Source organism: Scardinius erythrophthalmus (assembly GCF_964197995.2).
Source record: "Scardinius erythrophthalmus genome assembly, chromosome: 13".
Classification (NCBI taxonomy): Eukaryota; Metazoa; Chordata; class Actinopteri; order Cypriniformes; family Leuciscidae; genus Scardinius; species Scardinius erythrophthalmus.
The window spans coordinates 6,316,390-6,441,935 of NC_138233.1; the positions used below are offsets into that span (position 1 = coordinate 6,316,390).

General features: G+C 38.8%; 1 protein-coding gene across 1 annotated transcript; it reads right to left on the minus strand.

Moving 5' to 3' along the window:
* Positions 1-13,635: 13,635 nt before the first annotated feature.
* On the minus strand, positions 13,636-98,872 carry gabra2b (gamma-aminobutyric acid type A receptor subunit alpha2b; the record flags this gene model as incomplete). The annotated part of the gene is made up of 9 exons (XM_081382708.1): positions 13,636-14,660; positions 24,871-25,073; positions 39,496-39,648; positions 56,782-56,925; positions 57,051-57,133; positions 59,860-60,080; positions 74,229-74,296; positions 93,993-94,108; positions 98,811-98,872. 9 exons carry the CDS (start codon positions 98,870-98,872, stop codon positions 14,355-14,357), a joined length of 1,356 nt encoding a protein of 451 aa, XP_081238834.1. The 3' UTR covers positions 13,636-14,354.
* Positions 98,873-125,546: the final 26,674 nt, after the last annotated feature.

Below are 125,546 nucleotides of genomic sequence, written 5' to 3' on the forward strand. Positions count from 1 at the left end.
AATATATCCAAAACACAACCTATTTTAAATTCTTGGTTACAAAGAGATTTATCAATCTTTGGCAGAATTTTAATTAGCAAAAGTGAAGCTTTATCAAGATTTATTTACCCTGCATTTTCCCTAGCTGTCCCTGATCATCTAATTAATAAAATAAACAAAAACATTTTTAATTTTACATGGAAAAATAAACATCACTATATTAGAAAAAACGATGCAGTTAAACCCATTGCTGAAGGTGGTCTAAACATAATTGATTTTGAAGCTATGAATGGAACGCTAAAATTAAAATGGTTGCAAAATTTTATAAACAATCCTAATAGTTTTTGGTTTCATATTCCATCCAAAATATTTTTAAAATGTGGCGGCATTGAATTCCTATTAGCCTGTGACTTTTCTCTTTCCAAATTACCCCTCAAATTATCTAAATTTCATCAACAGGTTCTCTTAAATTGGAAAATGTCTTACACTCATAATTTTTCTCCACACAACATGCCTATCTGGAACAATCGATGCATATTGTTCAAAAGAAAATCTATCTATTATGTTGACTGGGTGGAAAAAGGTATTTGGGCTATTTCACATCTTATGGATTCTGTTGGAAATGTCCTTAATTACTCTGTTCTCACAGAGAAATACAATCTTAAATGTAACAAAAAACAATATAATACTATAATTAAGGCTATTCCTTTAGAAATGTTACATTTGGTGAAAGGCTTATTAATGTATGATGTCGTAATACCTAGATTTCCTTTGCTTATAATAGATGACATAGAATTTAAAAACAGAAAATGCTCAAACAACATAATAAGAAGTGCAATAACAAATAAACTTCACCCACTTTTATTAAAAAGACTTTACACCCTCAGTGATTTTCCAAAAGATATGCAAATAAAAATCAGAACCAAATATCTCTCCCTCCCAATTTTCCCTAAAGCTAAAGAAACTCATTTCAAAATTTTAAACGATATTTATCCCAGTAATGAATTTCTGAGACAACGTTTCAATATTGATTTAAACTCTTGTTCATTTTGTGAATGTGATATTGAATCTGTGGTGCATATATTTTTTGATTGTCATTATACCAGAACTTTATGGAATTCTTTTCAACATTGGATATCAGAATATGTTAGTGATGCACCCAGTATACTGTACAAAGATGTCAAATTTGGAGTATTTTTGCAAGATAGCAAGGAAGAACTTTTTTACAATACTTGTATACTCTTAGTTAAACATTATATTCACAAATGTAAATTTTTGAAGGTCAAACCAATCTTCAAAATTTATTTAAATGAATTCTTGCAATTTAGGAAAGCCTTATGTCAGGTAAAAACTAAAACAGCTACTATTTTCATTAATTTCATACAATCTCAGGTATGACAACAGACCTCTTGTGAATGTTTTATTTATTTATTTATTTTTATTTTTATTTTTTTGGTTTGTTGGTTGTTCTCTCGTTGTACGACCATTGTACACTCTTGTATTTAATTTGTACACCTGCTCAGTCTTATACAAATTCGTAAAAGGTTGTAATACGATGTGTAATGCCATACTGTTTAATAAAAAAAAAAAAATAAATAAATAAAAATAAAAATTCATATTAAAGGTATCGACTCATTTTTTCATTTCATAACTCCTGACACAAATTAAGACATAACTGTCACTATGAGTTTCTCAGAATACAATAGTGGTCAAATACTGAAACTTGAGTCTTATATCTTTTTAATGATGTATAGTTTGTCAAGGTATAACATTAAATCTGATAGTAATTTTGAATTAAATAAATAAAAAACGCTTCAGTGCGCCGACGCACTGGTGAAGCTTAACAGGTTAATACATTAACTCATCTATGAAAAGGATTTTTTTTTTGCCCGAGTCCTGTCGGATTGCTTTCCATCGGCTCTGGAGGTGAAGACAACAACTCCTATAATTCCATGCTCATTCACAATGTCATCAAGCTTTGTTGTTGTTTTGGATAAGCGCCATCTAGCGGCGAAACTTACATACTGTGCCTTTAAATAAAAATTTCTTAGTGTGAAGAACATTTAAAAAAAAAATCTAAATATTCTTTGAAAATGTTACATGGATGTTAAAGCCATAAATGCCAATAAAGAACCATTATTTTTAAGAGTCTACCCTAAATGAAGTGCCATAATCCTTGGTATTGTTAGACAGGAGCCATCATTCACGGTCATCGGGCCCTTCCTCTGCTGACTGATGAAGGATAACGACCTCTTCCTCTTCACCCATTTTTAGAACTCCATTTAAGGGTTATTCTTTCATCAGTCAGAATGAACCGTCTGGTGCTGCGCGGGAAACCAGCAGCCCTGTCAGAAACGAGACCTCATCTGGATTCCTCTGCCCTCAATTTCATGTGTGACGCAAGGTCACGTATGAAAAAGCCAGGATGCCTTGTTCCACAATCTGGTTTGACAAACAATACAACAGGTTGGGCTTTAAAAATACTTGTTTTAAAATCCCATAAAAGGGATAAACAAAGGCAGAACAAAAGATGAATAAAATTTCACCCCAAAATCCAAAGGAAAAAATGAAATAAATGGTGCATAAAGAAAAATAAGCCTTTTCTTCATAATTAAGCATATTTCAGATACACAGTTGCATTATATTATAGTAAAAAGTACTTATTTAAGAAAAAATAACTAATACTAGGAAGTGGCAATCAAAGAATATTTAGGCTTAAATTTAAATGGTTATTTTATATTTTAAGATTTATCTATTGGAATTTCATATAACTTTTCAAACCATTTGCATTGCAGTTTTAACATAAACTAATTTAATGTAATGCATATTATTCCGCCATACATAATGTCAGCGGGGGTTGCAAGCATACAAAAATAAAGAACTGGCTCTAAACGCATACAGTGAAAGTTTAATGTTAACGAACTCAAAAATACACTTTTCAGGGTAACTGGTACAAAGGCACCGTGAACAGAACAACCAAACATCCATCGACGAGATCACACAAAGAACAGAAGAAACACAAGGCTGAAATAGACAGACAAACCAATCAATGAAAACAATCCACAGGTGAAACCGATAATTAAACATGTTACTAACTGAAAACACAGGAAACAGAATTAAACACCCACCTTAAACAGAAACAAACCAATACCAGTGGAAACAGATACGATTTTTGTAATAGTACTAATAAACTGTGTTAATAACAAGGTTTATATATTTATCACCAATAAATCCCATTTTTTTCAATCTTTTATTGCTTGTTCCACACTACTTGCAATGCCAAAAAAAGAAAAAAGATGCAATGTCCTAGGCTTTACTATGTTATAAAACAAAATATCATTTCTTAAATCTTTCTTTTAATATGACCCATGGAATGTTCTTGACAGGTTTGCTGTGCAGTTTGGACAGAGACTGTACACTTTATTAACTGAGGTCAAGGCAAAAGGATTAAATAAATAAATAAACTCAGACTCAAACCGTTCTTGACCTAATTGATGCACTGGCTTAGAAATCGTTGGTCAATAACTTCCTGCCCTCAGTGTCTTGCTAATGGAATTGTCTCATGGATCTGATGGTGTATCTCAGAGCTTTGGAGTGTATGAGAGTTAAGCTGTGGTATGGAGAGATGCCTCCTCTGCTAAAATCAGTCTGAATGTGGATTATCACATATCACACTCATAGTATTTAAGGGGATACTTCACCTCTGGAAAGATGTGTTTTTAAAATGGGTCATTTATGTAGTTGAAATGTGAAATTATTTTTGAATTTGGAGCCTTCTAGACTGAGAAAAGCCAGAAAATGTATTTTTGGCTCATGTGGATGAAAGACAACAACTCCCAGAATGCACTTGCTTCGCTGCCCTACGAGGCCACTCCCAAGCCACACCTACCAGTAAGAGAGCGCAGTAGGCTAGGCTACTAGTTGACTCGAAACTTAAAAGACGCCGTTTTATCGTGAGTCTCCGTGACGAGTCTGCCCGGGATTTCGAGATCGCCCAAAATGTCCGGGATTCGGCTTTTGTGTTCTACAGTCGCCATTCATTATGTTTACTGTGGCGAGCAGGACGAGGCTGAGGGGTGTGGGAGAATGGCGCGAGGCCGGTGGCGTGATTACTTATGAGCGACACCTGTGAGACGCAACGGTCTCGTAGGCTATCTCTCACGGAGGAGTGGGACATTTCTTAGCAATGCTAAAACGCACATCAACCGATCACTTGTTTAGCGTTCATGTAAACACTACATTCAGATTCACCAATCGGAATGAATTCAGTTAGATTGAAACAAAAAGTGTGTGCGTGTAAACAATGAATGGCGACTGTAGAAAGCAAAGGTCGAATCCCGGAAATTTTGGACGATCTCGACGGCCGGACATGTCCGGGAAAAAGAGGATGGTTACCCCTACTGCTCTGCTTTCTCCACAGAACAAGAGCCTGCTAGCTTAGCTTCCAAAGAAAGACGGCTGACACTATTTGTACATTCTGTGAGTGAGATCCCCCTATGGGCGGGTTGAAAATATACGGAACGAGCTCCTACTACTGGCTGTAGTCTCTAGCCTCTGGCCAAAAAATCCTCCGATGACGCAAAATGAAGATTTTTGCATCATCGGAGGATTTTTTCCAGACAAAAAATACATAAATCTCTCGTCTCAGGGGGACATGAGGGAGGGAAGTACGGTAATTTCGAAAATACTACAGGTTTTTGCTAAAATACAAAAAATACAAAGCTTAATGCTAAATGCTGAAGTATCCCTTTAATTCCTCTGACCCCACTGAAAAGTTTTGGAGGGGAATCCCTGTATCTGATGGTGTAATTCCATGAGCTTATTTCCTGAGGTGTATGCTCTTGTTTTACACCGTAATGCTGAAAGTATACTGTAAGATTTTTCCTAGAACTTTTTTAAATGCATTTTGAGACTGAAATTCACAGATCCATTTTCTTTTTCAAAAGGTGAAAAGCAATTCAATAAATAGAACTAACCATATAATAATGCATAGATAGGATAGCAAAATCTTATCGGGTTTTAAAGGGAAGGATAAAACAGTACTTACTGTACATCGTTTGTTATTGATGTGTCTAATCAAACTCTACAGTATTTTAAAAGATGTCACAGACTTTGACCAAGATATTATTGTGGTTATAATGCAACTTGGCATGAAATAATGGCAAATTACAGCAAAAGAAATATACAGCCACATGTGTTTAACAGTACTGAACAATGGAAAACAATATAACGCCCTAAAAATGTATGAATGAATCAGACTCAGAATGAATCATATATTTGTTCTTGTTGTTTATTTAGCAACAAGCTGTTGAAAGAGTAAGTAGAATGATGTTTGAAAGAGTGACCAATATTTTGAAAATGAGTCCCAGCTGTTGAAAGACTATAAGCGGTTCAGTTGTTCTGGTCATGTGATCAAATTCACATTTACATTATAGGAAACAACATACTCATTATATAGAAGGGAAACAGACATTAGTGAGAACTTAGCTGGTCTTGGTGATTAATTTGTAAAGATTTACAACTTGTTGATTCTTCTTCACATTCTCAATTAAAAGGAAAAGTTCATCCAAAATGAAAATACTGCTACTTAAGTTTAATTTACATGACAACGATTTACAAAAAATGGAAAGTTTTTCCTTTGCGGTTTTGAAAAATTTCACATACAGAAGACAATGTTGTCAAAACGGTCGCCATTCACACAGATCCACGAAAACGATTAAAAACACTGTATTATGCTGCCAGGCCAGTAGTTGGCGATGTCACTTTGTAAAGAAACACTACACACTAGCCCCATTGACTTCCTGTGCCAATGCATTGATGAAGTCAACAGTTGGATGTGCCAAAACTTTCTTCAGTTAAACAAAGAAACAAAAACTTAAGTCATTGCATTTGAAAACAAAGATGAAGTTCTCCAGGTGAATACATACTTTGACGCTAGGGGTCCAAAACAAAAAATTAAGTAAGGAATCTTGGTGTGATTTTAGGAGTCTGACCTTAGTTTTAGTAGTCATGTAGATCAAGTCAGTTAGAAATACCAAGGATTCATTTAAAGCAAGGAGAGTCTGCTTTTAGCTATTATGCGAGCCGCAGCTGGAACCAGCTTCCAGAAGAGATCAGATGTGCTCCAACAGTGGCCACATTCAAATCCAGACTCAAAACATCTGTTTAGCTGTGCATTTACTGAATGAGCACTGTGCCACTGTACGTCAGACTGACTGCACTTTATATCATCTATGCATCATCTTATTATTCTATTAATTCTTTTAGAACTGATTTGATTATCCTTGGATTTAATCTTAACTGTTTTAATGTCTGGCGGGAAAGTTTGAAAGGAATTGTGAAAGAGTGATCATTTTGGCCGTGCACTGAGACGTGAGTGAAGAGATAACAGGACTCTAACTCGTGGATGGTGTAAATACACACTTGTATAAAGCAGGTATATAAGTTTTCACACTCCATTAAGGGGTGAAGAGATGCTGGAACTGGCCATAGACAGACAGTGTAAAGTTTACACACTGCATTAGGGGTGAAGAGACGCTGGAACTGGTCAAAGACAGACAGTGTAAAGTTTACACACTGCATTAGGGGTGAAGAGACGCTGGAACAGGCCATAGACAGACAGTGTAAAGTTTACACACTGCATTAGGGGTGAAGAGATGCTGGAACTGGTCATAGACAGACAGTGTAAAGTTTACACACTGCATTAGGGGTGAAGAGACACTGGAGCCTGTCAAAGACAGACAGTGTAAAGTTTACACACTCCATTAGGGGTGAAGAGATGCTGGAACTGGTCATAGACAGACAGTGTAAAGTTTACACACTCCATTAGGGGTGAAGAGACGCTGGAACTGGCCATAGACAGACAGTGTAAAGTTTACACACTGCATTAGGGGTGAAGAGACGCTGGAACAGGCCATAGACAGACAGTGTAAAGTTTACACACTGCATTAGGGGTGAAGAGACACTGGGACCTGTCAAAGACAGACAGCGTAAAGTTTACACACTGCATTAGGGGTGAAGAGACACTGGGGCCTGTCAAAGACAGACAGTGTAAAGTTTACAAACTGCATTAGGGGTGAAGAGACACTGGAACTGGTCAAAGACAGACAGTGTAAAGTTTACACAATGCATTAGGAGTGAAGAGACACTGGAACTGGTCAAAGACAGACAGTGTAAAGTTTACACACTGCATTAGGGGTGAAGAGACACTGGAACTGGTCATAGACAGACAGTGTAAAGTTTACACACTGCATTAGGGGTGAAGAGACACTGAAACCGGTCATAGACAGACAGTGTAAAGTTTACACACTGCATTAGGGGTGAAGAGACACTGGAACTGGTCAAAGACAGACAGTGTAAAGTTTACACACTGCATTATTGGTGAACAGACGCTGGAACTGGTCAAAGACAGGCAGTGTAAAGTTTACACACTGCATTAGGGGTGAAGAGATGCTGGAACTGGTCAAAGACAGACAGTGTAAAGTTTACACACTGCATTAGGGGTGAAGAGACACTGGAACTGGCCATAGACAGAGAGTGTAAAGTTTACACACTGCATTAGGGGTGAAGAGACACTGGGACCTGTCAAAGACAGACAGTGTAAAGTTTACACACTGCATTAGGGGTGAAGAGACGCTGGAACAGGTCAAAGACAGACAGTGTAAAGTTTACACACTGCATTAGGGGTGAAGAGACGCTGGAACAGGTCAAAGACAGACAGTGTAAAGTTTACACACTGCATTAGGGGTGAAGAGACGCTGGAACTGGTCAAAGACAGACAGTGTAAAGTTTACACACTGCATTAGGGGTGAAGAGACACTGGAACAGGCCATAGACAGACAGTGTAAAGTTTACACACTGCATTAGGGGTGAAGAGATGCTGGAACTGGTCATAGACAGACAGTGTAAAGTTTACACACTGCATTAGGGGTGAAGAGACACTGGAGCCTGTCAAAGACAGACAGTGTAAAGTTTACACACTCCATTAGGGGTGAAGAGATGCTGGAACTGGTCATAGACAGACAGTGTAAAGTTTACACACTCCATTAGGGGTGAAGAGACGCTGGAACTGGCCATAGACAGACAGTGTAAAGTTTACACACTGCATTAGGGGTGAAGAGACGCTGGAACAGGCCATAGACAGACAGTGTAAAGTTTACACACTGCATTAGGGGTGAAGAGACACTGGGACCTGTCAAAGACAGACAGCGTAAAGTTTACACACTGCATTAGGGGTGAAGAGACACTGGGGCCTGTCAAAGACAGACAGTGTAAAGTTTACAAACTGCATTAGGGGTGAAGAGACACTGGAACTGGTCAAAGACAGACAGTGTAAAGTTTACACAATGCATTAGGAGTGAAGAGACACTGGAACTGGTCAAAGACAGACAGTGTAAAGTTTACACACTGCATTAGGGGTGAAGAGACACTGGAACTGGTCATAGACAGACAGTGTAAAGTTTACACACTGCATTAGGGGTGAAGAGACACTGAAACCGGTCATAGACAGACAGTGTAAAGTTTACACACTGCATTAGGGGTGAAGAGACACTGGAACTGGTCAAAGACAAACAGTGTAAAGTTTACACACTGCATTATTGGTGAACAGACGCTGGAACTGGTCAAAGACAGGCAGTGTAAAGTTTACACACTGCATTAGGGGTGAAGAGATGCTGGAACTGGTCAAAGACAGACAGTGTAAAGTTTACACACTGCATTAGGGGTGAAGAGACACTGGAACTGGCCATAGACAGAGAGTGTAAAGTTTACACACTGCATTAGGGGTGAAGAGACACTGGGACCTGTCAAAGACAGACAGTGTAAAGTTTACACACTGCATTAGGGGTGAAGAGACGCTGGAACTGGTCAAAGACAGACAGTGTAAAGTTTACACACTGCATTAGGGGTGAAGAGACGCTGGAACAGGCCATAGACAGACAGTGTAAAGTTTACACACTGCATTAGGGGTGAAGAGATGCTGGAACTGGTCATAGACAGACAGTGTAAAGTTTACACACTGCATTAGGGGTGAAGAGACACTGGAGCCTGTCAAAGACAGACAGTGTAAAGTTTACACACTGCATTAGGGGTGAAGAGACGCTGGAACTGGTCAAAGACAGACAGTGTAAAGTTTACACACTGCATTAGGGGTGAAGAGACGCTGGAACAGGCCATAGACAGACAGTGTAAAGTTTACACACTGCATTAGGGGTGAAGAGATGCTGGAACTGGTCATAGACAGACAGTGTAAAGTTTACACACTGCATTAGGGGTGAAGAGACACTGGAGCCTGTCAAAGACAGACAGTGTAAAGTTTACACACTCCATTAGGGGTGAAGAGATGCTGGAACTGGTCATAGACAGACAGTGTAAAGTTTACACACTCCATTAGGGGTGAAGAGACGCTGGAACTGGCCATAGACAGACAGTGTAAAGTTTACACACTGCATTAGGGGTGAAGAGACGCTGGAACAGGCCATAGACAGACAGTGTAAAGTTTACACACTGCATTAGGGGTGAAGAGATGCTGGAACTGGTCATAGACAGACAGTGTAAAGTTTACACACTGCATTAGGGGTGAAGTGACGCTGGAACTGGTCATAGACAGACAGTGTAAAGTTTACACACTCCATTAGGGGTGAAGAGATGCTGGAACTGGCCATAGACAGACAGTGTAAAGTTTACACACTGCATTAGGGGTGAAGAGACGCTGGAACAGGCCATAGACAGACAGTGTAAAGTTTACACACTGCATTAGGGGTGAAGAGATGCTGGAACTGGTCATAGACAGACAGTGTAAAGTTTACACACTGCATTAGGGGTGAAGTGACGCTGGAACTGGTCATAGACAGACAGTGTAAAGTTTACACACTCCATTAGGGGTGAAGAGACGCTGGAACAGGCCATAGACAGACAGTGTAAAGTTTACACACTGCATTAGGGGTGAAGAGATGCTGGAACTGGTCATAGACAGACAGTGTAAAGTTTACACACTGCATTAGGGGTAAGTGACGCTGGAACTGGTCATAGACAGACAGTGTAAAGTTTACACACTGCATTAGGGGTGAAGAGACGCTGGAACAGGCCATAGACAGACAGTGTAAAGTTTACACACTGCATTAGGGGTGAAGAGATGCTGGAACTGGTCAAAGACAGACAGTGTAAAGTTTACACACTGCATTAGGGGTGAAGTGACGCTGGAACTGGTCATAGACAGACAGTGTAAAGTTTACACACTCCATTAGGGGTGAAGAGACGCTGGAACTGGCCATAGACAGACAGTGTAAAGTTTACACACTCCATTAGGGGTGAAGAGACGATTTCCATTGTGTGAAGAGTGAATTTCCATTGTTTATAAAATGTTCTATTTAAATAAACTTGCCTTGCCACACCTATAGACTGAATATGACATGCACATGACATCACCAGTTTTACAAATTTATGTTTTTGAGCGTTGTTGTGTAAATGAATGGCCACAACGCATAAAAAGTTTTCTGTTTTAAGTTGAAAACAGTGTTGTGTAAACACCAGCTTATACTCACCCTCATATTGTTCTAAATGCGTATGCTGGTATTTTTCTGAGAATTTCTGAAAAATCTTCATGCAGCTTCATAATGACCATGTCTGTAAAGCTCCAAAAAAAATATAACATAAAAAAAAACAGTATGCGTTTAGAACATCATGTAAGTGGGTTCAATTAGACAGAATTTTCATTTTTGGATGTAACTTTCCTTTAAATAATAATAATATAATTAAAAGCTGGTTGACAGATCAGTTGTAACACCTAACAAGAAGAAAAAAAAAAAAACATTTATAATATTCAAACATTCTGTTCAGACCATCCCATCTGAGAACATGACCCACTGGGGCATGTTTCATATGGGATGTATGAGAGAGAGTGAGAGAGAATGAAAGAGAGCAAGAGCTATACATTCTGTGTGTGGAAAGCTCTTTTCCATGCCAGGAAGTTTACATTTCACCTCTTTTTTTATTGCTCAAACAGTTTATGCATAACGAAGATGCAACCATCATTCAATACAATCAAAGCAATGTGAAAATTAAAGCAGAGCTCCAAACGATATTATACCACACAGAAAATAGATTTAATATGACAGCATGTCAAATAATACTCAGAAATAAATTATGTATATATTTCAATAAATATATAGTTAAATAAATATTTAGAAACATATTGACACTTTGATATGAACTCTTAAACTTTAGAAAAGTATATATTTTTTATAATGAATAAATTAACAATAATAAATAGTGCTAAATAATCATAACAACAATGAATACCATTCCCGAACAATTGTATCATTTTCTATAGAGCCAATGAGGCTGCAGCATGCTTAAATGAACATCATCTTTCCCTTAGAAATAACTGAAAACTGACTGAAAAAAACAATCAAATAAGAAACTCTGCAATGCTTATTTTTTGTGTGTATAAAACTGTACAAACAGTCAACATAAAACATTACACACAAGTGTACAACAACACCAATATGAACAAATATTCCTTACATATATACAAAAAAAAAAATTGTTGTCAACTCTGTGACAGGCATTTTGGATTTGCAGAATTCAGTCTGTGACATTTCTATGGTTTTACTGCATCATATTTAGTACGCTAACTTTTAGGAATATTCAGCTTCATTTTGGAGGGTAAACAATTGTAGTAAACATGCAATAGTTGAAGCACTTCGGTCTTTTGGTCCAAAAAGAACTTTGTTTGTAAGAGTTCAATAAGAGGAATGCACAGTGGCAAAATGAGGAAATTACTGAACATGAAATCATCATGTTTATATATATATATATATATATATATATATATATATATATATATATATATATATATATATATATATATATATTTTTTTTTTTTTTTTATGCGTTCACTAATTTCCTTAGATCTAGCACGAAAGATGAAGTGTGCCATTTCTACATCAGTGTCACCAATCAGATTGTTTCCAAACACTCCCCCAGCCTGCCATTGGTTGAAATACAAATAGCCCCGCCCACGGCAGGCTACTTAAAGGGGTCATCGGATGCAAAATTCACTTCTACATGGTGTTTTTCACATAAATGTGTCTTTGCAGTATCTGGACACAACCACCATACAATGAAAAAAAAAATCCATTCACTTTTTTTTTAATCCTCAAAAAGCCTAAACACTCTCAATAATCAAGCCGTTTGGATTTTCTGAACAATATGATGCCATATTGCTCTTGCTCCACCCACGACCGCTGACAGACTGTCCTGTATTAGCATATTTCCGTCCTCAGCCATTTCTGCCAAGGCAGCACTTTACGTGTCTTGTGTCGACACGCCCCACGGAAGAGGGGTGGAGTGAGCAGTTGTTCATTATCTTTTAAAGAGACATGCACCGAAACGGGTCGCTGTGAACAGAGCCTGTTTTTGAGGAGGTAAAAAGGGTGTTGTTTTACACAACCATTGAGGAATTTTAACCAAAGTATGTTACAAACTTTACATGAAGACCCTAAAGAATCATACCAACTTGTGGAAAATGGGCATCCGATGACCCCTTTGAAGTTCTGAAAGTGTCACAAAGCCACAGTGTTCACACTCTTTAAGAAGGCAACCTATAATTATATAGGTTATAAACAAAGTTTTATAATTGTGTTTGCACATTAAACCTGGACAAGGAGAAAGTACTTAAACTTGAGTGAAAAATATGACACACTTCACCTTTGAAAAAAGAGTGTGAGGAAAGCTCAACCTGCTGTTATTTATTACCATAGACTGTAAAAAAAAGAAAAAAAAGATGGACGACTGGTCTCCAGTTCCTTCCATTGAAGAAAAATGAAGCCAAAATATCCCAGATAAGGTCATTGCCAATTATGTCATTCGAAGCCTGCGCAGTAGTGATCCTGAGGTGGAGCCGAGGCATCAAGGTCCCGCACACACTCCCGCTCCCAAAGACTCAATCACAAGCACAGCTGTCAATCATGACGTTACACCCCATTTGTAGCATCAAATAACTAAAACCAAACTATCTTAAAAAACGAATACTTGAACATACATCAGCATGATAAGAACTACCAAAAAATGACAGAAACCATCTTTGAAAAAAACTAAAATTTAAATGGAAGTGGATTTTTTAGTTTGGCTCGAGTCCCATTCGATAACATGAATAGGGACCTATACTGTAGTCAGCCACCAGGGGGCGATCGATTCACTTTTCAGAACGTGTGCAGAACACTTGTTATGCATTTCAAATAATAACTAACAAAACAAAAGTTAATTTTTTAACAATCATGAAGCACCAAATCTAGTAACATTAAAAGCCATTTGGACTGAAAATGGACCCCATTTACTTTCTTAAGACTTATTCCCAATCTTTCACTAAAATATAATGATTTGCTTGACTCTGAAACAAATCTCCTTGTTGGCTAAAACCTTGCTTTTAACAATGCAATAAATTCCTGATGGGTAAAATCAAATCCAAGCTTCCATTTTGTTGTTGTTGAGTAGTTTTACTCATAAATAGGGCATAATATGGGATGCAATTGCAGATTCTTGACTTCAAAGTTCAGGTTGCATGAGCTTCCCACACCACCCTGAATTATGCTGCTGCATTAGAGACCTTTATAAAGGGATACAGAATCAAAAAATGACAGTAAACGGATTGAAAACCATGTTGACATCATCCAAAATACTGTTAATAGAACATTCCTGGTTTAACAGAAGAAAATAAAATCACATACGGTAAAGATACAGCAATGTGTGTAAACGGGTTTTTTTTGTGTATGGGCCCAGCACAAAATATCAGACCATAAGCACTAACGTGCATGGTCTTATAGATAAAAAAGGCTAGTCAAAAACAAGCACCATCACGAAAAATCATAACATTTACACCAAATAAATAAATAAATAAATAAATAAATGGTAGCACTTTATTTTGATGGTTCCCTTAAGACATTGTTAACTACAAGTAATGTTGCACCTACATGTCAACTGACTTACAGTTAGTAGAATGTCAACAGTGGACTATCAAAATAAAGTGAAACCAAATAAATAAATAAATCACTGTAATTTGCTAATCTATATCACAGAGAGAGGTCCAAAGTCAGATTCTCACAGAGCAAAACACGTCAAACCAAACGTAACATCATTTTCACTACGTACATATGTACAAAGGCAAATGTCATTTCAAAAGCACTGCTGAAAAAGCTGTAGAAAAGAGCGGCGAGAGATAGAGAGAGATAGAAAGGCATCTTGCAACAATCCACGACACGTCTGTCTGGAGCAGATGGGAAAGAGCGTCGGAGCGTGATTATATTCAGAGTCCCTGGGTGGTATTGGCCTAGTCTTTGGTCCTGCTTAGTGGAACCGTTCGCAGCCCTGGACGCCGTCTAATAAGAGGGCACCATGTCTTTGATCACGGGTTCTCTGTTCAAATACGTCGCCCAGTAAACCAGGTTGAATGTCCCGAAGAGAACTGGAAACATGATACGGGATATGCGGTCGATTTTACTCACGCTGTTGAAGGTTTTCTTCGCCTCGGCTGGTTTTCCGTCGGCTTTGGTCTTTCCCGGTTCGCCTACGTTCCCCTTGGCGATGGTGGGGAGGACCGTGTCCTTGGTGATGTTGGGGGCGTAGTTCGCCACAGCGACGGCGTAGGCGTTGTTCTTCTTGATGACTGAAGCTTTCTCCTTTTTCTGTGGGAAATTGAGAGTTTTCCATTTTTAAGAAGTCATTACTTTGGAATATGCTTGTCAGTCCTGTTTGAGGAGCTAATTGTAATTCTGGTTGGATAGTTTGGTTATGAAAGCGAGTAAGAACAATATTTTATGACCGAAGCTAATGTATCTAAATAATTATAATTTTGTGTGCTAAAAAAATGACTAAAACTTATTCTAAAATTAAAATAAAAAATGTCTAGTTCAGTCATGAAACTCTAGAGGTTGCAGACTGATATGTCCTCTAAATGCAATCTGCAAACAATCACTTCATTACTGCACGGTAGAAGCTGATTGGCCTCTGCTGATCATGCAGCCAATGAGATTGCTTACTCAACGTTTAAATAGACTGGTTGATTGTTTGCTGTAAGCTAGTTCTGCAGAGCGCCATCAGAGTTCCTCTGAACCCCTCCACCTCCCCAGCTCCACCTGCCTAGATCTGCTACGGAATTTATACATTCATGAAGCAGCATATTCAATTACATGCTAAAACTATTCAAAGAGTTGTCATGATTGAACTGGAAAAATGAAATAAAGGCACAGCTGTGACTCAACTTCCAATGCCAAATCTATTTATACAATTTATACAGATAGTTAACATAAGATGATTGGCCAGTGTCCACGCTGACAGTATTCAATCTGCTCCAGTCTCCCGGACAATTTGAGCCTCAAATACGGATGTCAATCCCAAACATTGTGGGAATGCAGCCTTTGTGTGTTATACATCATCCACTTGCCGGATAAAACCGCACTAGTTGTAAAACATGAGTGGTATTATGATGAGGAGTTGATGGGACAGCTGGAGGTGTCAAGGATGAGCAGACTCATGATGAAGAACAGGGAGGAAGATTCATGATTCAATAAGTTCTTGTCATAACAGCAGTGGAAAAATTCCGCTGTGCCGGCACCGCTTGAACACAGAAAAATAACAAGATCCCACACATGACAAACACTCATTAATAACAACTTTCTCTCTCCGTTGGCATGCCCACACACACCAACATCAAGAGACACATGCAATTCACACATATGGACCTGGATAATATAGTTAAAAATGATATGTGTGTTTGTGTGTATGTACATATTGTCACTGTAAAATATCTCCATATTTCATTTAATTGTTGTTTGTAAATCATTACTATTGGTCACCCTTTACGTATGTCTGTGAGTTTTGCAAATATTTAACCAATGAAAAGTATTAAAAAGAGCTTGTGACTAAACCTCGTAACTCCACCCGACGGCGATGACATACACAATACACACACACACACACACACACACACACACACACACACACACACACACACACACACACACACACACACACACACACACACACACACACACACACACACACACACACATCTATATACAGTATGTGTGTGTGTGTGTGTGTGTGTATATATATATATATATATATATATATATATATATATATATATATATATATATATACTGTATATATGTACATGTGCGACACTGCGTGGTGATGATATACACAGTACACACACACACACACACACACACACACACACACACACACACACACATATATATATATATATATATATATATATATATAAATAATATACACACACACACACCACCTTATATACCACTTTTCACAATACAATCAATTTATTTTTCTCATGAAAGTAAAATGGGTTGTAAATGCCATTTAATGTTGACTTTAAAGGGAAAGTCCAGCTCTGAGTGATACAAGATGACTCAGCAGTGAAACAGGACTGACTCGCGCAGGTGTTTTGATGGTGAATGCGCCGAGCGTTCAGTCTGTTTCTCCAGCTGGGTTCTCGGCACATGCCCGCAGGCCCTGCTCTCATTCCGGGTGTTTCAAAAGGCCACAGACCTCCACCTCCCCCTCACCCCGAGAACTGATGAATGCGTCTCGGGAAGCAGCGCTGCGGTAATTAAAGAGAGTGACAGTAACTATAGTAATGCATCACTATAAACGCAGGATGGTTACTAAGAGAGGCCGTTTGCTACAGTGTCAGCTCAAACACCACTGAAATCCAGATGAAGATGAAGAGCAAACCAGGACCGAAACAATGTATGATCACTGGAAATTAGTTTAACTACTTGCTACTCCTTAGAAGTCACTTGGAAGTCTTGAATCAAATCAGTGAAGATCTCCTTTCTTGAATCAAATCAGTGAATCAAATCAAAGCAGGAAGTCTTGAATCAAATCAGTGAAGATCTCAGTGAAGGTTCTGAGCATCAGGTCAGAGTGTAATACAAGGTTTGATAGCATCTAAAATCAGCTTGAATACATGCCATGTTTAGGTGTGCATGTTAAAATGAACACTGACAACGTGAGCATATGCTGTCAAACAGCCCTCAGTGAAACAAATGAAATGACAATTTAAAATCCCACAGAGCCTATTTCATGCTTAAATAATTTATTTATATGTTTTTTTTTTTTTTTTTTTTTAATTTATGTGGCAGACTCTAAATAAACAAATGAGACACAATGCGCACAATGTGTTTTCTGTGCCACTAGGAAATGAATCTTACACAGTCTATGAAGAAAATACAGAAAATTACATTCAAAATTAAAGGTGCTGTATGTAACTTTTTTTATAAAATGAATCCTTTTTTTATTGCCCGTCTGTGAAGGGGTTGTAATCACACATTACATTGATCCACTTTTCGTGTTTTGCTATTACCTCTGAAGGCCAGTATTCCTATTTTTATGTGAAGTCTCCGGGTCGGATTTTCTGCGAAATCCACCGGATGTGACGTGCATGCGCGCTCCCGAGCCTACAGTCTATTGCAACTGCACTGCAGCTAACGACATGGAGTCTGATAACACCAAAAAACGACCTGCCTCCAGCACAACACAGACTCCAACACAAACTCCAAAAAAAAAAAATATATATATATATATATATATATATATCTGCTGAAGCTCGTCAGGCCAAACGTCAATCGGATCGACTCAGGACGAAAACACGGATCAACATCGGCAGAGCGTTTGAATTGTGGAGACCTCCGTTTTGAAATAGCAAGGTAAAATATAACATACATAAGACATGAAATGAATACAAAAGACTGTTCCATGATAACAAAAAGCAGGTGCTTTAGGATGTAACTTTTATTTTATGTTCTAGATCTACTGTCTAACGTCACTCATCCCACTACTATCATATTGTTTATAATACACATTTCCAGACATGTTCAGTACAGTAATATTACTTCCTACTGTCTTATTGTTACACTGAAATTGTCCAGTCTAGTTGACTAACCGTTTTCGTTTTCATTCATTGACCTTATATTGACATTGCTGATTGTGAAAGATACACAAATAGTTAGTAAAATAATGCTAGATAACACCACATGTCGGCAAAATACAGTCGATGTAACGTTATCATGGTACGAGCATGGAGCATTAGTTCTATGTCAAGCTGATAAAAGTAGCCTATTATGGTAATGTTGCAGTGGGAGTTTACATGAGTTTCCAGCATGTTGTGTGATGCTTTCTCCGTTGTGTTGAAAAGTGTGGCCGCCGGTAGTGAGTTCGCGATCTTGAGTTTGAGCACGCGCACGAGCACTGTTGTTGCAATCTGAAACATCACCGCTAGAGGCCGCTGGATCCTACATACAGCACCTTTAATTCATACAGAAAATTAAGCCTATTTTTTTTTTCATTAAAAATATTTTTGCATGGCAATATTTTATTCACAATTATGCCATGAAATATTAAAAACAAGTCTGTTGGCACTGCAGTAATGAGAGCGAGATTGATTTGCATTATGGCAATGTGAATAAGACTTCACCTTTTTTAATGAAACAAATTAGTTTTTCTTCCTTTTGCTTTTCGGAGTGAAAACAAGACTTGGACATTATCTTGACAGGTTATGTAAGATTCACTGTAGTTGCACCCTATCTATTAGATTGATTAGGTCTATTTCTGGTGCATCAGACTCCGGAAAACTTTAAACCAAGAAATGTAGGTCTACTTTCTGTGACTGTGACAGAGGAAGACAGTGCTAAAATCTGCATAAACATACCGATTCTACAGGCTGTCATTTCTGATTGGCTGACTGACCTTTAGTGGGAAGAATGTGATTTGTGGAGAAGATTCGAAGGCTCATGAATAAGCAATGATCTTGAGTCTGACTAGAGAAGGAAGAGACCCTTATGAAACTGATATTAATCAATCTCAGATAATGAGAATAAGACTCCAGAATTGATGGTGTGGATGTCTGTCAGAGAGACAGGGTGACGGTAAATTTCAGGGTTGACCTCACTGGATTACAATAATTCTTTGCAGAGTACTAAAATCTCAAAAGTCATTAAAATCATTTGACTGGAAAATAGCATATAATGCAGTTTTGCTTGGGCTTAATTTTAACTGTCTGTGCTGTCATAAGGCTTGTCTGCAAATAAATGTCTCTTGCTGTATATTCTGGTATATAAATCTTGGATTGTCTTTCCATCATTAATGGTTCATACTGTAAATGAGATTTAAAAAAAAAAATCTCTTAGCCCAAGTATTAAACTTTTGAAACCATATCTGCACCATGAATCATATCTAGACTTTCCTCTAAATCAGCCCATATTGTTTGTATGAATAATCTCTAACTGATTTTTTTTTTTAAATGCTATGCCAGCATATATGGCTGTTCATGGTGGAAGCCAGTTTAAGTTATTAAAAAAAAACTAAAGGTGTTTAAGATTCATTTTTTTCTAAAAACCTTAAGATTAAATTTGGATTTACTTGGTTAAAAAATATCAACAGAACAAAAGATGTTCAACAAATGGGTAGAAGTATTATAGTCCAGCAAAATATGTTTAATGGACAGTGGATTCTGACAAGATTAACACTTTGGTTCATTTTCTCTTGATAGTAAAAAAGTATGTGTGAGTCTTGAGTGTCCTACTCAGCACTGTGTGTAAATTACTGGATCCCAGCGATTATTACAAGGGAATATACGTTTTGTCCCATTATCAAGATTTATCTCAAGTAATTTGTTGTTTAAAGGGGAACTTGGCAACTCTAGCCATTTCTTCGTTGATTTTTACTTTTGTTGTTGCATGTTTTCTCAACGAGTCGCATGTTTTCTCTACAGCTGTGGGGCGTATATCAATCAATCAATCAATCAATCAATCAATCAATCAATCAATCAATCAATCAATCAATCAATCAATCAATCAATCAATCAATCAATCAATCAATCAATCAATCAATACCTTTATTCGTCCCCCAGTGGGGCAATTAGTTTCGCAGCATAGGAGTACACAAACTTACAAAAAAAAAAAAAAAAAAAAGTATATATTTCACAACACTGTCGTAAAAAAAAAAACTCACTTGTGGCACCCTCCTCCCCCTTTCTACCGCTGCTCATGTGCATTTGTTATTATCGGAGCCGACCAACTTTATCGTGTGGAGCTATGTCTACCGAGGCGGGTAATACATCATACACAGTATCATAGAACATTGACCTGTACATTTTGTATTATGTTATCAGCCATTAGCCGTAACGGGGTGGGCGGATGAAGCTAGTGTGGTGGGGTGAGTAAGTCCCCTCCCATGTATTTAGAGTGACAGCCAATCAACTCCCGATTCTTGTCTATTTAAAGATTGTGTTTATGCCACCTGGTCATGCGTCATTGTTAGCTCCGCCCCTTGGTGCGGGCGCGCAGCCATTCAATGCTGGACTAGTGTTTGGTTGGCAGCTCCGTGGTGGTGTGCAGGCTGTTATTTTCCCCCAGGTAGGTTATAGTTAAATATTTGTTGATGTGGACTTGTGCTGTTTGCGATAATAAACTGCGTGCTCTTTATTCCAGTTGGTTTGTTTCCATATGTTCCATTCATATGTCTAAGCTGCTGTGAGCCATCGTACGCCTATGCGGTTCCGTGATGATCACCTGGTACGTAAAGTTATTCTTTTAATAAAACATTTTACTCAATTGAGTTAACCAACTGATGTCTGATGTTTCTAGCAGGATATTTGATTCCTTTGAGGATGCTCTGTCTTAATGTGGGCGTTGGGCTGATCGTTTTCTGCATAAAGGCCATTTAGACGGCACTGCTGTTTTGCTGCTGTTTCCTTGTTTGTTTTGCTGTATGTTTTCCACGCTAAAACCTTTTGATCCGTTTTCTGCCGAGTTGTGAACGTGGGCTTGCTCTTCAGTCATATTAGTATCGGCTGCGTGTGTGCTAATTTATTTTTTATTTTTTACTTTGTCTTTTGTTTCAGTTTGATTTTGACTATTTTGCAATTTATTTAGTTGCAACCTTGTTGCTTTGTGATTTATTCTTTTGTCTATAAGTCAGTGCTCATTTGTAGCGAGGTTCGCGCGTGTGTGGTTTTTGGATAAGACACCTAGCTAGCCTACCCTGCTACGAGTAAGCTTCGGCCACCTTAGAAATTTAATTTTCTTTATTTTGTGTGTGTTGACGTACGGTGCTGTACTATTGAGTGACATTCTGCCTTGCTGTAACCTGAGAGTTTTATCTATTCATGTGAATTTAATAAACTCTTTTTTTTTTTTTTTTACTGATATCCACATCTCTTTGCCGTCCATGGTAACAAACCTGTGTGCCCTATTTCCATTGGGTAGTTATTTCCCCTTTCTCTGAAAAAAGGTTGAGTAGTCAGCTTGTCATATTAAATTACCACTGTAAGATTTGGTGTTTGTCAACTATTCAACCCCACCGCCACTCTACACTAGCAAACATTACCGCTTATTTTTATCTTATCTTCCTCACGTCCTCCACCGAGAACCGTCTCTTTGGTCTTTTCGCTGGAACATCTGAAGAATGATCCATCGTCGCTTGTTCTTATAGCTAGCCGGCATGGCTAATCGTATTGAGGGGGGCGTGTGTGTTTGTTGAATTGCCGTAAAGCAGTTTGTGTTTCTTGCTCATTCTCGCTTCTCACGAGACTTCCTATTTCCAACTTACCGGGATGTTAGTCCCCATGTTGCAAGGTTGGTTTTCCACCTGGGAACGCTGGGGGAAGCAGGGAATGTCACCATTCTCACCAGAAAAGGTTGTTTAACCATCAAAAAATATTTCTAAACGGTTTTATTAAGTTGAAATAGTTGCCAAGTTCCCCTTAAGCACTGATCTCATTCTGACTGCCAGTTATTTTTGGTGTATGCATTTAATGTTGGTCTCAGATCTGTGAAAGGTATTTTACTGGTTCTGTGGATAACGTCTGCTTGCTCATTACCAGAGACTTCTTTTGTGGCCAGCACAGCAGAAAATAATATTAAAATTCTTTGATTCAAGAGATGACAATTTGATTAAAATCTGCAATGTTTATTTGTGATCGGTTTTTATAGATTCCAATGCTTCAAGACATGATTTTGAACCAGTTATAAAAAAATCCTGTTGTGAAGATATCTCAATGAACTTCATTGCCAATAGCATTTGTCTCTGCAGTGAAAACTAAACCAGGGAATCCATCTGTGTATATTGGGGTATGTTGTGGGAACATTGCTCTCATGTCCAAAAATTGGAGATGATAATCATTCGGATGAGTTGTAGATTTTTGGTTTCTTGTTAAATCCAGGCTTTTTGAGATGGATGAATCCTGCAAAAATGTGTCTGTTTCAAAATGTTTAAATCCACTTTCTGTTCTCCAGATGGGTTTAAATGTGTGGACCAAATGGACGGATCTAACCGCTGAATAGGCTGGATTTTCATTATTTGTTTTAAGTTTGATTGCATATTTTAAATCCAACTTTATTCGTCTGATTTTCCAAGGACTGTTCACTGGCTTCCACTTATGGACTTTGGATTGATATTCTATAAGCTCCCAAAGCCAATCATATGCCTTGGTGGTGTAGAGTATCCAAAAGTCATATAAATGATTTCCTGGCTATAAATTATACTTTCAAAGGAAGCTTTGAGCAAATCAAAGTTCTATACAAATTCTTCTGAGTTTACAGTAACTGTCTGCTCACCACATGGTTTAGGATAAAACCTTTAAAACATTCATGGCTTTAAAACATTTATTTTTAAGTAATTTAATGTGAGGAATAAAAGACAGATTCCTGTCAAAGGTGATACCAAGAAACCTGGTCAACTTTAATGGTGACTCCATCCATAAACAACTCATTGTCACTGGTTCATTGTACAATGAATGAACAAAGCTGACAGAAATGCATGAAGACAGTTTTTGTTTGTGAGAACTTGAAACCATTCTGGGTTGACTAAGATTGTATTTTGTTAATCTTCTTTCCTTGTGTATTGCAATGATTACTGCCCCACATAAAGCTATGGCTATTAAAATCTCCCATTAGAATAAAGGGAGATGGGAGCTGAGCGACAAGGTTATCCAAGTCCATGTGTGTCAAATTTAAATCAGGAGGAATGTAAATAGAACAGACTATAATGGTTTTCTGCAGCATCAGTCACCTGTAGATTGCAGATAATATTTATATGACTATGAATCACCTCATTTCTTATTAAAATGGCTGTACCACCGGAAGCCCGCTTGTAATTAGGGCAGAATACTCACATTTTTAAAAGAGAAAGCCCAATCAAATGGTAATTGTATCTCCTGAAGACATACAAAAAGAGAATTAATAACTACAGTTAAACGCAGCAACTCCATACAATTACCCCTCACACCACGACAGTTTTCATTGGATGATAACATTATTAGGAAGAATAGGAACCATCCTAATTCTACCTTTAGGAGATGGGCTTCTACTATGGTGTTCACCCTCTTTCATTTCCACATCTTTAATTTGTCTCGTCTTTCAAGTTTCTTCTTTCTTTGATTCAGGATAACCGATCCTCTTTGAACATCTGAACTTCTGTTTTTCCTATTCTTTGATTACATAGAACACTGTTTTGTTGCAGCTTAATGATCACCTGTGCAATTACAAAAATTAGGTTTTTTTTTTTTTACAACTCTCCTTGTCATGGTCTTCCTCAACACAATTACAACATGTGTTTGTTGTTGCAGCCATTAGATATGCAGCCTGTGTTTGTACTTTTGACAACTGAAGTAATGGAAGCCAGAGCAAACCACATTTCTCAGAGACCAAGATCTCTTCCCCCGCAGACAAGGGTTGCAACTCACAGCAAACGAGTCGTCCCTTTTTTTGTTTCTTATAACAGTATTGGGATAACATGGATCTATGGCCATGTTTACACCTGGTATTAATATAAGTGGACGACACTAAATACAGGTGTAAACGTTAAACGTTTGAGCTTGTCCAGTTTCAACCACTTCCAGTGGTAGTTGAAAACACATTCGCCCAGATTGATTTCGTACTGTAGACTCTCATGTGGTCGAATGTGTTCAGAAAGCCACAAAAGACACCTACTCTCCGCCTACTGACTTAACGCGAGAACATTATGGGAAGAGCTCTAGCCAGACGGGATTTAAACTGTCGGCTGGAGACCCAAGTTTGGTTTAAAGTCGAAAAATTTACCAAGCACAATGTTCTCTCATCATTCCTGATTTCTAACACACACTCACAGTGTTCGGTTGGTCTTGTGGCTGTTAGCAGAAAAAAAAACTGCTGCTTTATGTGTGTTTTTCTGTCGTCTCCAGTCGCGTTCATATCTAAATTGCGTGAGCTTATTTTGTATATTAAATCGGAAAATCTGAACACATCAGTTCTTGTTCAGCATTTTAAATGAACGCCTATATATTTTACAGAGGTAAACCGTAATGAGACACATCACTTTTTCTAAGGTACACTAAACAGATGGAGAAACATTGGATGTATACAACAACAAAACATACAATGTTAAAATAAAATAATGGATGATTTTATATAATCATTTAAGATGGATTTAACAAGAAATTTTGAGTTCATAAGTTGAGCACATGTGAGATCATTATGGCCTGTTTCTGAGGAGAAACATCTGAGAAACAGGAAATTTCAGTAAAAGTCTCTGCTTAACCCTGTATGATATATGAAATAACTGTCAGCTTTTCCCCCCCGATTTTTTTACATGAAACATGGATGTGGCCATTTATATTCAAAATTATATACATAGACCAAAAACAAAGCAGGAATATGCAATTTTGTGCAGTTACTTCCAGGCTTGAATTTCCTGTCAGTCACTTAATTTGTCACCTGAGACGTCACATTACTCAAAAACTGAACGCACTGTCACCAAGTTAATCAATCCGATCCATACGCCGCCCCACCCGAACAACACAAAGCATGCTGGGAGATGATTAATGATCATTACCTTGTCATTGACCACACTCTTGCCATCCCAAGCCCAGCCGCGCTTGGTGAAGTAGTTGACGGTTGCAAACTCTATCAGGGCGGAGAAGACAAAGGCGTAACACACGGCGATGAACCAGTCCATGGCTGTGGCGTAGGCGACTTTTGGCAGGGAGTTACGAGCGCTGATACTCAAAGTGGTCATAGTCAGTACAGTGGTCACACCTGAGAAGAATATAAACAATAACAATGCAATGCAAATTACTATAATAAACCAATGCAGAGCTCAGTTCAAACTTAGAACTTCTTGAAGTTAGACTTAGACTTAAACACTTAAACTCATGCTGAAATACAACTCAAAAGTTTTCACCAAGATGCAGTTGTATGACATCTCACGAATGTGGCAGAAATCAATTCCAACTTTAAATGAAAAATAAAAACATTTTAGCAAATGTTTGCAGAGAATGCAAATGGTTTTGACAAACGTAGACACACACAAATTTGTTTTGTATTGCACAGCATTATTTATGGAATAAAACATAATTTAAAACACTTAACAACTGAAATAAAAATAAAAAGTTATAAATAAATATTTTTAAACAAACTGGTCAAAATTGTTCCCAAAAACACATCTTCCATTGGTTGGGCAATATAGATAAATAAATAAAACAATAACAATAAAACAATACAACAATAAATAAATAGATAAAACAAATTATCAAAACTGCTCCCAAAATATCTTCCATTGGTTGGACAATACTGGTAAATAAATAAATATGTAAATAAATATAAAACTATAAAGTCAAGTCAAGTCAAGTCAACTTTATTTATATAGCGCTTTTCACAATACAGATTGTATCAAAGCAGCTTCACAGTATTAAATAAAATAGTACATCAGTGTTTGTTTCTGGTGTAAAACATCCACGTTTGGTAATGCAGATCAATAGCACTGGTGAATCGATTAATCAATTTAAGTATCCCCAACTGAGCAAGCCAAAGGCAACAGTGGCAAGGAACCGAAAAACTCCATCAGGTGACCTAATGGAGAAAAAAAAAACCTTGGGAGAACCCAGGCTCAGTCGGGGGCCAGTTCTCCTCTGGCGTTTATGAAGTAGAGACCGGATTTAACTGTAAGATTAAAATATTATATGAATGCCTGGCTGAAGAGATGCGTCTTTAATCTAGTTTTAAACTGGGAGAGCGAATCTGAGCAACGAACAGTATCAGGAAGGCTATTCCAGAGTTTTGGTGCTAAATGTGAAAATGATCTCCCTCCTTTGGTGGATCTGGATATCCTAGGTATGACCAGAAGCCTCGAATTTAGTGATCTTAAAGAGCGCGATGGATTATAGGGCGATAGAAGATCCGTTAAATAAACTGGAGCTAAGCCGTTTAGGGCTTTATAAGTCAGTAGCAATACCTTGTAATTAATACGGAACTTTATAGGTAACCAATGTAGTGATGATAAAATTGGTGTTATATGGTCAAACTTTCTTGATCTAGTAAGAACTCTAGCGGCAGCATTTTGGACTAACTGTAGCTTGTTTATTGAGGATGCAGGACAACCAGCTAATAAAGCATTACAGTAATCTAGTCTCGAGGTCATGAATGCATGAACTAGCTTTTCTGCATCAGAAACAGATCGCATGTTACGTAATTTAGCAATATTTCTAAGGTGAAAAAAGGCTGTTTTTGTAACATATGAAATATGATTTTCAAAAGACAAGTTACAATCTAATATAACACCCAGGTCTTTTACTGTAGAGGATAAAGTAACAGGACACCCTACTATGTTAAAGTTGTATTGTAAGAGGTTTTGTGGGCGGTTTTTTGAACCGATAAGTATTACCTCTGTCTTATCTGGATTTAATAAAAGAAAATTGTGCGTCATCCAATCTTTTATATCTTTAACACACTCTGTCAATTTGGATAATTTAGCGTTTTCATCCGGCCGTGATGAAATATATAGTTGAGTGTCATCAGCATAACAATGGAAACTAATTCCATGTTTCCTTATAATATTTCCAAGTGGCAGCATATATATTGAGAATAATAGAGAATTTTATTGAGAATTTTATATAAATAAAAAATATAAAATATTATATATAAAAATATAAATAAATAAAACAATACAAGAATAAATCCATATATAAATATTGAATAAAAACTGGTCAGAATTGTTCCAAAAAAATTAAATATACATCTTCCATTTGTTGAACAATCCTGATAAAAAAATAAATACAATAATAAATAAATACATAAAATAATTAATAAAAACTGGTCAGAATTGTTCCAAAAAGCACTCTACATCTTTCATTGGTTAGACAATACAGAGGATGGATGGATGGATGGATGGATGGATGGATGGATGGATGGATGGATGGATGGATGCCATGGAACATAACCCAAGTTCGACCTGAAACAAGGTCTTCATGAGCGCAAGAGCTCTTTATACGTGTGGAGCAACACACCAACCTTTGTGTCACAGGAGAAAGTTTTTTAACATCACAAAAATGACATACTTCACCTCAATGACTAAACGTCTCTAAAGCTTGAGTCTGTAGGGATGTCCCTGCTGTTACATCTTTGGTATGCCACATTCTTTCCAGTCTTCGGGCTTGTAATCGACCAAAAACACGACAACACTTTCGCCTTTAAATGCCTGAATCGCTCTCATTCTTTCGCACTTCTGTCCCTTTCTTAGAACTCTGCTGTGTTTACTGCAAAATGAAAGTATTTTTAGAAAGCGACCTGTGAGAAGGGCTTGAATAATTCTGTTTTTGAGGGAATAATACAACAAGATGACAGCCTTCTTTGGTAGGGGACCGGAGAGACAATAACCTTAATGAGAATCCTCGGGCACTTTCACGACTTTTAGTGCTCGATGCTCTGAACGCTCCCAGCTGAGACTCAGTGACATCGTAAAGGGATTCTGGAGAAGAACCTGTTCCTGACTCCTGCTTGATCCGGGTCTGCAATGACAGATCCACCTGACAGACGGCAAGCTTGGGGACTCCGACTGCGACCATGCACGTAAACAAATGCCTCCAATTAATTTCCATCGCCGTCAAACTCTTCAGTATTCAATCCCGGGTGGGACGAGCATGACAGCAGCCAGTGGATGTTGGTTTGAAACGGTTTGACAACCAGAGAGCAGCAGATGAGGAGTTTTGGATGGATCACTTTACCTGACTAACAGAAATCTTCAGGCAAAATGCAGATATACATCCACTGATAAAGAAGTGACAACACATCAGTCATAAAAAAAGACACCACAGTGAAAGCGAAGAGCGAAAGAGGTCAGTAACCGCACACAAAGGATTCTTTTTTAAATGGCCATTTTAAATAATAATCCAAATCATAAGAAGTGTATTTGTTCAATAGGCAAACAGCATATAGAACAAGTTTACTCAGGAACTGGAGATATTAACCCATTAATCTCATTAGGCCTTCAACTCAAATGTATGGCTAAAATAAGTGGTTACTAGACAAGTGTACTAGTTTAAAGTGTCACAGATATATGAATATAATTGTAAAAAATGATAAAATAATATTTATATAATACAAATTGACAGTAAAAAACATACCATTTTTATATTAAACATCACAACAGTCATTAATTATTTAATTTAGGGTTTAAATAAATACAAGTTTAAAGTGTGCTAGTTATGTGATTATAATTGTAAAAAATTAAACTTTTTTGCCATTTGTTATATTAAGCATCACAACAGTCATTAACCATATAATTTAGGGTTTAAATAAATAAATAAATAAATAAAAGGTTTAAAGTGCAATACTTATGTGATTATAATTTTAATAAATAAAACAATGTTTATATAATAGCATTTTACATTTTTGTAATTTGTTTATTAAACATCACAACAGTCATTGATCACTTAATGTATGGTTTCAATAAATAAATACATGTTTACTAGACAAGTGTACTAGTTAAAAGTATCACAGTTATATGATTATAATTTTAATAAATAATATAATAATATTTATATAGTAAAAATGGCAGTAAAAAGACATAGCCTACCTTTTTATTTTAAACACCACAACAGTCAATAATCATTTAGTTTAGGGTTTAAATAAATAAATAAAAGTGTGCTAGTTATGTGATTTATGTAATTTTAATAAATTAAACACTATTTATAATTTGATATTTTTGTCATTAGTTTATATTAAACATCACAACAGTCATTGATCACTAAATGTAAGGTTTAAATGAATAAATAAATAAATGACTAAATGAATGTGCACTCATTTAAAGTAGAATATAAATGAAGACATGGTAGATTAAAATTGATTTAATATTGACTGTATTATACAGCTGTATAGGGAGCAGATAAGAAGCGTGGAGAGCCTTATCGCCTAGGTAGCAGGTGATTTGCTTTCTGAAGAGTTCAAATGTTTAATCATCTCATTCGTAGAGACGCTGTCAGACACTAGACTGCATGATGGAAAAGGATCAGTTATGGCATGGAGAGAAATGTAATCGAACACACTTGAACACTTCAGGCAGATGAAAGGAGCTCCATACTGCCTGTCTGCCTCCGACGACTTCAAATGCTTCTGTTGTCACTTTAAAAAAAGCAAAACACCATCTGAAAAACCATCATCCTAAATTTAGGTTATAAAATGTAATGGTGGCCACCAGAATTCTATGTAATTATTTTTCAGTTTCCATCAAGTATCATTATCGACTAAGCTGCAAACAAACCTATAGCTGACCATTCATCACACATGGCGAGACCAGTCCCTTTCTTCTCCGCTGTCAAGTTAAGATGCTTTCATTTTCTGACAAAAATGAACATTCTATTTGATTCACTTACACTCGCACTCAAAGCCGTAGTATTTTTTTTCTTTTGCGAAGCACAAAAGATGTTTTTTCCATTCAACAGAAGTAAATGTGTATGAACGTGCTGTCAATCTAAAAAATAAATAAGAACATACAATGTACCACTGAATTAATCCATATGACTCATGCACTATATTCCAAGTCCTCTGAAGTCACATGATAGCTTTGAGGGAGAAACAGACTAAAATTTAAGTAATTTATAAAAAAAAAAAAAAAAAAAAAAAAAAAAAAAATCATGGCGTTTTGACACCCATTTATTCAAAATTGCCAATCATTCACACCGTGTGAAAAACCAAGGGATTTGCCATCACTGTCATCAAACCTGGTGCAATGCGCTTTTAACACACCATATTTGAGCTGAAGATTTGAGAGTTGTCGCCGATGGCAAGATTTTCCACAAACTACGTAACTTTGCCGTGTTCCTCACACAAAGCTATTGCATCACATCAGAAGACTAGAGAATATAATGCATGAGTCATACCGACTGCTTTTATGGTGCTTTTTTTGTTATTTTTGGAGCTCAAAAGCCCCAGTCCCCATTTCGAAAAAGCACTCTGGGCGTTCGGCAGTGTAACTGCCTTTGTGTTTCACGGAAGAAAGAAACTCTTCTGGGTTTGCAACAAGACGAGGGTGAGCAAATCATAGCATTTTCATTTTTCGGTTGGACTAATCCTTTATTACTTTAGTAATGCAACACACTGAAAAACACAGTGTACAGCGTATACGTACAAGCGTCATAATAAAGTATACATTAGATAACACTCCGTAGCCATTTAGCCCAGAGCAAGTTTTCAATTATGCAGCTCTCGACCGCCGTCATGCACATCTGAGCTCCATTTTAATGCCATTCTCTCTATTTCAACTTTAATATCTTGACACATCATTTAACTCTAATAAGCTATACACAACATGCTAACGATTCATGTGATGCTCTACAATTAACGTGAGGCATTAATATACTGCCGTTTTAGCGTTATTGTTTGGCAGTACAATATCTCTTTTAGGAACGCTAGCTCTGAACATGTGCCTTATGGAAGGTTGTTTAAAAGGCTGTATAATAGACGGACAGAGCGAGGAAGATAAGAGACAGAAAGAGGCCGGGACAGCTGAAGAACTGCCAGAAAGACTCCAGGGACAGAGAGAGAAACCGACGGTAGAATAAAGACAAAGACAAAAAGAGAGACAGACGGAAGGGGCAGAAAGACATCTGAACCTATGCCAGGAGGGCTCATCTCCTCAACATTACCTGCTTAGCAACACAGAGCTCAGGGAATCTCCACAGTAACCAAATTATTCCATACCTGAGCTCCATAAATCCTCACAGAAATGCCCAGAAAGGACCGGCTTCCCCGTTAAAGTCTCTAATCTGGGGCAGAAGGCTCTGGAGCCAAAGGCTCCCAGGGCTCCTTGTGAATTTTATAGCTTGAAGGTCAATTCAGCTTCTTCAGCTACAGTAGTGTTTCTCACAGTCCTGATCCTGGAGTACACCGACAATGCACATTTTGGATGATTTCAATACTTAAAGTTAGAGTTAACCGGTTTTGCTGATTAATCTGCACAGATTACCGATTACTGGAACATTCGGTTATCGGTAAAAATCCACACCGACTGTTTTACAGGGGTTGCGGCTGAGAAAGGTCCACTGTCATTAAACAGTACAAGAGCGGCCTCTAGAGGTCAAATAAAACCATCACTGACGCCTCGTGGAGTTTGTTTTGACACAGAGCGGACACTTCAGATGCAGATTTAAAACAGACAATTAAAACGGTATGTATACAGTACACTACGGTACATGTTTTCAATTCATTTGTTGACTAGATGCTGTATTAGTGGAGAACAAGTGGAACAAGAACAAGTGGTTTGCCTGAGTAACCAGAGAGGACGCTAACTAATACCTCAAGCGGTGACAAAAACACACGCAAGCCCGACCCAAATGTTTATTGTCACGATTGTTACCATTTATTTGCATTAGTTTTGTCACATGCCTGTCCTGTCTTGTGCTGCACATGGGTGTTTTGTTATTTTGGGCCATGTGCTCGTGTCTATTGTCTAGCCCCTCCCATCTTGTTATCTAATTATTGATTATTTGTTCCACCTGTTCCCTCTTGATTTATTCCCTTTTTAAGTCCCCTCTTGTTTGCTGTCTGTGTTGGTTCGTTGTCAAATGTTTCTTGTTTCCCCGTGACCCTGCAGTTAGTTTCATGTTCTGGTTTTGTTTGGTATTGTGTTTACTAGTTATGTTTTTCCCCCTCGTGGGTTTTGTTTTGTGTTTGTTCTTTCTTTATTAATAAATAACCACTCTTCCGCACTTGAGTCCTCGCACCTTTTGTACTTCCCCAAGTCGTGACAGAACGAACCAACCCAAAGATGTGGATTCAGCGGAGTGAGTTTTTTTCTGGCGAGGATAAGGGGTCTCCAATCTCCTTGTTTGAGTATTTCGCCAGGTGTGCTCAGAGGACTATGGAGGAGGAGAGACTCATGGCAGATGGCGGTCAGCAGAAGGGCAAGCCTTCACCGCTGGTCCCGAGACGGAGGAGAGGAAGGAAGAACCCCTCCGTGACTGTTCCGGTGGTCCCGAGTCCGGTGGTCCCGAGTCCGGTGGTCCCGAGTCCGGTGGTCTCGAGTCCGGTGATCCCGAGTCCAGTGGTCCCGAAACGGAGGAGGAGAAGGAAGAATCCCTTCGCAACAGTGCCGGTGATTCCAGTTCCGGTGGTCCCAGTTCCGGTGGTCCCAGTTCCGGTGGTCCCGAATCCGGTGGATCATAACACGGAGACCATCCCGGAGGTGACTATCGTCCTTAATGAACCTCCCAGACGTCGTCCTCTGCCCAGGCGTCTTGCCCTGCCCGCGCCGCTCAGGCGTACTGTTCTGCCGGTCCCGCCCGAGCTGCTCGCCCTGCCGGCCCCGCACGAGCTGCTCGCCCTGCCGGCCCCGCCCGAGCTGCTCGCCCTGCCGGCCCCGCCCGAGCTGCTCGCCACGTCGGCCAATCCAGAGACTGTTCACGTCACGCCTGCCGAGTCTGTGTCTTCGGACAAGATGGCCGCCGAGCCTGTTCACGTCACGCCTGCCGAGCCTGTGTCTTCGGACAAGATGGCCGCCGCCGAGCCTGTTCACGTCACGCCTGCCGAGCCTGTGTCCCCTGACAAGATGGCCGCCGTCGAGCCTGTGTCTGAGCCGGTGGTGTCTGTTCCTGAGCCTGAGCCCTCAGTGACCGCGACACTGGCCATTATGGCCACAGCCATGTGGTGTGTGTGGGCTACGCACACACTTGAGCCGGTGGTGTCTGTTCCTGAGCCGGTGGTGTCTGTTCCTGAGCCGGTGGTGTCTGTTCCTGAGCCGGTGGTGTCTGTTCCTGAGCCGGTGGTGTCTGTTCCTGAGCCGGTGGTGTCTGTTCCTGAGCCGGTGGTGTCTGTTCCTGAGCCGGTGGTGTCTGTTCCTGAGCCGGTGGTGTCTGTTCCTGAGCCGGTGGTGTCTGTTCCTGAGCCGGTGGTGTCTGTTCCTGAGCCGGTGGTGTCTGTTCCTGAGCCGGTGGTGTCTGTTCCTGAGCCGGTGGTGTCTGTTCCTGAGCCAGAGCCAGTGTCTGTTCCTGAGCCGGGGCCAGTGTCTGTTCCTGAGCCGGGGCCAGTGTCTGTTCCTGAGCCGGAGCCAGAGCCAGCGTCTGTTCCTGAGCCGGAGCCAGAGCCAGCGTCTGTTCCTGAGCCGGAGCCAGCGTCTGTTCCTGAGCCGGAGCCGGAGCCAGCGTCTGTTCCTGAGCCGGAGCCGGAGCCAGCGTCTGTTCCTGAGCCGGAGCCGGAGCCAGCGTCTGTTCCTGAGCCGGAGCCAGCGTCTGTTCCTGAGCCGGAGCCAGCGTCTGTTCCTGAGCCGGAGCCAGCGTCTGTTCCTGAGCCGGAGCCAGCGTCTGTTCCTGAGCCGGAGCCAGCGTCTGTTCCTGAGCCGGAGCCAGCGTCTGTTCCTGAGCCGGAGCCAGCGTCTGTTCCTGAGCCGGAGCCAGCGTCTGTTCCTGAGCCGGAGCCAGCGTCTGCTCCTGAGCCGGAGCCAGCGTCTGCTCCTGAGCCGGAGCCAGCGTCTGCTCCTGAGCCGGAGCCAGCGTCTGCTCCTGAGCCGGAGCCAGCGTCTGCTCCTGAGCCGGAGCCAGCGTCTGCTCCTGAGCCGGAGCCAGCGTCTGCTCCTGAGCCGGAGCCAGCGTCTGCTCCTGAGCCGGAGCCAGCGTCTGCTCCTGAGCCGGAGCCAGCGTCTGTTCCTGAGCCGGAGCCAGCGTCTGTTCCTGAGCCGGAGCCAGCGTCTGTTCCTGAGCCGGAGCCAGCGTCTGTTCCTGAGCCGGAGCCAGCGTCTGTTCCTGAGCCGGAGCCAGCGTCTGTTCCTGAGCCGGAGCCAGCGTCTGTTCCTGAGCCGGAGCCAGCGTCTGTTCCTGAGCCGGAGCCAGCGTCTGTTCCTGAGCCGGAGCCAGCGTCTGTTCCTGAGCCGGAGCCAGCGTCTGTTCCTGAGCCGAGCCAGCGTCTGTTCCTGAGCCGGAGCCAGCGTCTGTTCCTGAGCCGGAGCCAGCGTCTGTCCCTGAGCCGGAGCCAGCGTCTGTCCCTGAGCCGGAGCCAGAGCCAGCGTCTGTCCCTGAGCCGGAGCCAGAGCCAGCGTCTGTCCCTGAGCCGGAGCCAGAGCCAGTGTATGTTCCTGAGCCGGAGCCAGAGCCAGTGTCTGTTCCTGAGCCGGAGCCGGTGTCTGTTCCAGTTTCTGAGCCGGAGCCAGTGTCTGTTCCAGTTTCTGAGCCGCTGGAGTCTGTTTCAGTTCCTGAACCGGTGACTGTTCCTTGGCCGCGCGAGGGGTCGTCTCCGCCGTGGCCGCCCGAGGGGTCTTCACCGCCCTGGCCGCCCGAGGGGTCTTCACCGCCCTGGCCGCCCGAGGGGTCTTCACCGCCCTGGCCGCCCGAGGGGTCTTCACCGCCCTGGCCGCCCGAGGGGTCTTCTCCGCCCTGGCCGCCCGAGGGGTCTTCTCCGCCCTGGCCGCCCGAGGGGTCTTCTCCGCCCTGGCCGCCCGAGGGGTCTTCTCCGCCCTGGCCGCCCGAGGGGTCTTCTCCGCCCTGGCCGCCCGAGGGGTCTTCTCCGCCCTGGCCGCCCGTTGGACTGTCGTCTCCGCCCTGGTCTGTCCCGCCCTGGTCTGTCCCTCCCGTCCCTCCCTGGTCTGTCCCTCCCGTCCCTCCCTGGTCTGTCCCTCCCGTCCCGCCCTGGCCTGGCCTGATGGAGCGTCTGGTAGCCGCTCCGTAGGGAGGGGGTAATGTCACATGCCTGTCCTGTCTTGTGCTGCACATGGGTGTTTTGTTATTTTGGGCCATGTGCTCGTGTCTATTGTCTAGCCCCTCCCATCTTGTTATCTAATTATTGATTATTTGTTCCACCTGTTCCCTCTTGATTTATTCCCTTTTTAAGTCCCCTCTTGTTTGCTGTCTGTGTTGGTTCGTTGTCAAATGTTTCTTGTTTCCCCGTGACCCTGCAGTTAGTTTCATGTTCTGGTTTTGTTTGGTATTGTGTTTACTAGTTATGTTTTTCCCCCTCGTGGGTTTTGTTTTGTGTTTGTTCTTTCTTTATTAATAAATAACCACTCTTCCGCACTTGAGTCCTCGCACCTTTTGTACTTCCCCAAGTCGTGACAAGTTTATATCCAGCTGGTCGCTTTTATGCATTCGTTAACCAGCGAAGTTGCATATTTAAAGCTAGTGACGTGAGAAAGCAAACTGTATCGTCATCCGATAGAAACGCATTCAATTTCAGTTCTTTTTTCATCGTCACAGTAATACATATTTTGTTATTTTTATTAGATAATCAACAAGAGTTTTAAAATAGAAACAAATAAAGTGTGAGAGCATACAAATGTGTGTCTAATTTCAATGCTATGGTGTTTGTGTAGATATTTCAAGATGGCCATCTGCAGCATGACTGTTTGGATTTGTATGAAATCATAACACTTTACAATAAAGCCAATTTGTAACATCAACTAGGTTAATAAAAGTATTGTTCATTGTTAATTTTGATATTTACTGTTACATTTTTAAAGTTGTGTTTCTTAACATTAGTAAATGCAATTTGAACTAAGACAAATTATCAAGATATAATTAATGTAATTATATTTTTTATATTTAAAAAGATTTCATGGTTCAGAACTGTTTTTTAATTTGTGTAATAATGTTCAGCAGTATTTTATGTGTTATGCTGGTTTCATTCAGTCTCCATTTTAAAAAACTATCGGTCGATTAATCGGTTATCGGCCAGCGTGGTCCAACCTAGTTATCGTTATCGGTAAACTCCACAATCGGTCGACCTCTACTTAAAATAACCAATTTAGGTCATAGAGGCTCAACTAATTAACTACAATCAGGTGTATTGGAATAACTATTAAATTTATTAACTATTAACTAATAAATATTGGAAAACATGCTCCAGTTTCTAGAATAAAAAAGTCATACTTTCGTATTTCATGGCCATAAAAAAAAAAAAAAAAAATGTTGACTTCACTGTTGACTTTCACTTCTTTCACTTCACTTTAATTTCCTCCTGAATGGGTAACTATGACAACACATACAGTACGTCTATCTATTGTTAGAATTGTAAATCCAGACTCAATCACAGCCATGTCAATTTTAATCTAAAATCAAACCTTCATTCAGCTCAGTGTGACCTTAGTCCTCCATTAATCTGTCACAGTAAATTAATTTATGCAGATTTTCTCCATCAGTTCGGCTGGAGGCCAACAGTGCGTCATAAACCCAGCAGTCAAGTCAGAATATCAGTTTGGCAACAGCGAATTTGTGGAAAGATTTTAAATGTAATCAACCATTTCATTGAAACCTCAACATATTACATGATAAAAACACATCACTGATCATTACGTTCCATTTATGATATTAACTCTTTCCCCTCTATTGACAAAAATTTCCGTCATTTATGAGACAATGCTTCCCCGCCATTGATGGAAATTCCCGAATTTCTATGTTTTCACTGTTATTCGGTAGGGGACGCTATGACACATCTCCAGATCAAAAGACACGTGAAGATGATGCAGAAACAAGCGATAGCGTATGTAAGCAGATGAATATGTAAAATAACGCGATCATCAACATTAAACAGCATGTAAATCAAAACTGCCTAATGTTGCTGAATGAAATGTCGACCCAGGACGAGCTACAGGACTGCGAAGCTTTAGGGGTTGTTGAAGGACTCGATCTACTCCATCTGTGTTTTGATCATCGCTCTGAATCCCATCCAGACGTAGTCTTTGACAAAAATGCAAATGTTGCTTTTTGTGAAACATATTCAAGTGTTGATTAAAAAAAGGAATGCATTAATCTAGAATAATAATAATTATTTATTTTTTAAAGCAGAGGGTCTGTTCAAACCTTCTTTTGATATATTGCATATTCAGATATTAATACAACAACATATTCTAGGGGGCCATGTAAGTTTTGTGAAAATGATCAAAAATGCTGGCAGTGGCTGAGAGAGTTAAAACACCTCACATTTGAATTGCAAGCAACAATACACCATAAGTATGCATCAAGGAACCAAAAAGAATGTGTTTGTATTTTCATCCAGATAAAATCAAAGAGGAACTTAGCCTGGGAAAACCCAGACAACTTCCGGCAAATTTAGATTTGCTCTGCAAGTAAGTCTGGCAAAGAGCCCATTCAAGTCCATTTCCCCATGCCGAGAAATCAAGGCACCAGTCAGAAACGTTGAGGCGGGCTTTACACATGACGATCGCTCTGATTGGTTTTAGGTCTAGCCTAGCCAGAGGCATTTGAGCGACGTCCGTTGGTGAAGCGCAGCAACTTTTAAATGCATTATTATATTCAAATTGCAAACACATGAGGACAGTCTCCATGAAAGACCCACTGGCAGATGAACGTGCTACTACATTTCTCTCCGAAACGGTAGGAAATTAAATTAGATTTAATAGAGGATTTTAAAGGGGTCATATAATGCCATTTTTGTACAAGCTAATATGATTCTTTAGGGTCTAAATTAAAAGTTTGTAATATATTTTAATTAAAAAATCTCATTAGTATTGTAAGAAAACACTAATTTTACCTGGTCAAAAACAGCTCTGTTTTCAGCACGCCGTTTCAGTGCGTCTTTAAATGATAATGAGCTTTGCTCACCCCGCCCCTCTGTTCTGTGGGTACACCGTATTAGACATTCTCTGACCGTATCTAACACAATAACCACGTGTTATTCGTTATAAACGTGGGATTATGAATTATATTGAGAACGTCGTACATAGAAAACATGCCGTAATGTACCCTGAGTGTAAACCTTAGACGCATTCATCGTGAAGCCTGCAGCAAGGTTTGCAAATTTCGCAAAGATTAATATAAATACTAATATAAAGGTTAATAAAACATTACACTCACATCTTCTGGAGGTTCAGCAGGAACACGTTGGTACCGATCCGTTTTTTCTCGTTTGTAAAGCTGTCTGGTGTGAAATGATTCGCGCAAACATGAAAGCACAGACGATCGTGGGGAATCCCCGTGAGGGAATCCCCGCGTCAATCCTTTGGGCATATCGCTTCAAAAACAAAACTCAGCCACTGCTTCTTCAACGGCTCGGATTTAGGAACATCCAAATGACTGCTGTGTTCCTTATTACATCTAAGAACAGAACACCACAATCGCTTAGACGCCATTCTACTCCAGCATATCAACAATGGCGGACTACTATGACGACAGCTGTCACAGCTCGCTCAGGGCGGGTCTTGTGTTGAAACACGGCTGTCAATCACAATAGCGGGAGGGGCGTACGATCTTATGACGTCACAATATCGAACGGCTTGATTTCAGAGATGGTCAAACATATAAGGAGATTAAAACACAACCACTGGATGGATTTTTATCATGATAGGATGGTTGTGTACAGGCACTGCCAACAGACATTTCAGTGCAATCAACTTGTAAAAGTGCATGTACCATTATATGACCCCTTTAACTGTGACAAGATGATTGACAGGGCAGTTTACATGACGGGATGCACGCGACAGATCCGTCTGATAAAGATGACAAAGTAGTATGTCCCAAAGCTTGCCTACTTTTTTGCTACACATTCAAAAGTAAATACATTTTCTTCACAAAAAGAGTACATATGGCGTAGTGTAACTTAGGCGAATTGGGACGCAGCATATGGCTTTACACATGACGATCTCTGATTGGTTTTAGGAGTTTTAGGTCTATCCAATTGTGCCCAGAGGCATTTGAGCGACGTCCGTTGGTGACGCCCCTTTGGAAATGAGTTATTAAAGGAGCTTTGACAGACCATATCTCAGTTACTACTGAGAATGGTCTGGTTTTAAGCAGGCTAAGAGAAACTGCATGCTCATTGAGTTCCCTTTCGAGAGCGGTAACTCTACATTGCATAGCTACGCTGTGGGAACTCCTCCCTTCTCCACTTTTGTTTAAATCTTATGGGCTAGCTTGGAACAGCTGGCCAATTGTCACAAAGTATGTAAATACTGACAGGCTCGCGGGCGGTATAAAATGCATGGGCGCGACAATTGCGTCAGAATCACGACTGAACGTTTGCACAGCTGATCAAACAGCGAACACGCCGGCTAACGCAATGTCTCGTTCCCGCCTCTCAGGGAACCGAAGTTACGATAGTAACCGGTGACGGTCTCTATGAGTTTTTTTATTATAGGGCCATATGTCACATCTCCGAAGTAGCATCCAAAGTTTGAAATATTCCCAAAAACCCAGAGCAATCTGAAGTTTGTGAGTAAATTGGAGATTCAATCAGAGATTAAACTCACCAAAAACAGTTCGGGCTGGAACAGACTCTCGGTTTAGCCAGAAGGACACCTGGGATAGGATGACGGTCATGATGCACGGCAGGTACGTCTGAATCACAAAATAACCGATCTTCCTCTTCAGGTGGAAGTGGGCCGTCATCACAGTGTACTCACCTGTGGGGGAAAAAGAGAGACTTATGGGAACCAGTCCAAAATAAGATTCAAATAGGCTTTGTTGAGTAAATAAAAAACACTGGAGGGTATCAGATTCACAACATAATACACGAATCGTAAATACTAAGAGATGTGAGCGATTAAAATCAGACATGCAAGTGGTTACTTGAAAAAAGCTCAGTGACTGTCACATGACATCTAAATCAGTGGAAAATTCATTCATCAAATGTTTATCAGGTGAACCAGAAGTTTTTCTACAAAAATAAACTGGATAAATTTACATGCAGATATTTGTTAAAAAGATATCGTCCTTTTAAATACTATAATTATGTATTCAAAGGATTGGCAATTATTTAACTCTCAAAGCTTCGTAAACAAGGATAAAAGGATTTAACAAATATGAAGATCAAGATCATGATGGATCTCAATTTTTAGTTTCACAGAGAAACTTGCTAATGCATGATACCGCAAAGCACCAAATATGCAAGGGGCAAAAAAAGTTTCATGATCAGTAAGAAATATTTATGGCTGATAAAATTCCCCAATTCAGTCACCATCAGCAAGTGTTACACAATTTGATAGTCCACTTTAGACATTCTATTAACTATAAGTAACTCTGCAACTACATGCCAACTAATTCTCATTAGAGAATTAGACTGTTAGGTTCAGGTAAATAAGTTGACTTGTACTTGCAAAGTGACTTATAGTCAGTGTAATGTCTGTTGGGGAGCATCAAAATAAAGAGATAGCAGATATTAAGCAGACAGTCTACTCCTACTCTAAAGAGAGTAAGTTGACATAGTTGCAAAGTTACTTATAGAATGTCTAAAGTGGACAATAAAAAAAAAGTGTTAGCAAATCTAATTTTGGATCCTGATGGGAAATCATAAGAAAAGATGAAGTAAAAAGGGGCCAGGTAAAGAAGCGGCACTCAGTAAATAGGACATCAAAGAACAGATTATGAAACACATATTACATATTCTGAAATGGCTGATGCAGGGGAGGGAAAGATGCATATTATTATAAGCCGGAAACTATTTGAGGAAAGCCAGAATTACACCTCATTTCAAACGATCAGGTCAGTCTGAACCGACTCTACGGAGACAGATTGTTACCGAGCAAAATGACCTGAAGAAAATCTCCTCGACATCATCATGAGGTTTTTAACCTCATTATCAGAGAGCATTATTCCAACCGCTCGCAGAGACACACAGAAACGTGGCAAACCGCCTGGAAACGGAGAATCTCCGCCGGCAAATGGCCCACGAGACAGAGAGAGAGAGGGAAGGCATAACCCAAGGATGGAGGAAGACTTTGGTTGCCCATGGCAACAGAAGAGAGAAATCTATCTGGTGCCTTTGGATGTTGGTGGAGGATGCCGAGCTGGTGCCATTTGGCAGAGGGGGGAAACTCCTCGTCCTTTCTGCAGAGGAAGCACTGACGGATTTTAGCCAGCTCTAATCCTGTAAATCTCATTCTTTGCTTTCCTTGTTGAACTGCACAAGGCATCCTCTCGGAGACGGTTCCTCCTTTCACCAGCACCGGTTATCTCAGCACGGAGCTGCGCTGGGGAAAATAAGCACGGATGAGGATGAGCAGCGTCTGCTTTCATTTAATTAATAGCAGTCCACTGGAAAAAACAGCAAGAGAAAATGTAAATGTGCACAGAGTTCAGGCGTGTGCGTGTGTGAGAATGTGTCTCCACTGAATAAAAAGATTTAAAAGGGAAATAAGACTGTGGGTCTACTGTGGAGAAAGACGACAGCTCTCTTTCAAAACCTAGCGTGATGCCTATACCTTGGCTGGATTATAAAGCAGCATATGTTTGTTCATTGAAATAAAATGTCATAAAATAAAATATAAATATTAGATGGAAAAACTATTTTAAAGGAAATTATAAATCATGCCTTTGCAACTAACTGAAATGAGTTTAAGCTGAAGCACTAAAAATGACTGGATTTTTTTTTTTTTTTACTGGAAATAAATAAAAACAAAACCTGAACTAAAAGTAAAACTGAAATTAAAATAAATTAAATCTAAACATATATATTACATAAAAAAAATACCAAAAGCTAAAATTAAACTAAGATGAAAAGCGTTAAACGAAAATTATAAATGTTTCCTTAGCAATTAACTAATTTACTTTAAAATTAATCTAAATAGCAATATAAAAACAAACAAAATAACAAAAGTAAAAAAAAAAAAAACTAAAATGAAAATGAAAGCTAAAAATATAAAAAACCAAAGCTATAAATAAATAAATAAATAAATAAATAAATAAATAAATAAATAAATAAATAAATAAATAAATAAATGGAAATTAGAAATATTGCCTTGGAAACTAACTGAAATAAGTTGAAGAATTAAAATAACTAACTGGAAATAAATAAATAAATAAAAACTAAAACTAAAACAAAACAAAATAGTACTATATATAAAAAAACACATTTAAACAAAATAACTAAAATCTTATCTTAAATCTTAAATCAAATTTTAAAACTGAAAATATAAAAATCAAATAAAATAAAAATAATAATAATAAAAACTATAATAATATATAAATAATACTAAAATAACATTCCAGCAAGGAGATATAAATCCCAGAATGCATTGCAACAAGCTATATATATATATATATATATATATATATATATATATATATATATATATATATATATAAATAAATAAAAAATCTGAGATGGTGGATGTGTTGAGAGAAATGTTAAATATATTTCGTTTAAGTAAAAATATGATAAAAAAAAGTGTCAGTCTAATTAAAACTGCACTATTTGTGCTAGGCATTATGCTTATTAGTGTTTGTGGTTAGCTTAGCAACAAGCTAATGTCAATATCTATTGGAATCAATTGTGAGTACAAATAAGTAGCACTTTTTTGTGTTTAACCTGTATAGAGTTCTAAATCAGTTGTTTATGAGTTCTATTATAGTTAGGAATTTGCTTTTAAAGATAGCAGCCTATTCTACAGCAGACAGTGGACAGCAAGACAGCTCACACTAGGTTTTGGAACAGAGCTAACGTGTGTGTATGTGTGTGTGTGTGTGCGTGCGTGTTAGTAGCCACTCAGAGCCGCCGCCTGTGCACCGTGAAGATGTTAATTAAAGCGTGAAGATGACGATCAGTCACAGGAGATGCTGTGATTCTCTCTGGAAAGCAGAGATTCCAGAACACACACTGGCTCGATTCCAAACCCCAGTGTGCTGCTGTGACCGTCTACTGTCTACACACACTTTATAAAACAGCGTCGTAATCGAAATCAAACCCCAAGAGTGGCTGAACTAAACTGCTCTACAAATACAGCAAGTCCATTAATGCTCACACAAATAGAATGAAGTTGAATAGAATAGAATAGAATAGAATAGAATAGAATAGAATAGAATAGAATAGAATAGAATAGAATAGAATAGAATAGAATAGAATAGAATAGAATAGAATAGAATAGAATAGAAGAGTTGGGCATGATGTCTAAAAATGTTGTCTAGGAAGGCCGCTCCCTAGGGTTTGGAACGGAGCTGATATATATTACAGCAACACTACACTTGACACAGAGATTCTCATTAAGGAGCCTGACCTCATCCTGACCTGAAGACCAATGCAGGTAATAACAGGAGAAAGACTATCGTTTTTTCACACATCATTTAATGAAGGCAAAGAAATAGCCCTCTGAGACACAACTTTATTTCAGGGTCTTCTGAAAAGAGGCATGATGCAGCAATACAACTTCATTTAAACTGCTGAAAACGACCTTCAGCCGCGCACAATGCTATCTTCTGAAAAGCCTCTTACACAAACTGTAATGAATAAGACATGCACTGTAAAAAATAAATAAAAATAAAAATAATAATAATAATATGACAGTATTTTTGTCTGTTTTTACAGATAGCATTAAGAAGATTACTTAAGATATTAATGTTTTCTGAAAAAATATATCAAAATTAAGTGAGTTTGTGCTTAAAGGGTTAGTTCACCCAAAAATGAAAATTCTGTCAGTAATTACTCACCCTCATGCTGTTCCAACCCCGTAAGACTTTCGTTCATCTTCGGAACACAAATTAAGATATTTTTGATGAAATCTGAGAGCTGGATCACTCCTCCTGCAGGCTTATGGACACTATAACTTGCTGGCCCAGAAAATGTATTAAAGACATTGTTAATATAGTCCAAGTGACTCCAGTGGCGCAAAAACAAACAAAAATAACGACTTTATTCCACTTTTCATTTCCTTCTCTCTGGACCTCGAGGTTTTTTTTACGTAGTGTAATAGCGTAGCGCGTCTGTGTTTCACGTCACCACGTATCACACATGACCAGAGCCTACGTGGTGACGTGAAACACAGACGCGCTACGCTTAAACACTGCGTAAAAAGACTCGAGGTCCATAGAGAAGAAAATGAATAGTGGAATAAAGTTGTTATTTTTGTTTGTTTTTGCGCATAAAAAGTATTCTCGTCGCTTTATAAACTTAAGATTGAGCCACTGGAGTCACTTGGACTATATTAACAATGTCTTTAATACATTTTCTGGGCCAGCAAGTTATAGTGTCCTTAAAGGTGCATTGCGCAAGTCTCTGAGTTTTTGCAGAACTATGCCCCCTCTGGCAGCAAGCGAAACTGCAACCAGAAGTGTGCACGTTCACGGACAAAAGTTTTCTTTTTTTTATCTTACGTGGAGTTTGCGTTGGTGTTTGAAATGAACTATAAGCCGGTCTCTTACAATCCATCTTCTACGGAGAATGGCGGCGAATACACAAACCTGCCAGACATAGCCAGGTGAGCGTGCCGTGAACACGCATGACGTCACGCCCAGTCTAAAATTCCGGCCCGAATCCCTCTTATTTATTTTACTTTACAGGATTATAGAGACAATCTCAGTGATCAGAGAAGGGCTCATTCAGCCCATCAGGCAATTGTTTAAGCATGTATGGGTTAGAAAACGGGTATTTTTAACATGAAAAGTTGCTTAATGCACCTTTAAGCCTGTGGAGGAGTGATCCAGCACTCAGATTTCATCAAAAATATCTTAATTTGTGTTCCGAAGATGAACGAAAGTCTTACGGGGTTGGAACAACATGAGGGTGAGTAATTACTGACAGAATCTTCATTTTTGGGTGAACTAACCCTTTAAGTGAGGTTGGGGTTAAAAAAATAATAAAAAAATCTTATTTTATTTGTATTACTTCACTGATATATATTTTCTTGTTTTTAGGCATAAACTCAATTTAGCTATTTTTATTTTTCATAGAGCAAGATTTAATGTCTTAAGACATTGTGTTTCTCAAGTAAATTCATCTCGATGTTTTAATGTTTTGATATTTGCACAGTGAAAAACAAGACAAAAATACTGAGATTTACAGCAAACAATTGAAAGCTGAATGAAGACCCGAGTCAATTATTTGGCTGAAAGAATAATGATAATATATGACGCGCCTGGCAAAGCATATTGTCATCTATATAAAACCTCTTCTTCTAAGAGTGTGGAGTCCACAGGGTTAAAACAAAATGATCTTTGGTTGGTCACTTTTACCAAGCAATCTCTTCATGTCTAAGTGTGTGTTTATTAGGCCAGAATAAGCTGCGATTAGGACTAGACTTGATAGTCAAATGTCTGGTTACGCCGGTCTACACACACACACATCCAAGCTCTGCAAACGATGACAGATCTGCACCGCTAATTACCACCAGCGAGTGTGTATCGCCCTCTCCCACTACAACCGTGATGCTGATCGCCATGGTGATGTTTCAACTTCTAAGCATGATGTCACTGACAGAATGCCAGCATCATTTGATCTTTCCTGTTCTCTCTCTACATGTCTCTCGTTTTCCATCTTTCGCAGGGGAAACCCGGCCTCTATCGTCAACAAGCATGTTCGCCAGTAATGATCTCACAAAAACAGACAGATCTCAGTGTGTCAACGTCATGACGGACAGAAAAGGGGTGAACAGAACTGAGAGAGGGGTAATTTTGTGATAAAAGCATAGTTCACCAAAAAATAAGAAGAAAGAAATCTGTCACTTTCTTACCACCATGTCGCTCTAAATCCGTACCACTTTCTGTGGTGCTTGTGTGTCATGTTGTACATTCGTCAACATTTTACCATAAAGATTTAAAAGGACATTAGGCTGAGTAAAGTAATAAAAGAATTAGCATTATTGGGTGAACTAGTCCTTTAACAATTGCTGTGTGCAGGTGAATCTAATGAATAGGTCATGGTCACATTTAAACCCAAAAATACATTTAAATAAGCCAATGAATTAATAAATATTTTAATAATATATATATATATATATATATATATATATATATATATATATATATATATATATATATATATATATATATATATATATATATAAAATGTGTGTATGTGAGTGTGTTCCACAGGAGAACTAAAATCATGCATTTTGACATTATTTTCACGATAATTAAGCACATTTCCCCCTCATTATTCTCATTACTGTAATGCGTCCGCACAATGTGTTATGTGTGTGTGTGTGTATAATTCTCATTCTCAATGGAGCTTCTCATTAGATTCTCATTAATGTAATACACAAAAATCTTAATGGTCTTAAAAATAGGCTTCATGTTCTTTTATACCATTTCAAATTTCTCTTTCTTGTGATTTCTTTGGGGTGATATATGGTCAGGAAAGAAACTTTGCTCACTGATGTACTGACTCTGAGTGTGTATCTGTTATCTTAAAGCCATTATCACAACACTGATAAGCCAGAATAACACATGGGCATCACGTACCCCGGCATCGTGTTCAAGTGCTCAGCTGACACTGCGCCTCTCAACTACACTTGGTTTTTGTAAACACACCCCTTCATTGCACCATTAATCAATGTAAAAACACACACACACACACACACACACACACACACACACACACACACACACACACACACACACAGATAGACAAACCTGAAGTGGCTTTACTCTAAGTGGTTTCTGACCCTGCGGCCTCAAGGAAGAAAGGTATTAAAAAATCCTTCAGATATTGCGAACACTCAAGTGTGCAAAATGTAGTGCGCACTCAAGTGTGGCATATGACCCAATTTTCCCTCAGACGGCATGTTCACGCTGTTGTAATGAATGATTAATATCACTTTACATGATGCAGACTTACAAGAGCCCCAGGAGAAAAGGTCCAAAGGCTCATGCATGTAAGTTTTAATGCACACGTTTGTGTGAGTGAGCCGCCGGTACCAGTTTGAGTACACTTACTAGGGGTGATGCAAACAGCACTTAACAAATGGGTCTGAACAGAAGACACGAATCCCGCAGGACATGGCACAGCAAATTGGGAATTCTGTCTTAGGAAATGAAATGGAAACAATGAACAAGTATATTTCAGGCTACTGAATAGAGAATACTCCTCTCATTACCTTCATGTCCCCACAACTTCAGAAAGGTTGATGATTTGATTAAATTAAATTCCGATTTATATGTGCAACCACTTTTACAATACAATTCATTCTTGAGCAGCTTTACAGTGAAGGTCCCGAAATATTCAGTCAAGGCAAAGTTCTTTTTCGTTCTTCGTTCAGGCGTAAAAGAAATTCAGAATAGCTTTTTCAGCGATATATTGTTAGCGGATATCCCGACTGCTGAGAGCTGTGTTTAGATGAATATGCAAATATGTGACCCTGGACCACAAAACCAGTCATAAGTCGCACGGGTATATTTGTGGCAATAGCCAACAATACATGATCACAATACATGATCGATTTTTCTTTTATGCCAAATTATTAGGATATTAAGTAAAGATCATGTTCTATGAAGATATCTTGTAAGTTTCCTACATTAAATATATCAAAAATGTATTTTTGTGAGTGGATGCAGCACAATCGCGAACATAAATGGAGAACTTTACACAGTCACATATGTGCTGCGCAAAATAGCAGTTAAGAAAGCATCTGATCATAATGATCATGTTAGATGTTTGTCCGAGTCCTGCAATTCACCACTCCAGTCAAGTCACGTCACGTTCATTTAAATAACACTTTATACAAAAGACTGAGTTAAAGCAAGCAGCTTTACAGTATTACAGTACATGAAATAGTGTGAGTCACTTTTAATAAGAATGAAAACTTCAGTTTTAACTCTAAAGTACAGTAGCTCTACAGTGTGTTCATTGTGTTTTTATTCGCGTCTGACCTCAACGGACTGAACAGAAGAAATGAACCTGGGAAGATTTCCATGTCAAAGGAGCTGAGCCTCAAATCCACAACTACTTATTACGTAATTGCCACAGACCAATGGTAGTTCAAATCTGTTTACCAGCCGGAGCGAACTTTTACGGGAAGGTCACTTTAACAAGCTGTTTCAAACTCCTGAAACGAACTGCAAACAAACGTACTCGGTTACTAACGTAACCTCGGTTCTCTCTAGAAGAGGGAACGAGTACTGCGTTTTATCAAAACGCTACGGGAAAAGTCTCTTTTCACGAAACACTGAAGCAAAAAATTATCCTTTAATTTTCATATATGTAAAACGCGTTGCGGCAGCAGCAGACAGCTATGGCGAGACGGCTTGCTCGCTCATTGGCTGCTCTGCGGCAACTGCTTAAGCCTATCGAGCGAGGCCTGAGATGGCATCAGGCCAATGAGGGCGCTTCGCGCCCTCCTCGCCACTTCCCGCCGAAACGGGCGTGGCTTACCTCTATAAAAGGAGCTCGAGAAGGCTGACTCACTTGATTTTGATCGCCGAAGCGAACCAGAGTGAACCGTACGCACGGCAGAGAACGCAGTACTCGTTCCCTCTTCTAGAGAGAACCGAGGTTACGTTAGTAACCGAGTACGTTCTCTTACGAGAGTCCTCTCATACTGCGTTTTATCAAAACGCTACGGGAACCCCTTGCAAAACGCCGTGCGTGCTGGGATAAAAAAACACTGATCACCGGAAGCTATTTCAGGCATACAGTGCATAATCACCAGATTGACTCACACAGAGTCAGGGAATAAGGGTGGGAGCCTTAATTCCCTAAACTGTAGCGTCGTAGAATAGACATGTCCACAGACGCAAGTATAACATCACATAGACAGGGTAGGGAACCTGAACTAATGCGGAAAATGTGGGTCTTACACAGTTCTGCCCAAGATAGTCGGTAGCGCATAGCGCATGAGTTTCAGCGGTCTGACTAGACGGCTGAACGGATTACACCGACAAAAGCTTAGCCTGCAAGGCGGGAACCTCTAGGTTATAAAACCTGATAAATGTAGACGGCGAGGCCCAGCCTGCCGCCGTACATATATCCTGTAGGGAAATCCCGCTGGACCAAGCCCACGAAGAAGCAACGCTTCTCGTAGAGTGCGCTCTGACTCCCAACGGGCATGGAATGCCCTTGGCAGTATACGCCAGCGCTATGGCGTCAACTATCCATCTGGATAGACTTTGTTTCGAAACAGCCATTCCTTTGGAACGTCCACTGAACGAGACAAAGAGCTGCTCTGTCTGTCTGAAGACAGCAGAGCGGGACATATAAGCTCTTAAAGCCCTAACAGTGCAAAGAAAACTCGAGTCCCCTTCCTCACTCGATGCCGGCAGGGCAGCCAGGGAAATGACCTGAGCCCGAAAAGGCGTGTTGAGGGATTTCGGCACATAGCCGTGCTTAGGTTTGAGTATGACTTTAGAGTCATTAGGACCAAACTCCAAGCACGCCGGGCTCACAGAGAGCGCGTGCAGGTCGCCTATGCGCTTCACTGAAGCGAGAGCCATCAAAAACACTGTTTTGAAAGACAAGTGTTTGAGGCTAATAGACTGGATAGGCTCGAAAGGGGCACCTTTCATGGCCGCCAGGACCGTAGAAAGGTCCCACAAAGGAACTGAAGGAGGTCTGGGCGGATTCAGTCTCCTAGCTCCCCTGAGGAAGCGGATGACTAAATCATTCCTTCCCAGCGACTGACCCAGCGTTGAACCAAAGAACGCTGAAATAGCCGCCACATACACTTTGAGCGTGGAAGGGGATCTGCCCTTATCCAACAGCTCTTGTAGGAAGGAGAAAACCTCCGTTACCTCACATTCGAGGGGTGAAATGCTCCGAGCTGTACACCAGCCGGAGAAAACCGACCACTTCGAAGCATAAAGCCGCCGTGTCGACGGCGCTCTAGCCTGAGTGATGGTATTCACGACTCCCTCTGTGAGACCAACGGGTATCCGTTGAGCACCCACACATGAAGGGACCACAGTTCCGGGTGTGGGTGCCAAATCGAGCCCCCGGCCTGCGAGAGGAGATCTCTCCTCAACGGCAGTGGCCATGGATCGATATCTGTCAACTGCATCAGAACTGGGAACCATATCTGGTTCTCCCAGAACGGAGCTACAAGCAGGACTGGGCATTTCGTTTCCCTGACCCGTTCCAGCACCTGTGGCAGGAGGGAGACGGGGGGAAAAACATATAACGGGCAGCGCGGCCACCTTCGGGACAGCGCGCTGTCGGTCTTTGAAAAGAACGCGGGGCAGTGCGCGTTTTCGCGGGACGCGAAAAGGTCCACCTCCGCTCTGCCTAATCTCTCCCACAACAGCCGGACTGTTTGTGGGTGTAGAGACCATTCGCCCGGGGGAACATTGTTCCTGGACAGTCTGTCTGGGCCCACATTCTGAAGCCCAGGTACATGCACTGCTCTCAGCGAGCGTAAGTTGTGCTGAGCCCATAATAGGAGGCGTTTCGCCAGCCTGTACAGGGATATGGACTTCAGACCGCCCTGGCGATTTATGTAGGACACCACAGCCATGTTGTCCGAACGGACTATGACGTGTTCGTTCTTGATGTGGGGACAAAAACGCGTCATCGCGTTGTGCACTGCCAGCATTTCTAGGCAGTTTATGTGTTGGAGCTTTTCTCGTTCCGACCACAGGCCGAAGAACGGTCTGCCCTCGAGCAGAGCTCCCCATCCCGAGGTGGATGCGTCTGTCGACACCATCCTCACTCTCGAGGAAGTCCCCAGGCTTACTCCTGATTGGTACCAGTCGTCCGCCGTCCAAGGCGCCAGGGCTGAAACACAGCTCTGATCGACCTTAAGGCGTAATCGACCGGTCGCCCACGCTCTGCGCGGTACCCGCGTTTTCAACCAGAACTGCAGCGGGCGCATGCGGAGCAGGCCCAGCCGGAGAACTGACGATGCTGAAGCCATGAGACCCAGCATCTTTTGAAACTTCCTGAGCGGGGTGACAGCGCCGCGGCGGAAAGACCTCGCCGCGCGCTGAATGATCAACACGCGCTGTGGTGACAGCCGCGCTGTCATAGACTGTGAGTCCAGAACGACGCCCAGAAACAAAATCGTTTGACTGGGGTTCAATGAACTCTTTGTCCAGTTGACTGTGATACCAAGATTCTCGAGGTGATCGAGTAAAATGGTTCTGTGCTCCACGAGCTGTGATCGTGATTGAGCTAGGATCAACCAGTCGTCCAAATAGTTCAGCACTCGCATGCCTCTGAGTCTGAGAGGAGCGAGCGCTGCGTCCCTGCATTTCGTAAATGTACGAGGTGCTAGGGACAAGCCGAATGGCAGGACTGTATACTGGTATGTCTGACCCCCGAAGGCGAATCTCAAGTATCGCCTGTGGTGTGACGCTATCTGTATTTGAAAATACGCGTCCTTCAGATCTATCGACATGAACCAGTCTTCTCGGCGAACATGCGCGAGAATTTTGCTGGTTGTGAGCATTTTGAAACTGCGTTTCAATAATACTCTGTTCAGCCGTCTTAGATCCAGTATGGGTCTGATACCGCCGTCCTTTTTGGGGACTAGAAAGTATCTGCTGTATAGTCCCCCTTCGCTTAGAGCTGGGGGAACGCGCTCTATCGCCCCTTTGCTTATCAGTTTTGATATTTCGGCTCGAAGTAGGTGAGCTACTTCCAACGAAACCGTAGTTCCGACGCGCGCTGTGAAGCGGGGAGGGCGTCGACAAAACTGTAGCGAGAAGCCTCTCTTTATAATGCCTAGCACCCAGTCCGAAACCCCTGGAAGCGCTGCCCATGCTTCTGCATGGCTGGCTAGGGGCTGGATACGGAGCGCGCTCTGTTCGCCGTGCGACAGAGGCGCTTCGGGGGATAAAAACATAGGCGTTATGCCTGTGGCATTTGAGGCGGGGCGCGCGCTTAATACAGCGGGCGGAACGCTCGTCCTCGACCTTACTACAGTGCTTAGCTGAGTGAGGGAGGACTGAGAAAGTCTCATAGGACTCATGTGAGCGAGTAGATGTGGGCTGGGAGCGGGCACATTTACTGCTTTGGGCGCGGTGTCTGCCTGAGCAGAGCGCGCGCTCACAGGTCTCGTTTTTACAGAGAGCCTGTGATCTGTTAGACATAGTGTTCGTGGGCACTGGGAAGCGGGCACTCTCACTATGTTGGAAGCACAATCGACCTGAGTCGATTTTATGTGCGCGAGCCCTAAGTGTAGGGCTGTGCTTATGTGTAGTGATGGGCACTGAGGAGTGGGCATCGAGACTACATTTATAGCACCATCGGCCGTGGCCGGGCAGAATGCCTGCGCTCGACCCCGCTGCGGTGTTTAACCGAGCAAGGGAGGGCTGGGCGAGTCCCGTAGGACATATAATGACCGTTAGTAAGTGTGGGCGCGGGAGAGCGGGCACAATTACTGCAATGAGTGCACTGTCTGCCTGAGCAGTGTGAATGCACAGGTTTCGTCTTTACAGAAACCACAAGGCATGCAGAACATAGTATTTGTGGGCACTAGGCAGTGGGCACGTTCACTATGTTGTGTGCGTGATCGACCCGAGTTGAATATATGAGCGCGGGCCCTGTGTGAAGGGCTGTGCTAATGTGTAGGGATGGGCACAAGCAGTGGGCATCTTCTGTACACATATAGCATCATCGGCCGTGGCCGGGACTTCGCTCGTGGGCTGCAAAACAAACACTTCTGCAGTTGCCTCTCGGGGAACAAACAGAGTGATTTGCATTCGGCGGCATAAATATTTTCTGCCGGCAGACCCGGGATTCGAACTCGGATCCTCTGCGCGAGAGCCTAATAATCTACCACTGGACCACAGTGAAGATACATAGACAAAGTCAGCGCGAGTATTATCCACACTGGCGTTTGCTTGCAGGCATGTACCACGTGCTCGTGGGCTGCGAAAACAAACACTTCTGCAGTTGCCTCTCGGGGAACAAACAGAGTGATTTGCATTCGGCGGCAAAATATTTTCTGCCGGCAGACCCGGGATTCGAACTTGGATCCCCCGCGCGAGAGTCTAATAATCTACCACTGGACCACAGTGAAGATACATAGACAAAGTCAGCGCGAGTATTATCCACACTGGCGTTTGCTTGCAGGCATGCGAGTAAGCACGACATGCAATACTAACATTTTCAGACGCCTGAAATATGCCAGAATGTGAGAAGAGTGGATATCGCCCGGTTTCAGCGGGGCTGAAAACACTCCATTCCCCTTTCGCCAGTGACGCACGGGAACCGTAGAAACGGCGTTCGGTTGCAGGCAAGCGGGTACTACGCGCTCGCTGGCTGCAAAATGCATCTCCGAAGTCGCCTTCAGGGGACTGACAGAGCGAAGCATTGGCGGCATAAAAATATATATGCCGCTAGACCGGGATTAGAACTCCGGTCTCCCATGCGGAAAACCTATAACTCCGCCACTGAGCCACAGGGGGATGTAGGCTTTGAATGTGAGAAGAGTGGATATCGCCCAGTTTCAGCGGGGCTGAAAACACTCCATTCTCCTTTCGCCAGTGACGCACGGGAACCGTAGAAACGGTGTTCGGTTGCAGGCAAGCGGGTACTACGCGCTCGCTGGCTGCAAAATGCATCTCTGCAGTCGCCTTCAGGGGACTGACAGAGTGAAGCATTGGCGGCAAAGGCGGCGTCAACATGTATTCTTCGGCGTTTGCTGGCAGGCAAGCGTGCTATAACAGACTCACTTGCTGCAATAATATTTCCAGTCGCCGAACAGGGAACTGAGAAATATGAGAGAAAAGAGGTGAGACCGACCAATGGTGGGACTGAGAACACTCTTTTCTCCTTCGCCGGTGAATGACGCGCGCGGAGGCAGGGTAGCTTTTCTTGTAACGTAAAGAAAAACTAATCCCGCCGTCCGCTTCCAGGAAGGGCAGCCTCGGAAGGATGCCTGGCGAGTCCTCAGAGTCACCGTAGGCAATTGGCTCGGAGTAAGGGCATTTCGCCGTCAGCGAGCGCGAGCGCTGCATGAGAAGGCGTCTTGAAAAAGACGCAGCTCTTTTAGGGGTGAGTGTTGCAGCGAACACACACACACACACACACACAGAAAACAGAGCAATATAGCAATAAAGGATATAGGCGTCGGAAAGCGCAGCAGGTACGGCTGTAGAAGGCGGCGTTGGCCAGCGGCTTCGAGGGCTCGTCCCGCTGAAGTGCTTGCTTCGAACGACGCTTGCTTCCGTGATCCAGCGATGCGTGCACTTCGCTGAAGAGATTAAAATCAAGTGAGTCAGCCTTCTCGAGCTCCTTTTATAGAGGTAAGCCACGCCCGTTTCGGCGGGAAGTGGCGAGGAGGGCGCGAAGCGCCCTCATTGGCCTGATGCCATCTCAGGCCTCGCTCGATAGGCTTAAGCAGTTGCCGCAGAGCAGCCAATGAGCGAGCAAGCCGTCTCGCCATAGCTGTCTGCTGCTGCCGCAACGCGTTTTACATATATGAAAATTAAAGGATAATTTTTTGCTTCAGTGTTTCGTGAAAAGAGACTTTTCCCGTAGCGTTTTGATAAAACGCAGTACGAGAGGACTCTCGTAAGAGAACTTTGTTTCGCCATGATGTTGTCATGATTGGAAATGTCACACTAGTCCATTCTTCAATTTCACCTTACATATACCAAGTCCTTTACAATCTCCAGTGAGATCAATGAGAACATCTCAGATAATTTGAGATTTACACAAGAAACATACACTTTTTTTTTTTTTTTTTTTTTACAAATAAAGACATGAATGCTTTATCAATAAACTGTAAACAAACCTTAGTAATCAATGAAGCGATAGTTTCCTTCGAATGTCTGTGATATTAAACCAGATATGCTATAATTCAGGTGATTATAAACATGTCAATAGTTAAACTAATTTTAACTAACTTGTTCAGCAAGCTACTCTACAGCTGTATTTTTGATTAAATAAATGCAACCTTAATGAGTAGAAGAGAGTCCTTTAAAAAAATAAGTCTTACTGACCACAAACTTCTGAACAGTGGTGTATATTAGTTATAAACAGTACGTCCCAACTTCCATATTCAGTTATAAGTATCCATTTCATCTTTTAATAAGCCTGTATTGGTTGATGGGTACTGGTGTGCATGAATAAAAGTCAAGAATGTCTTTAATTTCTTTGCAAGCTGTGGCCATTTGCAAAGATAAGGTACGCAAATATGACAGTTTGTGTGTCTTCTGTGTGTTGTTGTTGTTGTTGTACAGTCCCTCTGGTTTCTCTGTGCTCAACTGAAGTGGAATATCTTGTGTGCGCTGTGGCCTCAGTCTCACCCCACGTCGAAAATATGTTCGCTTTACTGAGCTACCAAATGCCAACACGCAAGAAATGTCACAGTAACCCAAAGATGTGCATGAGAGAGAGAGAGAGAGAGAGAGAGAGAGAGAGAGAGAGAGAGAGAGAGAGAGAGAGAGAGAGAGAGAGAGAGAGAGAGAGAGAGAGAGAGAGAGAGAGAGAGAGAGAGAGAGGGGGGGGGTTGTTGAGTCTTGCCTAGAGATCGTGTTAAAGCACATAGAAGATGAAGCAGGACAGAACAAATGTGCACTTGATAAACTATGATAGAATGAAGGAAAAATCTGCCGTGACATCAGACAATCCTTCAAAATCATCTGCATAGATCCAACATGTCGGTTCAGTGTAACGTCTGTCATCATTTACTCGATGTCATGTTGTTTCAAATCCATATTATTGACTTTGTAAGAATTAACCTTATAACAGATAAATGATTGACAGCCCAAATAGCCAATCAAATCTCTGCGCTGAGAAGCCTTGTTGCCATCCGATTCCTTTGACTAGATGCTATTATGGCACTTGTAAAACCAATAGGTATCCAGAGTGGCTATTTAATGGAGTTTTGTTTGTTCTGGTCCCAAATTCAGTCAGTAATCTCGAAAAATGCAAGCCTGGGATAAGACTTATCATTCTTTATGACACTGAACTTCGTTAATTTTACACTTGCGTGATTCTGAGACGTTTCCTCCATTAAATAGAAAGATTATACAGATGAAGCTTGTGTGTTTGGACAGTTTTCATTAACAAGATCCAATTTGGAGTTTTATATGGCAGTGAGCTTCATCGTCAGAGAAACTGAGCAGGATATTTGGTCCCATTTCCTCCATACATTTATATCTACTGTTAAGAGTGAACATCTGTATTCTGAATGTACATAGCCTTCACTCAAGATACTTGTGCCTCTGTTGATTTCATCTTATATGTGGATTATTTGGTAAAATTTGAAAAACAGAAGCATGCTGAATGGACTGTGGCGTGACTCTCCGGTTTCAACAGCTCTGAAATGTAATAAATGATGTGACATGCAGCCCAAATTTAACTACTATTTTAAGAAAAACACACAAAACACATTGCAAAGTGTCCGTAACACATTTCTCTTGTGTTTATGTCAATGTTATGACATGTGGACTGTCTGACTGTAGATTTTCCCTTGTATTTTACTGTTTCCTCTTCTTCTACTGTAATATTTAGTCTCAACATAACAACCTGATTTTTGAAACGCTATTATGCATCTTCCCGAAAGAGTAGAGAATCTCTGAATCAAAGCACAGGCAAAAAAGGAGCAGATACAAGCTGTAAAAGCATTGCTTATGTTTGTTTGTAGTCGTTCAAAATGTTGCTTTTTTTAATGAAACTCACCCACATTCAAGTGTTGATGAAAAAGAATGCATGAAGCTAGAAGAAAACGTTTTTTAAAGGCTCTGTTCTTTCTTTTGATATATTGCATGTTCAGATATCCATACAGCAAAATATTTTGGGGGCCATGAAAATTGTGTGAAAATTATCAAAAATGCTGGCAACGTTTTTAAAAAGCTCTTCAACTTCTTGAAGAATCTCTGCTTTTTCCCAAATAATGTAACCATATTGTGACTAGTAAATCTCAATGTCTAAGTTTCAGACTCACCAGTGCTGGATCTGATGGTTTCGTTTCCCACAGTTTGTCCCAGTAGGTCATACTGGTTCAGTCTAGAGCTCTCCTCTTCCACCACCACAGAGTTGGACGCGTTCTTCGTCCAAGTGTACGTCACTTCTGTCGTTGTGTAAGCATCTGTGGGAACAATTTCAGCGGGGCCACAATTAAAATTTTGCAGGTGACTGTTTGAAATGTTAAATTAGTCAGTACAAGAAAGACACTCGATGATGCTTTGGTGAATAAATCCAGCTGTTACTCACAGCTGCCGAATTTAAGCGGACAGGAGTGGAAGTCCATGGGGAAATCTTCAAGATGCATCGGACACTCGGCATGCACCGTCAATCTGTGATTTACATGCACAAACACAACAAAAGCAGAAATTTAATACCATTATCATTACTAGCAGGATTTAGAGGTCTGCTTCCAGACCCGATCCCGACGCTACCCGAAGAACTTGGAAGTTTCGAGTCGGATTCGGGTTAATGCTTCATGAATATCTTCGGGTTCGGGTTTGGGTTTGTAATGAAGAAAAAACATAATGCACATAAAATAACATTACAATACTAATTTATAATAATACATTCAGTTTAATTGATTGACATTGAACTTTTAATGTGTTTAATATGATAGTTTCGTCTTTACGTCAGTGAATAAATATGTTGATATATAATATACAGTATCGCTTATTTAACACAAATGAAGAAAAAAAAGAATACTATGCTAGTCAACTAGAGATGCCTTCTTTAGATACATCCGTCCTGCGAGATGTTTTAAACAATATCGGCCCAGGCGAAAAGTGGTGGCGACGTCCCACCCGCAAATTATGCCTACGCTTCTCGCTCTCTTACTTCTGAAACTAGTATAATGACACGCTCTTTAGCAAATTTAATGGCCAAATAAAGAGCATTGAGACTGTGATATTCAAAATGCTGCTAAATTGTATATTCTCAATATTATTGTGATTATTAAATATGTCAGCCATCCTTATTAGTAGTCCTATAAATGTAAGTTCTGGATATCCATTTTCACATTCATTTCTCCTCTATTTCACTGCTTCTTTCTCTTTCTCAGTCTCTCTCTCAGTTTGTCTCCTTTTTTTTTCCTGCGCTTCACGGCTGAGTCAGGCTCTCATTGATTTGGCATCAGAGAGGAGCATTTGTGCTCACAGAAAGTGCTGGGAGCGAGAGAGCGATTTAGAAGAGAGAAAAAGCAAGAGAAAATTGAGAGAGTACATGTTGGAGAGTGTCATGATGTTTTCTGGAGCAGCGTCGGGATGAACAGAGGCGAGAGTCATTATGAAAGGCCATGTTGTTTGGGGTTTGTGTACATGACACACAGCAATATATCACGGCTTCTGCTCTTCCCGTTTCATCTGTAGGTAATTAGGGAGATCGATGATGATGTTTGCGGACTCTTGAATATGTCTATTATAATGACAACCGTGCTTTACTACGAAGTCGTCACTGGTTTTAACAAAATCAGCTCTTACAAAAGTGAGTGTCACATTTCTGAAAAGAGATGAAACATCTTAATTAGTGGCCAAATCGATACAGCCGGCTGCATGAGGACTGTGGGAGTCAGTGAGGGATGAATTATTCTAATTCTCGGGAATACAAGGTGATTCAGGGATTTACATGAGGAATGACTCCATTAGCCACCCACAATATGAGCTAAATGGATCACTCACCAAAAATATCAATTCTGATAACATTATGAGAGAATCAGATCAAAATTAAAGCCATTTTTCACTGGGAATTCACTGGAGGGTAAGATTTCTTCAGTTTGGGGGTGTTTCTTACACAAAACGATCCAAGACTTCAGAAGACTTGGATTATAGATCACAAGATCATGCCTGATAACCCAGATTTGTTTTTTTGACGGTGTGAACAGGCAATATGACCAAAAATCTGATATTTTTAAGTGCAATCAATGATTGTCAGACTTAAAAAAGCCAGATTTACAGTCATATTTTTTGCTCACATCATGAAGCATTAAGCTTTTATTGAATTTATTTAAAAAAGTTAGTTTTTAATTCAATGAAACTTTTTGCTTTAAGTAAACCTATTAAAAATTAATAAAGAAAGAAAGGTCTGCACACAAAAATACTGATGTAAATTCGATCACAATCTGTTCTAGAGCAGTGGTTCTCAACTAGTTTGGCCATGGGACTCACATTTTAATTATTTAAAATACCTTCAAAAATGATTAAAAACTTTTATATTATGGTCAGGAGTAAAAAAAATAAGGTGGAGGAGTCATCTTACCCCATGTCACCCTACTTTTTGGTGATTTCATGATTTACTAATTGACAACATAACTATGATGTTGCATCCTTGTAATTTGACAGGACAGGAAAACTATTTTTTCGGAACAAGTTATGAAAATAACATTAGAATAAAGACAATGACATATAGCTAGACAACATCTCATCTGACCGTAGAATCAAAACAATGGTTTTTGTCAGGCACTAAACTGCGTCTACAGACAAGTCAACAGCTTTCACGAACATCTTTCAAAATAAAAGTCTCGCATCTGAAAAACAGAATTAAATTTGTGGTTGTTTCTTTGACTACTCACTACGCGATCACTTAAAACGGCCGTGCGACCCACCAATTGAGAAACACTGTTCTAGAGCTTTAAACATGCATGCAGTCCTTTCTTTATTATTCATTTTATTAATTGAACACACAATCAAAAAGGGTGTAGAGCGCTGTGTTTAAATTCACTTAATCTGTTATTGATTTAATAAATTACACACAAATTGTGTGCCTTTTGTCAGAAAAATGTGTAAATTAGCAAACTAGTACATCAGTACGGAGCCCTTAAAGGGACATAGTGTTGGGAAAAATATGAGATGGGAGGAAAAAATATATTTCAAAACTTTTGCATTGCCCAGAGAAACTGCATTCGCTCGCCAAGAACTCAAAGGTTTTGCGAGCGAACACAAAGTTTCTCAAAACATCTGCGAGAGAACGCAAGTGCGTTGACATTTAGTTTTTCCTCCTGTCTCATATTCTTTTATGTCCCTTTAGGGGCTCTGTTCATTAGTAGAAATAGCACCTTGTTTACCTCATGGTGTACAGCAGGGTGCCGTCATCTTGGATACGCAGCAGTTTGTTGGGCATGGTCATGTTGTGTGCGACAGATTTCTTCCCGTTGTGAAAGAATGTGTCTGGAGTCCAGATCTTACTGGCCATCAGGTTGTTCAAACGCAGAATGTTCATTGGTCCCTCGAACTTCAGCCGTTCATCCTTCCAGCTCTGCCTGAAGAACACGTCGATGGTGTACTCCTGCCAAAAGATGAAATCACAGCACAGTTTAGAATATACAAGGTTATGTTAGATGATTTTTGTCGCTAAGGGCTTGTACGGTGTTTTGTTTGTGATAATTGGATGCACAATACGCTCTTATACTGGTTGACTGGCAGTGAATTCGCTGTATACTCACAATTGTAACAAACCAATCAATCGGATGAGCTTATAAAAGTCTGCATCAGGGTTTGTGTTCCTCTTGAACTGCATGCAATTCAAATTCAAGCATTTTCTTGTCCACAAAAGACTTAGTGTCTGTAGTGTAACATTTTCTTTATCCACTTATTGTCGCAGTGGTGGATAAACACAGTTTGCCAAATGATTTGCAAATGGAGTTTACTGCATTTGAGACTCAAAGCCTGCTAAGGAGAGTCAATCGCTCAAACCTTTAACTAGGGCTGAGGATGATCAGATCCCACTCTCGGCTCCAAGAGAGACTTGTGCTGCCCAGAGATATCATTACAAGCTCATCACGGATGGTAAAACAGGGAAAACTTTTAAAATACTTTAAAGAAAGATTAGGAGTTGCTTTTGAAAAGGGGAAAAGGTGATGGAGTTCTAACTAACAACCAACAAGTTTCCAGTGACAAGCGGTTTGGCTACAGCAAACATGAAGCTGTGACGTAACAAAATCACAGCCAACCAGAACGTAGTTGATGTTTAATTTATTGCCATGTGGAGTGGAATTTTGCACCAATATAATTTCACAGTGGGCGGGGCTACAAAACACTTCAACACTATAAGCTGATCTGGCAGGTACAACTGTGATTATAGTTAACTAAAACCATAAAACATAAATAAGCATTAACTAAAAAAGTCAGCTCATTGCCAATGCAACATTTCTCATTTTAGTTTAACTTGACAGTTAACCACGTCAAATAAATTCATTCTTAAAGGCCACGTCTGTAGTACAATACTTAAGACAAACAAAATAAAAACTATATAGACATAAAAAAAACAATAAAACTGAGAAAAACATGCAACAAGACTTTAATTAAAATGAAAACAGAAAAATATATATATATATATGAATCAAATCTATAATAGTATCTCAATGACGCTAAAATAACACTGTTCTAGACTACAAGCAAATCTTGTCAGAACGCAGATCGAGACCAGAAACAATTCTAAACTGATGGCAGTTATTCAAAACACAATAGACCACAAAATACTTAAGGGACCATTATCACAGAAAGCATTTTTTAAAAGTTTAACTTCTTTTAACATAAGCAACGTTTTTTAGAATGACGTCATGTGAGACACGCTGCAAAAGACATGTCCGTAGCGCATGTTTGCATAGAAAAACAATGGAAAACCATGAAGATGCAAAAACACGTTCTGTGTGAACAGACTCTGAGACTATAAAGCAGATCTAGCAGTTAAAGCAATTCAAGAATAACAGAAATCGCAGACTGAAAACAGTTCTAAAATAAGTAAATGTAGAGTGGAAGTGGTTCTAGGCCCTGTTTACAACTGGTATTAAGATGCGTTTTGGTCATTTGGATAACAAGTAGACAAGGAAGACACATTCCCGTTCACCTGGTGTCTCTTTTGTCCACTTTAAACCACTTCTGTCCTGATTTCTTTGAGGGGAGGGTCTATGAGCAGGTAATTGTTTGGGTTTTTTCAGATCTTTCAATCTAATGGACGAAATAAGCTCATGCAATTTACATATGAACACGACCGGAGACGACAGAAAAGCACAACGAGAGCAGCAGCTTTAGCTTCTGCTCTGACAGCCACAAGATCAGCCGAACGCTGTGAGTGTTTGTTAGAAATCAGGAATGGTGAGAGAACATTGTGCTTGGTACATTTTTGTCTTCAAACCAAACTTGGGTCTTCAGCCGACAGTTTAAATCCCGTCTGGCTAGAGCTCTTCCCATAATGTTCACAGGTTAGGTCAGTGAGAGAGTAGGCGTCTTTTGTGGAACACATTCGACCACATGAGCGTTTACACTATGAAAGCAATCCGGTCGAATGCGTTTTCGACTACCTCGGAAGTGCTCAAAAGTGGACAAGCTCAAAACGTTTTAGACCCCGTATACACCTGTATTTAGTGTCATCCACTTGTGCTCCGATCAACCAAAACACATCTTAATACCAGGTGTAAACAGGGCAGACTCAAAATAACTCAAATATTAAATAGAATAAAAGCAGTTTAAAATGACAGCATTTCAAGAATAAAAGCAGCTTGACTGTAATCAGTTCCTGATTTAAAAGCAGTGCTAGACTAACTTAAATCAATTCTCCATTGAAAGTTCCAGACTGAAGTGCCCCACTGCAAGCGATTAGACAGAAGCACTGTGCCAGAAGTTTTATTACTGCTCCAACGGTGACTCCCGCCGCTGCAGATGCTGGTTTTGATGGATGTACAGCTCGTCCTCTGGCACGTCTCTCAGATCAGGACGTTTTGTCCAGTCAGCACTCTGAGATGGTTATGACGGTCTAATTTCAGTCAAGAGGCTTGTATTGTCCCGGCTGAGGAGGATTGATATGAACATCCATTAACAAGAGATGAACCACGAAACCCCAGCACCACGCGAACCCTGCACTCGCATTATTACAGATACTCCCACAACATACATGCACGCACACACACATATCACTGAGTAAGGGAAATAAAGATAAGTAGGTGGTGAGGTCAGGAATGAGTGTTTATGAGATTGCCTCACAGGTGCTGAGTATGCATTTACATTGTATTATTCATAGATGCATCATTTATGAGAGTGCGTGTGTGTACAATACTGTTTATTAGTTTGGGGTCTGTAATATTTTCTAATGTTTTTTGAAAGAAGTCTCTAATGCTCAGCCAGGCTGCATTTATTTGATCAAAAATACAGTAAAAACAGTGATATTGAGAAATATTCTTTCAATTTAGAATAGATGTTTTGTATTTTTAAATATTTTAAAAAGCTGAATTTTCAGCATCATTACTCCAGTCTTCAGTGTCACATGATCCTTCAGAAATCATTCTAATATGCTGATTTGCTGCTCAAGAAACATTAATAACATTAATTATTATTATCAATGTTGAAAACAGATGTTCTGCTTAATATTCTTGTGGTAACTGTAACATTTTTACATTTACAGGATTCTTTATGAATGGAAAGTTCAAAAGAACAGCATTTATTTGAAATAAAAATCTTTTGTAACATTATAAATGTCTTTCTTGTCACTTTTGATCAATTTAATGCATCCTTGCTGAATAAAGGGATTTTATTTTTGTTTATTACAAAAACCTCACTGACCCCAAACTTTTGAACGGTAATGTGTGTAAGGATTTGAATCATAAGAAATGAAACAATTCTGGTTCTTTAATAGTGATTCTTTAGTGATTTTAAGGAAGCTATTAGTCTTAAAGGGATAGTTCACCCAGAAATGAAAATTCTGTCATCATTTACTCTCCCTCAAGTTGTTCCAAACCTGTATGACTTTCTTTCTTCTGCTGAACACAAAGAAGATATTTTGAAGAAAGTCGGTAACCAAACGACTGATGGACCCCATTGACTTCCATAGCAGAAAAAAAAAAAAATACTATGGATGTCAATGGGGACCAGCAACTGTTTAATTACCAACCTTCTTTAAAATATCTTCTTTTGTGTTTAGCAGAAGAAAGAAAGTCATACAGGTTTGGAACAACTTGAGGGAGAGTAAATGAGGACAGAATTTTCATTTCTGGGTGAACTATCCCTTTAAGTGTGTAAACACAAAATAAAAACACAAAAACAATGCCATATATTACAACAAAACCTAGATTTCCGTTAAAAAAATAAAAATAAAATCACCAGCCATAAAGGATCAGAACAACATAGGTTGAGAAAACAATGAGCCAGTAACTCTTTCCCTGCCATTGACGGAAATTTCCGACATTTATGAGACAACGCTTCTACGCCAATGATGGAATTTTCCGGCTTTCCATGTTTTCACTGTTATATGCTGGGAGGCTGAAAGAGTACTGAATCTCCTGATCAAAACACATGCGAAGAAGATGCAAAAACGAGTGAATTTATCTCATATGAAAAATAAAGGACGCTTTAGGGGTGTTGATGGACTTGATCTACTCACTCTGTGTTTTGATCATCTCTCTGAATCCAGAAATATTTTTTGACAAAAATGCGATTTTCTGAGCAAATATATTTGTGTGTGTGTGTGTGTGTGTGTGTGTGTGTGTGTGTGTGTGTGTGTGTGTGTTTCTAGCAGTTTAAGAATAACAGGAGTTTTAAAATCACAACACTTGCAGACTGAAAGCAGGCCTAATGAAAGCTGTTCTTGACTAAAAAAATATGAATATAAATATATTTAATAATCTAAAAAATATATATAATAAAAAAAATCAAAGCAGCATCACTAGAAACCATTAGGTTTAAAAAAAAAATAAAAAATCAGTGATGGTGTTCTGGACTAAGAGTTCTAGTGCCAAAGCAATTATAGACAAAAGCACTGCGACACAATCCTGAAGTTTTATTACAGCTCAGGCACCATCAGAACACTGCAGTGACTGTAGCCAGATTCATTAAAGATGTGTTGTCTATTCATTGTCTTTGTATTATTTAGCAGTGCACAGTCTTCCTCTAAAGTCTAAACCCATTCAATTAAGACTCCAAACTCACAGCTCATGGAAAGCATCCATTGCTTTGCTGTGGCACTAATGAATCTACCACTGAGTATGTCTGTACAGTCTTCTATCCGCATCGGGAGAAAAATGCAGACGCCCAAGATCCCTTAAAGGTGCTGTATGTAATTTCTTTTGACTGAAGCATGAAGATACCATAATATGTTTGCAGAGATTTAGGAAACACACTATGTTCAAATACTTGTTTCTCTGAAAAACATGAATCATTTGAATCTTAAATGTTTCCAAACTCTTTAGTCTAAAACTCGTGACTTTGAGTGTGTGAGTGTATAAATAACAAATATGGGAAATGAAACTAGACAGATGTCTAGGTTTGAAAACTTGTGATTAACAATGAAGAAATCAAGAAAACAGTGTTGGATTCTACCTAGTAACAGAAGGGTTTGCCTATGAAGAACTAATCAAATTGTAGGGAAATAAATGTCATTTTCGCCATGCTCCTATTCTATAAAAACTGTTGTATTCCTTTTGCGGGGGGGATTCTCTCTGAAATTTGTCTGTACATTGGATGTGATTAATCGCGATTAATCTTTTGACAGCCCTAATATATATATATATATATATATATATATATATATATATATATATATATATATATATATATATATATATATATATATATATATATATATATATATATATATATTAGGGCTGTCAAAAGATTAATCGCGATTAATCACATCCAAAATAAAAGTTTGTGTTTAAATAATATATGTGTGTGTACTGTGTATAATTAAATTTGTATATATTAATACACACACATGCTTGTATATATTTAAGAAAAATGTGTAATTTATATATAAAAAAATTATATTTAAATTATATATACATATATACAGTATATGTATGCAAATATTTCTTAAATATATACATGCATGTGTGTGTATTTATATATACAAAATAATTATACAGAGTACACACACATATATTATGTAAACACAAACTTTTATTTTGGATGCGATTAATCGCGATTTTAATCTTTTGACAGCCCTAATATATATATATATATATATATATATATATATATATATATATATATATATATATATATATATATATATATATATATATATATATATATATATAAAGGATTCTCAACCTTAAATGTGGGTGCATTTGTAAGGGTAGCGTGGCAGCAGATATCAGTTTATCTGAATGTCGGCTGTCCTCGTCTCACCCCAGCTGTGTACAGAGGCTCCTGGGGCCGTAGGGCAGCCCAGGGGCCCAACAAATACTGCTTCATCTCTAACCCCTATATCCGCTTTCCTAGTTGTCTTTCCATCTCATTCGCCTCTTATTCCATACCATCTGCTCTGTGGCTCAGAGGCACACTGCATTAATAGACAGGATGACCTTCTGCGCTGTTGTGTGTATGTATGTGTGTGTGTGTGTGTGTGTATGTTTGTGCATCTTGGCTTTGCTTAGGCCAGATAAAGCAGCACCGGAGGCTCTGTGCAGGGCGGGTTTATCAGGATACAGAACCTCCCGTGTTCACCCTCATCCATCACGGCAGGACATCCCGCATGAGGATGATGTTGGTTTGAGATTCCCAGTGCTACCCACAAGTCATATCTGTCACCGCACCTGCTGACAGAAGCTAATGATTAAGAGAAGGAGGCATGATAGAAAAAGAGAGAGATTATGGATCCCAGAAGAAAGAGAAATCACAAATTAAATATCTTAACCCTATAAAGTCTACTGTATCATATTTGATACTCAAATTTATAAGGCCCCTAATGATCAACATAATCAAAACTTTGCTGAAAAACTTAGCAAGTAAAAGTACTTTAGTATAATTGTAAAAACATACCGTTGCAGGTCCTTTACAGATTTTTATAAAGTGAACATACGAATAACTATTATCGTTATTATTATTGTTAGTAATATTTCAAGATTCGATTTTCAAAATTTGCAACTAAGGTTTACTTGATTATCCATTAGGTGTGTAACGGTACATGTGTTCGTCCTGAACCATCACAGTACGGATATCATGGAGTATGGACGGCATACAGTCAGACGAAGAAAATAGACAGTCACAGGCGATCCACACTCCAATCCAGAAGGAGGCGTGCGCGGTAATGCCACGTTGTTCGCTAACCGCCACAACAGGAAAAAAAGCAGCAGAAGCGACTATCTATGCACCTACTGGGTGCTTCTCATTTCTAATTTGTACATCTGCTCACTACTGTGCAGGTCTGGTCCCGAAATCGCTACTGTGCAGACTCAAGCCCCAAGATGTAAGCGCCATATCGGGACACTGGCGGCTTCACTTCTCAGCAATGGAAGAGAGCGAAGGGGCGTCGTCCATATTTTTTTACAGTCTATGGTCTCAACTCCATTCCAGACATCCCAAGTCTCCCGGAAGTTCCGGGAGTCTCCCGCATATTGATAGCGGCTCCCTGATGCCCGCAAATCAGTTAAAATCTCCCGGAATGCAGAGAGAGGGAGCGAGAGACCTTGCGTGTGTGTGCTAGTGTGCGTGTGTGCCTCGGGATTTTATCTCTACTCTCGAACCGAATTAATCAGACCCCCCCCCCCCAACAGATTTCTCGAACCGAACTCGAACACTGCCAAAGACTCTATGTTGTGTCTATTGAAATATTTAGTAGAAGTACAGTAGATGTAGGAAAAGCATCTCAGACAATGTATACTTGAAAGAAAAATCTATAAAAAAATCAATTAACTCTCCAAAAGCAACCTTTAAACATTACCATTTTCCTCTGGGAATAGGAGGTTTACTGATGTCACCTGGAAAACCGTGATGTGCAGTTGACTCTGTGAATGCTATTTGTGTCACCCACAATTTAAACAGAATCACCCTGGTACTGCTCCACATATTCTAATAAACCCTGTCTAACCGAAGTCAACCTGACTGCAAACATGCTAATGCTCAGCAGCCACACCTCCCTGACCTCTTCAGCTCATTACCCATGAGTCTCTTCACTCAGCTGTTTACCTGAGTGTCACACGGTTCCCAACAGGGTCAGCTCTAATGATGAGGGTTAGCATGGCCACAGGGCATTGAGACAGAGAGAGAGAGAGAGAGAGAGAGAGAGAGAGAGAGAGAGAGAGAGAGAGAGAGAGAGAGAGAGAGAGAGAGAGAGGCATTCATTGTAAACCCACAGTGCAGAAAACTAAATCCACAGGCTTTTCTAAACAGCTCAAAGCTCTTGACAATAACAATATGACCTCTGACTTTAAGCGAAATTGCAAAACAACAAGCAAATGACATTGTCACTTGTTTACCAGCTATTTACAAACTAAAGAATCAAACTTTTACATGTTTGAGAGTACGCTGCACTCCAGTGCTGGGCCAGTACTGCATCGTCCTGTAAGTGAAAACACTAAAAAGAGAACTTGATTCGCTCAGAAATCTGCGTCTCAGACAGCATGTGAAAACTGAATTAAGCTCTCTTTCAGGTCCTCTTGTGCTTGAACAGACATATTCAAACAAAATTGTCAAAATGCCCATCTTGGCAAGTATCCTTATATACATAGTCAGTTATGTCTTAAGTGAACGTAAAAAATGGAGAAAGAAATGCATGTGTATCTGTATATTGGATCCGTGCAGGTCTTAAAGTGACAGTAGCCTAATATTCCTGCTGCTGTCTGTGTTTTTTATTTTAATCGAACAACAAAAGACAAAGAAAAATGACTCCCTGCTCTTGACTAAATAACATTTGTAACTTTAATAAAGATTAATCTAGTTGTTTCATGGATGATAAAAAATATATATGGTCAGTACATTTTCTTTACTCTCTGACCAGTGGAAGGTGTGGGAAAATGTTTGTTTTAGGCCCTGGCAACAACTGTGCATGCCATGATGAAAAATGCATTATTCACATGGAAAAGAAACATCGGAATACTCTAAAGGGGAAAGAAATACAACTTTCAGTCAATTTATTTAATTAAAACTAACAAATTATAATTAAAACTAAAATTATAATTCAAATACAATGTAATGATCAATGAATTTTATCAATACATTTTTGCCATGAATGAAATATACACTATCGTTCAAAGGTTTTTTCATATTTTTTTGAAAGACGTCTCTTCTGCTCACCAAAAATGTTTCAAATTATTTAAAATATCAAAAATACAGCAAAGAAAACAACAAATATTATTAAATTTAAAAGTTATTTTTTATTTGAGTATGTTTTAAAATGTAATTTATTCCTGTGATCAAAGATTGCGTCATTTATGCATCATTATTTAAGTGTCACATGATCCTTCAGAAATCATTCTAATATGCTGATTTGTTGCTCAAGAAACATTATGATTATTGTTACTATCAATGTTGAAAACAGTTGTGCAGTTTAATATTTTTATGGACACTGCGATGCATTTTTTTCAGGATTCTTTGATGAACACAAAGTTAAAAAAAACATTGTTTATTGAAATATAAATATGTTCTTTAAAACTTACAGTGGGGGAAATAAGTATAGAACACGTCATCATTTTTCTCAGTATTTCCAAAGGTGCTATTGACATGAAATTTTCACCAGATGTAGGTAACAACCCAAGTAAGCCATACATACAAAGAAACAAACAAAAATAAGTTCAGAAATTAAAGTTATGTGTAATAATGTGAAATGACACAGGGAAAAAGTATTAAACACACAAGAAAGGGAGGCGCAAAAAGGCATGGAAAGCCAAGACAACTGCTGAAAACTTGGAAATTAATAACAGCTGGTTCAGTCCCAAATGATGGCCTACAAAAAGGTCTCATTGCCAAGGTGTCACACAAGACACATCTCATGATGGGTAAAAGCAAAGAGCTGTCTCAAGACCTTCGCAACCTAATTGTTGCAAAACATAATGATGGCATTGGTTTTAGGCACCAGTCTAAGCTTCTGAATGGGCCAGTGAACACTTTTGGGGCCATAATACGGAAGTGGAAAGACAATAATTTCACCATAAATTTGCCTCGACCAGTGCTCCTCGGAAGATTTCTGATAGAGGAGTGAAAAGAATAATCAGAAGAGTTGTCCAAGAGCCAAGGATCACTTGTGGAGAGCTGCCTTCTTGGATGAACTTTTTCACTGAACTTGTAGTGAATTTTGGAAATGCCTTGTCTGGAATGGACTTTGCATTAAAATTCTGTCCAGGTAAGCAGGTCACTAGGTTTTGGAGCAGAGCTGACATTGACACTGATATGTGTATTAGCATGTTGAATTCACAGAGAAAGCGTGATACGGAGAACAGCTATGATTCAGTGAGGCAAAATGAGTTCTTTTAAATAATTGATAGTGCAAAGATTTGTGAGCAGAATGAGGAAGGACTGTTAGTACATAGAGAGGGAATCTATTTCAAAAGACGAGGAGAGAAAAAAATGACCGTCAAATGTCAGAGCACTTGAAAAGAAAAAAGCGAGAAGGATGGAGGATGATAAGCTCTGGGAAATGTGGAGAGCCAAAGAAATGGAACAATTTGTCTTTGAAAATGAAAAAAAAAAATATATATCAAAGACTTCGACATGCTCTCCCTCCTGTGAGACAAGGTCAGCATGCTAATGTGTGAAGGCAGAGTACAGACGTCGCTATACAATGGATAATGCCATGCATTGTATGATTCAACACAGAAGAGCACCTACTGTATGGTGGTTCATTGACTCTGAACAACTCAAGAGCGGAGGGTGAGGGAAAAGAAGGAAGAGTGGATGAGCAGAAGGAGAAGCAGACAGAAAGTGAGAGATAGAGGAATGGAAAGAGGAACAGCAGTATTCTTTCTTGGGTCTGAGGAGCAGAAGGTGTAGCATCTGGGTGTAATCTCATAGACACAGGAGATTTGAGGGTTGAGACGCTCACACTGAGACACTGGTGAGTGGACACATGGACGAACAGCACACACACAAATGTCCCATGGTTACCATAGTTTCCAACAAAATATCACAGTTACTGCCGTCCTTAAAACAAGGAATTCAACAAAATGAGATAGCAAGCAATTTACACAGGTTGACAGAGAAGTCCTAAATTCCGAAGAAATGTCTTTGTAAATACATTTAAAAAAATGAATTTAATGATTCTAAAAATGTAAAGTGGTTTAATCATCAAGTAAAAAGTAAAAAAAAAAAAAAAAAAAAAGATTTTGTACTCTTTATCTTTATCCGTGCACCTGCTCGCGCAGACATCACATCTATGAGTTAGACAGATGTCAGTCGCCGAGCACCACAACCGAAACATCAGCCACCTTTAACAGTTCCTCCTGAACCAAAACAACCAGCTTATGCTGCGTTCACACCATAACTGTAATTTGGAAGAGATAGAAACCTGTGATATTACACGGTTTGTGACTCGAATTTATGTGTTTCAATGGCAAAACTATCAATGGCGAAATGAATCTGCAGCAGTCAGGTGATACAGGTCAGAGCTCTTTAAGTTATGTTCTTTATTTTTGTAATGTTATGTGCTTTGAGACACAAGGTAGTTTAACGCAGTCTCTCGTCTCGTGACGCTTTGCAGACTCTGCTGTGTGCGTTCATGTATTTTGGAGGAGTGTGGCTTTGGAGACGCTCTGAAGGGAGGGTGGGATCTCATGCTTTCAAAGCTAACATGCTATTGCTGGCTGTTCCGAAAATTGCCTAGCCTACCTAATAACAAAAAATTAGCATTACATCACTGACCTAAACTCTACTGTGATATTTTACAGGTACATTTCTGCAATGGACAGTATGAGCAAGCTAAAACATGAAAGCCAAGCCAGACTAGTGCAGCTGCATGAGTTGATTGTTAATTTGCTTTGTTAGTTTGTTTGCAGCTGAATCAAAGGTTCATTTAATTTAATGGCTTTCGATTAAAGTTCATTTGAAGCCCCAGGGTGGGCTGTTAAGAATACGTGTAACGTACAATCACGTGCGAGAACAATCAGAGCGCATTGTTAGCACACAGCTAACGTGCTTCATATTCAATGCAGCTAACATGAGTCATATTTTCTCTTCTCAGAATAAAAACTCCATTAACAAGCTCTGAATCCACTGAGAAGTGTCAGAGCGACGGTGTGAGTCAGCAGAGTCACAGGCACTAATTCAGAGTCACAGATGCATTCAGGTGACAAAGCCTTTCATTTCCTGCCTTGGTTCCGTCGGATATGAAACTCATCCGGGTCACCATGGACCACTGGTTATTGAGCACTAACGCTTCCCCAAATGGATCCAAACAGAGCCCGCTGTCACAGATTGATATGTGTGGACATAAATGCATTAGCAGAGGCACTGTTCAAAAAACGACACCTGTACAGATGGCGCCCATCTGTAGGCAATAGTAAGATAAAAGAACGATCAGCTGTTGTGTTATTCACATTTACATATTTGGCAGATGCTTTCACGCAAAGAGACTTGAATTGCATTCAAGGTGCATTCTCTGGAAATCAAACCCATGACCTGGCCATGCTCTACTACTGTTTGAGCTACGTTATGAGTCATCGCTAGACATAAAGTAAGCTAAACCTCCGATGGCTTGCCTATGGATGGTCTGATGCACACAGAAATAGCTCCAATCTCAGTGGCTTCTAATCATTTTATTAATTTATCATTATTATTTTTTAAATTGAATTACTAAATTTAATTGCATGTTGTCCAAGCCAGACAATAGAATTTACTACATAGCAGAGCTAGTTTAAGGTTCTTTTCACTTTTTTCTAAATGGAAATTTGGACCTTCACGGTTCTAAGTTTACTAAGTTTAACCATTTGAACGGACGATTGAGGTACACTACTTTTTATTAAGCAAGTATGCATTAAATTGCTCAAAAGCGACTGTGAAGACATTTATAATGTTACAAAAGTGTTATATTTCAAATAAATGCTGTTTCCTTTCTATTCATCAAAGAATCCTGGAGAAATTTTCCAGATAGTTTCCAAATGATTATTAAGCAGCACAACTGTTTTTAAAGGGGTCCCATTATGACATTTTACGAATTCTTGAATTTGTTTTTGGGGTGTACTAGAATATGTTTTAATGCTTGATTGTTCAAAAAATGCATTATTTTTCACATATTTTACATTATTACAGCTCCTTTCTCCCCTATCTGGCTTGAACACGCCGATTTCGATGATGCCCCTCCTTCCGAAATACGAAATGTGCTGTGATTGGTTAACTGGCCCAGTGTGTTGTGATTGGCAGTGCTTGGCTTGTGTTCAGGAAATGTCCCACCCCTCCATAACAGCGAGTTCTTCTCTAGTGTAAATATTGAGGATGCCGTCAATTTCAAACCATTTCGAGTCCGATTCAGACCCTGACAATGTTAACGAACAAGAGGATCATGCAGAACAGATTTCATGCACAGACTTTGCAAGCATGGATTTCACAGGATGTTTCAGAGTGGTATGTTTTTTTTTTTTTTAATACATTATTGATACGATATTATCCACCATTTAATCGTGATATTTGTCGGAAAACTAAGGTAATACAAACAGTAATCGATCACAAAATCATGGTTCATTTTCATAAGGAGCAGTGAACAGTCTTACAAAAGCGAGAGCTTACAAAAGCAACAGAAAACAAGCTGTTCTCCATAAAATGTGCAGCGCACAGATAAATGTTGGGGTTACAATGTTAAGAAACACTGTTTAAAATAAATCATAACCACAAACAGTGTCTCTTTAACATAGCGACAACACTGTCTTCTCTAATGCAGCTCATCCAGGCCTCGCCCCTTTTTTGCATATTCCGTGGACGGGGATTATTTAAATGAGTAACATTGTGACTTCATAAGATCCAAAAAAAGTTGCGATGTAGTCCAAACGAGTCCTTCGTAGTAGTTCTTGAAAAGGGGATTCTGTTAAATAAAATATCTTCCTTTGGAGTGGACTTTGAGCTTTGTAACCTTGCATATCTTTTTTATGTTTTATAAGTTGAAAAAGTGGAAAAGCATAATAGGACCCCTTTAACATTGATAATAATCAGAAATGTTTCTTGAGCAGCAAATCAGCATATAAGAATGATTTCTGAAGGTTCATGTGACACTGACAACTGGAGTCATGATGCTGAAAATTCCGTGTTGTTGAATCACAGGAATAAATAACATCATATATATATATATATATATATATATATATATATATATATATATATATATATATATATATATATATATATATATATATATATATATATATATATATATATATATATACTGTATTTTATTTTTTTATAGGTGTTTTAAATATGAATAATATTAAACTTTTTTTACTGTATTTTTTTATTAAATAAATGCAGCCTTGGTAAGCAGAAGAGACTTTAGACTTTGTTTTATTACAACATTTGAACGCCAGTGTATGTATTTAGTTGCACTCCAATCTTGTGTTGTACTGTAAATGATTTCAGATTCACAAGCCCCTATACAGGTAAACAATCTGTGGTTGGCCAGACGGTCTCTTTATGTCTAGGTAGGTGGTTCTTGGCTCGAAAAACATGCGAAGTGCTGGTCCAAAAGGCTGACAGTGATGCTATTCATCCACTTCTGACAAACAAATGCAAAATAATGAATTCCACTCACCATATCGGTGTCTGAAACGGGGCCAAAACTGGTGACGTAGATGTCGGTCTTCACTGTGGTAACTCGATCTGGAGAAACATCAAAATGACCAGTGTTATTTTCCCAGAATGCAACAGCAACAGCCCTGTCTCATCTTCCTTGAAAGGTGCATCTTTATAAAACCGCAGAAATGAATGGTGAATTTCACATTTTCTTTACAGTTTCACAGCAGAAAGAGTATTTTTCTTTCTCCAGCCCTTTTGAGATGAAAGTGTGCATTAGGCAGGGGGTAAATGTGCTTGCATTTACTGGCCCGGTGTTAGGTTGGCTAGTAATCAAATCTGTCTGTTGCTGCTTCAATATATTCATATTTTGTCCTCCTTTATCTGAGCTATGTTTTTTTCTTTTCTCTCTTTCTGGCATTTAAAAGAGCTAGTGATATTTCCTCTGCTCGCTGCTTTATACAACACAGACGCACTAAAGTGCATTCAGTCAGATAGCGATGTATTATAACAGAACTACTACACAGACTATTCAAAACATTACACAGCCTTAGAAATACACGAATGCACACAAAAACTATTGCATTTTTCACTGACTCAGATAACTGTTGTTTTACTAAGCAGAGCCCTAATAATTGATTTTGAACAACGATACAACAATAAAAATTCTGCTTTGATCTAAAAAAAAAAGCAAGGCAAACAAATGCAGAACAGCACTTTGTCCTATATTCAGATAATATCAGAATGAATGATATATTGCAGATTCTCATAAATGAGCTCAATGAGATCAAAGCGAGAGCCCGGGGTTCTTCAGCGGTTCTTTAGTGCTTAAAAGCAGTGTTCTGTGCTTCGAGATGTGTTATATTAATAGCTGTCTAATGTAGGGGTGGTTTATTCAGCTCTGAGCTGGAGGAAAGATGCTCTGAGATTCTTTCTGGGGTTTTTTGTTCACTTATTCTCCTGTTTTCACAAAACACAATACAACCTGAAGAAAATGCAGACTAATCACCCGATGACAACAGCAATCAAACAAACAAGAGGAAATTACTGCTCGTCTTAAAAACAATGTCACTCTCTCTCTCTCTGTCTGTCTCTCACGTCTCTAAAATTGCCCTAATTATACAATGTTGCATGCTCGTCTGGGCGCCATCCCAACGAGGATAAAAAAAAAGGGAAAATGCATTGATATTCATCTCTGACTAGATTTTGCATGCCATTTTTGCACAGAATCGATAGACTGCTGGAAACGTATAAAAAGAGAATTTTTATGCAAAACTAGAAGTTTTGAGAGAGCTGGTTGTCTGTATAAAACTTGCCAACAGTGTTGAAGGTGGTTGCAGTGGTGTTGCTATGCAGTTGTTGGGAGTGTTTTTTTAATGCATTGCTAGGCAAAGTAATCAAAATAATATTGGAATACATTATGGCTTAGTCATTGCGAATATCAAACCACAAAGGCTGCGATTTCATTGAATAAACGAACTGCCTATCTCAGAGTGAAGCGCATAACTGTGTTCATTTACACGCAAGCAGGTCATGATCCATGATTTTTCGGTGTTTCGCCATTTCACCTTTCCTCCATATTTGTAATGAAAAGTGTTTATAAAATTTAAAGGCCTAACATAAAAGCTTGATGGTTTAAGGTTTGAATATGAAAAATTTAAGACATAAGTATTGTATTATAATTTATAAAAATAAAAATATATTTTACAGTGAAATCGTATTATTACAACAGTAATATTTATTTTCCTCTGGGAAATTTTATTTAATAATAGTAGTAATAATAATAATAAATAATAATTATAGCATAATAATAGTAATATTAATAATACAATCACACAATTTTTTGACCAAATTGTGCAGTCCTACAAAAAAGCACAGCAAACCTGGAACTGTAAAAAAATATTAATAAATAAATAAATAAATAAAATTCAAAATGCTGCTTACTGCCTCAAAAGCCTTTGAGTCAAAACCCTCAAATCTTTATGATATTCTGGTATTGGTCACTCCTTCAGTTAAAGAGATTGTCTTCATCCATAGCTAAAAATTGTAATTTGTTTAAAATAAAAAAATAACTGAGCAGTTTTAATAAAATACAAATTATAAGCAAAACTTATATTGCTAGTCCAGTAATGCCACTAACAATTAAGACTACACATCTTTAAAACAATGATTGTTTCACTCTCTACAATTGCTCTAATTACTCAATGCCACACGGTACTTTCCCAACAAGGATAAAAAGGGGAAAATGGAGAAATCTGTGACTGAGTTGAAAGACTTCTGGGAAGGCATTCAATAAAGCTTTTATAAACCACAGCTTCTATTGTGCATGGCTATCAGATGCCATTATTCTGTGAGGTTAGACGGTTGTGTTGTTAGCGGTCTGTGTGTCTGAGTGAATGTAAAGTGGCTCAGCCGGGTCTCAGAGGGACGGGGGAAGGGTCGAGAGTCTGTCTGAAATGAGACTGGGGGAGGTTTATAAAGAAGGGCTCTTATATACATGAGATTTTTCACATATGCAGCAGAGCGATTCGTAACGCGGGCAGTGTCTGAGGGAATGCCATCTTTGTTTGACTTCACCTCACTCTCTCCTTCCTTCAGCTTTTCATTCATCCTGTGAGGCCAAAACCTAGTGAACTACCTTGGTGTTTACTCCCCACATAGGCAGCTGCCTTCTAAGGATGCATTCTTACTAAAAGGAGACCTAACGAATTGATTTAGAACACTCTACATAGTTGGCACCTCCACACGTCAGATATGAAGTGCACTGGAAACTCGACTCAATTTATTTCAGTTTGGTGTTAGCATGTCGCTAAGCTAACAGTGTGATACCTTTTAAACACTAAGCTTTTAATCGTCTTGACCACAAATCATTGGTCAGGAAATTAGCTAAATCTAAGCAAATCCACTTGCACTACTTAAAAAGCCATTACTTCAGAGTGGTTCAGCAAAGTTGTGTGCAGTAATGAATCACAGTGAAACACGAGTTGGTGATGCTCCAGAGCGGTGTCTAGAAGATCTGGTGATAAATATAATAATAAATGCATGTCTACCACAGTGAAGCACAGAGGAAGAGTGTCATTGTTAGCTGCTGGTATTGGTGAGCTACTTCACTGTGAAAAGTCATTTAATGCTTTGGAGAACAGGAGAATATTGCAGAATGGCTTGCTTCCCACAAAGGGAAAGTTGTTATCTAGGAATGATCAGATGTTATTTTTCAACCAGACGCTCCTGCTCAAAGATCAAGTCCATCAAGCTCATGTTTTGTCCTGGTCAGAGTCCAGATTTGAACCGTATAGTGAATATTTGGTCTCATATTAAACTCAAACGAACTGCGAGACATTTTCAACTACTAATAAACAGTTTGAAGACATTAACATTGAGTGGAACAACACTGACTCTTCTTCCTGTAAAACGATGTCTGCAAGTTTAAACATTTAAAGAAAACAAATGGGAAGGCTAATCCATGCTAAACTACTTTATCTACAGTATTTGTGCGATTCTTGCTAATTTCCTGACCAGTAATTTGTGATTAAAATGGTTAAGACCATTAAAAGACACCCAACATATTTTGCCATTTTTGGCTTGGCTGTTTTTTTTTTTTTTTTTTTTTTTTTTTTTTTCAGGACTGTATATGTACAGGAAATATGTGTATATATACATTGTGGGGACAATAGTAATTATTTTTTTTTTAACTCAGACTCTTTATCAATATTTGTTTCTGTACTGAATGAAATATGTTCTCTCAACTAATCCACCATTTTAGATGTGTGGAGTGCATTCTGGGATTGCATTCTCTGCAAAGGCTGTGATGCTAGCTTAGAAACCATCACAATTTTAAAGGTCCCGTTATATGCCCCTTTTCACAAAATGTAAAATAAGTCTCTGATGTCCCCAGAGTGTGTGTGTGAAGTTTGAGCTCAAAATACCCAACAGATCATTTTTTACAGCATGTTTAAATTGACATTTTTTGGGGCTCAGAAAAACGAGCTGTTTCAGTGTGTGCCCTTTAAATGCAAATGAGCTGCTGCTGGACGGCACAGGGGGCGGAGCTTCATGAGCACGCGCTCAGTCTGTCAGGACAAATTCATCTCACGGAATGATGATAATATCAGAAACTCTCAGTAACGGCGTTCATTTCGAGTCGGACAATAATGCCTACAGAGTCAGAGTGCTGTATAGAGATGAAACAGGTATGGTTTAGCAGTTTAATTACGGTTATTATAACGTATTTGTCATCTGCTTGTATGTATCCATTATTTATTAACAGCCTACAAGTCTGCTGTTTCGGACCAGGTCGATCAAACATGTACTGATGAGTTTAATAAAGTTTATTGTACATCACACAAAAGATGAAGCGTCAGTTTTACTTCAGAAAATCACCGTAAGAGCTGAGTAAACACTAGTCTAAGTTATAAGAAGTGCGCAAGTAGCCAGTAGAGTTGAGGGAGCATTCCTGTGGGCGGAGGTTAGTCTAAACACGGTTCTGGTGATGTCACTAATGCAGGAAGTAGAGGGGTGTAGTCCAAACGAGCCGTTTTATGTAGTCAACTTCTGTTAAATAAAATATCTCGCTTGGCATTGAACTTTGAGCTTTATAATTTTACAGATGTTATTTATACTCTAACAACAACATTACACACTAACTAAAGTTTGAAACATGGGATCACGTAGAACGGGACCTTTAAGATATTAAAAGATAATTAAGATATTATTGTCAGTTTATTTATATATTATTATTTCAATTAAAAATTTGAATTACATTTATTTGATTAAATCAATAAAGAAATATATTACTATTGCAATAATACTATTGAGCGGTAAAATAATAATAATAATAAAAACAGTATTTAATAATAATTTTACAAAACAGTAAAATTATAATACTAATGTGTATGCTGTCCTTATTTTGTCTTGCTTTCAAACAGACTCAACCATATAGCTTTTATTTTGCCGTAAAACCGCTAAGATACTTGAAGCATCTCTTTTGTTGACAACAGATTTCTAAAAGATTCTCATTACAAATTTGTTTAGATGGTTTATGTTTGCATGTAAATGAACACAGTGCAGCGCTTCACTCGTTATCGCTCAACTTGCGAGTATCACCGTTTTCATACACTTGGCGAATGTTAATTTTAAACCCTGGCTGCATACATCCCCTAGATTACACCACATCCCTGAATATTTCATTTTGGATTTCACTGTTTTACTTTTTTATGATTAACATTTTTTTTTTTTTGTACTTCATTGTGTATAATCAATTGATGACCAATAAAAAAAAAATCTTGTCACTGAAATAAAACCACAGTCTTACAAGAGAGCATAATTATGATGCATTTTTGAAAAGTGCTTCTATGATGCCTTAAAATGCTGCCTATGTACAGAATGTAGGCAGCTCACTAGGTTTTGGAAAAGAGCGTAAATGTCTTTTGTTTACTGACCAGTGAATGATTCAGTTCGATTCATTTTGCGATGCTCTCTGTTGTTGTTTGCAGCAGAAAGCGAAAAAGACTACCTATTGCTTTTCAATCTTAAATAGCAAGCATTCTAACAACATGTATGAAAACGCTCGCAATGGCAATAACAACACCATAAATTCACCTTGAACTAAATCAATAACCTCTTGAGGACAAAATGATTATCCAAGTTTCGTTTATGCACCTTCTAAATGTTCCATTTATGAGATCATTATATCCTCATTCCAACAGCATTAAACAACTCTACACAACGCACAAGATACTCTTTGATTCGCTCACAAAAGTTAATAAGCCATAAACATGAATGGAATAACAACACATTCAGCCATTCTGAGATAGATTGACTGACTGCCGTGTTGGATGGAGGAACAGGGGGGTTGTGGGAGTTTGGCCTGAGGAATGATTAGTAGCCTATATCGACCGCTCTGACTGTTTTCCCCTGAGTCTTGATGCTGTGAGCGGATGGGCATAGCGGTGGACGAAAAAAAACAAAAACAACAAATTTTTACATAAACAAGCACATGTTTCAACCATTGTACACAAAAACAAATCAGGTGATTTAAAAGATGACAAACATCAGTGGAGTAATTAAAAAAAAGACCATCACAACATTATTTATATATATATATATAAAGCACGAATTGCCTGGTGATGCTATAACACATTGGTAACACTATAACTACAGTATATTACTTAAAATGAACACATTGGTAACTATATTACTTAACATGAACTAACAATCATAAATATTTTGGAAAATCTAATGTTGTTAGTAAAAATGTTCGTGTTACTGTAGTTCAGAGTGCATTAACCAACGTTAACATTTGACCTTATAAATGTATTAGTAAAGGCTGAGATTAAAAAAAATTTATTGATCATTGTTATTTATTTTCTATTTTCTATGTCTTATTTATTTTATTATCCATGAACTAATGGAATCTTATTGTAAAGTGTTTTATATTCTTTTCTCACATAAAGTAATTCTTTAAAATTAAGAGAATTTGTTCAAATGATTTATTGAATGAACTGACTCAAACAAACAAATCACAAAATAATATCATATCAATAAGTCATGGCAACATGTTTTTCCATTACTTTTAACTCATCAAAATATTTTTACCAATTTCAAATAATTTTAAGCTGTACAAGATTCAACTATGCAAGAAATAAAATAAAAAATAAAAAGAGAGACTTGTACAGACAATTTGATTACTTAAAATGGTAAGGCAGCAGCTGAACTTAAAGGGATATTTCACAGCTGGAAAGATGAATGTGTATTTAAATTGGGTCATTTATGTAGTAGAAATGTGAAATTATTTTAGAAGTTGGTCCCTTCTAGACTGAGAAAAGCCAGGAAATGTATTTTTGGCTCATGTGGATGAAAGACAACAACTCCCAGAATGCACTTGCTTCGCTGCCCTTCAAGGCCACGCCCAAGCCACGCCTACCGGTACAGAGGGCAGCATTGGGAGAAATGATACAACTAGGCTACTAGTTGACTCGAAACTGAAAAGACGCCGTTTTATCGTGAGATCCCCCCAATGGGCGGGTTGAACACATGCGGGACGAGCTCCTCCTACTGGCTGGAGTCTCGAGCCTCTGGACAAAAAAAGTCTCCGATGACGCTAAATGACGATTTTTGCGTCATCTGAGTTGTTTTTCCAGACACACAATACAGAAATCTCTCGTCTCAGGGGGACATGAGGGAGGGAAGCACGGTCATTCGAAAACACTACCGGGTTTCATACAAAGCTTAATGCTAATCGGTGAAGTATCCCTTTAAGCATTTATGTTAAATTAGGGGGATTTTTTTTACAGTTACTCCAACACCACTATAGTAGAGAGATGCTATCAAAATGGTCTGAGAAACCTGCAAGGTTTGCAAAACATGTGAGTAGCTAAAGTAATTTTGAAAAGTCATTGATTCGATTATTGACTTTTTGATGAAATGTTGACAGGATGCTGGTAGAAACCTACACGACCGTGAAAGAATGACCTCTAGCATCGAGCGTCATCTCACTAATGACACAAGACTGTTCACTCGGTTCACATAAACAGACAACCCAGACCAATCCTTTGATCCCAGGATTGATGAGCCGGTCTGGCTGAGCCTGGGGTGAAAGTTCATGGGTTAAAACCGAGCCGAGATGTGATAGGGAACGGGGCGGCCACAAGGAAATTATTTCCCTGCTGTTTACGTTCACAGACAACCGACTATGTTTATGTGAACTTTGTGTGTTTTTGATATAACCTTTTGTGTATTTGATAGTTTAAGGGCAATAGAGAAATGATTTTAATGTATCGCATGTGCTCAGAAAACCATAAAAGTTTAAACTGATACGGCTTTAAAACGTATGAAAATAATAATTTTAATGATGACAAAGAATTGCAATGTCACATGTGCGTGATCATGATAGAGATGATAATCAAAACCAAACAGATGATTTGTTAATATTTGGCAGAGTATCCCAGGCACGAGCTGTAAAGGCTCCACCCTCTTCTGGAAAGCAGGACGGGACCAGCAGATCATTTGCATTTAAAGACACATGCACGAAAACAGCATGTTTTCCCTTCCACTCAAAAAATGGGCATTTACAACATGGTATGATAAATGTGACCCTGGATCACAAAACCAGTCGCGAGTCTCACAGGTATATTTGTGGCAATAGCCAACAAAACATTGTATGGGTCAAAATTATCGATTTTTCTTTTATGCCAAAAATCATTAGGATATTAAGTAAAGATCATGTTCCATGAAGTTATTTTGTAAATTTCAAACCGTAAATATATAAAACATTTATTTTTGTGAGTGGATGCAGCACAATCGCCAACATAAATGGAGAACTTTAAAGGGGATTTTCTCAATGTTTCGATTTTTTTGCACCCTCAGATTCCAGATTTTCAAATAGTTGTATCTCGGACCAATATTGCCCTATCCTAACAAACCATACATCAATGGAAAGCTTTTCAGATGATGCATAAATCTAAATTTAAAAAAAAATGACCCATGTGACTGGTTTTGTGGCCCAGGGTCACAAATGATCTGTAGGGTATTTTGAGCTGAAACTTCACAGACACATTCTGAGGACACCTGAGACTTATATCACATCTTGTCAGAGGTGGACAGTAACAAAGTACATTTACTTGAGTACTGTACTTAAGTACACTTTTTGAGTATCTGTACTTTACTTGGGTATTATTTTTCTAGAAACTTTTTACTTTTTATTCCACTACATTTCTGTCAAGGTCCTTGAGTAGAAAGTTGTAACATCAGTCAGGACATGATTTTGGTTGCAGGGGTTGCAATTTGGTTGGAAATGAAAGTCGGGTTGATGTCAGAACCCGAACGTCAGATTGACGTCAACATCCATGATCCGACGACGGCCAGACGTCGGACGACTGATGTTGGTTTCTGACGTCAATCCGATTTTCATTTTCAACCACAATACAGCGTCTGTCCAACGTTGGAGATTAACGTCAATCTGACGTTGGATTCTGACATCAACCTTATTTTCATTTTCAACATTGGGTTTGGTCTTCTAAATGCACATTTTATCATTTTTTTGGATCACACTAGCTTATAGATAACAGTTAAACTTACAAACTAAAAGCCAAAAAACTTTAAATAGGGCACTATTTGAGGGAATAGCCATTTGGGTGTCCGAAACCATTGTGGACGTTATTGAGTGCACTTTAATCTCACATTCAATCCCACTACTGGAACTGTGTTCTAGAAATACATGTGGTATTGATATGAGGGTAGGTAGGCATAGATTCAGATGCATAAGGTACTGTAAGTATTACAACAACGCAACAATAATAAAACAATGCATTGACATTTACTTTTGATACTTAAGTACTTTTAAAAACGAGCACTTCTGTACTTTTACTTTAGTAAAAATCAGTCTTTACAATAATTTACAAATTTAATATTTGACCAGTAGTATCTACTTTCACTCAAGTAAGGAAGTTGTGTACTATGTCCACCTCTGCATCTTGTAAAACAGGCATCATAGGTCCCCTTTAAAAACACATGTTCCTGCTTACTAATTAGAGCATACCATTAAAATTTTTTTTTTTTTTTTTTTTTTTAAATCTTGCTTCACCATGATAAATAAATACTGTACACAAGATTAAGATTAAGAGTTAAAACAAGTCAATGAATACAATAAATAGGACGGATAAAACCAACACATACATGTGAACACACATTTCCATAAATAGCTCAAATGAGCGCTCCCATACAGTTTGTGCTTTCTTTACGGCCATGCCCCCTCAGCTAAAACAGCGAATATAAAAAAATAGTAAACCCCACATAAATATTATAAAATGCCTAGGAACAGTAAGAACACAGTAAAAACAGTGACGGAGGACAACTTCAAGGTTTCTCCATCACACGAGAGAGCAGAGCTGAGAAGAGCAGAAGAGAATTGAGATTCAACACGTGTCGAGTATAAACCGCTCATTCGGCCGTGCCGTTAAAAACGGTTCAAAGGATGTGAAGAGATGAAAAGATTCAGCCCTCCACTATCCTGAAAATATGCTCCTTGTCTTTGAGCGGCTGATATTTTAATCACTTATTCATTCTGCTTTGTCTTTTCAAGCTCTCGTATCATCACTAAAGTGTCCACGGCGGGTAAGTTTTATAGCAACCGGATCTGTAATATGCTAAGAGCAGCGTGAACTTCCTTTCAGCTCTAATCATAAAACCGAGAAGAACCGTACCTGCCTAGAGGAATACTTTATTGCTCAGAAGTTGCTCTTTCCTAGCTCATGACATTTAATGGCATTCTCAGCTATGCTTCATTTAGGAATCAACATTGTTGGGGAAGACTAAAATTATTAATGCTACTAAACTATATTTTTCAGTAGTTTGGCAGTAATTGAACACCATTCTCAAAACTGTCTCCTCTCGCCCTGAGAAGTTGTGGCATTCAAAATGTCTAGTTTTATTAGTTGAACAAATCATTTTGGTGGACCAAATCAAATGATTCAAATGAATCAAGTGATTCAATTGAATAAAGTAGGCTCATTTGAGATACCAAATGCCAAAAATAGACGAATACTAGGCACCTTCAGTCTGGGGAGGAGTGAAATAAATGCAGTCAAGATGGGCAGTGCTTTGTTGTGATAAACTGGATATAATTTAAATTCTGTTGCTTTTATATGAAAATAAATATGATGAACAAGACACCCAAAGTACCAGTTATTTCATTTCCCTCTATAAAGACATGTTTTCCATCCATTTTCAGTTTAATAAAGACATGTATTTATTTTTTATGTCAATAATCATCTGTCCCATATAGAGATCAGTGTTTAAATCAAACATTTTAGAAGAGAATAAAACATCATGGTTGATTAAACCAATGAGCATTAAGCTGTGTCGTCAGAAAGTCGTTTCCCATCATGCCTTTTGTCAGCGCAGTGGGGGGAAAGCATATGCGCCCGACTGCGCCATCTGGCACATTTGTTTTGCATACGTCAGTATGACATCAGAGCAAGTTGGACCACACTTGGACACATTTCTAACCAGCATGCATCTTTTGGTGATCACCGGAATTGGTTTTGAACCGATTTTGCTAATCTCGAATGGGCCTAGTGATTCAAATGAATCAAATGATTCAAATAAATGAACTGATTTCAATTGGGATGAATCAGAATCACTACCACTTAAATGTATCTGTTCAAGAAGGTGGATAGTATCTCTGGGGTGCGTTTCCCGAAAGCATCGTTAGCCAACTATGGTCGCAAGTTCCCTCGTTACCAATAGAGTTCAATGGACATTGCGATGAACTTGCGACCACAGTTGGCCAACGATGCTTTCGGGAAACGCACCCCAGATCATTTAGACTTGGAAGAATTTGATGAGAAATGTTTGAGTTCATATTGAGACCTCTGACCTTTGACAGCAGACTTTGGTCACATGCAGTTTGACATCTCTTCTAAAACCCTAGATCAGGCAATAGTGAGATTACTAGGGTGTTTTTCTCAGAAAAAAAAAACAAGCTTCACTAATTATTTAATTTCACTAATGTCTAGGCTAGTGATATTTAAACGGTGGACCGCGGGACATAATTCCACTATTTTACCATTTTCTACAGTTTAAAGTGAGCAGCGCGTCCAAAGAACGGAGCAGTTCACACCACAAGCACTCCGGGTCATTTATAGTATTTATCCGTGCGCGTTGCTTCTCTCACACTAAGGTGTAAAACCTGCGTGAAGTTGGCCCCCCACCCAACGCAAAACGTCGTCAAACTATGCTCAATCGTTTGTGCTCCGTTTGTGCTGGTTTGTGCTGTAAAAATTTTCGTTTGTGCTGTTTCGGTTTTTTAGATATTAAAATAATATTAGGTGGTCATTCTGAGGTCACTCAGCCCCCCACATGCTCCAAATTCACCCAAAATAGTCTCGTTCGTTTGTGCTTCGTTTGTGCTGGTTTGTGCCGGTAAAATTTTCGTTTGTGCTGCTTCGGGTTTTAAAATATTATACATTCAATTAACCTGCGTGAAGTTGGCCCCCCACCCAACGCAAAACGTCGTCAAACTATGCTCAATCGTTTGTGCTCCGTTTGTGCTGGTTTGTGCTGTAAAAATTTTCGTTTGTGCTGTTTCGGTTTTTTGGATATTAAAAGAATATTTTTAGGTCATTCTGAGGTCACTTAGCCCCCCCACATGTTCCAAATTCACCCAAAATAGTCTCGTTCGTTTGTGCTTCGTTTGTGCTGGTTTGTGCCGGTAAAATTTTCGTTTGTGCTGCTTCGGGTTTTAAAATATCAGAAATTGAATTATAGACGATGACGTCACCAGCCCCCCCACATGCTCCAAATTCACCCAAAATAGACGCAATCGTTTGTGCTCCGTTTGTGCTGGTTTGTGCTGTAAAAAGTTTCGTTTGTGCTGCTTCGGTTTTTTAGATATTAAAATAATATTAGGTGGTCATTCTGAGGTCACTCAGCCCCCCCACATGCTCCAAATTCACCCAAAATAGTCTCGTTTGTTTGTGCTCCGTTTGTGCTGGTTTGTGCTGTAAAAAGTTTCGTTTGTGCTGCTTTGGTTTTTTAGATATTAAAATAATATTAGGTGGTCATTCTGAGGTCACTCAGCCCCCCACATGCTCCAAATTCACCCAAAATAGTCTCGTTTGTTTGTGCTTCGTTTGTGCTGGTTTGTGCCGGTAAAATTTTTGTTTGTGCTGCTTCGGGTTTTAAAATATTATACATTCAATTATTTTTGATGACGTCACCAGCCCCCCCACATGCTTCAAATTCACCCAAAATAGTCTCGTTCGTTTGTGCTCCGTTTGTGCTGGTTTGTGCTGTAAAAAGTTTTGTTTGTGCCGCTTCGGTTTTTTAGATATTAAAATGATATTTTTAGGTCGTTCTGAGGTCACTCAGCCCCCCATATGTTCCAAATTCACCCAAACTAGTCTCATTCGTTTGTGCTTCGTTTGTGCTGGTTTGTGCCGGTAAAATTTTCGTTTGTGCTGCGTTGGGTTTTAAAATATCAGAAATTGAATTATAGACGATGACGTCACCAGCCCCCCCACATGCTCCAAATTCACCCAAAATAGTCTCGTTCGTTTGTGCTTCGTTTGTGCTGTTTTGTGCCGGTACAATTTTCGTTTGTGCTGCATCGGCCTTTAATAATATATAATATAATATAATATAATATAATATAATATAATATAATATAATATACATATATTTTTTTTTACAGTAGCTAGTTGAAGTAACAAGGTAAGACCGAAACGGATTAAATTAATCAAAAGGGGAAAAAATATCAAAAATTAAATTTTCCACAAAAAATATTAAACATAAAAAACAAAAACAAACAAAAAAAAACATACGCAATATGTAAAAAATATAATACAAAATACAATACAAAATAAGAGCCTTTCTTAAATGAGCAGTGAGCACCAATAATAATTGAGCACAACATCAACATCTTATGATTTCTAAAGAATAATGTGACGTTAAAAACTGGAGTAATGATACAGAAAATTCAGCTTTGACATTACAGGAATAAATTACATTTGAATTATATTAAATTTGAATTATATTAACATTAAAATATTAATTATATGAAAATATATAATCTATTTATAGGCTAATCATTTTTCACAATATCAGCAGCACTTCCAAACTGTAATACATTATAGATTACTTTGTTACTTTTATTTAAAGGAAATTATTTAGAGTACCTTACAATAAAGGCCGTCTCAGAATTGTAATGCATTAGCTACTCCAGTTACTTTCACCAAAATAACTACAGAAGTAGAACTTAACATTTCTAAAACAAACGACTAGGGCTGTGTAACAATATGCAATATGAAACCAAAATCCCGACGCTCCATCCACGGACCTGTGTTGCGGTGTGAGAAGGCAGAATCGCGACACACCCCTTCCAACTCCTGAGTCCAGATCCAATGCTACCACATCTTCATATAACTATTATTTGAAGTTAACATTATAAAATACATAGACTTACACCACAAAAACAGTTGAGGATAAATTCTTTAAAATTGGTCAATTCCAGCGTTATGGACGTGACATTTGCAAGTCAAAACTTGAAGTATAAATTATCAGAATAAATTAATACCAATATATTGAAACTGTCTGTTATATATCCATAGGCTTCTCCCTTAATAAAGGAGTCCAGACATTAAAAAAATATCAGTCTACTCATGCGTTTTATATTTAATATGAGGGAAATAGCATGTGCGTTACATTTTTTTTTTAATAATTCTGTGCAAACCAAAAGTAGCCTAATACTAGCCTACCCACCGGATGAAGAAGCGTTGTCTCTCCGCAGAACATAAATTATTCATTTTATTTAATTTTTCGTGTTTGCATTTATGAGGAAAAAACAATGTAACGGACGGAGAACTGCGTTACGGACTGACCACTCTGAAAACGACACTAAAAGACTGCTTTAAAACTTTCACAGAGACCTCAAACAGAAAGCACAAAGCCTTTCTTTAAGGTGAAATTCGTTTTGTATTAATTTTATCTTAATTTTAATCATTGTTTCATCTACCAAATGCCAGGATTTAATAGGCAAAATAAAATGTTAATAGGCCTATATCAGACAACAGATAATCAGGACATAGAGGCGCCGGCGCCTGAACTGCAGTTGGTCTCATAAATGAACCGAAACTCAGCGCCTTGACCTACTTGCATCACAGACATGTCTACTTTTAAACAGAACAATTCAAAACGAAAGAAAACAGACTGCTCTCTGCTTATGTATGAAATGTGCATTTCTCTGTGGTGCGTTCATGAAGATGCAGGCTGGTTGAAGTCATTTAATGGGCTGGTGAAGTCACCGTCTATAATTCGCTTTCATTCACTGTCTAATATTTTAAAGACCGATGCAGCACAAACGAAAATTGTACCGGCACAAAACAGCACAAACGAAGCACAAACGAACGAGACTATTTTGGGTGAATTTGGAGCATGTGGGGGGGCTGGTGACGTCATCGTCTATAATTCAATTTCTGATATTTTAAAACCCAACGCAGCACAAACGAAAATTTTACCGGCACAAACCAGCACAAACGAAGCACAAACGAATGAGACTAGTTTGGGTGAATTTGGAACATATGGGGGGCTGAGTGAACTCAGAACGACCTAAAAATATCATTTTAATATCTAAAAAACCGAAGCAGCACAAACAAAACTTTTTACAGCACAAACCAGCACAAACGGAGCACAAACGAACGAGACTATTTTGGGTGAATTTGAAGCATGTGGGGGGCTGGTGACGTCATCAAAAATAATTGAATGTATAATATTTTAAAACCCGAAGCAGCACAAACGAAAATTTTACCGGCACAAACCAGCACAAACGAAGCACAAACGAACGAGACTATTTTGGGTGAATTTGGAGCATGTGGGGGGGCTGAGTGACCTCAGAACGACCACCTAATATTATTTTAATATCTAAAAAACCGAAGCAGCACAAACGAAACTTTTTACAGCACAAACCAGCACAAACGGAGCACAAACGATTGCGTCTATTTTGGGTGAATTTGGAGCATGTGGGGGGGCTGGTGACGTCATCGTCTATAATTCAATTTCTGATATTTTAAAACCCGAAGCAGCACAAACGAAAATTTTACCGGCACAAACCAGCACAAACGAAGCACAAACGAACGAGACTATTTTGGGTGAATTTGGAACATATGGGGGGGCTGAGTGACCTCAGAGTGACCTAAAAATATTCTTTTAATATCCAAAAAACCGAAACAGCACAAACGAAAATTTTTACAGCACAAACCAGCACAAACGGAGCACAAACGATTGAGCATAGTTTGACGACGTTTTGCGTTGGGTGGGGGGCCAACTTCACGCAGGTCTTCGATTGTGCTGTAAAAAGTTTCATTTGTGCTGCTTCGGTTTTTTAGATATTAAAATGATATTTTTAGGTCGTTCTGAGGTCACTCAGCCCCCCCATATGTTCCAAATTCACCCAAACTAGTCTCATTCGTTTGTGCTTCGTTTGTGCTGGTTTGTGCCGGTAAAATTTTCGTTTGTGTTGCTTCGGGTTTTAAAATATTATACATTCAATTATTTTTGATGACGTCACCAGCCCCCCCACATGCTTCAAATTCACCCAAAATAGTCTCGTTCGTTTGTGCTTCGTTTGTGCTGGTTTGTGCTGTAAAAAGTTTCGTTTGTGCTGCTTCGGTTTTTTAGATATTAAAATAATATTTTTAGGTCGTCCTGAGGTCACTCAGCCCCCCACATGCTCCAAATTCACCCAAAATAGTCTCATTCGTTTGTGCTTCGTTTGTGCTGGTTTGTGCCGGTAAAATTTTCGTTTGTGCTGCGTTGGGTTTTAAAATATCAGAAATTGAATTATAGACGATGACGTCACCAGCCCCCCCACATGCTCCAAATTCACCCAAAATAGTCTCGTTCGTTTGTGCTTCGTTTGTGCTGTTTTGTGCCGGTACAATTTTCGTTTGTGCTGCATCGGCCTTTAAAATATTAGACAGTGAATGAAAGCGAATTATAGACAGTGACTTCACCAGCCCATTAAATGACTTCAACCAGCCTGCATCTTCATGAACGCACCACAGAGAAATGCACATTTCATACATAAGCAGAGAGCAGTCTGTTTTCTTTCGTTTTGAATTGTTCTGTTTAAAAGTAGACATGTCTGTGATGCAAGTAGGTCTAGGCGCTGAGTTTCGGTTCATTTATGAGACCAACTGCAGTTCAGGCGCCGGCGCCTCTATGTCCTGATTATCTGTTGTCTGATATAGACCTATTAACATTTTATTTTGCCTATTAAATCCTGGCATTTGGTAGATGAAACAATGATTAAAATTAAGATAAAATTTATACAAAACGAATTTCACCTTAAAGAAAGGCTTTGTGCTTTCTGTTTGAGGTCTCTGTGAAAGTTTTAAAGCAGTCTTTTAGTGTCGTTTTCAGAGTGGTCAGTCCGTAACGAAGTTCTCCGTCCGTTACATTGTTTTTTCCTCATAAATGCAAACACGAAAAAATAAATAAAATGAATAATTTATGTTCTGCGGAGAGACAACGCTTCTTCATCCGGTGGGTAGGCTAGTATTAGGCTATTTTTGGTTTGCGCAGAATTACTAAAAAAAAATGTAACGCACATGCTATTTCCCTCATATTAAATATAAAACGCATGAGTAGACTGATATTTTTTTTAATGTCTGGACTCCTTTATTAAGGGAGAAGCCTATGGATATATAACAGACAGTTTCAATATATTGGTATTAATTTATTCTGATAATTTATACTTCAAGTTTTGACTTGCAAATGTCACGTCCATAACGCTGGAATTGACCAATTTTAAAGAATTTATCCTCAACTGTTTTTGTGGTGTAAGTCTATGTATTTTATAATGTTAACTTCAAATAATAGTTATATGAAGATGTGGTAGCATTGGATCTGGACTCAGGAGTTGGAAGGGGTGTGTCGCGATTCTGCCTTCTCACACCGCAACACAGGTCCGTGGATGGAGCGTCGGGATTTTGGTTTCATATTGCATATTGTTACACAGCCCTAGTCGTTTGTTTTAGAAATGTTAAGTTCTACTTCTGTAGTTATTTTGGTGAAAGTAACTGGAGTAGCTAATGCATTACAATTCTGAGACGGCCTTTATAAGGTACTCTAAATAATTTCCTTTAAATAAAAGTAACAAAGTAATCTATAATGTATTACAGTTTGGAAGTGCTGCTGATATTGTGAAAAATGATTAGCCTATAAATAGATTATATATTTTCATATAATTAATATTTTAATGTTAATATAATTCAAATTTAATATAATTCAAATGTAATTTATTCCTGTAATGTCAAAGCTGAATTTTTCTGTATCATTACTCCAGTTTTCAACGTCACATTATTCTTTAGAAATCATAAGATGTTGATGTTGTGCTCAATTATTATTGGTGCTCACTGCTCATTTAAGAAAGGCTCTTATTTTGTATTGTATTTTGTATTATATTTTTTACATATTGCGTATGTTTTTTTTTTTGTTTTTTTTTATGTTTAATATTTTTTGTGGAAAATTTAATTTTTGATATATTTTTCCCCTTTTGATTAATTTAATCCGTTTCGGTCTTACCTTGTTACTTCAACTAGCTACTGTAAAAAAAATATATATTATATTATATTATATTATATTATATTATATTATATATATATTTTAAAGGCCGATGCAGCACAAACGAAAATTGTACCGGCACAAAACAGCACAAACGGAGCACAAACGAACGAGACTATTTTGGGTGAATTTGGAGCATGTGGGGGGGCTGGTGACGTCATCGTCTATAATTCAATTTCTGATATTTTAAAACCCAACGCAGCACAAACGAAATTTTTACCGGCACAAACCAGCACAAACGAAGCACAAACGAATGAGACTAGTTTGGGTGAATTTGGAGCATGTGGGGGGCTGAGTGACCTCAGAACGACCTAAAAATATTATTTTAATATCTAAAAAACCGAAGCAGCACAAACAAAACTTTTTACAGCACAAACCAGCACAAACGAAGCACAAACGAACGAGACTATTTTGGGTGAATTTGAAGCATGTGGGGGGGCTGGTGACGTCATCAAAAATAATCGAATGTATAATATTTTAAAACCCGAAGCAGCACAAACGAAAATTTTACCGGCACAAACCAGCACAAACGAAGCACAAACAAACGAGACTATTTTGGGTGAATTTGGAGCATGTGGGGGGCTGAGTGACCTCAGAATGACCACCTAATATTATTTTAATATCTAAAAAACCGAAGCAGCACAAACGAAACTTTTTGCAGCACAAACCAGCACAAACGGAGCACAAACGATTGCGTCTATTTTGGGTGAATTTGGAGCATGTGGGTGGGCTGGTGACGTCATCGTCTATAATTCAATTTCTGATATTTTAAAACCAGAAGCGGCACAAACGAAAATTTTACCGGCACAAACCAGCACAAACGAAGCACAAACGAACGAGACTATTTTGGGTGAATTTGGAGCATGTGGGGGGGCTAAGTGACCTCAGAATGACCTAAAAATATTCTTTTAATATCTAAAAAACCGAAACAGCACAAACGAAAATTTTTACAGCACAAACCAGCACAAACGGAGCACAAACGATTGAGCATAGTTTGACGACGTTTTGCGTTGGGTGGGGGGCCAACTTCACGCAGGTAGATGACCTGTGTAATTACATTACCCCCCCATTACTCATTTCAGATTTTTCTTTTCTGTGACACTGTTGTGAGCTCACGGTCCTTCTACGCCTATTAAAGGATGAACAACCACAGCGACAGACAAATCCATAAGATTCATTGAAATCCTGCATGCCAATACAGCCTTTGTTAGCTAAACTAATCTGCTAATGGAAAAATGTCAGTGACACTTAAGCAGTGACAAAACATTTGAAGAATGTATTTTATGTCAGCCAATGGAGAGATGCTTCATAATAGCACAGTGTACGTTACCACACAAATCAATAAAAACAGGGCTAATGTATTTCTGTTGTCACCGTAAGCACCATAATGTGCTCCTGGCTTCATCATCATAACTTCAGACAAAAACTAACTACACTGATGAAACTGCAAGAGATATACTAGATGCAAATGCACTTAAGGGTAAAGCGTTAGTGCCAAGCTTTGTTCAAATCCATTACTCTACAGACATAGCGATGCTTTTGGAAAGATAAACTTGACTCTGGAGAAAAGCAAGGATAATTTCAACCTTCATATCAGGTGCTTATGGCATCTTTCATCTTTAACTGGATATCAAAAGCAAGCCGTTTAATTCAGACACTAGCTCACCTCCGAGTCCGGGTCTCAGCCGGTTGTCGTAGCCGTCCAGCAGGCGGTCCAGGATGCGTGTGAAGAGTGTGATGTTGTTTTTGAAGGCATCTGTTGTGGCATCTGCAGACACTGACCTACACGACAAAAGCGGAAACGTCAAGAGTACGTGGGCAACTTGATGGTCTCATCATGAACAGGATGGGAAAGACTTTAAAGATATGGAAAAATGAAGGCAATGAAACTAGTGGCTGGCTGATTTGAGGAATTGCCTGATCTTCAAAATGCTCCTGATGTCTAGGACTGTAATTATCCTAGTTTCACTTGCTGCAAGTTACAGCTAAGATGTTCTGAAGATCATTGTACTGGATTCAAATTACATTTTAAATCATAGATGTATACTTGGGAAAGCTATTTGAAGACAGCATTATGCTTGAACTAGACTTTAAAAAGTAGTAAGCTGCAGTACAATTTATTTAAAGAAGCAATATAGATAACAATCAGGTTATATAATGAAACATGATATATAAATCATGTTTCATTATACAACCTGATTGTTATCTATATTGCTTCTTTAAATAAATTGTGCGTGTATATATATATATATATATAGAGGATATCAATTTATGACAGCCACCTATTTACACAGTACATTTACACTATGGCGTGATTCCCTTCTTAGTAATACACTAAATCAAAAGCTTATATAAACTATTTCCTTTAACAGAATATTTATTTGAATGAATGAATGAATGAATGATGTAATTTTGACTTTAAGTAATGTTTTTCAACCACTTAATAATTAAACAATGAAAGTTATACTGTTAAACAACATCATTAAAAATATATATTTATGTTAAAAAATAATATATAAATATTAAATATTATGTCAGCAATTTGACATGTTTCATTTGATTTATTAATAAAAAATATTTATATATTTTTTTTATAAATAGATCAAATGAAATATGTCAAATTGACATAAATTTTGGCCAGGCTGTCATACAAAGAAATTATGAACACATGCAAAAACAAGAGACAGCCTTCTCTTATATATTCTTCTTATATGATCTCTTATATAAACCTTCTTAAAAAAAAAATAAAAAAAATAATAAATAAATATATATATATATATATATATATATATATATATATATATATATATATATATATATATATATATATATATATATATATATATAGTTTAATCAAACTTGTAGGGTCATTAAAAACAAATATTCCCTCCAGACAACAATTTTGGTCAGTACTGTACATACTGTACATACATACATAAAATGACAGTGCCTGGTTGCATAAAGCACCTAAAGTACATAAAGCACATAAAGCATGCAGGCAATCTTGTATGTGATGACAATATTCTTATACAACTTCTTTGAACTGACACATCTAAACAAACAGTATTGCTGAAATGAATAGGTCTTTTAAATGCACGCCAGAAAGCGAACTATTCTAGGAGATTGCTTTGAATACTGCCTTGGTTTGCTTGTGCACAATACAATGAAACATAAAAAAGCAAGTGTTCTGTCAGACAACATTGCTACTTTCTGGAAAAGGTAGTGTTGTTGTAACACCCCAACACCGCTCTGATGCGTTTAGATATTTCACTCTGTTCCACATGTTCTACTTACAGGAAAGTTTATGTGAAACGCAGCCCGGGAATATAATTAACATACTTAAGCATAATTGGCTTAATTAGCATAAGCAATCATGCATGCATTATGAGCGGCAACTTGATCTGTTTTCTAGCTGACGGTTAAACCCCAATAAATGTAAGAACACACTCACTCTGTTCCAAAGCCTATAGGTATGTAGGTTGTGAGTATTACTTGCCATTTTTTGTGAAATTCACTAGCTATTTCTACACCATTTCTACACTTTCCAAGTATATAATGCTGCGTTCAAGCCATGTCGTGATTAGCCTACTGTTAATTCGATATGACAACACGTCACTTTCTACTCGGAGTCGGGGCTGTTCACATCCTCAGACTATGCGCTTCTATGGCAACACTATTAACACCTAAATGAATATGCAGTGGTCAGGTGGTACATTGGTCACGTGATGCAAGTCGGAGTCTCAGTAAATTCCCAGTTTACAATTATGAACTCTACGAGGACGTGAATGTTTTTTACAAGTTGAAATCTCGTTATTACAGTAATTATGACATGGCAACGCCTCCACCCTTCCACGCCATTGACAGAATTTTTCGGCTTTCCATGTTTTCACTGTTATTCGGTAGGTGGCGCTATTAGGCATCTTCTGAAAGAGTACAACATCTCCTGATCAAACACATGCGAAGAAGATGCAGAAACAAGTGATATCATATGTAATCATGCATATGTAAAATAACGAGATCATCAACATTAAACAGCTTATAAATCAAAACTGCCTGATGTTACTGAATGAAATGTTGGCCCAGATGAGCTGCAGGACTGCGAAGCTTTAGGGGTGTTGATGGACTCGATCTACTCCATGTGTGTTTTGATCATCGCTCTGAATCTGATCTGGATGTAGTCTTTAACAAAAACGCATTTTTCTCCACTTTTTGCTCAAAATGTTGCTTTTATTATTATAATAATACATGAAGCTGGAATAAAACTTTTTTCTATTATTATTATTTAAGCAAAGGGTCTGTTCTTTCTTTTAATATATTGCATGTTCAGATATTCATACAACAAAATATTCTCTTGGCCATGAAATTTTTGTGAAAATGATAAAAAATGCAGGCAGTGGCTGGCAACTTAAAAAAAAATGCTGGTGGGGAAAGAGTTAAAATTGACATTTGTGTACGCTATGCATTTTATGCTTTTTAGAGTATCTCATCTTTAGATTAAAAACATCCTAATGTCAAACTCTACTGGAATCAACCATGACTCGTGGGTCGAGCTGTCGAGCTAATGAAGTTGTTGTCTATGTAGGCAGCAGCGAGGAAGCTCACTAGGTTTTGGAACAGAGCCATAGATTGTAAACCGACATGACTGTGCAAGTTGCTCTAAACGTGATTTCCGTCCAAAACGCTCCAAAGTAGTTCAGCTGGCAAATCACCATATGTATAATTCTGTTCTCCGCCACGGGGTGATACCTCGGCTCATTATAGGGCACATTTGTTGCTAATTCCTATACAGGCCTGACATACATCAAAATTATTTAAAATGAGCTAATTACATGGCTTTGAAGCCGGTCATAATGTTAGCATTTGAGTGAGCGTAAAGCACAAGAAACCTGAAGGGATTTCAATATAATACCAACTCTTAAGGTTCCTCATCGGTTGGAGGACAAACCTCCCCTTTGTGCTCCTTTCGCAGGACACATCAGGCGTGACCCAGATTAGGGGGAGGTTTATCTGATCCCATCCCGATTCCACAGTTATTCACTGCTCGTGAAACCCAGTGAAGCATATTTCATGGATCGACTTTATGACACAAGCAGGAGGATGGGGTTGCTTATCACATACATTATCTAGATTTATATGATATTGGTTTATTGATTGGTATGGCATGATGTGACCATGTTCACTCCCAGGAGAGGGGTCTGTTTCAATGTTTTAATATGAATAAAAAGATAACAGGACATCATAATAAGTTCAAATTAAATTGATAATGAATGATCTGAGCTGAATGTGTACAGAATGATCAGAGTAATTATAATCCATGTGGTCCCCATTTAATCATGAGTTTGCAACAAAATCAAGGTTAATTATTGTTTGATTAGTAGGATCAAAACAAGCAACATTTAGACCAAAAACACTCACTGGCGGCCCCAAAACACACACACATGCTGCTGTTATACACTCAAAGGGAGATACTACAGGTGTAAATGACCGTTCTGATTGGATTTTACAATATTGATTTTCCATTTTTGATTTTGAACTATGCCAAACTTTCCAAAACATCGGGAATGTCAGACAATGTATAACATTTCAAATGTTTTGTCACGTTAGCATCCGAAAAGGCAATTTTCTTGCTATAAGAGACCCCTAATTTATGAAATTGCATGTTTGACATTTTCCATTATTATGAAAAGGCCAGAAATGAGGGATCAGTGATTCATGATTAGTCTATTAAGTGTAATTCACAAACAAAACACATTAATATACAATATTAGGAAATAACTCTTTCTTTTTTAATATAAAATATTACAAAAGATTCCTAACATAGACATAGACAAAAATATGTTCATACGCAAGTATATAAATGTATTTTAATTAAATATTTTGTTAAATAAACAGCCTTTTGACAAATGGATGTGGCAATTACCAACCACTGGGATCACGATTACAAAAACAAGTGACGTTTGATATGGTTAATAAGATGTTTAATATTAATAGGATTAGGCATAATTAGAATGTAAACGTTTGACTGGGTAAAAGCTGGTTTAAAGCTAATTAAAAAAACAAAAAATAAATCAGCCTATGCACCTGTAGTTCGTCCCCAGAATGGGAAAGCGCTCCTCGCGGTTCCACACACGCTGTTTTGCACCACCTAGAGGATTCATCCGCGATCATGTACACAATTGTATGATTTCACGAAGGCTTTCCAACAACCAAACCTGGCTGCATGAATTAAACTTGCATTAATTAATGTCTCATCAAACAAACATGTCTTTGTCAGTCTTTGTTAGAGGAGCGCTTTCTTTTGGTGACCAACGGAGTCGTGCGCTGCGTAAAAGTCTCCAGTTACGCACGGACTCAAGAGGCTTCGAGTCATTCCCATTTACCAGAAACGCGATCAACCGAAAGATATAGATAATATTTTGATGTATTATAAAGCACAACATCCCCGAACCCATTTACAGAGCGAAACCTAGACTGTCAATCCTACCTGGTGTGCCAAAACAGCGTCAACACGAAGATGAGAAGATGAAGCGCGAACCTCTCCCTCATTTCTGCCACTCAAACCTGTGTATAAGAAGACAAAGACTGAATCCATAAATCAGTGAAGAAACTGAGGTTTGTTCCAGTAAAATACTGCCAATCACACAAACTAAAATGACGGGTTAAGTTGGTGCATAAGCGCACACAGGTCCATACGATCCACCTGCTGAGCTTAGATGATGGATCCCAGACATTTCATTAATATTTACAGCGTGTAACAATTCATGATATGAATATCAATATCTCTTACAAACATTTCAATTCACAAGATGAGAGAACCACGACCAAGTGACCACGACTCGCGCTGTGGTGATGATGACCTCCATGTAAATGGCAACATATGGTTAATCATTTCCACACATGGCCAGAAACACAAAATCCAGAACGGTGAAGTACTCTGTGGAAAGGACACCCACCTGTGATCCACCAGATCTGCTCTTTCCTTATGAATAAACGCTGATAAATAAAAACCGAGAAGTGAAAGTTTATTGCCAGCCGATGAAACCGGATCACGAGTGTTATTTAAAAGCGCGCACGTGGATCGGGAACGAGCCTTAATGAATTCCCATAATAATTCACTATAATATCAGATGCGAATGAGGGGTCTCTGATCCTCCACCGCGCCTCTCTCTCTCTCTTTCTCCCTCTCTCTCTCACTCACTCACTCTCTCTTTAACTAACGCACCGACGCGCCTCGACGCCCCGTGATCTCAGATCTTCTTTACTGAATCTCATACCGCTCACTATTTTTTTTTTCTCTTGAAAGAAAGAAAAGGGGGGATAACTAAAGAAAGAGACAGACAAAGAACTGGGTCCTAAAGACAGTAATATTAGGGTGCTGACTGCTGCGCTCGCTCTCGTGCACACATACATCACAAAGCCCAAATATCACACATATTGTGGAATGGTGTATATTTATTTGTAGTATTACCAAGTTTTTGCATAATACAAATGCTGCAATTATTTACTCGCACTCATGTTGTTCCAAACCTTTAAACCGGTAGCCTATTTTTGTCTGTGAAAAAGAAGAAATTGTAAAGAATCTTTACACAGTTGTAAGAAAAAAGGGTTCAATATAGAGCTCTAGGGTTCTTGACTCAATTTTTAAAGAACACTTTATCCCAAAAAAGTTATATATAAAAAGAAATGTCTCAGATGATTGCATAAAACCTTCACGTTAAACAGGTTATTATTTATATATATATATATATATATATATATATATATATATATATATATATATATATATATATATATATATATATATATATATATATATAGTGATAAAGTATGCTCACACTCTAAACAATGCTGGGTTGTTTCAACCCAAATTTGGGTCAAATATGAACAAACCCATCCATTGGGTTAAATTTTTTAATTACATTTTTTAACCCAACGGTTTGGTTCGTCCATATTTGACCCAAATTTGGGTTAAAACAACCCAGCATTTTTTTTAGTGCATGAGCAGTTTAAGTCATAAAATGTAATTAAAATGAACAATGAATTAAAACAATATTAACTAATTAAAATTCTATCCATAAAATGATCCCATGATGGAACCCCTAAAAGGTTCTATATTTGAAGCGCCTGACAGAAGCCTTTAAGATTCTATACTGAACCTTTTCTCCTAAGAGTGTGGAACAAGATAACCCAGAATTATGTTAAACAGGGTTAAAAATGACCCCATGAAATTATGATTGTTAGTTCATGTTAAGTAGTTACCAATGTGTTCATTTTAAGTAATATAGTTATAGTGCTACCAATGTGTTATAGCATCACCAGGCAACTCGTGCTTTATATATATATATATATATATATATATATATATATATATATATATATATATATATATATATATATATATATATATATATATATATATAAAATCTAGATTTTAATTTTAAATTCATCAGCACTGCAAGATGTGGTTGGATTCTAAAAACGTTAAGTCACTTTCCATCTGTCTGTTAAAAAGGGGTCTAAGATCAGGTCTTTTAGTTATGCATTATTAATGGTGAATAAAATGATTTCCACATGAAAAATCAAGCTCTCTCTCCCTAGGAATATTTGATGTCCCACTGTGATATCAATAGCAGGGGGTATCGCAGTAAAAATGTGTGTGTGTGTGTATGTGTGTAGACGCATGCTGATTCACATAACCAGACACAAACTTTATCTTAATCTAGCAAATATGTATTAAACATCATGCCGTTCAATACTATTTTATGACCCTATCTGCCTCGCAATATTTATTTATGCCGGGGTGGCATTCATATATAAACCAACAGACACAATGAGATCCTGCAATGCTAATATAAAAATAGGAGACAGCCAATAACTTTTCCCAGAATCTTCTAGATGTCTATAGCATCTTTTGAATAAAAAACAAATGAACAAATCTCACTATTATACCAGTCCAAATATTCAGTCAATTTAATTGCAAATGACTGTATTCTGCTCTAATTGCGTCTGTCTGATGACTCTGAACAGGCAAGTAAATTGTCTTCTAATAATTTTATTTAGTAACCTGTATTAGCTATTGATTAGGTCCAGATGATGAATTTGTAATTGCCCCTTGTCCCCTCCAGATTCTGCATAAATATTTAAAGCAAAAAGGCAGCCGTGTTGGCCAGCGGCCCCAAGAAGACAGATGAGAGTGGAATGCTGCACGCCAAAGCAATTGCCAATGCAAATACACATTCTGCGGTAGCGTTTGATGCAACATTGTGTTGCTATGAAAAATGGTGTTTCTAAGCATTTCAGATGCTTTGTCAAAGGCATGGATTTTATTTCAGCCCAAATTTTGAAATATCATTTTATTGACTTTTTTTTTTTTTTTCAAACCAGGCTGGTGTTAAAGACATTTTCACACAAAATTGGATCAGATAGGCAAACCAATAATTTTTTTTGTGGAGATAATTAATTAAACATGAATGTGTCCACAATATAGCATGCTAATGTTTCAAATATTCGTCACTGCATATTGCAAACTATTTTTGCATATTAAAGGCAGGGTAGGTGATTTGTTCCAGAAACATTTTTGTTATGCTGGTTGAAAATCTCTTCACATCCTGATAGCAATCATTAAGATAAGTGGTCTAAATGTATGTATATATATATGTGTGTGTATATATGTGTGTGTGTGTGTGTGTGTGTGTGACGTTATACTCGGAGCAGTTCGTGACTCGAATTTATGTGTTTCAATGGCAAAACTATCAACGCCGAAATGAATCTGCAGCAGTCAGAAGGTACAGGTCGGAGCTCTTTAAGTTGTTTATGTTCATTATTGTAATGTTATACTTTGAGATACGGGATAGTTTAACGCCATCACTCGTGCCGCTTATCATATTCATAACCATAAACACATTTTTACAGCCAATTGTCTCACCGTTTACTGCACTTATTTATTCTTCTAGGCATTTCCCAATAGCGTGGAAAATGAAGTATCGCACATTCACAGAAAATAAATGCGATCTGCCTCTCCTGTGAGCGCGCGTCCCATCAGGCCTGGCACGAGCTCTCAGGTGTTCAGTTTCACACAGTTATGCACATGTCATCGCTGGCACCGAGTGTCCGACACACAGAGTCAGACTGACTCCAGCAGAGCCGCTCACGGGCCGCACTCGTCCGATGAGATGGAGGTGTCTGGAACACAAGAACAGTTTCATTTGAATTATGCTTTGTTTGGATGCTTTACTTTTGCAACACGACTGAGGTTGGTAGGAGACGTTTTGTCTTAGCGCACACAGAGACACATTAGGCTATATAAAAAGAGCAATGAGTCACAGTTAGTAGCCTAACAACCAGTCTGAGATCCATGACTTCAAAAGGAACAACTCCATAAAAAAAAAAAAAAAAAATTATCATAATTTAATCAGCCTCATGTCCTTCAAAACTCAATATGGATCTTTTTTCTTTTGTGGAAAACAAACTTTTGCAGAATGTTATTATTCTCTCCAAATAGTAAATGGACCACATACTGTCGAGCTCCTAATTAGATAAAAACACAATTAAAAGTATTCTAAAAAATGGTCCATTTGATTCATGCTCTGTATTCTAAGATCATCTGGAACCATAGTTTTGTTTGAGATTCACCAACACATCTCATTCATATATGATTGTTCAAACTTTATATATTGTGTTCATTTACAAGATGCAAGTGTGTGGCGTCACTCAACAGCAAATCTTGTTGTGCAAAATGTTATTATGTGCATCATGTGAGAACGAGATACGAGAGCTACAACTAAAACGTTTCTCAGAGAATAATTACTTAAATTTAGTTTTCCCCCCACATGAAGCAATCATATGACTTCATAAGACTACACTGCATGTGTCTATATGTTCACAAGTTTTGTGGTGCTTTTTAGGAGCTTGATTGCTTGTTGTCATTATATGCTTCCATTTTAGGAAAGAACTGCATATGAACATCTTTAAAATATCCTTTTAAAAGTAATACAATTTTGGAATGACTTGAGCATGAGTACATTTGGGTGAACTACTCCTAGCATCAAAAATTTGTGCCAAGATACACTACCATGCTTCTTTTTAAGAAATTAATGATTTTATTAAATGAGAATGCAATAAACTGTTCAAAAGAAGGACTTCAAAAAATATATTTTTTAAATGCTGTTCTCTAGAACTTTCTATTCATCAAAGAATCCTGAAAATGTATCATGGTTTCCACGGAAATATGAATTGTTTTTATCACTGATAATAAGAAAAGTTTCTTGAGCATCAAATCATAATATAAGAATGATTTCTGAAGGATCATGTGACACTGAAGACTGGAGTAATGATGCTGAAAATTCAGCTTTGATCACAGGAATAAATTACATTTGAAAAGATATTAAAATAGAAAAGATTTATTTTAAATTGTAATAATATTTCACAACAATCCTGTTTTTACTGTATTTTTGATCAAATAAATGCAGCCTCGGTGAGCATATAAGACTAAAACATTAAAAAAAAAAATCGTACCGACCCTATAAGCGTTTGAACAAATACCTCGGAAATGACAGACACGAGCTGGAAATCCACGTTCCATGTGGGTGAACAATATCTGTTCAATCTTGTCATGTTTAAAATGCATTAGCTCTGAGCACTGCACATCTAGCACACTCTGCTGTAGTGAGCAGTGATTTTTAAATGGAGTAAGGACACATGCCATCGTAAACCAGTGGAACCTCTGAGGAAGATTATGCTATCTTGACAATACTAAGTACATATGTCAGTTTTTAAATCTCATATTCCTTTATGATAATATGGACACATTTGTTCAGCTTTTAACATGCCTCATAAGATCTGTTTGAGATGATTTACTGCAACCCAACTGTGAGCGTGTTTGGTGTGTGTCTTCATCTTATTCCGGCGTCTATATTTCAGCTTAAATCCCACAGGAGGTGTTTCTCTGTGCGACTCGATGTGAACATACGTCTGCCTCTGAAGTACGATAACACACGTGCTCCTTGGTTCCTACGAGGAACGTGGGCGTCCAAACATAATTTCCTGGGCTAATAAATAAGGTTTTCCTTTCCTCAAGCTCAGCTGCAATTTTGATCTTTCTCTAATTGCGTTTTCAGATTTTCCCCCATCTCTCCCTAAGCAATACCTCTTATCAGCAAAATCTGGAGACTATAAGAAATCTTTTATTGGTTTTTGTCTCACGTAACGGTTTGAAATCACAAATTTTCAATGCCAGCACAGTTTTGGACTGATAAGATATAGATAATAAGATGAGTCACATGCAAACACAGGTCAAAGGGTTCTTTTTGTTGTTGCTGTGTTGATGTGGAGCTCATATGCATGCAAACGGGTGAGTTAATTTTAGAGGTTAAAAGAAAAGCTTGACAAATGGCAAACGAATCCTAACACTAATGATTTACTAGTATCACTATTGCTATTGCTCATGTTAAAGGTTAAAGACAAACAAACCAATTAAATTCTAAGTATTAAACTTCAGCACGCAGTGTTCTTTTAGTATTATTTATTTAATATTTATTTAATTTATTTATTTTATAGTATATATTAGCTTTTATTTTGTCATTTTGTTATGTGCTTTTGTCATTTGTATTATTTTTGTTTTTGTTAATGGCACATACACTGTAAAAAGTTATTGTTGGATTAACTTAAAAAATTAAGTAACCTGGTTGCCCTAAAAAAGTGAGTTAACACAATGAAGGAGATTGGTTTAATCAATAGAAACTCAAAATATTATCTAGTTGATTTGGCTATGGTGAAGTGAACTTCAGTGTAGTGAACAATATAAGGGATAGGGAACGAATGAAGGGGCATGCATAGCAATGGGCTAAAACCCTTCAGAACGCCTGGGCAAACACCCAAACATTGAACTAAAAAATCTATATTAACGTTAGTTCTCTGAAAAAAAAAGAAAAAAAGAAATCTGATTACTTATTCTTTTAGAGCAAAAATAATTTAAGGATTCTTAAGAACAGTACACATTAATCCTGCAGCCACTCTGAAGGGGAAAATCCATTTGGTCCCTTAAAAATATGAAGCATTTAGCATATGCAAGGGCACAATCAGTTAAATGTGTCTTTCAATAAGTGGACAGGGAGAGACAGAAATCGAAGCAGGGGAAAAGAAATGGTGTCTTGTAGGAGCCAGGATTAACCCAGAACTCCTTTAGTCCAATCAATGAATCAACGGCCCTGTTTACACACGTTATTAAAATGTGTTTTGGTTGATCGGATCATAAGTGGACGACGCTAAATACAGGTGTAAACGGGGTCCAAAACATTTTGAGTTGGTCCACTTTCGACCACTTCCAGATGTAGTCGAGAACACATTCGCCTGGATTGATTTCGTAGTGTAGATGCTCATGTGGTCGAATGTGTTCGAACAGCCACAAAAGATGCCTCTCATGTCCTAATCCGTGAACATTACGGGAAGAGCTCTAGCCAGACGGGATTTAAACTGTCGGCTGAAGACCCAAGGTTTGGTTTGAGGAGGACAAACATACCAAGCACAATGTTCTCTCACCATTCCTGATTTCTAACACACAATCACCAGCGGCTGGTCTTGTGGCTGTCAAAGTGGAAATTAAATCTCTGCTTAAGTTCCGGGTGTTTTTCAGTAGTCTTCGGTGCGTTCATATGTAAATTGTGTGAGCTTATTTCGTCCATTAGATCAAAAGATCTGAAAAAGCCGATACATTTCCCCTCCCATAGATCCTCCCCTCGAAGAAATGATGACAGAAGTGGTTAAACCTGGACAAAAGAGACGGATTAAAACACCAGGTGTAAACAGGGTCAATAACGGCCAGGACACACACACACTGCAGTCATTCCTCAGGACTTTTGAAGACTAAAGTGTCACACTTTTTAACTGTATATCTATTTATCTGTCTATTTTTATCAGTTTAACCAATCAAACTTCTTTCTTTGTGAAATGTTTGGCTTAAAAAGTGTTGCACACGGTTTGAGTGACATTCAAAACACTATCGGGGCCACTGCACTGATTATCCTGGTACGGGTTATGTAGTGTGTGTGTGTGTGTGTGTGTGTGTGTGTGTGTGTGTGTGTGTGTGTGTGTGTGTGTGTGTGTGTGTGTGTGTGTGTGTGTGTGTGTGTGTGTGTGTGTGTGTGTGTTGCTTTACCTGAAGGCTGTCTGTACCCTCAGGATGGGCCGCACCGACCCCAGGAACCTTCATTCCAAATGCTGTCAGTCACGATTCAATCAGTTCTCATGCTCCACTTCATCAGTTCTGAGTTCAGCCTGACCACTAAATCTCACAATTACACCCTCTTTCATATGAGTAGATGCCCTGTGTGACATGAGCAGTAAAACATAAAACAAATAAATAAAACATGGACCCATAGCAAATGGGAATGTTATTCTTGCATTCTTGTCAGCTGAATGTCAAGAAACCTGTCAAGAACAGTCTGAGTCATAAGAAAAAAATAAAACATAAAATAAAAAATAAATTAAATATAGCATAAAAACTATTTTAGTGCAATTAAGATTTTGTTGTATTTGGATAATGTCTTCAACAGCGAATTTTATATATATATAATATATAAAATGAAAAAAGTCCAAAAATAGAATTATTTTTTCTTTATCCAAAAATATCCACTAAAGTAGCCTACAGCAAAAAAAAAATGTGTTTGCTTGATTTTAACATTTCTCTTTAATTTTTACTGTTTTAGATGTGTCATATTCCAGCTCTGTTGCACAAATGTCAATAGACTGCACAAGCAAACAATGAACATGAAATGATCAATTATGTATGAAATGTTCTAATCTATCCAATTACCTTAATTCGCAGTGAGACGGGCTGTTTGACATTACTCAAGCTTTCTGCTGCTGTAAACGGGAACACCGGTGTTTTCGGGTCTAACCCCCCATCACCCCCACCCCCCACCTCCCACCTGAGAGCCAAGGGCCCCTGCTGAGCGCATACGCCACCTGAACGCAAAACTCTTTGTTTGTGATCATAACAGTTCAGCGCTTTACGCTGAGCCAAATTACATCACCATCTGCACCACTAAACACACCTGTTTGGAATGATAATGTAGAGACTATAAATACTTTGTTACAGTTTAGCACATCACAGCAGTATGGCGACGAGGGTCACCTCTGAGATAATGGCACACATTTCTCATTTGAGTTTAATGCACTGAACCATTTCATGCAAATGACTAAATCACACAGCAAGTTCCTCTGCCTGTGCAACTACCAGCTGTTAGGAGACAGTGACCTCTAGTGGTTGCATTAATAAGTACACATTACAAACAGGCAGGTCAGAACACCAGAACACCAGAACAGAGGCAATTGATAAGGTACATTACTATTGCACATACTTATTTTTACCTGATGACCATTAAAATAGGCGAACAAATCCCATAGACTTATATTAAAGGAGGAACCTTAGTCATATAATAACATACAACATTTTAGAGGCCTGACCCTGTTGACTTTCCCAGGAAAACAACCACCTACACAGTAAAAAAAAAAAGAAAAAAAAAAGAAAAAAAACCTTAATTGTGCCAATTATTTATAACAACTCAAAATGTTGCATTGTTTGTTGAGATGACACAAAATTCCAAGTTCATTAAACTTACAAATAAACATAAAAAACACCTAGCAACAATCGAACAACCACCCCAAACATCCTAACAACCACCCAGTAACCAGCCAGAACACCTAGCAACAATCAAACTACCATAAAAACCACTTAGCAACCAGCCAGAACACCCAAGCAACAATCTAACAACTACCCAAGACACCCTAACAACCACCTAGTAATCAACCAGAACACCTAGAAACAATCAAACTACCCAAGACACCCTAAAAACCACCTAGCAACCAGCCAGAACACCCTAGCAACAATCAAACTACCTAAGACACCCTAAAAAACACCTAGCAACCAGCCAGAACACCCTAGCAACAATCTAGCAACTAACCAAGACACCCTAACAACCACCTAGTAATCAGCCAGAACACCTAGCAACAATCAAACTACCTAAGCTACCATAAAAAACACCTAGCAACCAGCCAGAACACCCTAGCAACAGTCTAACAACTACTCAAGACACCCTAACAACCACCTAGTAATCAGCCATAACACCTAGCAACCATCAAATTACCCAAGACACCCTAAAAACCACCTAGCAACCAGCCAGAACACCTAGCAACAGTCTAACAACTACTCAAGACACCCTAACAACCACCTAGTAATCAGCCATAACACCTAGCAACAATCAAATTACCTAAGACACCCTAAAAACCACCTAGCAACCAGCCAGAACACCTAGCAAGAATCTAAAAAACAAGCAACCATCCAGAATATCCTAACAGTCCTTCATCAGTCTAACATTGTGGTGAGTTTCGCACAAACACCCTCACTTTTTTTTTTAAACATGTAAATGGTTTGTTTCTGTTTCAGTGATGGTTTTGACAGGCTGCCACATACAGAATAGTACACATGCACAGGGATTGATGGACTACATTATCGACTTTATTTGATCTGTGTCCTGAGCAGCAACAGTATACAACACTGAAAACCAAGCTAACATGTAATAGAGACCTTTTGTAGTCCCGCTCCTTTTCATCGCTGCACTCGTTGTGTTTGGTTTTCAGGTTTGTATTTCCTCAGCATGAAGGTATATCTTACGGGTTTATGAATTAACCGTTTGTTTTAAAATCTTCCCGGTCTACTGACATTTGGACATTGGGTCAAACATTACAATGCTCATGATAACTTTTGTAAACTCTACAATAATTAAATCCACGTCACCAGCTCATTGAGAGCAACAGTCGGGTTGAAAAACTGAAATTGATTTTTAACAATAACTTATAAACCTTTAAAGCGAGACCTAGGCTACTTTGAGCAATGAAGCCGTCGGCCTGCATTATTTCAACTTAGTTTTAAAATAATCTTGTTTACAGGAGAATTGGTAGTGAAAAACTACATTACCTATGATGCTATACAGAAAATTCCACCAATCAGAAAGTCAAAACGAGCAAAACGCGACAAAATAGCTGTTTGGCTCCGCCGTCTCCCATGAAATACTGCGAATGACGTAGGGTTGATCTCCCTACACTCTCAACATAATTAAATATTTCAATATATATAAAATATATTGTTTATATTTTTAATTTTAATGCTGTTTGCAGTGATTCATGGGATTGTAGTTCTTTCCCTCACTAAAACCTATGTATTTTTGTCCAGTTCTTAAATACTTTTTTGCTTCAAATCAAAATTTGTAATGTTGTGATTCACATCGTAGCTGGTTGGCTTGGTTCATGGCTTGTAATACTTTAATGAAGACTTAAAGGAGAACTCGGCAACTCTAGCGAACTCTAGTCACTTCTTCACTGATTTTCCCTTTTGTTGTCGCATGTTTTCCCCACGAGCTCCCCCTACAGCTGTGGTGGGGCGTATATTTCACAACACAGTCGTAAAAAACTCACTTGCGGCCCCTCCTCCCCCTCTCTACCGCTGCTCATGTGCGTTTGTTTTGATCGGAGCAAGCCAACTGTATCGTGTGGAGTTATGTCTACCGAGGTGGGTAATCTGGTAATACATCATACATGCGTGTGTGTTTATGTCGAATTGCCGTAAAGCAATTTGTGTTTCGCGCTCGTTCTCGTTCTCGCTTTCGCTTCTCACGAGACTTCCAATTTCTATCTTGCCGGGACGGTAGTGAACAAGTTGCAAGGTTGGTTTTCCGCCTGGGAACGCTGGGGGGAGCGGGGAAAGTCACCAATATCACCAGAACAGGTTGTTTAACCATCCAAATGATTTCTAGACAGTTTTATTAAGTTAAAAAAGCTACCAAGTTCTCCTTTAAAAATCCCTATGGGAAAATATGAAAGGAAAAAATACTTCCGGAATCAGCACCGCTGAAAATGTTGTTGGGCACTATTGCACTCTATTTCTCTTAGACACTTGTTTACACTTGTTGCGCACTTGTTTATCTGGCGCATAAGGTTTAAAGACATGTTTTGCATTTTAAAAAATGAACTGCAACATCATAGACCCTTCAGAGTGTCAACAAAGGTGTATTTATCATTTTATGAAGGATACAGTGTGTTCTGGTTTTCAAACACTCATCACATGCTCATGTGAACAGCATGGCAATCAGCTGATCTCTGGTACTGATGCTGCTGTTTCCAGCTCTGTTGCCTGGGTAACAGCATCACTCACTCAGAGTGACGGAGGAGGGGAGCAGAGAGAGAGAGAGAGAGAGAGAGAGAGAGAGAGAGAGAGAGAGAGAGAGAGAGAGAGAGAGAGAGAGAGAGAGAGAGAGAGAGAGAGAGAGAGAGAGAGAGAGAGAGAGAGAGAGAGAGAGAGAGAGAGAGAGAGAGAGGGGGGGGAATCACTCATCCATATTCTCCCATTAAACTACAACATTAGATAAACTATACTGCCATCAAATAACCATAAATGTCCTTCTGCTCAGACCCGAGCACTTAACAATAGCTATAAATCATCATTATTCAAGATACATGTGTACTTGGTCATTTTTAATACATTACATAAAGGAACAAAAGGTAATGATAAAATGGAGCAGAGCATCTTGGTTAGTTGCTGTAGAGATAAAGGAAGTTAGGAGGAGACTGGGGCTAGTTGTCACAAGGACATTTTGCGTCAAATGACAATAACAACAAATGCCTTCTAGTTCAATTAGTTCATTCCATTACTTTACTTTTTTATTTATTTATTTATTATTTTAATGATGTGCTTTACTAAGAATCCCTCTCCAGACCATTGCACTCATTTACACTTAACAAACTCACTATAACACACACACACATACGCACGCACGCGCACGCACACACACACACACACACACACACACACACTAACTTTTATGTTAGACACTAAAATCACTTTCTTTACTTAAATCAACAACAAGCATCTTAAAATTAGTAATATGATAAGCTTCAGTGTTCTCTTTGGTCATAATATTTCCAAAAAAGAAGCTTTGCTGTGATTTTAATACACACATAACCCTAATATTGAACTACAGATCAACTCATCCTGAAGCACTTGTGGCGAACATGAATGATCCATCAGATTCTTTCTAAGCAATCAGAATTATGATTTTCGCACGTTGAATGATAAAGTGGGTAAAAAAAAAAAAATATTTTCTTATTTCTTATTTCTAAAAGCAATTTCTGAGTGAAAATTGTTTCAAAGTAAATCCTACACCAGTTTTTTTTCATCAGTGTCATCTTCATATACAACATTTTGACATACATATAATAAGAACATTACATACAACCTGGTATAACAAATAAAAACAAGAGAAACATAAAATTATTTCTACATCAAGAACAATGGTGTTTCGTTGTTCCGAATGACAGAACAAATCCTCTTTGTTTGCTAATAAAAGCCACATCCAACCACACATACAATACGCAGACAGTCCTATTCACCAGCTTCACCGACGGGGGTTTCTCAGCACTTTTAATTGCAAATTCACTTCAGAATGTAGTTTCCAGGGGAACAGTTACTATGGACTGTCTGTGACTGTCAGAGTTTATCATGCTTTGCCACGTGTTGCATCACACGATAGCAACAGACCGTCAGAAAGCAACATGCTCACATACAGTAGTACAACAGTATCGCGCAAATGACACTTTCAGACAGATCTTCTGTTGTATATCTTACTGAAATATGCATTATATTATGGATGAATGTGGTTTCATGCATATGCATAAGCGTTGTCATGGAGATGCAATTCAACTAAATGAGTAGAAACGAGATATATGAGTCTTCTGTGTGGGTAGTTCTGATGACTGTGTGTGTGTGTGTGTGTGTGTGTGTGTGTGTGTGTGTGTGTGTGTGTGTGTGTGAGTGGGGTTATCCTGAAATCCACAAGAATATGAGTGTATGTGGGGGCAGAATGTGATGTGAGAATGTGAGAACATGTGCTCGAACGTGTGTGTGCGTGTTATTCATGCACTTGTGCAAGAAGGCACGGCAAACATTTCCCTCATAGAGCATAATTACCGTAAGTGAGTTGAGATTCAGACACAATCTGAAGTGTGGCCAACCTGCGCCTACTCTTGACAGCTCAGCATATGATCTAACAGAGGCAAACGCCCACCGCTCTCCTCTCCCTCAGATGCCTGAACCAAGAGCATTTAAAGTACAAAAATAACCTTCACAGCTGTATGCCAGGAGCCCTTTAACTTCCAAATGTACAGCTTGATTGCTGTCATGGCCAACAGGAATACATGGTTTTAACTTTAGCCTGTACTGTCATGTTTATATATATATATGAATATGGTGTTTTATTTTTATTGTAATATATCTGAGGTCTGAATTTATATATCATCTGAAAGGATACTGTAGTTGTCCTGGATGGCAGCTGATCCAAACACGTACAACACTGTATGCTACTGTATGACCGCAGACGCACTCAACTCTAACACTTAATTCATATGTCAGGCACTATATCTTATAGCTATAGAGTAGATTTTATAATAAAAGCAGAAAAGGCAATATTTCTTATTATAAAAGCACAGAACAAGTACAGTAATGTAATGCAAAATTTATGCTGGTAAGAAATCATGGTAAAAATCATGGTTGGGTCATAAATCATAAATATGAGATACAAGTTTTCTTGTCATAATTTCAACTTTTAACAACACTACGACCAATCACAACACGCCCCATATGCCTATCTACCAGCGGAGCTAACTAGATTAGACTCTTGCCGTATCTGGTCGGCAAACCAGCAAAAACGCCCTTCTTGCAAAGGAAGGATTCAAGCGCCGTCTTCTGTTCCTCTTTTAGATAAAAAGCCTAGTCTAACTCGTTCAATGTGGCGACCAAAGCCGTTTCAAACAACTGGTGTTCATCCATAGCCACCTTGCAATGTTTACTAATGACTTTGACGTCGTCATCTCGCCTCTGGCCCGCCTATATCAGATAATCCGATGTGATTGGTGCAGCTCAGATCGAGGGGCATAGCATCATTACTCACGCCAGAGTAAACTCGCTGAGCAAATTCAACTTGTGCTCTGGCGAGAACTCTGGATTTCCAGGGTAATCACGTCCTAGAATTTAGGTTAGAATGCCAATTGATTATTGGTCATGTATATGATAGTTTAGCTACGCATTCGATTATTCTTTTTAACTCTTTATTGAAATTACACTCATTCATCCGGATTCCTACCATGAAAATCCAGAGTTCTCGCGAGAGCACAATTTGAATCTGCTCAGCGAGTTTACTCTGGCATTGAGTAATGATGCTCATTAAATATGCCCTTGTATCCGAGCTGCACCAATCACATCGGGTTATCTGAAATAGGCGGGCCAGAGGTGAGCTAAACAGATGACGACAGCGCAATCACGACAGTGATTGGTCCTAGTGTTATCCAATTGCGTGCAGTGAGATTTTCAAATGTATTCTTGGTGCCGCCCCTCGAGTTGGGCGATTTTTATTACTCGATGCCAGACCATTAATCTTTCAGATTTGGGTCTGGATTTGCAGGCTACCGGATTTCTATAACACTTTGAGTCTCACACCAGCCGGGTATACAATCTCATAATCAAAAATTCATAAGTCTTGCTCATTAGACAGAGGCGATTGACTAATATCCTAGATGGCCATAGCTTACTCTACTTACGCATTCTAGAATATATTATTAGTCACTATAGATCTGTACACACTTAATTAAGGTAAGATTATATATATCTAACCAGAGGTCATGGCCATTACCACAGAACCAAGCTGACCAACTTAACTTCTTCTAATGGTAACTTTGTATAATCATGCCATGGTTTCCCACGTACACTTAGTTAGAATAATATTACAATAATCAGAGGTTGAGGCTCACCCCTATTTAGACTGGTCTAACAACACACTGTTGCTCTAAACGGAAAACCCATTATTAGCCTCTACAGTCTAAACATGACTAATGCCAATGTGTTAGTCGGAGTGGAGTGCTCCTCTGCTTCACCTAAACTGTATTTTAGTCCATTACTAACCTGAGCATAAATCTGTGGTGCTATGGATTTAGCGTAATCTACTTAAATTAATAATTTCAGAGTAAATCAGAATAAATCCAAATATATCCATTTATTAATAGTCAAATGTATCATGCCAATTATATAATCAATTCAAAGATAACCAATACAAAACATAAAATGCTCTGGAATAAAGAATAAAAGATGCATACCTGACATTAGAAAAAATATATGATGCTGAGTGTCTGAGGATTCTTCAGATTGAGACATTAGCTAACAATGGGGATTTGCATTCATCAAGTCTCCAGACAAGAGACAGAGAGAGAGATAGTGTGTGTGTGTGTGTGTGTGTGTGTTTGTGTGTGTGTGTGTGTGTGTGTGTGTGTGTGTGTGTGTGTGTGTGTGTGTGTGTGTGTGTTTCAAATAGCAACAAAGTTTCTCAAAAATTACTTACTGTACCTTTAAACAAGCCCTTCAGTGTGTTTTTTATTCACAACCCTCTTGTATCTTATTGCTTAAATCATGCATAGCCTAGTTTTTGTCAGTTTACTTAGTACATATAAAGCAATAGATAATAAGATTTTTCAATGATCTTTTCTTTTGATTGTCTATCTTGGGAGAATTATTGTTGTTGCAGTACCAACTTTAACCAGTAGAGCTCTCACTTCTGTGATGTCAATTGTAAAGCAATGTGGTCCGATCTCTATCGGCCTGGGGTGCGTTTACCGAAAGCATCGTTAGCCAACTATGGTCGCAAGTTCCGTCGTTATCAGCATAGTTCAACGATTTGGTGTTTCCCGAAACCATCGTTCCGACGAACGTTCGCAAACAGCATCGCAAACTTGTGTGGCTGGAACGACAGCTCTCGAACTGTGGTTAGAATCATAGTTTCTAGTTTACATGAGATGAAGACTGAATAAATCCTTATCTTTAGCAAAATAAGCAAGATGACATTCAGTACAACTCATGTTATTTATTTAGAATACATACAAATGTAATTTACCTCTTTTAGTTTGTCAAGAGATTTAAAGCACCGTTTTTGAAGACTGCGCATGTGCGAACGTGCTCTACTATGTAAGAACGAGCCAAATATTGAGTCTGGTAATAAAGCAAAATAACTGAGAAAAATTGGAAATGGTCTTCAGATGTCATGTCTGTAACTTATAAGTCCACCACGTGCGAGACGTCATAAACCAATGTGGTTGAACGATACTTTGCAACATACGGTTTCGGGAAACAGTTGTGACTAGCTAGTTGATTTCTCCAACGATGCATCTTACTATGGTAGTTAAGCAGCGAGCTATACTGTATAGTTGTACGGGAAACGCACCCCTGGTTGCAACATCAAACATAATATTCTCCTAGGTAACACATTCATTAAACAGAAAAAAGTTAAAAGTTAAAACAGTAAAACTCACAAAGTATACAGCCAATACTCAAGTGCATTGACGTGTAACGCTGATGCTGAGCTGTTGTTGCATTTAGTTCATTATTAGAGAGCGAGAGAGAGAGAGAGAGAGAGAGAGAGAGAGAGAGAGAGAGAGAGAGAGAGAGAGAGAGAGAGAGAGAGAGAGAGAGAGAGAGAGAGAGAGAGCAACACAAGAAATACCCTGCAGTGCGTGTATGTGTGTGTCCAGTCCTCCGCTGGCCAAATCTGAGGCCAAATCTTATTATCAGAGAATAATTGCTTGGCTTAAAATTGCCTCCCGCAAACTACCCATTCAAAACAGTCACAATAAAAGCTATTTACTGTTATTACTTTGAAGCAGCTGTTGCCATGGCAGCAGCGGTTATTTTTGGAGGGAGGCTGACTGTAATAAAGAGGCCAGATTTGCCTGAGAATATTTTTTAATGTGATAATGCTTCTTGTGGAATCATGATAGATGCTGAATGTTTGATTAACGTCTCTTTATGGAGGTGAGGCGGCTTCTGTCGAAAGCTTGATGCTGTGAACGTGTACGTCTGGTTTTATCAGATAAAATGGTTCGCCTCTCTACATGAACTTTAATTTGTCAAGTTCCTGTCTTATTTTCTTGTCATAACTCCCCAGGGGCACGTTTTTGTTGCTCGGAGGTCGCTCTTTCATGTCTCAGTAGGCTTAATGGAGTTCATAGTTAAGTTTCCGTGAAGTTGCAAGATGTTGTTTCTTCTAAAACTCCTTTGGATGAATAAAAATAGTCTCAAACCAGACAATTAGGTTTAGGGTAGGTCTACTTCATGCGGACAGCAGCTTAGATCATGGGTGAATTTAATGAGAAACTCTTGAGATCGCATTGAAATCTCTTTCTTCTGACTGTGGTAAAGTTGAGACTTTGCTGAGATTCTCTAGGGAAGATATAGTAGCCAAAAGTGATGTCTGGAGGGGACATTTGTTTTAAATGACCCTACAAGTTTGATTAAACAAATCAAAATATGAGGAAAAAATTGTAGGCTTATATTTCTTAAATGTTTTAAATATGAGGAAAGACTTGGTTAAAGGGTTAGTTCACCTAAAAATGAAAATGTTTTAATTAATTAGGCCTACTCACTTTCATGTCGTTCAAAACTGGTAAGACTTTTGTTCATCTTCAGAACACAAATAATCATCTTGTCCCTCCATTGACAGCTACCCAACTACCACTTTGACACTTCAAAAAGTTCATAAAGAGATCATAAAACGAATCCATATAAGTGACCAGGGGTGCGTTTCCCAAAAGCATTGTTAGCCAACTATTTTCGCAAGTTCCGTCGTTATCTGCATAGTTCAACGAGTCTGTCGTTCTAACGAACATTTGCAAACAGCATCGCAAAGTTGTGTAATTGGATCGACAGCTCTCGACCTGTAGTTAGAATAGTTTCTAGTTTGCATGACATGTGGACTTAGTAAATCATTATCTTGAGCAAAATAAGCAAGCTGACCTTCAGTACAACCTGTGTCTTTTATTTAGAATACAAATGTAATTTACATCTTTTAGTTTGATCGAGCCTTTGATTGAATCTGGAAATAAAGCAAAATAACCGAGAAAAATGAGAAATAGTCATCAGATGTCATGTCTGTAATTTATAGCAAAACATCTAGGGTTAATTCGATCTCAAACAGATTCATTAAAAGAAGTTATTACTCCACCACGCGCGTAACGTCATAAACCAACGTGGTTGAATGACCACTTTGCAACAATACGGTTCGGGAAACAGTTGTGACTAGCTAGTTGATTTCTCCAACGATGCATCGTATGGTATTTAAAGGGGGGGTACAATGGTGTTTCATGTATTCAGAGTTGTTTACAGTGTTACAGAGATGGATTCTCATGCTAAACATGGGCAAAGTTTAAAAAAAATATTTTGGACGACTAACGGAGAATTTCTGTGCCGAAAATCTTACTTCCGAGTTGGTACAAGTTTCGGCTGTTTTTTTTTTCGATCGTGGATCTAATGACATAGATGAGAGTGGAACTCCTTATATGGGCATTTCTCTCGGAAAAGCGCGCTCGCGCACACATCGACCAGAGGAGAGCGAGACCGCGCACATCAACGCGCTTCAACAGGAAATCATCGGCAGCCAGCGCTGCATAGGATTTGTTCAAGAATGTCTCCAAAAAAGTGTGTTTTTGGATGTGAGGGAAAGCTTACCGTGTTCAGCTTTCCAAAGAACCCAGTGTTACAGGAACAGACAGTGGATGCAGTTTGTTTTTCCGGGGCAGCAACGGAGTGTAGGAAGTGCGGTTGTGTGTTCTGGTCATTTCAGTGACGAATGTTTTATTAACAAGGCCCAGGTCGACGCTGGATTTGCAAATCGTTTGCTATTACAGTTTTTCTCAGTCGCTTTGGTGCATTTCTCATAACACTATTTACATTTGCACAATAGTTAATGCAGTTCTCAAAACAATTAGTACAAACTGCAAAACCTAGTTGATAACCTGCAAAAGCGAGTCACTTGCTCAAAATGGATAGCTCATTCCTCAAAAGCAAGTATTTATGTCAATGAATGTGTCAGTGTCATCAAAATGAAAAGTCCTGACACCATCGTTTATGAACAAGATAGTCAAATGGCTTAGTCATGTTTTCATTATGACAGTTTACTCTGTAAATGTTTTCCAATGCAAAAAAGTCAGATCTTGGTGACACTACCTGAAAATGCTCAATACAGCAATAAATACTATTTGCACAGCCATTTGAAAAAATACAGTAAAGTTACACATTACTGTATTTATGAGGTAACTGAGTACAAGACACTGAATATGTATGTTTCACATTTTTACTGCATATGCTCTTTGCAATTCTAATTTGTTCACAGCATTGTGCAAAAGAAAAAAATACACCATTATTTACAACAAACATAAACTCCCTTTGGGTAGAGCTGTGCGCAACTGTCAACAATACTGCAGTACATATTGGAACTGAACATACAACATACATTGTACTGTAATCATTCATGCACATCCAGACGTTCCTCTCTGTCTGGCCACATATTTTCATCTACATCACAGCGAATATCATCTCTTGCAATGCAGCGAGGAAAGTATCTCCTCGAGTGGCGAATCCATCCTCTGCAGGACTCTGCTGTGATGTCATCACATGCTGCATCCATGGCCGCTAGCAGGGCCATTTGGGTATGTGGATGCCGGTCATATACCTTCCACCTCCAGGAAGAGAAAAACTCCTCTATTGGATTTAGGAATGGTGAGTAGGGAGGGAGATATTCCACCAGCATCCTATCATGTGCTGCAAACCACTGTCTGACGACTTCTGAGTGGTGAAAACGCACATTATCCAAAACAACAACATGCTTGCTCAGATGGTCTCCAGTTAGTCCTCTCTCATTCTCAGGGATTATGTCCCTGTAAAGAGTGTCTAAAAAAGTCAGCAGATGTTGTGTGTTGTATGGACCAAGACGGGGGATATGGGTGAGGACGCCGTTTTCTGAGATGGCTGCACACATAGTAATATTCCCTCCTCGTTGGCCTGGGACATCAATGGTTGCTCTCTGTCCAATGCGATTCCTTCCACGTCTTCTACCTTTTGCCAGATTGAAACCCGCCTCATCAAGGTATATGAATGTGTGCAGCGGTTCCCTGGCCTCCAGCTCCAGTACATGCTTTATTACAAAAGAGGGAGTGAGAAAAACTATAACAACTTTTCCTGTGTAACATAATGCATTTTGGACAACATATTGTACAGTATGCACTGTGAATACACATACACAGAACTGTCATGTAAGTGTAGTGCATGACACTACACAAAGTTGCTGTAACAGTTTACAGCACTGAACATTAGAATATGCATAGAACACATACATGTTTTACCTGTACATACTGGTGACGGATCTCCTTCACTCTGTCGCTGTTCCGTTCAAATGGCACATTGTACAATTGTTTCATGCGCATTTCATTCCTACGGAGCACTCTGTCAATTGTAGCAACTGAAACAGATTCAATATTCCCAAAGATGTTGTCATCCTCTATGACAGCACTTTGTATCTCTCTCAACCTTATGGCATTGTTTGCAATCACCATTGCACAAATGGCTTCCTCTTGTTGCGGAGTAAAAAGAGGCCTTCTTCCACCTCTGCAAGGTTGTCTTGCAATCCTGTGTGGTGCAGAGTCAAATTACAGTAAATATGGCAAATCTTTACTGTAACACTACAATACACTAAATGTGGGATGCAGTAAAGCTGTACATCTAAATGTATAATGTACAGTGACAAGTTAGTCCCACTGCAAGCTTCATGTATGACACAATGACAGTAGTGCAGTGCAGATTGTTTAGTGATGAATTACTGTCCATTTACAGTATACACACCTGTTCTCCCGACGAAATGTTTGAATAATTGAATTTACAGTGGTTCTCCCAACATTTGGCTGCACCCTTCGACCAGCCTCAGCCATTGTGAGGCCGTGATTGACAACGTGATCCACAATTGTAGCCCTGATTTCATCAGGGATCCGCCTATGTACTTGGCCTCTTCTTCCTCTTCCCCCATTTTGTCCCCTTCCCCTTCCCCTTCCCCTTCCCCTTCCCCTTCCCCTTCCCCTTCCCCTTCCCCTTCCCCTTCCCCTTCCCCTTCCTCCCCCTCCCCTTCCCCTTCCTCCCCCTCCCCTTCCCCTTCCTCCCCCTCCCCTTCCCCTTCCTCCCCCTCCCCCTCCCCCTCCCCTTCCTCCCCCTCCCCCTCCCCTTCCTCCCCCTCCCCTCTCCCCTCCCCCTTCCCTTCCCCTCCCCCTCCCCTTCCCCTTCCTCCCCCTCCCCGCGGCTGACCTTCCATTTCTGTGTCACAGTATTGTAGAAATGGTACACACTATGTCCTGCTTGGTTCATATATGCTTGTAAAGTGGGGGTTTATGGGATTCAGCTCTGACAGTGATTGTAGAGAAGTGGCTTATCATTGGTTGCAACTAATGCTTCACACATCCCTTCTCATCAGTGAAAGCTGAGATTCACCTGAGAGAAATTGTTCAATTTAGGAGACATTTGCAGAAAAAAAAAATGTGTAAAATTTGCTTGACAGATTTTGACAAATAGTTCAACATTTTTGCATGTAATGACTCAAACAATGAAATGAGGACTATTAGTTTTATATGGAATGACTATTCATCATTCACAAGTATAGTTAATTTTGACTGACATGACATAAGCAAATGATAATGTTATAAAACAGCAGAGAGTTGAATGAAAGCAATAGATGCATGTCCAAAAGCATTTGCAATTTGTTGGAAGGAATGAGAAACTGCTACTATGATGTGCACAAATGACTAAATGTTGTGGAGGTTGAACTAACTGTTGTGCAAATGTAAATAGTGATGTGAGAAATGCACCAAAGCGACTGAGAAAAACTGTAAAATGTGGAGCGGTCCCAGTGATAAAAGACCCCATTCATGTAAGTATAACTGGATCAGATTTCTGTCTTTTGCTGGAAATCATGCACTACCGCTTGACTCTATAGCTCCGCCTCCAGGACCTCGGGCTTTTTCCGGAGAGAATCGGAAAGCTGTATTTTCCTTTTATAAATATAATAAAACTAAACACTTTTTGGAGATATTAAAGATGCACTACTACTCAATAGGTACTCAAGATTAACATGAGATTAGGTGAAACTGTACATGTTATGTACCCTTAAGCAGCGAGTTACATCGTTGCTCGGGAAACGCACCCCAGTTTAGTCCAAATTTCCTGAAGACTCGATCGCTTTATACAATGAACTGACTGAACAACATAATTAGTTTTTTATATTTTGTTGGTTCTCTCTTGTTTTTGCATGTGTTCATAATTTCTTTCTAGAACAGCCTGGCCAAAATGTTGCCTGCACAATTTGGCATGTTTCAACACAATGAAGCATATGCTTAAAACATATTTAGCAGATACTGTTAATGTGAGATTACTGGGATCTAAAAAAAGCTGAAGTCTCAGTTTTCTCGCATATACTCTTATTGCAGTCTAGGAGAAACTACTGAGACATTAAAGAGATCTCACTTTTTTTGATTTTGCTGTCTTCACAAGTCTATCACAAGTCTATCACAAATCTATTAGGAGAATAAAACTTCACATAAAGAAAATAAAGAAATAAGATAATTTAAAGACACAAAACGTTTTGTTTATATATGACAGATGTATGTTTATTTTTTTGTCTTCCCTCATTGGACCGTGAGCAATGACCTCATCAATGCGAGACCTCAGGCACCTGTTCGTCAGTTCTGAAGTAGTTCTCTTGCATAGGGCAGTAAGTAAAGAATAATAATAATAATGTATACACTACAAAACACTGATTGTATATTTTCTTCATTTTTATAAACAGACATTCAGTTTATATGAGTTATATACAGTGGAAGTGGTGTGATTTTTATTTTATTTTTCCCCTAGGTTGGAGCCTGACAAATGAATCTAATCTAAATCCATTTCCCACTCAATAGCTGTTAGTCCGTGTTTTCTTCCCTCTCTTTGTTACGTCTCTCTTCTTTTTGGGCTCCATCCAGAGGAAAATTATGGATATTTGTTCTTATCACTGCCAACATGATAAACTCTGTAGGGCATGATGAACACAATCTTTCTGTCTCCTGCTATACATGATGTTCTCTAGTTTATCAGTCGAGACAGCTACTGGCCCCGAGACACTCTCCTCCGCTCCGTGCAGGCTTTAGAGTGGCAAAAACTAATGACTTCTTCTCTTTCTGTGTCAAAAAAAAGTCTTATACAACAACATTTTCAATGTGTTAATAAGCAATAATTAGAAAGTGACTGATCACATTCACAATGTGGTTTTGAAAATCAAAGAAAGACAGAAATAAACTGGATTTACAGTTTTTCTCAGTCGCTTTGGTGCATTTCTCACATCACTATTTACATTTGCACAACAGTTAGTTCAACCTCCACAACATTTAGTCATTTGTGCACATCATAGTAGCAGTTTCTCATTCCTTCCAACAAATTGCAAATGCTTTTGGACATGCATCAGTTGCTTTCATACAACTCTCTGCTATTTGATAACATTATCATTTGCTTAAGTCATGTCAGTCAAAATTAACTATACTTGTGAATGCTGAATAGTCATTCCATATAAAACTAATAGTCCTCATTTCATTGCTTGAGTCATTACATACAAAAATGTTGAACTAGTTGTCAAAATCTGTCATAAAAAAAAAAAAAATCCTGAAAAAGTCTCCTTAATTGAACAATTTGCAATTGAGCAAGAGATGATATTCGCTGGGATGTAGATGAAATTATGTGACCAGACAGAGAGGAACGTCTGGATGTGCATGAATGATTACAGTCCTATGTATGTTGTATGTTCAGTTCCAATACAGTATATAGGCCTACTGCAATATTGTGTACAGTTGTGCACAGCTCTACCCAAAGGGAGTTTATGTTTGTTGTAAATAATGGTGTATTTTTTCTTTTGCACAATGCTGTGAAAAAATTAGAATTGCAAAGAGCATATGCAGTAAAAATGTGAAACATACATATTCAGTGTCTTGTACTCAGTTACCTCATAAATACAGTAATGTGTAACTTTTTTTTCAAATGGCTGTGCAAATAGTATTTAGTGCTGTATTGAGCATTTTCAGGTAGTGTCACCAAGATCTGACTTTCATCATTGGAAAACATTTATAGAGTAAACTGTCATAATGAAAACACGACTAAGCCATTTGACTATCTTGTTCATAAACGATGGTGTCAGGACTTTTCATTTTGATGACACTGACACATTCATTGACATAAATACTTGCTTTTGAGGAATGGGCTATCCATTTTGAGCAAGTGACACGGTTTTGCAGGTTATCAACTAGGTTTTGCAGTTTGTACTAATTGTTTTGAGAACTGCATTAACTGTTGTGCAAATGTAAATAGTGTTATGAGAAATGCACCAAAACGACTGAGAAAAACTGTAAGAAGTAAGGATGCTGAAGATTCCTGATGCGCGTGGCTCACACAGATCTGTGTTCACCGTTTTCACTCTTAAAATAAAGTGTCCAGTTAAAACCAATAAGGGGTTTACAGTCTGATGCCATAGAAGAACCTTCTACCAGTTTCTCAAAGAACTGTTATGTCAGGGTGAATCTCACAAACCAGGAAATCAGATACCAGATAGATAGATGGATAGATAGATAGATAGATAGATAGATAGATAGATAGATAGATAGATAGATAGATAGATAGATAGATAGATAGATAGATAGATAGATAGATAGATAGATAGATAGATAGATAGATAGATAGATAGATAGATAGATAGATAGATAGATAGATAGATAGATTTTTTTTCTCTGATATTAAGGTGAATGTCATCTGGAAACATTTGCATGGCTTGTTTTTATGTCCAAAGGACCATGTGGCCATTTATAGTGAATTTCTTTTTAAGACAAATGTTCTTTGTTGGACCTCCTTTGAACTTCATCTTTGAGACTGTTGGGCTTTTCTTAGGGGTACTGGTGTGCTCTGTACGGGCCAGGACGTTTCTGGTCTCTGGGCGTCTCAAATAAGAGCTCTAATAGAGCAAAGCCTGCGTTTGGCTCACTGGAGCAAAAGAGTCTTCTGTGTTTGAACGATAAGCTGTGGTGTGCGGCAGAAGATGCATTCAGGCAAACGGCCAGCAGGGACACAGAGTGGATGTTAGCCGTCGTGCACTTCTCCGCACACACAACCCCAGATACAGGCCCAAAACTGCTGCTCAATTTGTAGATCTTATCTAAACTACAGTTGAGAGGCCACAGGCTAAAATACACAGGCAGAAATTCATATTTGAATGTTTATATAAACACATATTTGTCATTTTGAATTGGTCATATTGTCAGAGAGAGATAGAGAGATAAAAATATTAAGGTGGCAGGTTGACAAGTTGTGTTAGCATGTGTGTGTGTGTGTGTGTGTGTGTGTGTGTGTGTGTGTGTGTGTGTGATGGAGGATGAAGGTACAAAGTCAATTTCACACTAGAATAACTTTCTGGGGAAGCCAGACATTTTGATCACTCCATTACGCTGCTGATAGCCCTGTCCCTCACACACTCAAACTCTCTCTCTCTCTCTCACACACACACACACACACGGGGACTGAGAGCTAGAGATTAGTAGTATGCCATAGTATGCAGTATACTGTGCACAGTATGCAAATCTTCAACAATACGTGAATGGCCAACTGGCCAACTTTTTTTTTTTGAAAAAATGTGCAGTATACAACTGGATACTGCATCTCACAAGGTAATACACTCACTTTTCTATTAATGTGGTGAAAGAACTTGAAGCAAAGTCAACCACAAATTTTAACCAGCCCGACACAGCAACACTGGATTAACCAAAGGTGTGAGTTTGGGGCGGGGCTATCTGTTATTTTGACCAATGAGGAAGTGTTTGTGGAAATCTCTTTAAACGTACAGTATGGCATTTTTCACCACTAGGGGTCGCTAACCTATTTACAATAACAAAGGCATAGATTGATGACGCAAAATTTGCTAAGAATTATGGATCTTGTCGTCAACGTCAAGCCGACCAATCTAATAATGTTTATGGATGACTGAATACATCGATGTTTTTATCATGACTGTGATATGAAGCAGTTTGGGATTGCTAAGAGACAGCTATCAGCTCCACACGCGACGCGAGTCCCGCGGATATAAAAGGAATATGGACATTTCATTCTACCGAACTACACACAGAATTACTACTCACAGGTCAGTTTATTAGACAAATTAAACTTGTGAGGAAACGCAGCACTGTTTCACCTGGTCTAACATTACACTAGCACACTAAACTGCATTTGAATGTGTTGAAATTAATG